Here is a 144,179-nt window from a genome sequence, read left to right on the forward strand (position 1 = left end):
AACCAATGAAACCTGCTAGGACACATGTCAGCGGATACTCCTCACTGTACCTGCCCATCAATATATCCCAACTCATAGAATGAGTCAAGATATATAGATCCCTGAATATGTTCCTAAGAGCTTGTAGCCCAGGTAACAATGCAGTATTATAATCCACCTTATCCCTGGCAAAAGGGATACAAAGGATCCTGTACACATCCTCAGGAGTGATGGTCAACTCCCCAACTGGCAAATGAAAGGTGTTATGCTCTGAATGAAATCTCTCTATCAATGCCATGAGCATCCCGTGGTTCACATGGATATCAGGTAACCTCATCAGGTGAGTAAAGCCACACATATCAATATGAGCCTACTCAACCTCAGACAAATCATAAACTAAAGCCATAGTCGGAGGATATACACATCTAAAGAGTACCAAAGGTAAGAACACCTACAACAATCCAACAATGAAGCATCATAAAACATTCCAAATGAGCCTACAAGAGAAGTTAAACATCATGCAAATCCAACTAAGCCAAATACACAACCAAAATTTCATGTTTACTGATGTCATGGAAATGGGGACAAGGCAACAACAAAGTTCAATGTTAATAAGTTAGTTTCAACCATAAAAACAAAACAAAGAACTAAAAACCATTCCAAACATATCAAGAGAGATTTCAAAAAGCATGAAAGAAGTTTAACAAAATAAAAGAAAGGAGAAGAGCCTCCCTAAGATGCTTCCATGATGCCTTTTGATGCTTCTCCCTTGTTTCTCTCCTCTCCAAGTCCCAAATGAGTGTAGCTCTCAGCTTTTAGCACTAGCCATGGATGCCATATGGAGATTCAAGATGGTTGAATATGATAAGCAAATACTATGCAAGAGTAGATAGTGATGCTATGAAAAAGCTCTATGCTAATGCCAGTATAACAACAATACTCTAAAATGCTTCCTTCTTTGCTTGAGGAGAAGGGTTCTATTTATAGAAGAAATGGGGAAATGAAGGGTTAAGATTGAATGGTTTAATCAAGGGCCAAGCTTGAAAGTTGGGGATCCATGTGCACAATTGGCACCAATAAAATGGTGACAAGTGTCAACATAGGATTGGGTTGAGAGAAGAGGTTGGAGGCATTAAAGGCCTGAGAAGACCTCATGGTTATCTAGAAGGTAAGGGTCAAGTCTAAATTAAGATTACCCATTGGATTAAGAGTTAATCCAAGGATAAACCTTTGTGCAAATGATTAAGAGATAATCATGGTGAAAGCATTAAAGGCTTGATGAGACCTTTGGGTTGGGTAGAGGTTGAGTCAAAACAAATGTTTTAACCATGTGGGAGGGTTTGAGGTAACCATTAATGGTTATTGGAGACTTTGGGGATTAAGTGGTTGAAGGTTGAAAGCCTTCAAAGGTTATCCAAGACTGAGGGTTAATTTGTTGAACACACAAAGCATTAATTGCTTTTCAAAGACTTTGGAGTCTTTGAGAAGTGACTCCAATTTCCTTAGGAATGTGACAATATTTAGGGGATGGATTAGGCTAATTAGGAAGGGTTTAGAAGAATCTAGAAGGGGTTTAGGCATACAAGTGGATTTTGTAGGAAAATGCAAGTGGGAGAAATTTTGGTATTTTCAATTAAAATAAAATCATTTATTTCAATTAAATGGTGTAATTTGCATTTGGATAAATATTCAAATAAATATTAATTTATTTAAATGAGAAAAATGAAGATAAATCATTAAAATGCTTGAAGACTTTGAGGGAAACCATTAAAGGCTTGAAGACTTTAAGGAAAACCATTAAAGTCTTAAGAAGATTATAGAAGGAAGCCATCAAGTTTGAAGACTTTAAAGCCATCAAGTTTGAATACTTTAAGGGAAACCATTAAAGGTTTCAAGTGGGTGAGGATAAATAGGATTTTAAATAAATAATTTATTTAAAATAGTTGTGCAACTTGCTTTTGTAGGAAAATACAAGTGGGTGGAGGATAAAGGTGATTTAAATAAATTATTTATTTAAAATAATTGTGCAACTTGTATTTGTAGGAAAATGCAAGTGGGTGGAGGATAAAGGTGATTTTAAATAAATGATTTATTTATTTAAATGTGAGAGGTGGGATTTTGGGGGTTTTAAATAAATATTAATTTATTTAAATGTGAGAGAAGATTTAATTAAATAAATATGATTTATTTATTTAATTAATGGTATGAATTTGGTTAAGTGAATTAAATCAAATAAATTGAATAATTTATTTAATTAATAGGAGAAGAGGGTTAAGATGAATTAATTAAATATTAATTTAATTAATTATTAATTGATGGTTAAATAATCAAATAAATATTAAATATTCATTTAATTAAGTGGACAGATTTATGTGACTACATTTGCCCCTCTTTGAGACGGTGCGGTTTATCGCGTCGTTTCAAAGAAAGAAAAATAGGTGTGAAGAAATGCCCCATAAAATGTAAATTTAATGGGTGGTATGCCCCCTCGAGAGATGGGCCAAATTTTGGTTTGAAAAATCGGGCGATCTCTTGAAAAAGAATGAAAATCAGAGGGGAGGTAGAATAGAAGAAATTAGAACTAATGATGAAAGAATGGGAGAAAATGGAGTGAATATGAAGAAACAACAAGCCAATGAGTACCCTGAGGTCATGCAAGAGATACATAGCAGATGTAGTGTGGGGTTTGGATTGATGCTATACAAGTGATCAAAATTGTTTGGACAATCTGGTGCAATCGGTTTAATTGCCCCGGTCAAGTCAAAGCGTGACAGTTGATGTCAGTTGGTCGCTTGGACATGATAAAGTCTGAGTAAGTGAACAAAGTGACCTGATGTGACTTAGACAATTGATGTAATTGCCCGATGAAGTCAAGGTATATGAAGCAAAATACTCGTTGAGACTTAGACAATTGATGTAATTGTCCATTGGATTGTGTTTGATTGGTTGATCAATTGATAGTGTGTGCGTGTGATGGATGATTGTGGTGAATCATAGCAGCCCCGTTGAGACTAGGTCATTATGATAAATGCCTGATGTAGTCTAGGATTACCATGATCGATTACCTGTTGAGACCCGAAGATACTTGATCAGAGTATCTGTTGATAGTCTAGGTGTGTGGGAGTCGATGTATCTGTGCAAATAGAGTAACTTTCTTGACTTATTGGATGACTTAGGATAGGAAACACAATCCCTCCTATTTAGAGATGGATGGTGATGAATGTGGCTTGATTAGGTTAATTGGGACACGATGTAGGGTATGTGATGCTGATTATCGAGATGGGGAGGGTGGGGGGGGTTCAATGTTAGATAGAAGAAATGGAGGACCTATTACATTCCTATGGAAGAAGAGGAAAAATAGAGTATCCATTGTCATTACTATGTATGAATGATATGCAGCTATTTATGAATGTATGGATGGATGGAATGCAACGGAATGCAATATATACAAATGAGATGGAATGATGATCCATAGTGCTTTATTTTTCATCATTGAGCTTTAAAATGTTGTAAGAAAATACAAGCAACTTGACATAAAGATTCAAGATGACCAGAGTCTTTCTTACATGGATTTTGATATAGCAAGTTAATACAAGCAACTTGATATAATGGATCAAGTTGACCTGAGTATTGCTTGCGGAACAGGCAAGGATTATCTCCTTTCATGCATGACTTGGATTGTCCTCCTTGATCTTAGGCTAATCATATCCTGAGACAAGTGCATACCGTAATAAGAGATAAAACCTTTATCCAGTTTGGATGAGGTAGGAGGAACCAAAGAAAAAGCTTTGTACCTGCAATCAAATAGTATATATGCATAAAGAATAAAGAATATGGATCCTTGGTAATGGTTCATGCTCATATGGTCGAGGTATACGCTGTAGTCAGCAAGCCGTAATGATCTATGACTGCATTTTGCATAAGATCATGTAGCTTGGTGAACTTCCCACGTAGACACCATTAGTACATGCCCCAGTACTTCATCGGAAGTAATGCGCAAACGATACAAAACAATGCTGAAAGATCCCGATACAGATAAACAAATGATTGTACTCATAAATCAACCAAGTATTTGATAGCTTAACATAATTTTCTTGTCAAAGAAAATGTCATCTTGTCTTTGTTTTGATAAGGAAGGATGCATCCTTGTTTAAGACAGTTTGGATTGTTGATGTTGATTGTGTTGGTCGAGTGATAAGTGGTCATTTGTGTGAGTATTTTGTCAATGTTTGTTTTGTATCTGATCGGATGAATATGTACAAGGTGTTGTCATGTTTTTGGGTGATTTTCGATGGTTTTTCCGATGTTTTTGGATTTTGTGTAATAGTTTTTGAATGTTTGTGGATTTTGTGAGTCATTTTTGAATGTTTTTGATATTTTCTGGGACATTTTTGAATGTTTTTGATATTTTTGATGATTGCCTGAATGAAGAGCGTAATGACACATAAGACAATGTAGAATCCACTTCCATCAATAGGTTAAGGGTATTGCCCCCAGTTTTTAGACCTGACTATGAAAAGGTGGGATGCTAGACGCATGGAGTACTTTCTTAATGATAGATGAATAACAAGCCATGGCTTTGGATGGATGGATGTGTGTATGAAGTAAATGTGATCGCAACAAGTCTGAAAAGATAATGGAGCCATAGCCCTTACGAGTGGCATCTGTTTGCCAGGTTTTCACCATCGCACTTACCCAAGGTGCCACCGGAGTGGTTGTTCACCGTTTGGATGCATGATTTTTCTTTACTTTTTTTTGTTTTGAATGGTTTTGTATTTTCTTTAGGACATTTTCTGAATGTTTTTGATATTTTCTGATATGTAGGGGAGCCTGATGCTCTGTATACCTTAGGTATAAAACCGTTTGAGGTGCATGCTATTGATTGGATCTGCGAGCGGTTCTCCGTCTGATGTAGCCAGCTGATATGCCCCGGACCCGAATACAGCAGTGACAACATATGGGCCCAACCAGTTTGATTCAAACTTGCCTTGATGTTCTCTGTTTGGTTGGTTGCGAGGATTTTCTCGAAGAACAAGATCACCTACCTCAAATGTACGAGATCTAACTCAGTGATTGTAGCTTCTACTCATGCGCTGCTGATAGGCTTTGAGGTGATTGTATGCAGCTTGTCGCTTCTCATCTAATAACTCTAAGTCCTGAAGACGGGATACTCTGTATGCTTCATCATCGATGAGATTGTGCAATGAAACTCGTAAGGATGGTATCTCGACCTCAATAGGTAAGATAGCTTTAGCACCATAGACCAATGAATAAGGAGTTGCACCTGTAGGGGTCCGCATGCTAGTTCGATATGCCCATAGCGCTGGATTCAATTGAACATGCCAATCACGGCTGGCATCATTGACTGTCTTCTTTAGGATCCTCAATATGTTTTTATTGGATGCTTCAGCCTGACCATTGCCTTGTGGGTAATAGGGAGTGGAAAAGCGGTGTTGGATATGAAATTTCTCACAAAGCTCATGAACATCCTGATTTTTGAAAGGAAGACCGTTATCTGTGACAATGGACATGGGTACACCATACCGGCAGATGATGTAATTGAGGATGAATGAGGTGATCTGCTTGCCGGTGACTTGGGTAAGTGGAACAGCTTCGATCCTCTTGGTGAAATATTCGGTGGCGGTAATAATGAATTTATGGCCATTGGATGAAGATCGATGGATTTTACCCACAAGATCAAGACCCCATTGACAAAAAGGCCATGGTGTTGTGAGTGGTTGCAGTTCTTGAGCTGGTGCATGTATTAGGTCGCCATGAACTTGACATTTTTTGCACTTCCTGACAAAGTAGTAGGAATCCTTTTCCATAGATGGCCAATAGTATCCAGCTCGCATGATCTTCTTGGCTAGTGATGGACCACTTGAGTGAGTCCCGCAAATTCCTTCATGTACCTCTTCCAAAGCCTTTGTTATCTCACCTTGTTCAAGACATCGAAGGAGAGTACCATCAAGACCGCGTCGGTATAGGGTTTCGGCAATAATGGTAAATCGAGCAGTTTGGCGAATGAAGGTTTTACGTTGGTTATTTGATTGGTTGGGAGGAAGGGTGTGATCGCGGAGATAGGTGTAGAACTCACCGTACCATGGGGATTCAGAACCAACAAGGCAACATATCATTTCAGATTCGGGGATATCATAAGCGGGGATCCAAAGTTGTTCTACCAAGAACTCGTAGCGTGTTGAATTCTGTGGAAGATCTAGTAGAGATGCGATGGTAGCCATAGCGTCAGCAGCTCGATTCTGATCTCTTGGTATCTGCTCAAAAGTGATAGTAGTAAATTATGTCTTTAGATTGTCCACCATTTGCTTGTATGGCATGAGTTTATCATCTTTGGTCTGATACTCATCTGTTGCTTGTCGAATGACTAGTTGGGAATCGCCATATACTTGTAGTTCTTGTAATTTCCATTGTATGGCTAATCTGAGTCCTGTGATCAAGGCCTCATACTCTGCTATGTTGTTGGTGCATGGAAATGTGAGCCTGTAAGACTTCGGGATGCTATCACCCTGAGGTGTGATAAACAGAATGCCTGCCCCCGAGCCGTGCCTAGTGTATGAACCATCAAAATATAGTTTCCATGGTTGTGCTATTGTGATCATGAATATCTCTTCATCTGGAAAATTGGAAATGAGAGGATGATCGCCTATGAGTGGTGCATCGGCCAACTGATCTGCAATAACTTGACCTTTGATAGCTTTACGGTCCACGTACTCGATGTCAAATTCACTTAGAATCATCACCCATTTGGCCAAGCGACCTGTCAATGCTGCTTTGCTGAGTAAATACTTGAGTGGATCAATCTTTGCAATGAGTTGTACCTTGTGTGTCAACAGATAGTGCCTCAGTTTAGTGGCTTCTAAGATTACTGCTAGGCAAGCTCGCTCAATAGGCGTGTAATTGAGTTCATAGCCCACCAGTGTGCGAGAGATATAGTAAATAGCACACTCTTTTCCTTCTGCATTATGTTGTGCCAGTAGCACACCCAATGTTGTACTTGTTGCTGAGATATAGAGCAATAATGGTCTACTTGGATCTGGTGGCATCAACAATGGTGGATTCATGAGATAGTCTTTAAGCACCTGAAATGCTTGCTGGCATCTGTCATCCCACTGAAAGCGGATGTTCTTGTGTAGCAGGTGTGTGAATGGGTGACACTTATCAGCCAATTGTGCAATGAATCTGCGGATAGATTGAAGCCGTCCTTGTAGTGTCCTTAGCTGACTGATATTCCTTGGAGGTGGCATGTCCATGATTGCCTTAACCTTTGCTGGATCGACCTCAATACCTTTGCTTGAGACAATGTATCCTAGAAGCTTCCCGGAGGTCACTCCAAAGACACATTTCTTTGGGTTGAGTCGAACATGGTATTGTTCCAGTCTATCAAAGATTTGATCAAAGATGTGAAGATGTCCTTCTCTAGTAAGTGATTTTGCTAGTAAATCATCCACATAATCTTCCATCATAGTATGCATCATGTCATGGAAGATGGTGGTCATTGCTCTTTGATAGGTTGCTCCTGCATTCTTTAGACCGAAAGGCATTACATTCCAGCAGTATGTGCCCCATGGACATGTGAAGGCTGTCTTATGTTGGTCCTCTGGTGCGATCTTTATTTGATTGTATCCTGAAAAGCCATCCATGAGTGAAAGCATGGCATGTCCTGCTATCAAATCTACTATGATGTCAATATTTGGTAGAGGGAAGTCATCCTTAGGACATGCTTTATTTAGATCTCTGAAGTCTGTACAAATGCGGATGCCCCCTTTTGGTTTGCCAACTGGCACAATATTGGAGATCCATTCTGCATAATCAATTGGTCTAATGAAACCAACATCTAGGAGTTTCTTGAGTTCTGTTCTGACTAGCACGGCAATCTGAGGATGCATCTTATGAAGCTTCTGCTTGATAGGTTTGGCTCCTTTTGCTACTGTGAGATGATGCATGACTAAATCAGGATCAAGCCCAGGCATGTCTGCATATGACCATGCAAAGTTGATCTGACGCTGTTGGAAGAACTCTATAAATTGAGGCTATTCCTCTGGAGTGAGAAGAGATGCCAGATGTATGATATGAGGGTTTTCAGGAGTCCCCACATTGTATTCTTTAGTCTCCTCAATGAGAATCGTCGATCGTTCTTGTTGTGTACTAGCAGGGAGAATGTCAAACCCTTCATCCTCAAGTGCCTCAGAGAGGTTTTCACCGTTGGATACGCTCTTTCTTTTTACTTTTGTTGGATCAAACAGTGCCACAGTGTGGTCCTCACTGGAAGATCCATGTTTTAATGTTATATTTTTGCAACTGAAGGGTTTGGCATCTGCCCCGAAGTATGCTGCGCTATTAAGTTCAATGGCGAATCCAACTTTGTGATCCCCGCTTGGTAGATTATCCCTTAATTCCAAAAAGTCAATGATAGCCTCATCAGTTTGGAAGAGGTCAAGACATGGGGGATTTGGTTGATTCCATTCGATGAGTTCAGGGTGGATAATGGGCATTACCTCATCGATTAAGTTAAGTTTGTTAGATGTATCAGTGAGGGTTAAGACAGTGTGGTGAAGGTCATTGATGGTACTCTCCCTGTCAGAATCCAGCGTAGGATGAGACGTAGGGTCTGTGGAAGATGTTTCCAGCTCAGGTACCCAAGTGGTTTTTATCTGTGCTTCTCCGTAAATAGGAATGTCTTTGCGTGGCGGAGGTGGTGATGTGTCTTCCTCATCTGAAGTGTTAAGCTGTACAGAATCAAATTCCCACTCATGTGAGTCGGTCTCTGAATCACTTTCCAGCATCCGATTGCTATACCATACTGGGATGTCGCTGGAGTTGAATACTGCAGGTGTGATTGGTTTATGTACCTTTGAGGTGATCGGTGCTGCAGGAACTGTGATGGGGTTTAAAGGTTTTGTCACTGGAAGTATCGACAGGGTTGATTTAGTGGCTTCTATTGGAACGGCTGGTGCCATAGATGCTGCTACGGGTTCCAATATAGTTGCTGCTATGAATGGTTTTATTGATGTGATGACTGCTGTGGATGGGATTACTAGTTCGATTGTTGGGATTTTTGGCACTGATGATGGTTGCGGTGGGTTTGTGAGCCTCGATGGGGCAGTGACAATATTGCTTGATGGTGCTTTGATTATGAAAGGTGTCCTCTTTACAGTAGGTGGGCAAAATGGTTTGCTAGGTTTTCCTTTAAATCTGAGTTTAGGAAGGATCTCTTTTTCAAAGCCTAGGCCTGTATTACCTTTGGGCTTGAACTCTGGCAGCAGCGGTTCATGTCGTCCTTGTTTGCAGTATCCCAAAGCACTCTGACCATCATATCCCATTCTTTGCATAATGAGGAGGCCTTTGCCATACTGTTCTGTAGGAAGTGTAACTCGCGGTATGTCAGTGGTGATGGGATCTTTATAGATCTAGTCCGCTAGGTCCTCATCTTGTGTTTCTTCCTCTTGACTCCTTCCAAGGACGAAAGGTGTCCAAGCACATGCTGGCGTGATTAGTCATTGCTGGAGTAACTGCTGTGGTTTACCATGTGTTTTAGGAGAAGTGGGCATTTGTCCCACACAAAAGAGTTGACTTAAGTTATATTCCCCGGGACCTTCCTCTGTGACTTTCATTTTAAGCTTTTCTTGCTTGGGTATAGGGGTGTTCAAACTGGCAAGAGAGGTGGGACTTACATATGATGTAGAGGAAATGGCTTCCCTATTATTAGGAACAGTAATTTCTGGTTGATGGCTGATATTATGGCAAAATGCAAAGGGATTTGCATCACCCAGGATTGTGATCTCTGCACCATTATGTGGGAACTTGATACATTGATGGTAGGTAGATGGAACGGCTTGCATGGCATGTATCCAAGGTCTTCCTAATAATAGATTATATGGTAGAGGAAGGTCCAGAACCTGACAAATTATGTGTTTTACCACAGGGCCCACTCGGATTGGTAGCACCACCACTCCTTTGGATGAACGCTCTGCATCATCATAGGCCTTGATGGTGATCTTCTTGCGAGGATCCACTGATTCTATTTCATATCCCAATGTTGTGACCAACTGTAGTGTACAAATGTTTAGGCCTGCTCCATTATCTATCAAGACTCGCTTGATCCTGTGTTGGTTGATAAAGCCTTCAATGTGTAGTGAAGTGTTATGAGGTTGTTGGAAGGAAGAGTTGTCACTTTCAGAAAAAGTGAGACAAGGTGATGACTTTAGATTTCCAACCATGGCTTGAAATTGGTCTGTGTTCAGGTTTGCAGGGACTGACGCCTCTTGGAGTGCTTGATCTAAGATTGTTTTATGAGATGGCGATAGGCGCAATAGTTCTAAAATTGATATGAGCGCAGGCGTTTTATCTAATTGTTCCACAAGATTATATTGCTTTGGGACGGAGGTGGTGCCCTGTGGAGCTGCCTTGATGGTGACCTTGCCACGACATGTAACAACATTGCAATTTGAGGTGGGATTTTTGAAGGTTATAGTTGCAATTTGTTCACTGGCATCATACAGGTGATTTACAGTGTAGTTATATGCAGCCTGCGTATAATCAGTGGTATCAGTGCCTCACCGGGAAGTGGAAGGACCCCTTTGATCTTGTGATGGAAGTGGATCCTTGAACATGAGATGATCATTATTGGTCGTTTTTGGGTCATGTCCTTCAATTTCAATTTCTCCTCGATCAATAAGATCCTGAATGAGATCCTTCAATCGGTGACAATTACTTGTCTTGTGTCCTCGTCCTTGATGGAACTCACAGTGTTCAGTATCTCTCCACCATGCTGGTTTGACCTGAGGCTCATAGTTGGATAGTTTAGGTAGAGTGACCAAATTCTGAGAAAGGAGTTCTCGCAACACTGTTTCAATGGGTTCCCCTAAGGGAGTGTATGTGCGTTTTTGTTTTTGTGGACGAGGTCTTGGTTCATCATGAGATGTGATGCGACCTTGATTAGGAGGAACATTTGTGTTTTCTGAGGTGGAGGATTTTGTCCTGCAAACCAAACCACAGGTTGTGCATTTTGGATAGTTCGAGCATCCACAACCCCATCGTTGATGATATTTTTATTCTTGTTCCAGAAGTTTGGTTTATCACTATTGAAGCATGGGCGAGGACCATCTTTTGGTTCATTAAAGATTTTGATGAGTCCTTTCTTGATGAGTGCCCTTTCACATTTTATACCCTTGGTGATCATATCGTTAAAGGAGTCTGTGTCTTTGACATCCAGGTGAAATTCCATTTCTTCGTTTAAGTTGGAAATGAAAATTTCCACTAGTTCTCATTCAGGTAACTGAAGAGAACGTCTGCTAGACATTTGGCGCCATCGTTGCAGGAATACTGAGAATAATTCCCCTGGTTTTTGTTTGGTGTTGCATAGATCAGCCATGGTGATGTCGCGTTCAATGTTATGAGAGTAATGAGATAGGAACTTCTGGATGAGTTCCTCAAATGTTCTAATGCCACCTGGTAGTCGAGAAAACCATGATGTGGTGGTTCCTCCCAAGCTTTGGGGAAAAAGGCACATTAGGTATGTGTCCTCATAAGCCACTTCAAGACAAGCAGAATGAAATTCTCGGACATGATCACGGGGATCCCCCTTTCCTCTATATTTTTCAAATTTGGGTGTTTCGAACCCGCGTGGAAAGGGTGGCATATAAAGATTCCTATCAAAAGGATAGGGACAGATGTCTTTAAGTGAGAATTGATTGGTCTTAACACCACTATGAAGTTGTTGGGTGAGATTCTTGACTTGTTGCTGCAACATCTCTATTTCATTGGGAGGAGGAGGTGGTGGGTTACCTCGAGGAATGTTATATCTGATGTGATTTCTACCCCTTTCCTTCTCATGGCGACTTTGTCTTTCTGATGCTTGTCTTAATTGGGCAAGATCAAAGTCCGAGGGGAGTTTGGCTCCTTCTTGAGCGAGTTTTAAGAAGTGAGCATCCGCATTGCTTCTTAATATTTCATCAAATAATCTGTTGAAGTGAGGGTTATGCTGAGCCCTTTCGATTGTTGAAGGAGTGGGAGTACTTGGGTTTTCATCAGTTACAGTTCCTCCAAGTGCTTCTTGAAATTCATTGAGGTTGTCTTCTTCTTCCTCAATTTCTATTTCTCGTTGCCTTGATCGCGATCGGGTTTGAGCCATTTTGTTTGTAAGTTTGTGTTGAAGTTGATTGAAGATGATGATGAGTTATTGATGAAAGATTGATGATTGGTGATTTGTATTGTATGGGGATCTCTAGCACTTTAAGGTAGATGTAACCGAAATTCCTTCTTTGAATTGCTTGTTTGTTTTGAGGAGTTTGGATGTGATAAGGTGTAGAGAAATTTGAGATGTGTTACAGATTTTGACTACCTAGCAATGAGAGAATTCACTCATGAACTAGTTTTAACCTGCGTAGATGTGTCTCTTAGGATGAGCTTATCCTAGATGTAGAAACAATCTAAAAAGTGATGTGATGTGTTTGATTTCAAGCAATATCTAAAAGAGAACTTGGGACAAGAACCTCTTAATGTTTTGAGAGTTGGGACGGATTGATGATGAAGTGATGATGTATGAGTGAGATGATGGATGAAAATGTTTTCAACTTCAATAAAAACTTTGTGTTACAAATGGGACAAACTCTATCTCTTCCCTTTCGGGCATTGGTGGCACTTCTCGAGCTGTGTTGTAGGTGATACAGATGTTTGGGAAGAAGTTGGGATTAATCTTTCCTCCTTGATTTTTGTGATAACTCAGAGCTCTATATTGCATAAAAGCTCTGCTGTTCAATGATTCGGAATCAAATCCGTTTGTTTTACCTTGAAGATAGAGACGCATGCGATGTAGAAAGACTCTATGTGAGACAAAGATTTGTCTATTGAGATAGAAGAATTTCCTCCTTTTGATCAAAGCCTTTGAGCTTAATGGTCTCCTTCTTAAGTTGATATTCTGATGACACTTCTTCTTTCGCAAGATGTGAAGAATGGTCATAAAATTTGACTCTTTGTTGTTTGTACTTTGTTTTTGATGTGTTTGGTTGTTTTTGAGAAATGTTGGATGAGTACTTTGTTTTTGAAAGTGATTTGCTGATTTTTCTCTGACAAGAAAACAAAGCAAGCACATAAACACAAGAATGTTGCCCCCAAAGGCACAAATGAGTATGGGTCTAGATCAACCCAATCTTTGGACTTGTATATGACCCTTCCTTTAGATTTATTTTAAAGTGTATTTCCAAAGCCTGAAGTCGGCTCAATTTGCACTAGGTCTGTAAAACGAACACACTTCAAACACTTTTTATCCCTAAGGTCAAATGGCCAGTTGTGATAAATTTAGCCCACATCTTGATATTTCTTCGACTTTGGTACTACATACCTTATGAATCCCGCCGTGGCAGGTAAGGATGTGATATACTAAGTCTTGCACGAGCATAACAAATAGATGATCCCTATGATGGGGGAGTCACCACTTTTATCAAGCCACAAGTGACTTTTCAAAAAGCTATGTTTCTACTCAAGGAAATATGTATGGTGAGTATCTTGGGAGAAAAATCATCTATGCTCTTGCACTAAATTGTATCTCAAATATCCTCAATCAATAGAACGGGTGGGCTACTACTTAAAGGTGTTTAGTCATGTTCGATATTTTTGGACATAAGTTCATTCTGCAGTGACTCACTTAAGAGCCTTGTAACTGGTGGTGGGGCCCATTTGTCCTTTCGGCCAGTTACACTGTAGGAACAGCTATACCCAAGGCTACAGCTTTCACTCTCACCTGATTTCTATAGCGGCTCGAAGGATTTACCGCTCGAGGTCGTTCCCAAGAGTATCGATCCCTTGGCAGGCCTCTCTTAAAAAGATAAAATTTGAGCATTACTAACACTTTTCTCTTGCACCTAGGACCACGAGAGCCAAGGGAGAGGATAGTGTGTGTTAGAGGTAGGACCACTCAACCAACTCTTTGCACAAGTGTGCCAAGCACGAAAAACACTTGTTCTTTTTAATCTATCATTGCAATGTGATCTAACTATTTGGAGATGTTGCTCCAACAATCATGGTGTTCTTTTTAATTTTCAAAGACAATTGTTTGAGTAAACTAGAATTTGAAAATCCTGGTCAACTTAATGAAAAACACGTTTGCATGAAGTAAAATTGCTTTGAAAATGAGACAAGTTGATTGTGAATTTTATTTGCACCAAAAATGGAAGTGTGGATTGTAAGTTTTATCTTGATGCAAGAAATAAAATTTGCCTTGTTGATTTTAAGCACCAAAAGAATTTGTTCCTAACTTTGCAAAAAAAAATTTGCGTGTTTGTTTTTGTGATTCTTTTTAACTTTGAACAAGTGTGATTCTTTTTTAGAGCTCCAAACGAAAGATATGGTTCTTTTTAAAACTCCAAATGAAAGTGTAGTTGATTTTAACCCAAAAGGAAAATGAATTTATTTTATCCTAACTTGAAAGACAAAGTTAGCAATATGGACAAATTTATTTCCTAAGCTAAAATTGCTAAAAATAATGCTATTGTAGGGGTTAGTTAAAACCTGCACAAAAGATAATTAGTTAGAAAAATCTGCATGTTTTGGTGGGCTTCTACAAGCCTAAAATTTTTGGTTTTCGGTTACAAGGAATTTTCTTAGAACTCTTTGTTACAATAGCTCTACTCTGTGTGAAAACAGAAGTGCTATTTAACATGAAAGAGCAACATTATAGACAATAGCGTTAAAGTATCAATTTGTGAAGGTGCTAAATTGAGAAGAAAAATGCAAGAGAATGACCTGTGTGTCAATTAAAACATTCAAAAGTTAGTAGTCTTCAAAATGATTGCTCTTTGATTCACGTCGGGTTCACCAAATGATGTCATGGAAATGGGGACAAGGCAACAACAAAGTTCAATGTTAATAAGTTAGTTTCAACCATAAAAACAAAACAAAGAACTAAAAACCATTCCAAACATATCAAGAGAGATTTCAAAAAGCATGAAAGAAGTTTAACAAAATAAAAGAAAGGAGAAGAGCCTCCCTAAGATGCTTCCATGATGCCTTTTGATGCTTCTCCCTTGTTTCTCTCCTCTCCAAGTCCCAAATGAGTGTAGCTCTCAGCTTTTAGCACTAGCCATGGATGCCATATGGAGATTCAAGATGGTTGAATATGATAAGCAAATACTATGCAAGAGTAGATAGTGATGCTATGAAAAATCTCTATGCTAATGCTAGTATAACAACAATACTCTAAAATGCTTCCTTCTTTGCTTGAGGAGAAGGGTTCTATTTATAGAAGAAATGGGGAAATGAAGGGTTAAGATTGAATGGTTTAATCAAGGGCCAAGCTTGAAAGTTGGGGATCCATGTGCACAATTGGCACCAATAAAATGGTGACAAGTGTCAACATAGGATTGGGTTGAGAGAAGAGGTTGGAGGCATTAGAGGCCTGAGAAGACCTCATGGTTATCTAGAAGGTAAGGGTCAAGTCTAAATTAAGATTACCCATTGGATTAAGAGTTAATCCAAGGATAAACCTTTGTGCAAATGATTAAGAGATAATCATGGTGAAAGCATTAAAGGCTTGATGAGACCTTTGGGTTGGGTAGAGGTTGAGTCAAAACAAATGTTTTAACCATGTGGGAGGGTTTGAGGTAACCATTAATGGTTATTGGAGACTTTGGGGATTAAGTGGTTGAAGGTTGAAAGCCTTCAAAGGTTATCTAAGACTTTGAGGGTTAATTTGTTGAACACACAAAGCATTAATTGCTTTTCAAAGACTTTGGAGTCTTTGAGAAGTGACTCCAATTTGCTTAGGAATGTGACAATATTTAGGGGATGGATTAGGCTAATTAGGAAGGGTTTAGAAGAATCTAGAAGGGGTTTAGGCATACAAGTGGATTTTTTAGGAAAATGCAAGTGGGAGAAATTTTGGTATTTTCAATTAAAATAAAATCATTTATTTCAATTAAATGGTGTAATTTGCATTTGGATAAATATTCAAATAAATATTAATTTATTTAAATGAGAAAAATGAAGATAAAGCATTAAAATGCTTGAAGACTTTGAGGGAAACCATTAAAGGCTTGAAGACTTTAAGGAAAACCATTAAAGTCTTAAGAAGATTATAGAAGGAAGCCATCAAGTTTGAAGACTTTAAAGCCATCAAGTTTGAATACTTTAAGGGAAACCATTAAAGGTTTCAAGTGGGTGAGGATAAATAGGATTTTAAATAAATAATTTATTTAAAATAGTTGTGCAACTTGCTTTTGTAGGAAAATACAAGTGGGTGGAGGATAAAGGTGATTTAAATAAATTATTTATTTAAAATAATTGTGCAACTTGTATTTGTAGGAAAATGCAAGTGGGTGGAGGATAAAGGTGATTTTAAATAAATGATTTATTTATTTAAATGTGAGAGGTGGGATTTTGGGGGTTTTAAATAAATATTAATTTATTTAAATGTGAGAGAAGATTTAATTAAATAAATATGATTTATTTATTTAATTAATGGTATGAATTTGGTTAAGTGAATTAAATCAAATAAATTGAATAATTTATTTAATTAATAGGAGAAGAGGGTTAAGATGAATTAATTAAATATTAATTTAATTAATTATTAATTGATGGTTAAATAATCAAATAAATATTAAATATTCATTTAATTAAGTGGACAGATTTATGTGACTACATTTACAATTTCAAAAATGGTAACTATTTTTCGAACGACAAAACACAGATAAGCAGCATCTCGTACGAGTCAGGAATGGCTCTCGTATGAGAAAATAGCCTCAAATGACACTTTATTGGACTCCGCATGACAAAATGGTCTTCTAACTAACCTCTCATATGACACAAGGGTGAATCCAATGCAACAAATATAATGGCCTCAAATGATGAAAGAAAAATTGCCAGTTTCTCATATGAGACAGGATCCTATCTCGCACGATAAACCGTGACACTTGACCCAAAACCCATGAAAAACCTGAAAAATGCATCAAAAAATTCAAAGTTGAAAATATAAACAGGCTTAAGATCGATCACTTACCACTGGCTCATAGTTTCGGGGTCGATTATGTCTTCTCTGGTGCTCGAATTGATGCTAATAAGTAGGGAACACCATTTTCTTCGCAGAAGGGTTTTTCAAATTTTCAAACTTGGAGGGTTAAAATGAATTGAAAATGACACTTTTGTCTCATATATAGCCAAAAACCTAATTTTTCAACTTGCTCCGATGGACACAAAAATTGTATCCATGGCTAATGTGCCTACTCTGATTCCATTTTTGGGATCAAAATCAAAATTCAAGATCATCTTGCTAGTCAATTTCACAATTTTGGACCACTTACCGCTCTTTTCATCAAATGCTTATTCTGTCTTCAAGTTGCGCTCAATTTCTCAACAATCAACACTAACTATCAAATTCAAATTTATAAATCAATTTTGCAATCAATTCAATCTTCAAAATTCTTCAAAATCACTTCACACTCAAATGACTACTCATCATTCAAAATTGCCTAAAATCAACTACCCTCACTATCTTTCAATTTCGCTCCCGAGGGGGCATACTTGCGACCTTATGACCTCACCTCTTTCAAGTGGAGAAAATTTTTCAAATCTTCATCAAAAGTCAAGCAAAATCTTTTCAACCAAAGAAAATCAAGACCTTATTGCTAAGGGGAATCTCAGCTTCATCACTTCACATAAAGTTGAGATCTCTCGATCATCTGAATCGAATCAATCGCTAGGGGCATATTAGTTTCATCACTTCAAATCAAGCTGATATTTGTCTTCATTTGAATTAATCTCTTGACATTAATCAGTTTCATTACTTCAAATCAAGCTGATTATTCGTTTAAATTCAATCAAAAGTTTAAAGAGTATCTTTGATCACTCTCAATCTAAGCAGGTGTTCAGTATTCGTTTCTTGATCAAGCTGAACAGTTCATTCTACGCTCATCGTGTTTTGATCAATCAAGTTCAAGATCAATTTTTATCATCACTCACTGCATCTAAGTTCAATCAAGTTCTAGATCAGTAAGATCCGCTTCTTGATCAGTCAAGTTCAAGTTTGGTATCTTTGTTTCCTATCATTCCTCAGTTCAATCAAGTTTGGGATCGGTATCGCTTTAATTAGGCTTCATTCAGCTTTGTCGCTTCGAATCAAGTTAATGCCTCGCTTTACCTAGTTCATGATCAATCAAGTTCAGAATTGGCATCTCCTAGACATCCCACATTCTTTGAATCAACGCGCTGCTTGCACATTAATTCAAAGAGGAGCAAATGTAATACCCTAAAATTGGTCATCTAAACCATGGGCCCCTAATCTCAACAACATCACCAAGGTCCTAACCAAAAGGCAATTAAATCAATCTTGATCACATGATTAATTCTTCAATTATCAAATATCACATGGCAAAATCAATTACTCAATATTAATTAAATATCTATTTAATTAATTGAATTATTCCAAGAATATTCATTTTGATCAATTATCCTATTTTAATTTATTAAATATCTTTGCATATTTAATTAATTAATAAATTTGCCATTCAATCATGCAAAAAAGAATTAATTTACTACAAAAAGAAGAATTTATTACAACACAAAGAGTTGAATTGAAAATTAAATAAAAGAATTGAATTGAGAGATAAATCAAACTTGAGATATTATTTCTTTTTCTAAATTGAGAACTTGAAATCAAAAAAAGCAATTAATTGAATTATTGAAGTATTCTCTTAAATTGGAACTCAAAGCTTTTCAGAAAAAAGAAGTTTAGTTGCAATAAAAAGATCTTTTTCTTGAATAAAACAAAGAATTATCTATTTTTATCACAAATGCATGGAATTAATTTAATATTATTTTCCAATGCAACGTGAACTTCTAATTTGAATGCATTTCAATTAAACTATAATTGGAATCTATCTCAAGGTTAACTCAACTTAATTTCTCAAATATCTCAATTAATTCTAAATTGAGCTTTTTCATCATCTCTCTTGTGATTCTCTATAAATTAACTCTTCAGATCTCATTCCAATTCACCCCTGAGATTTTTGAGAAGACATCATTATTATACTGATTTTTCTCTGGAGTCATTGATATATTGTTCTTTTTTAGATTATTTGCATCCATCATTGCTTGAATTGATTTTTTCTTGAATTATTCATTATTGCTTGCATCCATATAGCTTAATATCATATAGATTAAATCCTTCGTCTTGGTGTAGTCTAGTCACTAGTATTGCTTATAAAAATCTGAGAGCAATCTTATACTCACATCATTTAGAAGGCAATTGGTCAATTTGTCATGGTTTTCTTATTAATGCTTATATCTAACTAACCATGCATATAATGACAAAATTGAAGTGTTGTGTATTGCAGATATAGCTCCTTATTCCAATTTTCACACACACATTTATGGCACCCACCATGGGGCGCGAGACTACATTTTTCGGCCTCCAAGATTGATTTTTTTTATTTTTTATTTTTCAGGTATTTTGACTTTTCGGATTTTCGATCGTATAGCCTCTACGTCATCTCATATGAGAATTTTTACAGGCTGAAACGACAAACTACAGGTGTCGCATGAATTGAAAAATCCTATCGTACGAGTAGATATTCTGTCAAACGAGCAAAGATCCTCTGTCATACGAGCAAACATCATCAACGATCTTATCTCGTGCAATACTGAATCCTATCTCGTAGGAGTCGAGACTCTATCGTATGATTCTGTATTTTCTGGTAAAGGGCAAATTTCATGATTTTATCATTTTTTTTATTATTCTAACGACTGACCCTAACTGTTTATCTATTTGTCTCAGAATTTTTCACAGCGTAACTAGTTTTTGTACAACGCTTGTCGAAGAATATGTTTGTTGCACAAAGACAATATGACTACTGATTCATTGTCTTTGTAGGTTGCCTAAGGAGAATCCACTAAACATCATGTATTCTTTAAATTCATTTTTTAGGCACCTAATTGCTATCTGGTTAATGAACAAATTTTGTCTTTCGTGTTTTAGAAAAATCTGAGAGGTAGGAGAGTATTCTCTTGTCTTCTTTTAGACAATCAAAAATCTAGACCCTTGAAGTGCTTTCTTAAGATTGATTGCAACATCTTTAGCAAGCCGCCCTCCCGAGGAGCTAATAACTCTATAGCCTTTAGGGCCTATGAGAGGGGAACGACTTAAGTGGGAATGCCTAGACGCCAAGTACTCCAACCCACTATAAAATAAATGTGATTTGATGAAAATCAAGTCAACTACAGTGCTCGGGAATAGCTCTCCTCTGTACCTTCGAGTATATTAAACCTTGGTTTTCAAGGCTGGGAGACCTCTTAATTGAGTTTATACCTCGATGCGCTGAATGGACCCCTTACTAAATCCAATTAAAATTAGAAGCTACTCATTTCACCTCCGAAAGGGAGATAATCTTTGTGCAAGAGAGATAGTAACTCTCCCAAGATACTTCTCATTTCATGCCCCCATTAGCATTTGGAGTCGGATAATATGGCATTGAGAATCCATTGCATGAGACTTAGTAGCTGTATTCTGATTAGCTATTGGGTGTGTACCTGAGTCTACAAGAAAAGGTTTTCTTTCCTCACCAAATTCCTTTGAGTTACTATACATACTACCTATTTTCTATGTTTTCACCCCTAAAACAAAAATTGGAATACCAAAATTGGAGAAGACAAGAAACAACTCAATGATTTGAAACTCTGTCCATGTCAGAAACTAGTCCATCCTAAGTCAAAACTTTGTCCATGTCAGAAACTAGTCCATCCTAAGTCAAAACTCTATCCATGTCAGAAACTTGTCCATCCTAAGTCAAGATTTTGTCCAAAATCAGTCAATTCTAGTCAAGAAATTAGGCCATCTCAGAATTTGTCATACTTATTTGCCATACTCAGTAGTCAGAAAACTCATAATTTTTGGCCTCTGCCCTATGAAAAGTCATATGTGTCTGCTAATTTATCATACTGCACTAGTCTTGTGTCGTACGAGTTTACTGATTTATCGTCCTATAGCAGATTCTCTGTCGTACAAGTCTACATCATTTATCGTCCTGTTCTATATCCTGTCTCGTACGAGATAGAATTGACCTCAATTTTTTCTCATCCTGCACATCCCCATCAATCGTATGGTATAAGGCAGCAACTCGTACGAAATAGAACTTTTGTCATCCTATAACTGATAAATTGTCATCTGGTTCAGAAAACCCAATCGTATGAGTCTCTGGTTTTGTCAGACAGAATAGTCAAACTTGCCAAAAAAACAATCTATAGTGAACATAATACTGGTTACCATTTTTCTGAGCATAAAATAGATCAAGATAGTGTACCTTTGCCTATTTTATTGCACAATTTGGGCGATCACCCTTCAACTAGTTCAAATCAAACTACCTATCAAACTCAAGTCACTTAGATAACGTCTTACATAGGATATATCGTTCCTGAATCAGACTGAATCTTAGTTACTATTTTAGAATCAACCTAGGTAAACATCTTATACAGGATAGATCTTTCCTGAAACCAGACTAAATCTCAGTTGTTTCTCTCAAACAATACTTTAAACCGAACAAACTAGCACTGAAATTGATCTTGACCTTTGCATCAAAAACAAGCTTTGGATCACACTAATCTATAAAGGTGCCTAGACAAACCAGGAGTTCCAGTAAGAAAGAAGTCAAACACAAGGAACCAGTCTTCACATACCAGCATAATTCATTTTATAAGGAAGACCCACTTACTGACATACCTTTGTCATTAGAAATTCCAGTTTTTGAAAAACCTCGACCTCCTCCTGTATATGAGATGGTATATGGCAATAAAAATGAGGACAAAACTAATATTCATGGAAGTGATGATTCCTCCTCCAGTGACGCTGATCAAGATGCCGAACCTTCTAAAAAAGAAATTCTTGACTTGCAAAAGGACAAAGACTTTAGAAAAGTGATGAATGCTATCCTAGCTAGAAAGAAGGAAGACTATATCTTAGAATTAGCAAGACAAGGTGCCAAAATTCCTGTTGGATATGATGTTCAGACACTTGTCACTAAGAAGGAGGATTCACCTATCCTCGCAGTACACAAACAACTACTAGCCTTGAAAACTAAGATCACGGAATTGAAGAATAAAGATAAATCCCCAAAGCAATATTTCCTGGAGACAATATTCCCATTTCCATTTGACAAGAATTTATACATACCTCCATTTCCTTCATGAAATGAAATCCTTAAATTTGACAAATATGACGGTATCTCAGATCCCCAAGATCATGTCAGAGAGTTTTGTGCTGCCTGTATGGAATTCATCCATGATCACACCTATCTCATGTGTCTTTTCCCTAGGAGTCTGGGAGGACAAGCCATGGAATGGTTCTCAAGTCTACCTCAAGGAATAAAATCATTTGAAGAGCTAGTCCAACTATTCTTGCAACAATACTCATACAACATTTGACATCCTATGACTATGATCGATCTTTGCAATACTAAACAGAAGACGGGAGAACCTTTTCTCACTTTCCTCCAGTGTTGGAGAAGGATGTTCTCTAGGTATCCATGACCTATCCCAGACTTTGAGAAAATGGATATATTTGTCAATAACTTGGTATTAAAACTGAAATATAGTATCCAAATGCAAGTACACCCATCATTTAATAGGATGGTAGACAATGCCATTCGAATGAAAGATGTGCTTATCAAAAAGGGGGATATTTCACTTTGGAAGGAAACACAATCAGGATCTAGCTCTAAAGAGAAGAGCAAGTATTGTAAATTTGGCAAGGACAACAACAAGAATGTTGTTAATGATGGAGTAGTAGATACTGTAAAGACTACCTCACAACCCACAATATTTAACTCAGCTTGTGGTATACAAGCACTCAAGGCTGTTGAAACTTCAACAAAGAATACTCCTAAGAAAAAAGAATGGTTCCAAGAGAAACCTTGGCTCTCTAAACCTAAGTGTGATTTCACTCCTCTCAAAGAATCATATGAATCCACTTTTAAGACTCTATTGGCAAACAACCTGATAACGCTACCAGATAACTCCAAACCATATGATCCAAAAGTTAAACCAAGATGGTGGAGAGAAAATGAATACTGTGATTTTCATCGGAATAAGGGTCATAACATAAACAATTGTATGAAACTAAAACATTAGATTCAAGATCTCATAGACGCTAGTAAAATCATTGGTAGAAATCACCTGACCAATGCTAATCACAAAGCATTCAAAGATCCTTTACTTGTCTACGAACAAAGTGATTCATCAAAGACCAAAGGAGGTGCTAAAGTCAACTATACTTATACTAGTAATGACAATGTTATTAACATGCTTGAACCTTCACACTCGGAATATTGCAATGTGATTATAGTTCATGATTATCCAAATGAATCACGATATGCAAGAGCTCTGACCCGATCTCAAAAGAAAGTCACTCTCCAAGGGGCTAGTTCTTCCACTCCAGCTCAAGAAACATCAAACCGAACAGCCTTACCAAATAAACAAAAAGAATCAACCTTCAACAAATTTAAAAAGTTAACTTCATCATCATCCTCTGGATATAGCGTAGTTGAACAGTTAAAAAGGACAAATGCTCAAATTTCAATTTTTGAATTGCTACAACTCTCATCTGCTCACAAGGAAATCCTAGACAAAACATTGCTCACTACAAACGTTCCAAAAGATTTAGACATTGATCGATTTCAGTCTATGGTGGGTCATCTGACTTCACCTCACTATTTGACCTTCTCTAAAGAAGATGACAATTCATTAAATCATCCACATAACCAGCCATTGCATATTGAGGCCATGATCCACAAACATAGAGTCAAATGTGTTTTGATAGATGGAGGCGAGGGGTTGAATATTTGTACTTACCATCTGCTCACACAACTAGGATTCTTTGAAAATGTCATTGATCCAAGCAAGAAAATAACAATTAAAGCCTATGATGAGGAAGAAAGGACCTCCAAAGGTTTGGTATCATTACCAATTAGAGTGGGACGGGTAGAGAGAGAGGTCCTTTTCCAAGTTCTTGATATTCCATTGTCATACAATATTTTACTGGGCAAGCCGTGGATTCATGAAATGAAGGCAGTACCATCAACATATCACCAATGCTTAAAGTTTCCTTATAACGGAGCTGAAGTTAGTATTCCCATGGATACAAATATCATCTATAATGCATTGACAAAAGGTGCAGATACTTTTGTACCTCATAATAGGGTGGCCTCTCCAAATGAAGATCTAGAAACATTGATGAAAGACTTAGAAAAGAGATTGAAGATTACAGATACCGGCATGGATGGCTATAAGATAAAACTAGTACTATCATTAGTTTCTCTCCCTCCATTGCCAAAATAGTTGGGCAAGCCATCAGAGGCTATGAGAACACAAATTCCAGCTCCGAATACTATATATGATGGTCTCTTTGTACAGTCTTCTACCTCCTTGGCCAATGAAATAGAAGAGGATGTTGTGCTTAACTGGCTCTTTAAGGAGGATAGTCAAAATGAGGAGGTACGACACTGTGAGATTTCCTCAAAAAAATATGGTCCTGGCTATAAAATGATTCAACGTATGGGATACTTAGGTACTAGTCCTCTGGGTAAACAAAAAGAAGGTATTACTGAACCAATTTAGCTACAAACCAAATCTACAAATGATAAGGCTGGACTCGGATATAATCTGAAAAAGACATCAGACCAAAAACATGTTTCTAAGTCTAAGTGCTCGAAAAAGATATTGCCTCTAACACTACATGAAGCAGACACTAAACAAACCAAAGTAGAGTGTAGAGAAGAGAAAGAGGAAGCAACAGTCAAGGAAAAAGAAATAGTCAGTGCTCAGGCTTCGATGGTATTAGCTACGATAATACAAGAAGTTGAGGCTCCTGAGGATATAAGAGATGAAGTGGTAAGAATCAAAGAATTGTTTGCACCATTAAAAGTTCTAGTCACATATACTGGCAGACAACAAGTAGATGATTCAAAGATTGATTTAAACGAGTATGAATGGGGTCCTAACTACCTTTCAGACACATCCACTATAGAAACTCCAGAAGAATCTAGTGGTGTCATAGATGATACTCAAGAGCTGATGCACATAAAAATAGAGAAGGAAATACAAGAAATTAGACAAAAGAGGCAAGCAAATTATGAACAAGGACTAAAAGAAGGAAGAATACCAGAAAGCTTCTCATCTATGTGCCCGTATCCTAAAACAAAACAAATTAGGTATAGCACTACACAAGAAGAGCTAGAAGCTACACAAAATGAACCAGCTATCAGTCCAGAAGAAGCCGAATGGAGTAGATGAGAACAAATTACCGAAACAATAAAATCATGTCAACAGGTGTGTTAGATACATATGACAAATGAACCACAACATGAAGGAATTTGTAGCATTAAAGATGTTGGCATTGATACCATACATATGCTTACTAAATCACCTGAACGAGCCTTGGAAACTTTATCTGATGACTCTGATGACAGTCCTATTCAAGATGATATCCACTCAGCCTCAAATTTTGAATCATCTGATACAAACAATGAAAAGTTGTCTACTAGTCTTATTGCTGTTAAACCACGGTATGAAGTCTAGTCTAGCGTAGTAAACAACGTTACAAGTATGTCTATTGGATTAGATCAATTAAATATCAATGTGAACTCTAATAATCACAATTTGACTTTTCCTGGTCTTGAGACACTTGCGCAAGGTATACTTCTAGAACTCAACTTTTTGATTCACAGCTATGATCACAATACTGTGAATGCTCTCGAACCTATCCAAAATTTATCCTTAGTATATCCCGAATTGATTGACTGTACTTTACAAAACCAACCCATGAATATACCTACTTTTGCCAATGATTATATATTATCCTATTATCTCAATGTAGTCGAACCTATAGACTCTTCAACTAGTGAACATAGTGAAAATATGACTGAAGCGCGTATCAAGTATCTTAGTCACAAAAACAAGAAAAATAAAAATAAAAGATCTGATGGCGAAAACCACATTGTGGCGGTGTCAGAATCTAAAAAAGAGAAAATAAAGGATGTACCTAAAGGTGAAAACCTCTTTGAGGTGCCTAAAGGTGAGATGCTTGATATACTGCCAAGTCATTTTCAGGAAAGATCCTCCATATTGATCGAGCCAACTTAGCCAGTGAACATCGAGAGTCAAGAGACACCACAAATCATTCACTTAGCTCAATCACTATTAGAAGAGGAATTGAAGGATTTCACTTAGCTGTTCTCAAAAAAGAAAATAAATTTTGCATGGACGTATTCTGATATGTCAGGCTTGGATCCTGATCTCATTATGCACCATCTCTCAATCACACCAGGAGTAAAACCAGTTAAGCAAAAACTCCGTAAGATGCACCCACATGTGGCACTATTAGTCAAAGCTGAATTCATTAGAGCAATAGATTATGCTGAATGGATTTCCAACATAGTACCTATGTCAAAGGTAGATAAATCTATCAGATTTTGTACAGACTTTCAAGATCTCAACAAAGCATGTCCAAAAGAAGACTTTCCATTGCCAAATATTGATATGATAGTTGACATGACAGCTGGATATGGGAAGTACTCACTAATGGACGGATTCTCTGGATATAATCAAATCAAAATAGCTCCTGGAGATCAAGAAAAGATGGCTTTCACCTATGCATGGGGAACCTTTTGCTGGAACGTCATGCCATTTGGGCTAAAGAACGCAGGAGCGACCTATCAAAGAGCAGTTACAACTATCTTTCATGACATGATGCAGAAGAATATGGAAGATTATGTTGATGACACCTTAGTGAAGACTATGAAAAGATCAACGCATATTCAAGAGTTAGGTCCTATACTTGACAAAATGGAAAAGTTTAAACTTTGATTAAATCTAAAAAAGTGTGCATTCGGAGTGACGTCTGGTAAACTACTTGGATACATCATTTCAAAAAAAGGAATCAAAGTTGATCCTGAGAAAGTCCAAGCCATAATGGAAATGCCACCTCCAAAGAATATCAGTCAAATGAGAAGTCTACAGGGACGTCTCCAATCCATTAGAAGGTTCATTTGTCAGCTAGCAGACAAGACTCAACCTTTCATGAAGGTACTAAGGAAAGGTGTATTATATAATTGGGATCAAGAATGTGAGCAACATCTTTAGAAAATCAAAGAGTACCTATCTAATCCACCAATCTTAATGTCACCTATTCAGGGTAAACCACTAATCTTATATATATCAGCAACTGATTCATCACTGGGAGCACTTCTAGTGCAATAGGATGACAACAAAAAGGAAAGAGCTATCTATTACATTAGCAGGACATTGGTGTCTTATGAAATGAACAACTGTATAATAGAAAAAGCATGCTTAGCATTGGTCTTTGCATCACAAAAACTAAGACACTACATGCTAGCACACTCAATCAAGTTGGTGGCTAAAATTGATCCACTCAAGTATCTTCTTAGCAAGGCAACACTCATAGGAAGATTGGCAAAATGGGTCATGATCCTTACGGAATTTGACATTGAATATGTGGAACGTAAATCCATAAAGGGACAAGTAATTGCCGATCAACTTGTTGAAGCTCCGATTGAATACTCTCAACCTCTACACATCGAGTTCCCAGATGAATCAATAATGCATCTTACTCAACAACCCTGGAAGATGTTCTTCGATGGGTCCTTTACTCAAAATGGTTCAGGTGCTGGCATATTATTTATTACTCCTCAAAAGTATTCCATCCCAAAATCTTACAAGATTTTATTTCCCTGTACAAACAATATTGCAGAATATGAAGCCTTGGTAAATGGGTTAAAGCTAGCCATTGAATGGAAGGTTGCTAAATTGCATATTTATGGAGATTCTCAACTGGTAGTCAATCAAATCAATGATACATACTAGACTCGAGATGAGAAGTTGATGCCTTACAAGAGAATGGTGGATGATCTCAAGAAGTACTTTGCTTTTGTTTCATTCTAGCAAATTCCAAGGTCTACTAACAGAGCAGCAAATACTATGGCCACCCTCGCATCTATACCTGAGTTACAAGAGTTTAATGCTCGCTTTGAATTGCTGGTGGAAGAGTTACGTTACCCAGCTTATGATTCCCCTGAGACCCAAATAGTCTATTCTATTATTGGACATGACTCATCCCGATACAATCACATCTACTCCTATTTATGTGACCAAGTTATCCTTGAAAACCTTACTCGTAATGAGAAAAGAAACCTAACTTGAAATGCTTCGCGGTATGTTATCATAGCTAACAATTTATTTAGACGAGGTTTGGATGGTACATTACTTAGATGTCTAGAAACTGAAGAGTCTAAATGTGCATTATCGGAAGTCCATGGAGGTATTTGTGGATCTCATTCGAATGGCCTAACTTTAGCGTGGAAACTATTACGGGTTGGCTACTACTGGCCAGATATGTAAAAAGATGCCATAAAACTTGCTAAGACTTGTGAAAAATGTCAGCTACATGGGAACCTTATACATGCTTCAGCTCGAGATCTCATACCATTTACTACACACCGGCCTTTTTAGCAATGGGCCTTTGATATAATTGGTCAGATTTACCCTGCTTCATCCAATGGACATAAATTCATAATAACTGCAACTGAATATTTCACCAAATGGGTAGAGGCGGTTCCGCTCATTAAAGCAACTGGTAAACAAGTCGCCTTGTTCATTTTAAACTATATCATCTATAGGTATGGAATACCTTCCTCCATTGTGACTGATAATGGAGGATAGTTCAAGAATAAAGACCTCAATGAACTCTACGAGAAATTTAAAATCAAACAACACTGGTCATCAGTATATTACCCTCAAGGCAATGGACAGGCCGAGGCATCTAATAAGAACCTATTAACTATCTTGCACAGAACAGTGAACAAATCAGGGAAGGATTGGCATCTGCAGATCAATCCTGCATTATGGGCTTACAAAACAAGTATCAGAACACCTACTGGGGCTACACCTTTCTCTTTGGTGTATGGGTCCAAAGCAGTATTGCCTATTGAAGTAGAAATACCATCTCTAAGGTTTTTGTTGCAAGGTCTTGTTACTGACGAAGATTATAGAATATCTAGATTGCAAGAACTCGAATTGCTGGATGAGCGTTGGCAAGTGGCATTTGATCATCTCATAGTGTACTACAAGAGAATATCTAGAGGATATAACAAGAAGGTTAGATAAAGAGAATTTCAAGCTGGAGACCTAGTACTAAGAGAAAATCCAAAAAATCAACAGTTTCGAGATAATAAAGGGAATTTTGAACCCAACTGGCTAGGTCCCTATATCATTACTGCAGTTTTCGGCTCTGGTGCCTAACAGCTCTCAACATCGGAAGGAGAATAGCTCCAAGGACCGATTAACACCATCCACCTGAAAAGAATCTTTACTTAGCATTCTCTGCTCCAGCAAATTGTACAGTTGAAAAAGTCTTGAAATTTTTTTTTAAAAAATCAGAAAAAGTCCAAAAAAAAATACAAAAAAAATCAGAAAAAGTCTTGAAAAAAATATTTAAAAAAATCAGAAAAAGTCCTTAAAAGAAATACAAAAAAAATCATATAAAGTTCAAAAAAAAAAAAAAAAAGAAAAGAAAAAAAAAATATAAAGAGAGAAAATGCCCTGGTGAAAACCTAGTAAATAGGCACCTTGGTAAAAAAAATGATTCTCTGTCAAGCAGGTGAAAACCTGGTAAACAGGCGCCTCTTATACTCAAGCGCTCCATCTATCAATGCAATGTTGGCATTTCCCGCTTTCATGCATCTTTGCTTTCGCTTGTACATATTTTGTAGTCACTTTCATGACACCCTGGTTCGTTGGAACCCACATGACTTGAAACTGGTCAATACCCTAGTCTTAGGAAAATTGACAGAACACATCCCATGTCCTAAATAGTACCAAACAAGTCATTTTTTCATCAGTGCAAACTGATTGTCCACTTCGAGTCAGTCATCTGTCTCCTGACTACTACAAAGTTTTTTATCACTGAGTTAACAAAAAAACACATAACGGAAAATAATCACTAAACAGTTTGAGCTATGCATGAAATTTTTTTTTGTATGCTATCTTTTATATTGGTTTTCGATTATTATCCCCCTGAGTAACTTGAGGAAGTCTATATTGACTAAGAGGTGCAAGGATTGGGGGCATAATATTTTCTTGTTTTCTGCTTGTAGGAATGATCCCAATGATCTAGAAACATATAAATTAGCTAGGTGTCTGTGACAAGAGCCTTCACATCAAGGTGAAATCGCCTCACATACCTCAACTCCGCTTATTTGTATGCTACATGGAGGTCCATATCATTTCTGTCTGTTTTGAGGGAATTTCTTTATGATGCAATTCGGGTCCGTGCGAAATCTATCTAAGGATATGAATGAAAAAAGGGTCATTACGGACAAGATAATACATATTGCACATTGAAAAAGAAAGGAACTCTAACCTACCTATTGTGTTCGTTATGCTCAGTGATGAATCTTAAGCATTTTAAATCCAGTGACTAGGTTTAGGTTGCATTTCGCATCTCATTTTGCATTTTGTGACTTCAGAGTGATTTTGGTATAATAATAATGATCTCTTCATTTTCTAAATGAGAGCTGGAAGCTTCACCATTTCTTCGCTAAGTGGTCTCTTCTTCACCATTTCTTCGATCGAGTACTTGTGTTTTGAGATGTTAGCTACATACATAAACATCTTATATAGATTCATTCATTTCATTATTATTCATTTACATTGATCTTATTGCATTAAAAAAATGAAAAAATTGCATTACTCATTACTCATTACTCATTTTCATTCATTTATTTGCATATGAAAAAACAACAAAAACATAGACATCCATAATCATTTCCAATACATACATTCATGCTGAAAAAGAAATGCATACATGTAGAATAAAGCATATAGAAACATCTCATAATCGAATTGACACAAGTATAATGAAGTCAAATTGGATCTCGTATATATATCATATCAAGTCTAAGGGTACAAAATGATGTCCAATGACATGTACAAACTCCCATCGGAGCAAGAATCGCATCGGCTACAAAAAAATGGGTGTGTCTACAAAAAATATCCTAGCTACAAAAAAAATCATCTAGCTGGCACCCTCTCCCTCATTGCTTGGTGGAGCAGGAGGAGCTTGATGCCCGGGATCCTATCGAGGTGCTCGTATTCCCTCTGATCTAGCCATATACTGTGAATAGGGTTGCACTTGCTATGCAACAGGAACTACAACACTATATGCTGCTACATAATATGTAGCCCTACTACTCTGAAGAAGCACCTCCTGTCAAAGAGACTCTATCTCTGCTCTTGACTCAGCTCTCAAAGCCGCAATCTATCGATCCCACTCAACCCTAGCCTCGACCAGCTGCCAGTCTCACTCCGCCAGCTGATTTTGAGCCACTATCAACTGTGACTATAGCTCTGCAAGGCGTGCTCTCATCGACCATCCTGTGTCGACCCCCTGCTCTCTCGCAGGCTCTCTGCCACCATCTCTACCACCATCTCCACCTGTGGCTCCACCCTACTCATCACACCATTGTCGTACCTACTTTGGGGCTGCTCGCTCCTCCTCTACCTCACCCACTCTCCTGAGGGATCCACCCTCACCCCTCTACTGTCCAACATCAGCTCGCACTCTGCTGCTACTAGCACCAAGATCACCACTAGTCCATCCTGGAGCATCTGGTCTCTATGCCTGTCCCTGCCTATGACCCTGCCTCTGGCCCTATCCTTGTGTTGGTGCGGGTGCATCATCCTCCACATCCTCAATATGAGGAGCATGCTCTCCTGGATCTGTAAACCAAGGAAATGGATGTTGTTGAAAGTAATCTTTGTACTGGGGCAATACCCCCACATCTGCTATATCGTCCAAGTAATCCTACCTCAGATAGTGTAAACTTGTCAGCTCTTGCATGGCTAAAGCATAGGATAGCCTAGGTGACCATCCCTGCCTCTCCTCATCAGCCTATTAAGCATACGTTGTATACTCCTAAGAGATTCCTTGCTGTCGGCTGTAATACCTCATCACTCGTGAAATGACGAATCGCTCCACAACAATCTACGGTCTCCCAATCAATGGGCGTGTAACAAACAAATCCCTGTGAACCACCTGCCAGTCATCCCATGACTCCAACCCTCTGTATGTTTCCATATGATAGCTATCAGATCATCAAGCTGCCATCTCCAGAAGTCTGTCTTGCCCAGATGGGGCTATGTGATATATCCAGCATACCTATAAATGATCGGCTGCCCTAGCTCTCTGCTATATGTAACTATCGATCGAAGAACGGGAAGGTTCTCTCAAGCCCACACCTATAAAATGTACACCCCTACAGCCATGCTCTGCCCATCCCTGTAAACAATCGCATGCATCTCTCGATACATGTGAGCCAATAAACAAGAGCCCCAGCCTAGTCTCTGAGGGGTCTCTATCAACCTCTCCAGCATATGGCCCCATCCACTCTGAAAACCCTATTGCCCTCTATCTGGCATTAGGAAGCAACCGATGAAACTTGCTAGGACACATGCCAGCGGATACTCCTCACTGTACCTGCCCATCAATATATCCCAACTCATAAAATGAGTCAAGATATCTAGATCCCTGAATATGTTCCTAAGAGCCTATAGCCTAGGTAACAATGTAGTATCATAATCCACCTTATCCCCGGCAAAAGGGATATGAAGGATCCTGTACACATCCTCATGAGTGATGGTCAACTCCCCAACTGGCAAATGAAAGGTGTTATACTCTGAATGAAATCACTCTACCAACGCCGTGAGCATCCTGTGGTTCACACGGATATCAGGTAACCTCATAAGGTGAGTAAAGACACACATATCAATATGAGCCTGCTCAACCTTAGACGAATCACGAACTAAAGCCATAGTGGGAGGATATACACATTTGAAGAGTATCGAGGGTAAGCACACCTACAACAATCCAATAATGAAGCATCAGAAAACATTCCAAATGAGCCTACAAGAGAAGTTAAACATCACGCAAATCCAACTAAGCCAAATATAAAACCAAAATTTCATGTTTACACTTTAAAAAATGGTCATTGTTTTTTGAACGACAAAACATAGATAAGAAACATCTCGTACGAGTCAAGAATGGCTCTCATACGAGAAAACAACCTCAAACGACACTTTATTGGACTCTGGATGACAAAATAGTCTTCTAACTGACCTCTCGTACGACACAAGGGTGGATCTAGTATGACAAATCTAATGGCCTCAAATGATGAAAGAAAGTTTCTCATACAAGACAGGATCTTGTCTCGCACGATAAACCGCGACACTTAACCCAAAACCCATGAAAAACATGAAAAATGCATCAAAAAATTCAAAGTTGAAAACATAAACAGGCTTAAGATCGATCACTTACCGCTGGTTCATAGTTTCAGGGTCGATTATGTCTTCTCTAGTGCTCAAATCGATGCTGACAAGTAGGGACCACCATTTTCTTCGCAGAAGGGTTTTTCAAATTTTCAAACTTGGAGGGTTAAAATGAATTGAAAATGACACTTTTGTCCCATATATAGCCAAAAACCTAAGTTTTCAACTTGCTTCAATGGACACGAAAATTGTATCCTTGGCTAATGTGCCTTCTCTGATTCCATTTTCGGGATCGAAATCAAAATTCGAGATCATCTTGCTAGACAATTTCACAATTTTGGACCACTTACCATTCTTTTCATCAAATGCTTATTCTGTCTTCAAGTTGCGCTCAATTTCTCAACAATCAATGCTGACTATCAAATTCAAATTTATGAATCAATTTTGCGATCAATTCAATCTTCAAAATTCTTCAAAATCACTTCGCACTCAAATGACTACTCATCGTTCGAAATTGCCTAAAATCAACTACCCTCGCTATCTTTCAATTTCGCTCCCAAGGAGGCATACTTGCGACCTTATGACCTCACATCTTACAATTCGAGAAAAATTTTCAAATCTTTATCAAAATTCGAGCAAAATCTTTTCAACCAAAGAAAATCAAGACCTTATTGCTAAGGGGAATCACAACTTCATCACTTCACATCAAGTTGAGATCTCTCGATCATTTGAATAGAATCAATCGCTAGGGGCATATCAGTTTCATCGCTTCAAATGAAGCTAATTATTCCTTTAAACTCAATAAAAAAGTTTCAAGAGTATCTTTGATCACACTCAATCTAAGCAGGTGTTTAGTATTCATTTCTTGATCAAGCTAAACAGTTCATTCTACGCTCATTATGTCTTGATCAATCAAGTTCAAGATCGATTTTTATCATCACTCACTACATCTAAGTTCAATCAAGTTCTATATCAGTAAGATCCGCTTCTTGATCAATCAAGTTCAAGTTTGGTATCTTTGTTTCCTATCATTCCTCAGTTCAATCAAGTTCAGGATCGGTATCACTTTAATCAGACTTTATTCAGCTTTGTCACTTCGAATCAAGTTAACACCTCACTTTACCTAGTTCGTGATCAATCAAGTTCAGAACTGGCATCTCCTAGACATCACACATTCTTTGAATCAACGCGCTGCTTGCACATTAATTCAAAGAGGGGCAAATGTAATACCCTAAAATTGGTCATCTAAACCATGGGCCCCTAATCTCGACAACATCACCAAGGTCCTAACCAAAAGGCAGTTAAATCAATCTTGAGCACCTGATTAATTCTTCAATTATCAAATATCACATGGCAAAATCATTTACTCAATAGTAATTAAATATTTATTTAATTAATTGAATTATTCCAAGAATATTCAGTTTGATCAATTATCCTATTTTAATTTATTAAATATCTTTAATTAATTAATAAATTTGCCATTCAATCATGCAAAAAAGAATTAATTTAATACAAAAAGAAGAATTTATTATAAAACAAAGAGTTGAATTGAAAATTAAATAAAAGAATTGAATTGAGAGAGAAAGAAAACTTGAGATATTATTTCTTTTTGTAAATTGAGAACTTCAAATCAAAGAAAGCAATTAATTGAATTATTGAATTATTCTCTTAAATTGGAACTCAAAGCTTTTCAGAAAAAAGAAGTTCAGTTGCATTAAAAAGATCTTTTTCTAGAATAAAACAAAGAATTATCTATTTTTATCACAAATGCATGGAATTAATTTAGTATTATTTTCCAATGCAACTTGAACTTCTAATTTGAATGCATTTCAATTAAACTATAATTGGAATCTATCTCAAGGTTAACTCAATCTAATTTCTCAAATATCTCAATTAATTCTAAATTGAGCTTTTTCATCATTTCTCTTGTGATTCTCTATAAATTCACTCTTCAGCTCTCATGCGAATTTACCTCGGAGAATTTTGAGAAGACATCATTATTATACTGATTTTGCTCTGGAGTCACTGATATATTGTGTTTTTTTAGATTATTTGCATCCATCATTGCTTGAAATTATTTTTGCTTGAATTATTCATTATTGCTTGCATCCATATAGCTTAATATCATATAGATTAAATCATTCATCTTGGTGTAGTCTAGTCACTGGTATTGCTTATAACAATCTGAGAGCAATCTTATACTTGCATCATTTAGAAGGCAATTGGTTGATTTGTCATGGTTTTCTTATTAATTCTTATATCTGACTAACCATGTATATAATGACTAAATTGAAGTGTTGTGTATTGCAGATATAGCTCCTTATTCCACTTTTCACACACACATTTCTAGCGCCCACCGTGGGGCACGAGACTACATTTTTTGGCCTCCAAGATTGATTTTTTTTATTATTTATTTTTCAAGTTTTTCGACTTGTCAGATTTTCAGCCGTATAGCCTCTGCGTCATCTTGTACGACAATTTTTACAGGCTAAAATGACAAACTACAGGTGTTGCACGAATTGAAAAATCCTATCGTACGAGTAGATCTTCTATCGTAGGAGCAGAGATCCTCTGTCATACGAGCAAACATCATTAGTGATCCTATCTCGTATGAGTCGAGACTCTATCGTACGATTCTGTATTTTTTGGTAAAGGGAAAATTTTATGATTTTATCATTTTTTTGATTATTCTAACGACTGACCCTGACTGTTTATCTGTTTGTCTCAGAATTTTTCACAGCCTAACTAGTTTTTGCAGAACGCTTGTCGAAGAATATTCTTGTCGCTTAAAGACAATATGACTACAAATTTGTTGTCTTTGCAGGTTGCTTGAGGAGAATAGACTAAACATCGTGTATTCTTTAAATTCATTTTTTAGGCATCTAACTTGCTATCTGGTTAATGAACAAATTTTGTCTTTCATGTTTTAGAAAAATCTGAGAGGTAGGAGAGCATGCTCTTGTCTTCTTTTAGACAATCAAAAATCCAGACCCTTGAAGTGCTTTCTTAAGATTTATTGCAACATCTTTAGCAGGCCTACCCTCCTGAGGAGCTAATAACTCTATAGCCTTTAGGGTCGGTGAGAGGGGAAACGACGTAAGTGGGAACGACTAGAAGCTAGGTACTCCAACCCACTATAAAATAAATGTGATTTGATGAAAATCAAGTCAATGGCAGTGCTCGGGAATAGCTCTCCTCTGTACCTTTGGGTATATTAAACCTTGGTTTTCAAGGCTGGGAGACCTCTTAATTGAGTTTATACCTCGACGCGTTGAACGGACCCCTTACTAAATCCAATTAAAATTAGAAGCTACTCGGTTCACCTCTGAAAGGGAGATAATATTTGTGCAAGAGAGATAGTAACTCTCCCAAGATACTTGTCATTTTGTGCCCCCATTAGAGTTTGGAGTCGGATAATATGGCATTCAGAATCCATTGCGTGAGACTCAGTGGTTGTATTCTGATTAGCTATTGGGTGTGTACCTAAGTCTACATGGAAAGGTTTTCTTGCCTCACCAAATTCCTTAGGGTTTGCATGCTATGATTGGAGTTACTATACATACTACCTATTTTCTATGTTTTCACCCCTGAAACAAAAATTGGAATACCAAAATTGGAGAAGACAAGAAACAACTCAATGATTTGAAACTCTGTCCATGTCAGAAACTAGTCCATCCTAAGTCAAAACTCTGTCTGTGTCAGAAACTAGTCCATCCTAAGTCGAAACTCTGTTCGTGTCAGAAACTAGTCCATCCTAAGTCAAGATTCTATCACAAATCAGTCAATTCCAGTCAAGAAATCAGGCCATCTCAGAATTTGTCATACTCAGTTGCCATACTTAGCAGTAAAAAAACTCAGAATTTTTGGTCTCTGCCATGTGAAAAGTCATACGAGTCTACTACTTTATCGTACTGCACCAATCTTGTGTCGTACAAGTTTACTAATTTATCGTCCTATAGCAGATTCTCTGGTGTACGAGTCTACATCACTTATCATCCTGTTTTGTATCTTGTCTCGTACGAGACAGAATTGACCTCAGTTTTTTCTCGTCCTGCACATGCCCATCAGTTGTATGGTATAAGGAAGCAACTCATATGAAACAAAACTTCTGTCATCCTATAATTGGTAAATTGTCATCCAGTTCAGAAAACCCAGTCGTACAAGTCTCTTGTTTTGTCAGACAGAATAGTCAAACTTGCCAAAAACACAGTCTACAGCGAACATAATACTGGTTACCATTTTTCTGAGCATAAAACAGATCAACATAGTGTGCCTCTCCCATTTTTGTTGCACGATTTGGTCGATCACCCTTCAGCTAGTTCAAATCAAACTACCTATCAAACTCAAGTCACTTAGATAACATCTTACATAGGATATATCGTTCCTGAATCAGACTGAATCCTAGTTACTATTTTAGAATCAACCTAGGTAAACGTCTTATATAGGATAGATCTTTGCTGAAACTAAACTAAATCTCAATTGTTTCTCTCAAACAATACTTTAAACTGAACAAACTAGCACTGAAATTGATCTTGACCTCTGCATCAAAAACAAGCTTTGGATCACACTAATCCGTAAAGATGCCTAGACAAACGAGGAGTTCTAGTAAGAAAGAAGCCAAATCCAAGGAACTAGTCTTCACATACCAGCATAATCCATTTTATAAGGAAGACCCACTTACTGACATACCTTCGTCATCAGAAATACTGGTTTTTGAAGAACCTCGACCTCCTCTTGTATATGAGATGGTATATGGCAATAAAAATGAGGACAAAACTAATGTTCATGGAAGTGATGATTCCTCCTCCAGTGATGCTGATCAAGATGCTGAACCTTCTAAAAAAGAAATTCTTGACTTGCAAAAGGACAAAGAGTTTAGAAAAGTGATGAATGCTATCCTAGCTAGAGAGAAGGAAGACTATATCTTAGAATTAGCAAGATAAGGTGCCAAACTTCCTGTTGGATATGATGTTCAGATACTTGTCACTAAAAAGGAGGATTCACCTATCCTCGTAGTGCACAAACAACTACTAGCCTTGAAAACTGAGATCACGAAATTGAAGAATAAAGATAAATCCCTGAAGTAATATTGCCTGGAGACAATATTCCCATTTGCATTTGACAAGAATCTTTACATGCCTCCATTTCCTTCACGAAATGAAATCCCTAAATTTGACAAATATGACGGTATCTCAGATCCCCAAGATCATGTCAAATAGTTTTATGTTGCCTATATGGAATTCATGCACGATCACACCTATCTCATGCGTCTTTTCCCTAGGAGTCTGGGAGGACAAGCCATGGAATGGTTCTCAAGTATACCTCAAGGAATAAAATCATTCAAAGAGCTAGTCCAACTATTCTTGCAATAATACTCATACAACATTCGACATCCTGTGACTATGATCGATCTTTGCAATACTAAACAGAAGACAAAATAACCTTTTCTCACTTTCCTCCAGCGTTGGAGAAGGATGTTCTCTAGATATCCACGACCTATCCCAGACTCTAAGAAAATGGATATATTTGTCAATAAACTGGTCCCAAAACTGAAATATAGTATCCAAATGCAAGTACACCCATCATTTAATAGGATGGTAGACAATGCCATTCGAATGGAAGATGTGCTTATCAAAAAAGGGGATATTTCACTTTGGAAGAAAACACAATCAGGATCTAGCTCTAAAGAGAAGATCAAGTATTGAAAATTTGGCAAGGACAAGAACAAGAATGTTGTTAATGACAGAGTAGTAGATACTATTAAGACCACCTCACAACCCACAATATTTAACTTGGCTAGTGGTATACAAGCACTCAAGGCTATTGAAACTACAATAGAGAATACTCCTAAGAAAAAGGAATGGTTCAAAGAGAAACCTTGGCTCTCTAAACCTAAGTGTGATTTCACTCCTCTCGAAGAATCATATGAATCTGCTTTTAAGGCTCTATTGGTAAACAACCTGATAACGCTACTAGATAACTCCAAACCATATGATCTAGAAGTTAAACCAAGATGGTGCAGAGAAAATGAATACTATGATTTTCATCGAAATAAGGGTCATAACATAAACAATTGCATGAAACTAAAATATGAGATTCAAGATCTCATAGACACTGGTAAAATCATTGTCGGAAATCACCCGACCAATGCTGATCACAAAGCATTCCCTCTCAACTGAAATTTCTAGATGCCACATTTCCTAATTGAAAAGTAATCCATTTCCCCTTTCCATGGAAACTACTCTTAGAATGTCCCAAATCTATTGAAACAAACATCATAATTGGATCACTCACCTCGAGGGTTTTCCAAAGGTATACAACAATTGCTACTTCGGGCAAAAAATAACCTCTGAGTGAATCAATCACTCATGTGCCTCTGTCATTTAGATTTTTGAATTTTCCCCCATAATCCGCACTATATACTTTGACTGATTTAAACTTTGTTTGATTTTCCCTCTTTTTTGCCAGATGCCCTGCCATGTGGTAGCCTCTGATTGCCTCGCAGGGTCTACTATTCGCCACCTGTCTATCTGGTTGGCCATGCATCCGCTACCTCAACCGTCTAGTTGCTCGGTCTTTTGATGGAACTTCTCTTTGGTGAGTGGCCTGTGGGTCTCATCGAAACCCTAGTTTCATCGACACCATTCTATGTCGATGAAACTTCTTCTTTTAGCCAGTGGTCTACAGGTCTCATTGAACCCTCAGTTTCATCAAAATCTTTGGGCCCACCGCGAACTGCCATGTCATCACCATGTCCTCAAAATCTCACTGTCACCAGGACCCACCAAATTCTTTCGGTGGAACTTTGCCTTCGACTGACAGTTTGTGGGTTCCATCAAAACTGCATTTTCATCGACACCGAGACCCGCTTGCTGGATTGCCACCTCACCTTCCTACTAGATCGCCATCGGGACCCTACCAAGCCTTTCAGTGAAACTTCCTCCTTCGGCCAACAGAATTCATTTTTTAGGCACCTAACTTGCTATCTCGTTAATGAACAAATTTTGTCTTTCATGTTTTAGAAAAATCTGAGAGGTAGGAGAGTATGCTCTTGTCTTCTTTTAGACAATCAAAAATCCAGACCCTTGAAGTGCTTTCTTAAGATTGATTGCAACATCTTTAGCAGGCCTACCCTCCTGAGGAGCTAATAACTCTATAGCCTTTAGGGTCAGTGAGAGGGGAAACGACCTAAGTGGGAACGTCTAGAAGCCAAGTACTCCAACCCACTATAAAATAAACATGATTTGATGAAAATCAAGTCAATGGCAGTGCTCGGGAATAGCTCTCCTCTGTACCTTTGGGTATATTAAACCTTGGTTTTCAAGGCTGGGAGACCTCTTAATTGAGTTTATACCTCAACACACTGAACGGACCCCTTACTAAATCCAATTAAAATTAGAAGCTACTCGGTTCACCTCTGAAAGGGAGATAATATTTGTGCAAGAGAGATAGTAACTCTCCCAAGATACTTGTCATTTCGTGCCCCCATTAGAGTTTGGAGTCGGATAATATGGCATTCAGAATCCATTGCGTGAGACTCAGTGGTTGTATTCTGATTAGCTATTGGGTGTGTACCTAAGTCTACAAGGAAAGGTTTTCTTGCCTCACCAAATTCCTTAGGGTTTGCATGTTGTGATTGGAGTTACTATACATACTACCTGTTTTCTATGTTTTCACCCCTGAAACAAAAATTGGAATACCAAAATTGGAGAAGACAAGAAACAACTTAGTGATTTGAAACTCTGTCCATGTCAGAAACTAGTCCATCCTAAGTCAAAACTCTGTCTGTGTCAGAAATTAGTCCATCCTAAGTCAAAACTCTATTCGTGTCAGAAACTAGTCCATCCTAAGTCAAGTTTCTATCACAAATCAGTCAATTCCAGTCAAGAAATCAAGCCATCTCAGAATTTGTCATACTCAGTTGCCATACTTAGCAGTCAAAAAACTCAGAATTTTTGGTCTCTGCCGTGTGAAAAGTCATACGAGTCTACTACTTTATCGTACTGCACCAATCCTGTGTGGTACAAGTTTATTGATTTATCATCCTATAGCAGATTCTCTGTCGTACGAGTCTACATCATTTATCATCATGTTTTGTATTCTGTCTCGTATGAGACAGAATTGACCTCAGTTTTTTCTTGTCCTGCACATGCCCATCAGTTGTATGGTATAAGGCAGCAACTCATATGAAACAAAACTTCTGTCATCCTATAACTAATAAATTGTCATCCGGTTCAGAAAACCTAGTCGTACAAGTCTCTTGTTTTGTCAGACAGAATAGTCAAACTTGCCAAAAACACAGTCTACAGCGAACATAATATTGGTTACCATTTTTTTGAGCATAAAACAGATCAACATAGTGTGCCTCTGCCATTTTTGTTGCATGATTTGGTCGATCACCCTTCAGCTAGTTCAAATCAAACTACCTATCAAACTCAAGTCACTTAGATAACATCTTACATAGGATATATCATTCCTGAATCAGACTGAATCTTAGTTACTATTTTAGAATCAACCTAGGTAAACGTCTTATACAAGATAGATCTTTGGTGAAACTAAACTAAATCTCAATTGTTTCTCTCAAACAATACTTTAAATCGAACAAACTAGCACTGAAATTGATCTTGACCTCTGCATCAAAAACAAGCTTTGGATCACACTAATCTGTAAAGATGCCTAGACAAACCAGGAGTTCTAGTAAGAAAGAAGCCAAATGCAAGGAACCAGTCTTTACATACCAGCATAATCCATTTTATAAGGAAGACCCACTTACTGACATACCTTCGTCATCAGAAATACTGGTTTTTGAAGAACCTCGACCTCCTCCTGTATATGAGATGGTATATGGCAATAAAAATGAGGACAAAACTAATGTTCATGGAAGTGATGATTCCTCCTCCAGTGACGCTGATCAAGATGCTGAACCTTCTAAAAAAGAAATTCTTGACTTGCAAAAGGACAAAGACTTTAGAAAAGTGATGAATGCTATCCTAGCTAGAGAGAAGGAAGACTATATCTTAGAATTAGCAAGACAAGGTGCCAAACTTCCTGTTCGATATAATGTTCAGACACTTGTCACTAAAAAGGAGGATTCACCTATCCTCGCAGTACACAAACAACTACTAGCCTTGAAAACTAAGATCACGGAATTGAAGAATAAAGATAAATCCCCGAAGCAATATTCCCTGGAGACAATATTCCCATTTGCATTTGACAAGAATCTTTACATGCCTCCATTTCCTTCACGAAATGAAATCCCTAAATTTGACAAATATGACAGTATCTCAGATCCCCAAGATCATGTCAAAGAGTTTTATGTTGCCTGTATGGAATTCATGCACGATCACACCTATCTCATGCGTCTTTTTCCTAGGAGTTTGGGAGGACAAGCCATGAAATGGTTCTCAAGTATACCTCAAGGAATAAAATCATTCAAAGAGCTAGTCCAACTATTCTTGCAATAATACTCATACAACATTCGACATCCTGTGACTATGATCGATCTTTGCAATACTAAACAGAGGACGGGAGAACCTTTTCTCACTTTCCTCCAGCGTTGGAGAAGGATGTTCTCTAGATATCCATGACGTATCCCAGACTCTGAGAAAATGGATATATTTGTCAATAACTTGGTCCCAAAACTGAAATATAGTATCCAAATGCAAGTACACCCATCATTTAATAGGATGGTAGACAATGCCATTCGAATGGAAGATGTGCTTATCAAAAAAGGGGATATTTCACTTTGGAAGAAAACACAATCAGGATCTAGCTCTAAAGAGAAGAACAAGTATTGGAAATTTGGCAAGGACAACAACAAGAATGTTGTTAATGACAGAGTAGTAGATACTATTAAGACCACCTCACTACCCACAATATTTAACTTGGCTAGTGGTATACAAGCACTTAAGGCTACTGAAACTACAATAGAGAATACTCCTAAGAAAAAAGAATGGTTCAAAGAGAAACCTTGGCTCTCTAAACCTAAGTGTGATTTCACTCCTCTCGAAGAATCATATGAATCCACTTTTAAGGCTCTATTGGTAAAGAACCTAATAACGCTACCAGATAACTCCAAACCATATGATCTAGAAGTTAAACCAAGATGGTGCAGAGAAAATGAATACTGTGATTTTCATCGAAATAAGGGTCATAACATAAACAATTGCATGAAACTAAAATATGAGATTCAAGATCTCATAGAAACTGGTAAAATCATTGTCGGAAATCACCCAACCAATGCTGATCACAAAGCATTCCCTCTCAACCGAAATTTCTAGATGCCACATTTCCTAACTGAAAAGTATTCCATTTCCCCTTTCCATGGAAACTACTCTTAGAATGTCCTAAATCTATTGAAACAAACATCAGAACTAGATCACTCACCTCGAGGGCTTTCCAACAGTATACAACACTTGCTACTTCGGGCAAAAAATAACCTCTGAGCGAATCAATCACTCATGTGCCTCTGTCATTTAGATTTTTGAATTTTCCCCCATAATCGGCACTATATACTTTGACTGATTTAAACTTTGTTTGATTTTCCCTCTTTTTTGCCAGATGCCCTGCCATGTGGTAGCCTCTGATTGCCTCGTAGGGTCTACTATTCACCACCTGTCTATCCGGTTGGCCACGCATCCGCCACCTCAACTGTCTAGTTGCTCGGTCTTTTGATGGAACTTCTCTTTGGTGAGTGGCCTGTGGGTCTCATCAAAACCCTAGTTTCATCGACACCATTCTATGTCGATGAAACTTCTTCTTTTAGCCAGTGGTCTACAGGTCTCATCGAATCCTCAGTTTCATCAAAATCTTTGGGCCCACCGCGGACCGCCATGTCATCACCATGTCATCGAAATCTCACTGTCACCAGGACCTGCCAAATTCTTTTGGTGGAACTTTACCTTCGACTGACAGTCTGTGGGTTCCATCAAAACTGCATTTTCATCGACACCGAAACCTGCCTACTGGATTGCCCCCTCACCTTCCTACTGGACCGCCACCGGGACCCTACCAAGCCTTTCAGTGAAACTTCCTCCTTCGGCCAATAGAATTCATTTTTTAGGCACCTAACTTGCTATCTCGTTAATGAACAAATTTTGTCTTTCATGTTTTAGAAAAATCTGAGAGGTAGGAGAGTATGCTCTTGTCTTCTTTTAGACAATCAGAAATCCAGACCCTTGAAGTGCTTTCTTAAGATTGATTGCAACATCTTTAGCAAGCCTACCCTCCCGAGGAGCTAATAACTCTATAGCCTTTAGGGTCAATGAGAGGGGAACGACCTAAGTGGGAATAGCTAGAAGCCAAGTACTCCAACCCACTATAAAATAAACATGATTTGATGAAAATCAAGTGAACGACAATGCTCAGGAATAGCTCTCCTCTGTACCTTCTGGTATATTAAACCTTGGTTTTCAAGGCTAGGAGACCTCTTAATTGAGTTTATACCTCGACGCACTGAACGGACCCCTTACTAAATCCAATTAAAATTAGAAGCTACCCAGTTCACCTCTAAAAGGGAGATAGTCTTTTTGCAAGAGAGATAATAACTCTCCCAAGACACTTGTCATTTCGTGCGCCCATTAGCATTTGGAGTCGGATAATATGACATTGAGAATCCATTGCATGAGACTTAGTGGCTGTATTCTGATTAGCTATTGGGTGTGTACCTGAGTCTACAAGCAAAGGTTTTCTTGCCTCACCAAATTCCTTAGGGTTTGCATGTTGTGATTGGAGTTACTATACATACTACCTGTTTTCTGTGTTTTCACCCCTGAAACAAAAATTGGAATACCAAAATTGGAGAAGACAAGAAACAACTCAATGATTTGAAACTCTGTCTGTGTCAGAAACTAGTCCATCCTAAGTCGAAACTCTATCCATGTCAGAAACTAGTCCATCCTAAGTCGAAACTCTATCCGTGTCAGAAACTAGTCCATCCTAAGTCAAGCTTCTATCCAAAATCAGTCAATTCTAGTCAAGAAATCAGGCCATCTCAGAATTTGTCATACTCAATTGCCATACTCAGCAGTCAAAAAACTTAGAATTTTTGGTCTCTACCCTATGAAAAGTCATACAAGTCTGCTACTTTATTGTACTACACCAGTCCTATGTCGTACGAGTTTACTGATTTATCGTCCTATAGTAGATTCTCTGTCGTACGAGTCTACATCATTTATCATCCTGTTTTGTATCCTGTCTCGTACGAGACAGAATTGACCTCGATTTTTTCTCATCCTGCACATACCCATCATTCATATGGTATAAGGAAGCAACTCGTACGAAACATAACTTCTATCATCCTATAACTGATAAATTGTCATCCAGTTCAGAAAACCCAATCGTACAAGTCTCTGGTTTTGTCAAATAGAATAGTCAAACTTGCCAAAAAACACAGTCTACAATGAACATAATACTAGTTACCATTTTTTTGAGCATAAAACAAATCAAGATAGTGTGCCTCTACCATTTTTGTTGCACGATTTGGTCGATCACCCTTCAGCTAGTTCAAATCAAACTACCTATCAAACTCAACTCACTTAGATAACATCTTACATAGGATATATCGTTCCTGAATCAGACTGAATCTTAGTTACTATTTTAGAATCAACCTAGGTAAACTTCTTATACAGGATAGATCTTTGCTGAAACTAAACTAAATCTCAATTGTTTCTCTCAAACAATACTTTAAACCGAACAAACTAGCACTGAAATTGATCTTGACCTCTGCATCAAAAACAAGCTTTGGATCACACTAATCCATAAAGATGCCTAGACAAACCAGGAGTTCTAGTAAGAAAGAAGCCAAATGCAAGGAACCAGTCTTCACATACCAGCATAATCCATTTTATAAGGAAGACCCACTTACTGACATACCTTCATCATCAGAAATACTAGTTTTTGAAGAACCTCGACCTCCTCCTATATATGAGACAGTATATGGCAATAAAAATGAGGACAAAACTAATGTTCATGGAAGTGATGATTCCTCCTCCAGTGACGCTGATCAAGATGTTGAACCTTCTAAAAAAGAAATTCTTGACTTGCAAAAGGACAAAGACTTTAGAAAAGTGATGAATGCTATCCTAGCTAGAGAGAAGGAAGACTATCTTAGAATTAGCAAGACAAGGTGCCAAACTTTCTGTTGGATATGATGTTCAGACACTTGTCACTAAAAAGAAAGATTTGCCTATCCTCATAGTACACAAATAACTACTAGCCTTGAAAACTGAGATCACGGAATTGGTCACCTCAGGAAATGTGCCCATGCACATGGGGTCTGCTTGGGCACCCATCAGCACCTTGCATCAGAAGCCTTGAGGCTTTCGACACTTTACTACTATGGAGCCTTGTTTTTAAATATAAAAATATCCCACCACCCAACCAATGTGGGATAAAGCCTCAAGCCTGGGACTGCACTTTTGAAGCCCCTTTTCTGAGCTTTAATGGCACTGCCCATACCCATCGCCCTTTTTAAATTCCTTCCACCACACAAGACATTATCAAGGGTCTGCAACTACACTTCACACTGTTTGCATTTTCTTTGAGGTTTCAATGGTGCCTCATCCACCACGCAGGCTACATTTCCTTTTTTATAAATTCTAACTACTACTCAAAAAACACGTAGAGAGGGAAGAGCAACTGTTAATTGCATTAATTTGAAAATTTTGATGCTATGCCGGCCAACCATAGCATGAGAGGGAGGAATAGACTAGTCACTGACTGAAATTTTTATTTGAAATGGGCCTTAACACTTGACTCAATTTTAATGAGTCCTAACATGGAACACGTAGATATGGACTCACTGGGCATAATCCATCTGGAAGTGAATGGATGGTTATAGTTTTACAAACTCCACATAAAGAAGGGGATAGTGGTCAAGGTGAGCTAAGAGAGGGTGTCAGAATAAAGAAGGGGATTATGGCCATAGTGGATGAAGGTGAAGAAGATAAAGCTTTAGCTCTATTGCAAACAATTTTTGACCGATTATATTGATAAGGTATTGTTGTAGATGACGTGGCAACAGATGTAAGCGAAATGGAGAACTGAAAGTATTGAAGTATGGTGGTGGTTGTTTTCTTTGACCAGGTGCAATAGTGAAGGATGAAAGAATAAATAGTGGGTTTAAGACCACGGTGAAAGTTGGGAAAGAAGGTAAAGCTTTTAGCTGTATTGTAAAGAATTGTTGATTGATTATTTTTTCAAACCCTGTTACAAAAAATTGCTAGCATATTAGTAAAGTGAAAATGAAATCAAGAGCACTGAAAATTGAGATTAAGTTTGACTATTTGCTCTTGAAAGGATTATTCAGATCTTTTGATTTCTTTTAGATAGCATTTCATTGTTTTAACAAATGGCAATTTCAGAAAATGTTAAACAGCCAAATCATGATGCATTTTAATTTTTGGTTTAGATTAGTATTTATTTTTGGTTTTCATTTGTTTAATAATTTTCTATTTTTTTAGCAACTATTTCATGGAATCTATGAGAGTAACATTTTTCAATGTATTTTTTTGTTTTGTTTTCATAGCTTCAAGAATTATCCAAGAATGTCAAGGCCATGGCTCAGTTCCAAGAAATTCAAGACCAAGTGAAACAAGTTTAAATACAAGTTTTGGTATACAATGTTTTGCATGATTAATGCATTTCAAACAATGTATTTAGAGATTTATTTTTAAAACTTTCGAATGTTAGATGCAAGGAAGAAACAAGTCCAATTAATGGCTATTTTTAGGAGATACATTCTTTATATAGATATGTTCTCATGTTATTTTTGTTTTGAAACTTTGAGTGTGTAGAGTATGTAAATCTGTGAGAAAAAACTTGTTTAAGACAAAATGTAATTCATTTGAGTGAATAAAAGATTCATTTGTTATGTTGGAATATTCTCAATTTCTGTAACAATGTCTATTATCATTATAATTATTTTTAAAAAGTATTTTATTTACCTTTTAACAACCTATTAATAACTTCTATTTATACCTATTAATAACTTTTTCTTTGTATGATAAAAAAATAATATTTTGGGCCTTGTTTCAATTCTTGTTTTCGTGGCTTAAATTGAAAACGAAGATTTTCACAAAAGAACGACCCTAGGGCATCTAAAAGCAGCAATTTCTTCATTGAAACCTTACACATTTCCCATCTTTTTTTCTGCATTTGGATCTCTCTGTTACTGATCAATGGTCAATTACAATATTTTTGGTTTGTTTACATTCCAACTCACTTACATCCTTCCTTGTTATCTTTCAATCAATGATTTGGCAATCAATCTATAATCAAATAAGATGACTTAGGAAATCGTAGCTCTTGAAATCCAAGAATCATATATATATTTATTTTTTAATACTACAAGTGCTTGATAGATAATACAAGGAATTGTAGATTAGAAGACTACATTGTAGGTAGCAAGGTTCACACATCAAGGGTTAAACCCACAACACACTAAAATGATCCATAACCATATAAAATTGAACTATAAAGGAGTGAACAACACATAAAATGAGGATATTTGGTTTCTTTTATTTGATCACTAAGCTTTGTGCAAGACTAGTTTTTTATTTACATTGTTAAATCTTAACCTAATTTTATGGTTTGCTTTGAAATAATTTCCTAACTTCAAACATTTAGACAATGACTTCATAAGGATTAGTGAGTTGAGACTATATTTGAGTGGGAGATCTTTACAATAATTTGGTTCATCTTTTTTTTTTACAATTCTTTCACAAATTTGTCCCATGTTTTCATTGTTTGTTTGTTTTGCTCTAGCTTTCATGAGAATCATATGCTTTCCAACAATTTATCTTTCCATCCAAATACATCCTCCCTCAATATAGCTTAAGTCTCAACTATAACTCACTTTCAAGTGTAACCCCTAATTCTTAGCTTCATAATTTAGTGGAGCACACACATGAAAAATTAGAAAGGGATCAAGATGTTACATATATTTTTTCTTATTGAAGAAAGCAAATAAAAACTACATGGAATACAACTAGAACAACTGAAAGTTCAATGAATCAGAAGAACAAGAAGCTTTTCAAGAACATATTAAACAACTAGCCAACAATGGCACTAATAAATGTTACAGGGGTCTTGGGTAGACTTTTTAAGAGATTTCAAGATGTTACTTATGTATTACCAAAAAGGTGTTAGACTTCTGTAAACATTGTTGTCATTGATGTCAAAATAGTCATTTGGTTTTGTACCAGATAGTGTATGAGGTCTAGATATTAGTCTAGATGTTATGGATGTATGGATGTTATGGATGATGTAAGTATGCAAAGACTGTATATGGTCAGTATGTGCAGTTTAGGTATTGTAGTTTTGGTTAGGAGTTGTAATAGGGATGAAAAGTGTCATGAAGGGGAGATCTAGAGGAAAGCTTTCCTTCCCTCCAAGGAGAGATGAAAGTTTCAATGGGGATTTCCCTTAAACCACCTCACACACATTACATTTAAAAGAAGGGGGGAATTCACTAAATCCAATCTCTTAGGGAAGAGATTGAATGCTAAATGAATTGATAATGATGTTGTGGAAATGACAAGCTAACTCTTCTTTTAAAATGGAAAGATTGTTTGAATTACGTGTTTCAAGATAGTGTAAAAGTAGAAAAGAACTGATTATAACTTGAAATAGAAGTGTGGGATGAAGTTGTACACCTGCATCTGGCTATAATATGTTGAGACAAAGCTACCCTATGAATTTTAGAAAAAAATCGTCAAGACTGTGTTGAAAGTGCACACGGTCCTCCAAAAAATTTGCGAAATGAAAAGGGTTTTCCCACCTCTGCAAATGGAGTCCAAATATGCAAGAACAACTACACACCTGCAACATACACACAAAAAAGAGAGAAAAAAGAGTTGGGATTGGGGGTTTGCCTTTAGTTCAAACCCCGGTTTTGGAAAACTAAGTGATGAAAGATAGTACTTGCAAGTAAATGCAAATGAAAGATTGAAATGTAATTCACCTCAAGAGAGGATGCAATAGAAATGTAGATAGAATTGTTTGTGTGAGATTGAATGATGAAAGAGATCTCCTCTTCAATGGTTGAATCCTTGACTTGAATGCAACACCTAGCCTTGAAAGGAGACTTGAGATGCTTAATGCTTGAATGCTTGAATGCGCTTGAATACTTGATTTTGCTGATGCTTATTAAACTCTTTTATATCAATAGGAGGAAAAAAAATGTCTTATATATTCATCAATTAGGGTTATTAGGCTTATTTTTCGTCATAGGCCAACATAGGGAAAGTTTTCCTGCTTCAAAGTTGAAAGGCCCAATGCAAGGATGGGATCGAGGGGGCCCAAAATAGGAAAAGGACAAGAGAACCACACCCCTATCCTGGGGGGAAAAGGGTACCACGCCCTTGTCCTAACCTTATCCAGGACAAAAAGTAGGGTTTAGGCAATGTAGAGTGTGGAAAGTATATTTTTTAGGGATTAAGCAGGTCTCGGATCTCCGATCACGCTTGGAGATTCAATCACTAATGTGAAGACCCTAATCTGGTCAAAAATTTTAAGGGTCACAATTTTATAACACTACATTTAGCCCTGACTTTAGTGGGAGTATAAGCGTATGCCAATACTATTGGTAAAGTAAAAGGAAACAAGATTGAAAGACATCTACCACATCAAGGAGGCAAGATGCACCAAGCCCCCAATGGACTAAGGATCTAACAACTTTGATTGACAAAGCAAAAGGGAAGATCAAAAAGGGGAGAACCATGACTGCGAGGATCAAGGTTCCCCTCACTATGACTCATGAAAGAAAAGATACTGAAAATTACAAAGCGAGATCAAGCCCAATAAGTAACTGTAAGTATCAAGAAGAAAAATATGAGCTGAGTGTATGCCCTCACGTTAAAGTGATCGCACATGCCTTATCGAGAGTGATTGCTTTAAGGTAGGATACACCCAAGACAAAGAAAGCACGTTATCGCAAGGATTTAGCCCCCAATCAAGGAATAAACCCAAGGATAATGAACAAAAAACATGAGGTAGTTTCGCTTTCCTCAGGGTCAGTATGCTATATTGATAACTCATGTAAATCATATATATGCATGGAATAGTCATCATTCCCCAAAGAAAGGGAACACAAGTATCTTTTGAGTCAACATGAAAGAGACTAAAAGAGATCTCAATGCTTTGCATCATCCTCAAGTGGACATTAAGGGAAAAAAAGAAGAACAGGGATACACATAGAAGAATGGTCACAAAAGAGCAAGAAAGGAGAGAGCGAGAAGATCTACAGTGCTAATGCGGCTAATGTAGCACGACACCCAACTCCTGATCTTGATGATCACTATTTGGGGAAGGTGGGAAACATGCCAAAGGAGTGACATCGAGCATAGCAGATGGAGCTATCACAAGATCTAAAGAAGGACTATTCTCATGTGGTAAGTCACTTTGTTTGACTCTAGAAGGTAAGATTAGGGCTTTTGAAAATTCAGCTGATAAATGCTTGTCAACATCAATATATTCATAGTCACTATTAGAAGAATTAGGAGTTGTATTGCCATCATGAATAACATGTTCACCTATTTCTTCATCAAGATTTATAGAAAGAGGAGCTCGCACATGAATAGAAGTAAAACCATCACATGTTCTTTGCAATTTACGATTTGGAGACTTAGGTTCAAAATCTCATTTAGGAGAAAAGGGAATCATTGCAATTGTTGGAGTTCTAGGAGATTGATATTGGTATTATACACTCAGATGAGAAAGGTGGATGTTGTCATTGATGGCAAAAAGGTTCCACAGGTTCAATTGGCAATAGACTTCACCTACCGGCACTGACAGATACAACAAGGCTTATTCACATCAGCATCTAGTTTACATCTGTAGAAGATTATACTAGCATTCCAGGCCAACTTGACAATAGTATTGTTTATGCAAAATAAATTATAATGCAAGTTATAATTGTATGGCTGACATGTTGTATTGTAAAGACTCATATTATTATGAGTTCTTGTAGGTCAATTGAAGGGTGTGTAAGCAATAATATGAGATAGGATAGAGATATGATAGCAAATAATTATATATGCATTTTGATGTGTTTATTTTGGAGCAAATAAGAAGTAGAATAGAGCGAAGACTATTTTGTATAAGCAGAATCATTTGACAGCATACGGGCTAGGGTTTTTGGCAGAGGAAGAACTAGTATCAGATAGAGCATAACAACAAACTCATCCAGCATTTTGTTGCAAGTTGTAAGAGTTCATTTTGTGTTTACATCAATGTGATGTTGTAGTCAGTGTGACTCCCTTTTTTTTGTTGAGCAGTGAGCTCTAGGCAGTTGGCCTTCCTGCATGTGCAAACCCCTTTTGTACTAAGTAATATTTATTCATATGGCGAGTGAGTAAATATTGTGTGTCACAAATCCCACTGAGGTTTTTCCCTTATCGGGTTTCCTCGCCAAAATATTTGGGTTATGGTGTGAATTGATGTTGATTCCTTTGTTTCTGTTTACTACATTATTGTTTCTTTGCTGACATATTAATCTCAGTTACAGAATTGCAAATAAGTTTAAATCTTTCATTTACCGGTTAGACACTGATTCACCCCACCCTTCTCAGTTTCTTTGGGATTAATCAATTATCTAACAATTGAATAGATTAAGGAACAACTTCATGAGCTCAAGCATGACATCTTCATCGACGTTCTCTCGCACAATGATTCCAACAAGTCTTAGCGGAAGGCTAAGAAGGAGGAATATTTATTAAAGGAGGAATATTCTCCTCTTTGATATGTGAAGGTTTAGGTTGAGATATTTTAGGTTGAATTGGAGGAGAGGCGGGCCTCTTCTCTCTATAAGAGGAAGGAGGTGGAACTGTGCCATATAAAGAAGGAATATTAGGTGTAGAAAGGAGACCAGGTCCATCATGAGGAGTAGGCACATGTCTAACCTTAGGAGGAATATTTCTATTCTTCTTAGGAGAAGGCATAGTTACATTCATAGGAATAAGTTGGGAATCTTCCTTAGGAGGAAGATTAGTTCTATCCGTTAGGGGAAGAACTTCATCTTCAAGAATGATGGGAATGTCAATTGTTGGGGATCTAGGTTAGATCAAGGATAAGATCATATCTTTCTTCCATTTTTTATAAGATTGGAAAAGAGAACCGCACCTTGGTGGAAGAGATTGAAATTGTTTAGGCCAAAAGAAATCTATAGGAACAATTGGACTTCTTTCGGATGGTTGAAATAGGCTATGGTTAATAGTTATGATTTATCCATTATGGGGAAATTTAAAACACTTATGAATTGGAGAAGCAATAGACCTCATGGAAGATAGCCAAGGGTAGCCTAACTTCACACAAAATTGCTCAGAAGAAGGAATGATAACAAACTTGAAATCCATAGATTTAGTGTGAACTTCAATAGGAAGGGTGATAGAACCAATGGTAGGACAAGAGAATCCATCAAACAATTTCACAACCACATTAGTATCATCATATATTGGTTTATGAAAATGTAGAGTGAAAAGATACTCCTTAGTGATGACATTAACCATGCAAGAGGGATCAAAAAGAGCACCACAACAAGGTATGTCCTTAACCTTTGCAACTATGTATAAAGGGCCATCAGGTGCTCTAATAGTTTCACTAGGGTGAAATGTAATACAAGGATCCTTAGGTGTCTCTTCTTTCTCTACCATATTCACCAAATTCAGAGTTGTGGTAGTGAGATTAGAAGGAGAGAAAGAGGTATGTTTAGTCTCAATCACGTTAGAGGTATGAGAAGGCAAAGGATCGGTGAAAATATTAAGATTTTGACTAGGAGGAGCTACTCATTTGTTTCCCTTAGCATTCACACTTGCGACAGATATAGTATTATTATCAATCAAATCTTGAATCTTTTCAATACAAAACATGTCTCAGTATCATGACCAAGCTGACGATGATATTGACAAAAGGAATTGTTATCAAAATAGGGGGGTGTCAGCTTAGATGGATCAACTGGCTTTATAGGAGGAAGTTTGATTACATTTCTTTGTAACAACTAAGACATAATAGTATGTATTTGTTCATTCAAAGGAGTAAATTGTCCTTCTCTTTTGAAAAATTTGGAAATAGGAGGCACACCTGTTGTAGCATTCACATTTTTGTTGTTGATTGTATCATTGAATTTGATGAAGCCTTTTGTTGGTTTAAACTTTGCAAACAGTTGTTTTACACTATCCCCCTTATCACTTGGAGCCATAGGAGTAGATTGCTCCATTTGAATCACAACCAACTGATAATTATGGAGTGTTGTGCACAATTGCGGAATGGAAGTAAACTCAAATGAAATAAAATTTTACCTAATATCCTTTTGCAAATTAGAAATGAAAATTATTTGAATATCATTATCAAGTACAAGAAAAAAAATTGAGCATACAAATGCTTATATCTACCAATGAAATCAGTCACTTTTTCTTTAACACCTTGTTTACAATGCATTAAATCAGTCAAAGTGATTTTAGGACCAATGTTGTTTTGAAATTGTTGAATGAAAGCATTTGCTAATTGTTGAAAAGAAGTGATAGAATAAGAAGGCAAAGAGAAATACCATTGTAAAGCCTTATCTCTTAGTGTTGTTGTAAACAATTTTGCAAGCAATCTTTGATCATAAGCAAAGTTAGTACACAAGGTTTGAAATATTTTGGCATGCGTTAGAGGATCACCTTTTCCATTATAAAGTTCTATTGAGGGACCTCAACATGCTTAGGTGGGATGAATTTAACAATATCAAGAGATAGTGGGCTCGCAACATCAAATGTGGGCACACTAAACTTGGATTGACTCATGAAAGCAATTTCTTGTTGTAAGAAAGACACGGTTTGAGCAAGATTGTTAATGGTCACTTCGGTAGAAGAATTGATGTTAGACATGGTTGATTGAGAAGGTGGTGTGATATTATTGAAAGAAGGCATGGATTGAGAATAAGGTGGTGGGACATTATGATAAGTAGGCATAGGTGATGATTGAGTAGGAAATGGGACACTTAAAGGAGCAATAAAATTGTTGAATGAATTGCCCCCTTGTGTCACATTGATTTGTTGAGGGATAATAGAAATGTTCATTGAATACATAGGTAAAGATGGAGGATTAAATGAAGAAAAGGGATTTCCCCCGTGACTAATGGTTGTAGGAATGACATTTTGTGTTGATGTAGCCATGATTTTTGAGGTGAAAGTAGGAACACTAGTCATAGGAGTAGTCAAAAGAATGGATGGGTTGATTTGTGTTGAAGGTTGTGAATAACCTATGGTTTTGGCACAACTCTTTATAGGCATGACAATAGAATCAACAATATGAGCTATTCCACACAATACATGTGTTTAAGGCCTTGAATTAATGGAAAAGCTTCACTATTAGGGTATTCTTGGGACATCCATTGCTGGAAATTATTAAATTGACTATCCAATTTTGAAAGTTGATCTATGGAAACTTAAAGCTTCTTCTTCATCATGGGATTCATCAATTGGATAGGTAGGGACATGACTAGGATGGGAAGAATTAGCATTATCCTCATTAAAGAAGTCACCCAAATTATGGTCCATCTCCCCGGTAATTAAACCTTGGTAAGCCTTAATTCTAATGCTTCATCTAATGAAGATAGTATAGGTAGGGATAATAGTGGTTAAACTCATGCACTAGAGGGAAAAATTGAATTTGAATTTTGAATTTAAAATTGTGGGAACAAAGTTTTCAAAAATTGAATAATGCAAAATTTAAGAAGATAATGATTAGACAATTTGAACTTTGTGCAAAGGAGAAATGACACAATTTACAAAAATAATTACATGATGAATGAAAATAAATTGAGATTTAAAATTAGGGCCAAGGGGGTACCACTTAATTTTAAAATTGAAAAGATTAGAATTTTTTTTTAAATCAGGGCAGAGTATACTTAACCACTTATTTTTTAAAAATTCTTGAATTTAAAATGTCAAATTTTGAAGGTATTTTCAATTTTAGATGGATCAAAAATTGACAAAATCAGCCAATTTTCTAGATTTAATCTATTAAATATAGTCATAATAGTCTCCCAAAATTTCAAGAAAAAAACAGGGGACTGTGTTGAAAGTGCACACAGTCCTCCCAAATTTTTTGAAAATTTTCAGGGATCAAAGTTACAATGATTTTAAAGATATCCCCTAAAAATTGGTGGATTTTACGATCTCTAGATAGGTGAAATTAATGTTTCAATGTGAAAATAGGACCCTATTAGGGTTTTGAGAAAAAAAAGGAATTGAATTGCAAATTTGAAAAAGGTCAAACCTAATGGTTAGGGACACCTTGAAAGATGGTTTAGAAAACTGAAATTGATTGAAATTTGCACAAAACCCAATTAAATTTAAAAATTAGGGTTTTAGGACCTAACCACTTAAATTTTGAATTTTGAGTTTTGGAAAAAGGGAAATTGAAATTTTGAATTTTAGGAAAGAGGACAAGTCTAAAAACAGTAACAAATCTGAAAATTAAATGGAAGTTCATTTTTTGCACAATTTCAAGATTATTTTGGAAAATTATGGTTTTGACAATTAACCACTTAATTTTGTAAATTTGATTTGCAAATTGAACAAGACAATGAAGAAATTGAGTTTGAGAAACAATGCAATTTTTACAAAAAACAAGTTCAATTTCAATTTTAAAAACTAAGGTTTTGAATGAATTAACCACTAAGTTTGCAGAAAAATTAAACTTGTAAATGAAAAATATGCAATGATTTTCAATGTAAAGCATGCAAGACGTTGAGTTCACCAAAATGTAATGGGGGTGAAAAGTGTCATGAAGGGGAGATATAGAGGAAAGCTTTCCTTCCCTCCAAGGAGAGACAAAAGTTTCACTGCGGATTTCCCTTCAACCAACTCACGCACATTTCATTTAAAAGAAAGGGGAAATTCACTAGATCCAATCTCTTAGGGAAGAGATTGAATGCTAAATGAATCGATAAAGATATTGTGGAAATGACAAGCTAACCCTTCTTTTAAAATGGAAAGATTGTTTGAATTAGGTGTTTCAAGACAAAGTGTAAAAGTAGAAAATAACTGATTATAACTTGAAATAGAACCATGGGATGAAGTTGTACACCTGGATTTGGCTATAATATGTTGAGACAAAGCTGCCCTGTGAATTTGAGAAAAAGTTAGCGAGACCATGTTGAAAGTGCACATAGTCCTCCAAAAATTCTGTGAAACGAAAAAGGGTTTTTCTGCCTGTGCAAACGGAGTCCAAATCTGCAAGAACAAATGAACACCTGCAACCTACACACAAAAAGAGAGGACAAGGGGTTGGGATTGGGGGTTTGCCTTTTGGTCAAACCTCTATAAATGTAAATGAAAGACTGAAATGCAATTCACCTCAAGGGAGGATGTAATAGAAATGTAGATACAATTGCTTGTGTGAGATTGAATGATGAAAGAGATCTCCTCTTTAATGGTTAATCCTTTACTTGAATGCAACACCTAGCCTTGAAAGGAGACTTGAGTGGCTCAATGCTTGAAAGAGATGCTTGAATACTTGAATTCTTGAATGCACTTGAATACTTGATTTCTCTTATTCTTATTGAACTCTTCTATATCAATACGAGGAAAAAGTATGTCTTATATATTCATCAATCAGGGGTATTAGGCTGATTTTTTGTCATAGGCCGACATAGGGAAAGTTTTCTCCCTTCAAAGTTGAAAATCCCAATGCAAGGATGGGACAGAGGGGGCCCAAAATAGGGTAGGGATAGGGGTACCAAACCATTTTCCTAGGAGGGAAAAGAGTGGCACACCCCTTTCCTACCCTTATCCAGGATAGAAAGCAGGGTTTAGGTAGTGTAGAGTGCGGAAAGTGCAGTTTTTCAAGGATTCAGAAGGTCTCGGGTCTCTGATCAGGCTTGGGGATTCAATTACCAATGGGAAGACCCTAGTATGGTCAAAAATTGAAAGGATCATAATTTTATGATGCTACAGGAGTTATGGACAACTTTGGATTATGACCTTTTTAGGTCTCAATGAGTTCTCATTGGCCTCGATATCTCGATGTTAGGAGTTCTCATTGATCCCGGTATTAGTTATGTGTCCTAGTGTTAACGCTTTTTGTTAATTATCAAAAGTCCCTCTTCAAGTTTCATGATTATGGTTTCCTTGGTACATGTGGAATCTACATTTTGGAGATATTGGGCTTGATCTTGTGACAGCGGGTCCAAATTACCTTGCCCCTTTTTCAAATGATTTTGGTGTATGCATTGATAACCAGATCTTCTGTAAAGTCTAAGATTTCTAATTTGAGCTTAAACTTGGAACTGATCTCATGCATTTGGAGATGCAAACTTTCTCAGTCCAACCATTTTATTTGCAATGAGCATTCCCTTTTTGTGAGCTGTGGGAATATTGATTCACCCCCCCTCTCAATATTCTGGTGCTTTCAACCTAATCAACAAAAGGTACCTAATTTAATTGTGCACCCAACTCTCATGTCAACAACTTAAAAAAATTTGACATAATCAAAAAATGGTAAAATACTAAAACTAATACATCACCATTTAATAGAGACATTGTTAGGTAACTAGGGATATTGTATTATAAGGTATTGAGGTGGATGGACATGTGGCGCACATCCCTTATGCTAAGTTATATTGGTTGATCTGAATAATATAATATATTTAATTAATTATATTAGGAGTTGGGTAGGTCTTCATTAGAATTTACCCTTCCATTGTATTCTTTCATTAATTAAATGTAATTAATATTTATGATATTGCTATTAGGAATCAACTGTGTATTTTTCTAAGTCAAACTCATTGACCCATGATTCATGAGTAGCGGTTCACATGAAGCCATCTCTCATGAGAATGAATGGTGCACTTGCCACTCATTGCATCTAGGTGATGCTCATAGAGGTGAAGCATTGGGACTCATAGAGGTAATTAATAGTATTAGGAATGTGTGAGTGGATGATTACTTGAGGTTAATTAATTATATTTGACTTAATGAAAAATATAAAAAATAAATATTTAAATTTTATCTATTTAATTTTTGGGATGAGGATTGGAGACAAACAATTTTTTGAATTTATATATCTACAGTTGATTATATAAGAAGGATGTTTAAATTATTTAAGCTAGAAATAGATTTGGGTGAATAGTGATGAATATGACACAAAATAGTGCTTAACATAGATTATTGTATAAAATAAAGATTGGTTATTAATTTGTTACTTATTAGTTGCTATCTAGTTGGTTAGTTGATAGAAATAATTTATAAAGGCATTGCAATGTGTTTTTACATTAGATATTATCTACATGAAGAAGATTTACCATATAAGAAGCTCAAGCTCCATTATTATCAAGAGATCAATAACTACTAGATAACAGTTTTAAACCTCATCATTTCATATTACATAAAATTATATATCTTAGCCAAAAATTTCATATGCTATTCCTAGAAACTCCTAATAGTGTTGCTTGTCTCATAGGGTTAATGAATGATTTGATGAATGAAGAATTGTTAGATTCCATGCTTTGTTTTAGATTCCAACATTCAGTATCAGAGCTAGATTTCGAAAGAAGTCTCTCTAATTTTTCCCTTACTCATGTTTCATTTGTCAAACTGATTAAGGAAATGGGTTATAGATCTGTAGTGTCATAAAATTGCGACCTTAGAAATTTTAACCATATTTGAGGCCCTCACCTTGGCGATGACATCTTCCTTCCCAACCAAGACCCCTTTCTGCACTTTCACCTTTGAACCCATCCTTGTTCAAGACCTATGTCTACCTTTAGACCCTATCCAGACCCTAAAATAGGGTAGGACAGGGGTGTGGCACCCATTTCCCCCCTAGGATAGGGGCATGGTGCCCCTTTCCCCACCTCTTAGGGTGGCCCTAAGATGGGTATGCCTAGTCCCCTATGCATAATTTGACCTTTGGGGTTTGCATTCCTCTTTGTCGGCCTTTGGTGGATGAAAATTAATCCTCTAGGCATGTATAAAAGGGAGTTGGTCTTCTCATTTTCATATACACAAAATACACAATAGGCAGAGTTCAAGCTAGGCAACCTTCATTATCATCATCAAACATCCAAGCATTCAATTTTTCTTCATTTTTCCATTGGAGCAACATTACAACATTCATTTGCAAGCATGTGGGTATGTTAGGGTTTTGTCATGTTACATGCCATTTCATGCGACACTTGTGATTTCATTCAAGAAGCAAAGCAACCATCATCAATAAATTACAAATCTACAAGGTATACATTTCCATTATTTACATTTAAGCATTTGCAATTACTTTCTTTCAAGGTTGATTCCTTAACCATGGTTTGACTGAGGTAAACCCCTATCCACAACCCTTCTTCCATTCTTTTATGTGTGTAGGTTGCAGGTGTATTTTCAAATTTGGACTCCATTTGCAAAGGAAGAAAATCCCTTTTCGTTTCATGGATTTTTCGGAGGACCATGTGCACTTTCAACATAGTCCTGATGACTTTTCTCTAAATTTGTAGGGAAGATCCATATCCATCTAAATATCTCAGATCTGAAGTTACATCATGATCCCAAACCGATAGATCCACATTTTACTCATTTTATGTCCCTTTCTCACATAGTCAACAAGTTAACTTTTTCTTTTACAAAAGAGGGAAAATCATGCTTCAACCCTTGCAATCCACATGGAATTCATATCCTTGTCTCCCTTGGATTTGGATCCAGTGGATTCAAGCCCCTCTTTTGAATGGAGTCACTAGGGTTCAATTTTTCCACTGCTCCTCTACAATTCCATTATCTTTTTTCATGTCCATTTTCTTATTTTAAATTCAAGTGATGTAAACAAACGACTGGCAAAAAATCTTGTATATCTTGCTTGAAATTTGGAATTTCCAACCTCCGTTCTTCTTGCATATTTTGCAACAAATGTGTTGACATCCACCATTCATACACACCATCTTTCTCTCTTTCATTATCTACACTCTTTGTGTGATAAACTTAGTTTAAAAAATATAGAATGATATTGATTTTGTTGGTTAATATCCAACAAGAAATCTCACTAAAACTAATAAGGAGACTAGTCAAGATTCTTGAGGATTGAATGCCAAGCTATGGAAAAATTGATTCATAGTTCTAAAAAAACCTTTCATTAAGAAAATTCAAGAATCTGGAGGATAAGCATTTTGTTGACAAAAATGTTGGAGCATACTACATCATGTTTCAAGAGAAATTCTAACACTCTCCAGCTCGCTAATATAAAGTGCTAACACTCAAAAAACTAGAGACCTCACAATTTAAACCCAAACCAACACTCGCTAACTCGCCACTTAAATTGTTAAACATGAAATTTATCTATGAGTTAGAGATGAAACATTAAACATGTATCATTGTCTGACCAACCCTTTGACTACACTTGATGTTGACATGGACAAATAAAGAGAGGACAACTCAAATTTTCAACGCATGACAACTTCGGTTTACTAGCCAACTAAGACAAAAAAACAAACACAAAACCCTAATCGCCATGAACATCATGTTAAGCAGTTAATGTAGAATAGTAGAAAGATTCTAACAGTTATGTAATATGAATAATTTTATGGATCTTGTGACACAAATTGTTGCATTTCATGTTCAACATAATGTGGAACCAATTTACTAATAATTCAATTCTTTAGTAATAGTTCAGAAAATAAATTCTAATTGTTTACTAATAATTCAAATTCACAATTAAAAATATGAAATAAGTATCCGTTCTGATTGACAAATTCAAGGAATACAATATCAAAAATCATCAATGACAACTATAGTATTGCAAATTGAAATTTTAATGACTCAAGAACTATAGTATAATTATAAATACCTATAAACTGACTGCTAATTCACTTTAGTGACTCAATCTGAGGCTTCTATATCCCAAATGGACTCAAGATCTGGAAACTGACTAGTACTAACAGGTTCATCTTCATTCTGAGTCGAGTATTCAAAAATTTCTTCATCTTCATGCTAACTCTGAGTCTGCGATCCATCATTTGTCTCAGCACTAGCACTAGTAGTAGCACCACCAGCTTTTAAAGTATTGCACATCCCTCATCTTTCACGCATGGAATTTTAGATTGCCAGTGCCCTATCATATGGAAAATCTCTAACATTATACTGAGTTACAAACAACCTCCTTAAGTTTCCAATTTTTTGTCTAATTTGTTTCTGATCTTTGATTTCAAAAGCCCTAATGCATTGAAAAATCTCTCATATTCCACCGACCCCAATATCATTTTTTGACATAAATCAACAAGTTTCAAATATTCTGGTATTGCAATACACAATGCTTCACTTTGATCTATGCTTTTCCAAAGCCTTGTGATTGATCCAGGTTCAAATGGATTCTCCAAGTTAACCAACTGTTGTTTCATAAGAAATGCAAAGTGTTTACATTGTATTTTAAGATGATTTTAATTTAAAATTTCTTCTATTGGTTGTCCATTTCAATATACATCTTTTGAAAATGTCAATATCAATTCCTCTAGTTTTTTATGAAACATCTTTGCGTCATTTGGATTATCTCCAATTGAATGCCAAAATTGAGGATGCACACAACCCATGGCTTCAAGTATTTTTTCTCAAGGGAATCTTTCACAAATCTTAATTGAAAGTTCATTTGCAATAGACTTCAAATTATCACTGACAGATTTAACAAACAGTGTCAAAATCTTCCTTTTTAACTGGTAGTGCTCTGCCTTACTTGCCCGTCTTAGATTAGTGCATTGGTATCTGAAATCCTTTTACAAAGATACATAACTCATTTTTTGTATTGAAATGTAAAAAAAAATCAGCATGATTCAAATCTGTAATTATCTGCCACCTAAAAAAATTTGGGCTTCGCCCTGTTAGATCTGAATATAGACCATCCAGGCTCAAGCATGTCATTTTACGTAGAGTGCTATACTCATTGATATACATAGTTCTGTCTTGGGCTTTCTTAACAAGTTTTTTCATTGAATCTAGCATGGGGAGAAGACTAGCTAAAGTTAACAGAGTCTCTATATCACTTAATTTATGTAAGAGATCAAGATCTTTGTCTGTTGTGAGGCGTTGCTCATACATTAGTCTGATCAAGGATTTATATTCTATTAGAAATCATTCCGCTGGTCCATGCAAGGAGATCCATCTAGTCTCAACATCCCTGAGAAGCTTGTTTCCTATTGTTACTCCCTCAACAAAAATCTAAAATTCTGCAAAACATTTAGGACTTCGGAAGAAGTATGAGTGGAGCTCGTGGACCAGATCTTCAACTTTTGACACTGTAGGGAAATTTATTACAATTCTATATGCTAAATTCATTTGATGGGCCATACAGTGAATACCAACCATGTATGGTGCAATACCAATTTGTAATCTTGTGCAAAGACCAGTCCTTTGACCTTGTATTACTGCAGCTCCATCAGCTCCAACATACACCAACTTCTTGGCAATTGTCAAGTCATCCATACCAGCAATTTCATTCAAATCTTTCTTAACTTCCAAATATAAATTTGTTGTTGTTGAATTGCCCCTCATTTTATGAACATGGAGTAGATGAGGTTAGCGGACGTGTTCTTTTATGGTATACACATGCATACAAACCCAAGCAGTGTTATCTACCACAGTAACTTCATCTATGGATAATGAAATGAAATTTGACTCTTTTACACTCTCTTGTAAATTTTTCTTTTCCACCTCAGTGAGAGAGTTTGCCATTTTCCATCTAGCATTTATTGACCAATGTGACATAGGATAGTGAGGAAGATTCAAAAAAGATAATAAATTACTAAATTATGGGAAATCTTTCATAGGACGCCCTCTCGATAGAATATGAAAAATAACACTCATCTGAACAATCTTTGCTAGGTTTGCATCTTTCACTGCATGTTCAAGCCCAACCTTGATTGTATTTCCAAATCCACTATTACCAATCAATGTCATTTTGTGGTTATGCTCTTCATATTCCATGACATACTTAACATGAAGACATTCTTCCTTTGATTTCCATCTTACTACTCGTGTTTCCTTTCCATTTATGATTTATTTTTCATAAACCTTACCAATATGCTTTTCTATGGTGTCAAACTTTAGCTGCATCTTCTTCTCTCTTTTAGTTTTGCAGCTACAAATCTTACAACTGCATTTTGTTGGTTATTCATTATTGTTTGGGACCGATTCAATGAATGGGTACTTTGCTACCCAATCAATATTAAAACTCCTTGTCATCTCCCACTGTCACCCTAGTTTTACTTTCCTTTTTCTTTTCTTCCTACCAACATCATCTTCAGTACTAGCATTTGCATCCGAGTGAATTATCTCATTGTGTGTATCCCTTAGAACATCTTCTATCATGTTAGTATTGTCATCCTCATTTGATGCATTCAACTCAATGACAATCCCACCTTGTGGTGGTGGTGAGCTATTATGAATGGCTTCTGCAACTGCAAAAGTTGATGGACCAGAAACTTTGCCAATTCCAAAGAAAGACTTTATGGTAGTATCTTTAAGTTTAAGTTTTGGGTGTTTTGATGGCCTCCCAATCCCTTTAGTTTCACCGCCCTGGGGAGTCTTACCCTTGTCTGAAATCCCAATCCCTTCAACACCCTGAGGAGTCTTAGTCTCACCCTTCTGTGACATCTCAATCCCTTCACCACCCTGAGGAGTCTCACCCATGTCTAACTATGACATCTTGAGTCTTGACCTCTCACTACAAATTAAAAGTTAAAACTAATACTATCAAGTATGAAGAAATGATTACTCACCTTTATGCCTTCTCAATTCTCTAAATTAGGAGTCAGGAATGCCTAGGCCTATGTTGCAGGATTGTAACTATTGCCCTCCACCCTACAATGAACTTCGACATTCCAACTCAATTTGCGGAATGCGAATCAAGAGCTCCCAAATTTACTAATCAAACATGAACAAATTGTAAGAAAGAGTGTATTTATATCAATCCATGACTGCATTTTTGGCGAATTGTGTGGGCATGCAATGAACATTTAATTTAAGTGGGGCGAAATGGGTCCTAGAATGCTTATAATGTTTTAATTGATATTCCCAAATTTGGCTGACACGTGCAATGAACATTTAATTTACCATTGGTGAATTAGGTCCTAGGTATGTGGTCATTTTACTATTGCTGGCGAACAACGGAGGTGATCTAATACCCACATCCGAGTGATTCTAGGTGAATATTAAAGGCATGCATGTCAAACGGTGTGTGGTCAATGGTGAAGCTAGAATACAGTGTACCATTGTTAGTCCACCTATAATTTTTCCCTTTTAAAGTATTCTTGCTTGCAGGTTGCCTTTTGTGCTTTTAGTTTCGTTGGGTCATTTGTTTTCCTTCGTACTTGAACCGTTGAACTCTTTCAAAAAAAAGAGTTCAATAGGTTCAAGGTTCAAAGCACATTTTGTAAAAGAGTCATTTGTGGTCTTTGTTGCCATGCAAACAAGTGCGCTTTTGTTTGTGGTCATTGAAGTTTTGAACCCGTTAAACCAAATTTCAAGCGATTCAAGTTTCAAAGTTCAAAATGCCTTTTCATGAGTCGTGGAAATGTATCGTTATATGATGAGCATGAGTCCTTATGTTTTGAGTTGATATGCGATCTTGAACCTTGAACAAAATTTCAAGTGGTTCAAAAGGTTCAAGGTTCATGTTTAATAGTCCTTTTCTTTTGTCGCTCATTCCCGATGTTGTTTTGTGTGCCGCCCACTCACTATTATATTTCTTAAGTGAACATTTAACCGATGAACCTTTTTTTTCAAACGGTTCAAGGTTCACAGGTTTATTTCAAAACTATCTCTAAAGCTTTTTGGTGGAAATAAAAGCAGCATGACAAGAAGGAATATTCCCTTATTCAGCAATTTAAAATTCTAAATGTGGAAAGTAATCATAAGAACATCAAATTACTTGTGTGGAAGTGATGGATAATTAAGAAGGTGTTAGTCTGTGTCATTTCACCATTACTCTGCATGCTTGGGTGAATCATGTTGAAGCATGTGTAGCTCTAAAGATATTTATCCGTCTGATTAAAGAAAATGTGTATGAATTTATTTCCATATTTAAGAAGGTCACAACTTCCATACTTCAGTAAATTGAAGGTGCCGAAGGTAAAACCAGCTCTATTGTCCAGAAGAATTTCCAGTTTTCATGGTAGTAACGGATAAGTTCAGTTGATTTCTCCTAAGTTGTGTTTCTTTGAGTTCTGAGGTTTTTATTAGTATAGAAAAGGGAAATCTCTAAATTTTGGGGGTAGGATTTTGTCTTGTTAAAATTTCTTGGTTAAGGGGGTAGATAGTTAACATGAGGCTAATGCTGCCGAAGCTTGGCCAGACCTCATGTCTAGTAAGTATTTTGCCAGAATTGGAAGACACCTCCTTAGTCCATGTAGATTTAGGGGATTTCCTGGAAAGAACCAAGAACCCTCAGATCAGTTTATTAATGGAAAAGATAGTTAAGAGTGGTCTTGTGGAAGCTGATGTGTTCCCACTTGTCACACCGTGCCCAGATTTAGTGTTGGCATGCATGAACAGATATGACTCTGAGAATAGATGTATCAAAACCTGCGATAGTGAGGAGCTAGTCAGAATTAATAGAGAAATAGTGATGGTAGAAATGGGTATTCCATATAAGGATGAGTATGAGGACTGGACTATTGGGAATTCGTATGCCTATTTCTCCGAAAAGAAGAGCAAGTACAGGAGTATAATTGCCAGAAATTGGCTCTTGAAGATTCAGAAAGGAGGATCATGATTACCCAAGCCCTTGACTAGAGAGCATTTCATCCCAGAGGTGCGGGACATTGTTATACTTTTGAATAGAGTAAAGGGAAATTCACATTCCTTTTACTGGGAGGATTGGATATAATTTTTCATCCAAGTGGTTCTATCCGGTGACAGATTTTTGGATTGGTCTCAAGTAATTGTAGAGAGACTTCACAAAGGATTGAGCAATTTTGTGGGGATGACAGGGTCTTACATGTCTTCTTACCTTTTCTACATTTTATCTTGCACAAGGGATTGGCCTGGACTACCTAATGAACCTTGGATTGATGGAATGAGGGTTTACAATTTTTACCCTCTGTTGCAACAATAGAAACATCTTGAGCAGATTGACAAGTGGAATGGAGTCTTCGCAGGGAAACTTGCCTTTGAGATTTAGGGTGATGCAAATAGGAGAATGTTAGTTGTAGCTATGGAATTTGTGAGTATATATGGAAGTTTCTTTATCCAATTTCCTCAGTTTACTTACATACAGGTAGGTGGCTTTGAAGGCCAACCATTCAAACTACCCAGGTACACTTTTGATAGCTACGTGCTTATAGAAGTGAGCAGGCAGTTGGCCCACATAGATAAAAGATTAGGAGCAAAGGGTGAGTCCGGGGTGGTATTTCCCGTTGAACTCGGATATTATAGTTGCAAGTTTGTATCAGATGCCTTGAATCTAGATCTAGAGTTCAAAAGAATGAACCTGCAGCCATATGTGGCAAGGTAAAAATTTGACAGTAAGGGTTATGCAAGGGAGAACCTTAATGTAGACAGTCACTTTTGCCATGAACCTCAGATAGAGGATTATTGGGAGAACTACAAGGATGATTATGAAGTGAGAAAGAGACTGTGGTCCAAATTCACTTTACAGCAGATAACTACCATGAGGCTCCCAATTAATATATCTGGCATATCAGAAGATACAGAGAGGAATATTTTGGATCCTGAGTTTGATATCGAGATTGAAGGGAAACCAATTCCAGAAATTGATTGGAACAAAAAGGAAGATGACATTATCCAAACAATAACCTTTAATGTTGTCAGGAGAACAGAGAGATGGTTGAGGAATCATAAGTTTAAGAAAGGGACCTCACATGTCCTCACATAAATCAAGAATTGATTCATACATTGTGGTTCAATCTCCTATTTTTGCCACTAATGAAGTTGTTGATGTTGTAGGTGTCTCAAAGCCTATTGTAGAGAAAATCCAACTGAGAAGATCAAAAAGGTCACCACCCAGTCTTACAGCTGCCCAAGTAACTTGGTCCAGAAGAAAAAAGAAGAGTAAGGAACCCATCCTGAGATAGGTTATTGTAGACTTAGACCCCAGTGAAGAGCTTGAACAAACAATGGATTCACAGGATCAAAGCGAGCCTAGGATGCAAGAAATGGACACAAATAAAGAAGTTAAAGTTCAACAGGATCCCATGAATACCTTAGTAATTGTTACTTCACCAGATGCACAAACCACTCTACCACCTAAGGAACCTACAATCGCACCAAGATGGCTAGAAGCCACCATTGGGAAAAAGAGGAGTGTGGTGCTAGTCATAATTCTGATAGAGGACATGGTTAGCAGATGCTTGGGAAAGACATCAAAGCCCAAAAAGCTCAAAACACAAGCAATTCTTGATGTGGATGACACAACAAGTCATTGGACAGTAGAAGTTGCCAAACCCATTCCTAGAAGAGACGCAGACAAGGCTAAGGAGGAAGATTTCACTATGGAGAAGATAGATTTGGTGGTTGCTTCAAGAGCTGTAGATGTTAAACATCTGGAATCCTCCACGAAGAGGATAATTTCAAGGACTTGGAAAGATGAAAAGGATAAGAGATAACTAAGCAAGTTGTCACACAGATGGCTCAGTACATCAATTCTATCAATGACCCAAACCCCCAACCATTATCACAAATACCAGTGTCATTTGACCCTAAATCACCAGCAAACCAGAAGATGCTAGATCAAGTTCAAAGGAACAAGGTAGTGATGGAGATGTTTAATAAATGGTTGGATCTGATAATACAAGGGTCTGATTATATTTGTAATCTGGTTAAAGTTTATAAGGATGCTGAAACTGTGAGTAAAGAGCTTGAACTAGAAACAGCCACCTGGGAAAAAGAAAGGATTAAGTGGGTAGCAGTCCTCGCATAGATGAACGATGTTCAGAAGTATGGAGTGATGAAATTCCTGGCTGAGAAACTAGTGGAGAACTTAGATGACAATGTGTTGTACATGTCAAAGAAAAATGTGGAATGGCGCAATTCGACCATCAAGTAGGGCCATGAAGAATCCACCAAGCTACTCAAAGGACTGATTGACTTGATTGACACGATGCAGAAGGACCTCAAGTGTATTGATATTCAACTCATGAAGGACGCCAAGGTAATTGAAGAAGCTATAAACATGACTAAGGTATTTCAAGAAAGGATCCAGTTCATTCAAACAACAAAATCCTTGACCACTGATGAATTTTCAAAAGAAACAAGGATTGAATCAATGCTCTTTGTCTGTTTGGACCATTTAGAGGTTCACAAGGCGAAAGTTACATAGGTAAATATGGACAAAGAAGTGTGGAAGCAAAGGATCCTGCACATTGGTCTGCCCTATTTCCAAGTTATCTTAAACTTCTCAGTAGTGCACCTTGAATGGCATGGTTCTGCAGCAAACCAGGACAAGCCCATAACTTCCTCTGTAGTTGATCTGAGAATGAAATGTCAGCCTTTTAGTGGTTGTTAGTTTAGTTTTCTTTTATGTTGCTTTAAATGGTTTCTTTCACCTAGGTGAAAGTAAATGTTACTTGATCATGTAAAAACTATGGCCTGGTGGCTATTTAAGTTGAAGAGCTTGTCTTTGTGTGGGTTCCAAAAACTGTGATTTTGGGAGCAGTAGATAGAATTTTGATATGAATTGTTTGGATGATACAATGACTGGTTATCAATGAATTATTGTGTTATCTTTGAATCTGTGCATTCTAAGATTCATAATCTTTCTTAAGCTGTTATGGGCACAATATAATTTGATGATCAGTTATCTATGTATTCCTTTTCAGTTCATGTTTATTATTGGTTGTTGGATGACTCGCATTGTATTGATTTGCTTGATCCCCCTTGCTCTATGAAGCATGAGAGAGTATCGATCGAGCCATTAGTTATTGCTGAGTCTTTATTTTGCTTTGAATTTATACAACAAGAATGTTATGAATTAGAGTTTGTGAGCTCTCCTTTGAGTATTCTTTGAGACATTTTCCTATGTTGCAGTTTTGAAGGCGTTTATTTGTGTTGATGGATAAATGTTGGAGCCTTTCAATGCTTTCTGGTTAAAAGTGTTAGTATATCAATTATATAATAAATTCATTGTAAATCATATGAGGAGCTGCCCTCTAATGCAGAGGCTGAGTTTTCATTAATTCTTCCAACTATTGGTATATTTGTTTCTTTCTAAAGGGTAAAACAAAGTCATATTTTGCTTTAAGAAGATAATAGTTAAAATTTCAAGGAGACAAATCTGTTAACCAACAACCATTAACCCTAAAATTCCAAGCGATTTGAACACAATGTTGCCCTAGACTATTCGCCATTTCCTAAAAAAATAAATGTAAAAATATGTAGAATTCATCAATTGGCGAAGATTCGCCACTAAAAAACTCTCTGGTCGCTTACTATAAGTCATTTATAACTAAAAAAATGGGAACATGGACTAGTTGTGACATTGCTAATGATGAATATATTAAAAGGTTGTTTTGATTGTAAATCTTTCACAATGATATTATTTGGAGAAATCAATGTTGGACATAACATAGCCATTGCAACCTTGACCCATGATTAAAGCCATGATGAAAGATATCCAAATTATGGTCGTTGAAGTTATGTTATCTTTTTTCCATTCTCCTATTTTAGATGCCAATTTATATTACTTGTGACTAGGGTATTTTAACATAACTTAACAATGTATGGCACATATTTATTCTCAAGAGATTGAAGGGTATCTACATGTAACTATATTTAATATGTCTGGCAATAAGTATAAAGTTATTTCAGATAGTTTAAATGATGCAATGTGAAATCTTATTTTGATAACTTACAGTGCATTTCTATAGGTATAGAGTGTAATTTAAATAGTTGAATTTAGAAATCTAGAGTACATAGATTCATTCTATAAAACTTGGAGTACAATCACTTTAGGATCTATGAGCCATTGAATATATAATTGGTTATAATTTGGTAAAAATATTATTTTAATTTGAAAGTTTGAATGAGAGAATTTATTTGAATACTCAATTAGGTAATGAGAAGAAATAACCACTAAGACAAAGACTATGCAGCTCTTGGCTATACTTTATTTTTTCCTTCTTTATATGCGTATAAAGATAAAATTAGAATTGGATGTATTTTTGGTGGAAACCAACATCTAATGAGATGTTTTATGAATGGGAGGTGTTAGAAAATAGTGAATCTTAACATAGGTTATTATATAAAATAATGATTAATTGTTATATTTTCTGTTTTTAGTTGTTAGGTGGTTATAGGTAGTGTCATGTACTGTGATGTGTACCTGTAGCTGAAAACACAAAAAACTCAATAAATCATTACAAGCAATGGTTAATGAATTTAAATCAAAGAAAGATAAAACCATAGCTAATCGATCTATTGCCTCTTAGTAAATGCGAGTATGAATTTTGCTCTCAGATCTGATTAGGCAAATTCCAGTGACTTGACTACACTTAGATGGAGGATTTAAATGAGGAAGATGCATGATCTAGCAATGATAGCATGATTAAGCTACATGATTTCATGATTATTCTAGAAAATAATCTAGAATGAAGATACAATTAGGCTAAGATTGAACATGATAACATTGCTTAAAATGATAAACTAGAAGCTAGATGACTATAGTAATAATGCATAAGATGAAAATGAGATGGGATTCAAATTAGGGACCCTTTGTGCTCCAAAATGGGGTCTATTTATAGGATTTGCAAGGCTAGGGGTGAGGTGGCAGGAATCAATGGTCAAGATTAAGTCTTAAGATATCAATGGTGAAATTGGAGGAGGTTGGCAAAGAGGTTGGATTAAAGGGAACATTTGTCATCTCTATGGTGACAAGTGTCAAGAGGCTTCTAGAAGGGGTTGGATGAAAGGGAACACTTAGTGAAAAGTGTCACAAAGCTTCTAGAAGAGGTTGGATGAAAGGGGACATGTGGGTAGGTAGAATGGGTTAGGTTTACGAAATGTTAGGTTAGGTGGTTAAAAGTTAGAATAATTTGAATTTAGAAATTCAATTAATATGAAAAGGCTAATTAATTTCAAAAACTCATAATTGATTTGTTTTAATTAATTAGAGATTAGAAGAAATGATTTTAATGGGGAAGAATTAATTAATTTGAATTAATTAAACAAAGGGGATTATTGAAATGAACCTATTAAATAAATCCTGAGATTTATTAATAAGTAGATGAAAAAGGAGGATTTAATCAAATTGTTGATGAAGTTAATTAAATTGGGGAGGAGGATTAATTAAATAATTGCTTATTTAATTAATTATCTCCAGACCATTTTAGGTGTATACATTTTGCCCCTATTTGAACAAGGTGTGATGACACGTTGATTCAAAGAATAATCTCATTTTGATGATATTGGTTTGATAGAATGCCCCAGCTCTTGATTGCTAAATTTTGGTATGATGATGCCCCCTCAGGAGATCAATTGAGATAATTGATCTTTGGAGTGTTCTGTGAAATTGATATCCTGATAGATTTGATTTTATTTTTGCAACTGTGGTTGATGAAAATGCGAGTTCTTCGATTAGCTTGATTTCTTAGATTGATAAGATTGAAAAATCTTGGTTGATTAGGTTCAGTCTGGTTTTAGGAATGGCACCTCCTGTATAAGACAAAGATGATCAAAGCTTCTAGTTTCAGGAAGGATTCATTCTGTATAAGACATGATTAGAGCATCTGTTTCAGGAAGGATACATCCTGTATAAGACATGAATCAGAATCAGATCATCTAGTTTCAGGAAGGATACATCATGTTTAAGACATGATAGATTGATTAGGTTTGATTGATTGATTTGATTTGATAAGGTTGATTAGATAAAGAACTGACAGTTTGTTGATATTAAGTTGTAGAAATATTTGGATATGCTAATGTTGATTCTGTTGAGAGAGATAGCATAAGATGTTCGCTGGGTCGACAATATCTGAAGATATATGAGTCATTATTTTGATTCTATATACACTTGTGATGATACTTTGATGATTCCCATGATAGACTTAACCTTGGATAAAAGGAGTATGTGGGATCCCATGCAAGAATGAAATGCAAGCTAAAATGTAAATGAAATCCTATGGAATGCAAAGCTACGACTGAACTAGTCACTGGGTTATTGCATTTTGTCATCATTGAGCTTTTGAAATGTGGGAAGTGAGTGCAAACATCGATGGTATAATTAAACCATGATGACCTGAGCACTATTTTCCTAGATTTCGATATATCAAGTTAGCACAAGCATCAAGGTATAATTGAACCGAGATGACCTGAGTGTTGCTTGTGTAAAATAGGTAGTATTAATCATTTTAATACGTAAATCAGAAATGTCTTCAATGACTTTGATGATCATGTCTTGAGACAAATTTGCATAGATTAATGATTAATTTTCAGACAGCAAACAATAAAATATCATGTTCCTTCCTTGTTCCTCTAGTCAAAGACATCCTGGAGTCACTTGGAAATCATGATAGCAAAAATCAATATAGAAAAGTTAAGAAATCATGTTAAAATCATTATCCAAAAGATATTATCCACTGAAAAGTGTGTGATGTGCTAAGATTGACTTTGTGATAGCTTGATAATTGATAGTTTGATCTTGTGTTCAATGTTGGATGTCTCAGTTTTTGCTTGATAAGAGTTGTCTAACTGTTTTTCTATCTATTTGATTAAGCTCAAAATGATCAAGAGTTTGCCCCCAACTAGGTGTAGGATTTTGCCCCAAGCCTAGAAACAAATTTGTTATGATATATCCAATGAACCAAACCATGGCAAGAAGCCACCTGGGATGTCTTCGTATGTACAAAGGCTTGTTTATGATCAATGTTGATGGAAAATGAATGAGTGCAAGTGTAAAAATGCATGAACTAATAGATGGAAGAGATAGCACCTATTTGCTAGGTTTTCACCATCTATTTTTATTGCATTTTTTCTCATATTATTTCTTTTTTTCACTGTTTTTTGATTTTCTGCTTTTTCATTGTTTTTGATTTTTTTGCTTTTTCAAACATAAAACTTTTTTAGATGCATGCTATTGATAGGTTCCTCGAGTTGATCTTTGTCATGTGTTGATAGCTAATATGCTCCTAACCCAAATACTATTGTGACCATAAATGGACCTAACCAATTTGGTTCAAACTTTCCTTTCTTTTCTCGATCTACCTAGTTGCGTGGATTTTCCTTTAGCACTAGTTCTCCAACTTGAAAAACTTGTGGTTTAACCTTATGATTATAACTCTGGCACGTTCTTTGCTAATATAACTTTAGATGATCAAAGGCAATTTGTCTTCATTCATAGATCGGTTCTAACTCTTATAGTCTAGATACTCGTTGTTCTTCATCTAGGATCAGTCCTTTTAGTGATACACGTAGAGAGGGTATCTCTACTTCGATTAGCAATATGGCTTCTGATCCATATACAAGAGAGAAAGGTGTGGTACTTGTTGGTGTGTGGATAGTGGTACAGTAGGCCCATAGAGCAGGGTTTAGTTGAATATGCCAATCTCTGCCAGCATCATTCACTGTCTTTTTGAGGATTTTCAAAATAGTTTTGTTAGATGCTTCTACTTGCCCATTTCCATGTGGATAATATGGTGTGGAGAATCTTTGCTGTATTTTGAACTTCTCACATAGCTCTTGTACATCCTAATTTTTGAATGGTCGCCCATTATCAGTAATAATGGTCATTGATATTCCATAATGACAAATGATGTAATTCAAGAAAATGCAGCAATTTGTTTCCCTATGATGTTTGTGAGAGTTACAACCTCAATCCATTTGTAAAATATTATGTAGCTACCCGGATGAATTTGTGACCATTAGATGAACAAGGATTTATCTTTCCTACTAGATCAAGACCCCATTGACAAAAAGGCCAAGATGTTTCTAGGCATGAAGTTCTTGTGCTGGTGCATGAATCAAATTCCCATGGATCTGACATTGTTTCCATGTTCTCGCTATCAGAAAAGAATCTCGTTCCATAGTCAGCCAATAATAGCCCAAGCATATGAGTTTTTTGAAATAGTAAGACCACTTGAATGAGTGCCACAAATGTTATGTACTTCATGTAAGGCCTTCTCATATTCTTCTTATTCGAGACATCTTAAGAGAGTACCATCTAGACCTTGTTTAAACAGGGTATCCACGACAAGAATAAAATGGGAGGATTGGTGAATAAAGTTTCTCTTTTGGTTCTTCGATAAATCAGGAGGTAGGGTGTTATCTTTCAGGTATGTGTAAGTTTGGCCATAGCGGGAGGAATCATGTCCAACAAGGTGATAAATTGTTTGGGAATCAAGATAATTATGCATAGGGTAAAACAATTCTTCCACCAGGAATTCATAACGCTGTTGATTTTCTTGTGTCTGAAGGAGACAAGCAACTGTAGCCATGGCATCTACTGCTTTGTTCTCATTTCTTGGAATCTGCTAGAAATTTATTTCTACAAAGTACTTATTGATATCATCAACCATCTTTTCATATAGCATTAAGTTTTTGGCTTTTGTTTGATAGTCATCATTGATTTGATTGATGATGAGCTGAGAGTCTCCAAAGACTTGTAGTTGTGTAATGTTCCATTTTGTAGTCATTTTGATACCTGTAACCAAAGCTTCATATTTTGTTGTATTGTTGGTGCATGGAAAGCTTAATTTGTTTGCTTTGGGGATTGTATGACCTTGTGGTGTAATGAATAGAATACCTGCTCTTGATCTATGTTGTGTATATGAACCATCAAAGTATAATTGTCATGTTTTTGTGGTGACTGTTGGAAAATGCACACTCCAATGAGAAATTGTAGGTGATTGAAGGTATTGCCATTGATGGCAACCTTACAATCATATGATACCAGCACCAGCAGACTCTACATCGACTTACATTCACCGGCACCGAAAAGATTGATTACCGACACCCTAGTCGACAAGATGTTATTTATTGTATTTTGTAATTATTTGTAATATCTTTTTGTAAGCCGACAAGGCGAGTTATATTATAACTCATATAAGTATGAGTTCTTGTAAATCATTTTATAGATGTAGATATGGTTAGATTATTGATGCGAATATTAAGGCAGAGGTTGAAATAAGATTTTGGAAGTTGCAGAGCTTAAACCGGTACTGGATCTGGCATGGTAGATGCCCTTTTGTAGTAGTACATGACATTGGATTTTCATAATCCACTTTTGTAAGTCAGTGAGACTTCTCTTTTGTATCTAATCTATGAGCTTTAGGCAGTTGGCCTTCCTACATGTGCAGGCCCCTATTGTAACAATAATATTCTCTTATTGGTCAGTAAGCGAATATTGTGGGTCACAAATCCCACCGAGGTTTTTCCCACATTGGGTTTCCTCATTAAAAATATTGTAGTATGGTGTGTCTTTCATGTTGTGGTTGTTGTTCTTATTTACTGCATTAAACTTAGTTTACCGGTACACAGTTTTGGAATGCTTTTCATTTAATAAGTTAAGAAAATCCATTAACCAAAAAGATACTGATTCACCCCCCCCCCTCTCAGTATCTTTGGGAATCCTAACAATTGGTATCAGAGCTTGGTCCTCTATTTTCAAAATCTTAACAGCTTGAGGAAGATTCTGACACTGGTACAGATGGATAATTTGAGGAAACAACTAGAAACATCTCTTGCAGATTATGATGTAGAAAAGTTGAAGAATATGAAACTTGAAGATGATCTGAAGGTTGCACAGGAAATCATTCAAGGACATTAGGAGAATCTCACTATTGCTAGGAACAAAAGAAGAGAACTTCATGAGAAGATACAAAGTAATGATGATGAGAAAGAGTCTCTTAATGATCTGGTAAGAAAACTGAAACAAGAGAATATGTCTTTGAGAAATGAGATGCAAGACATGACCATGAGATTTTGTAAAGACACTGAAAACAGAAAGAAGAATGAAATTGATTTGGCTAGAAGAATCAATGATGTTGCAAATTAAAATCTAAGACTTACTCATGAGAATGATATGTTAAAAGCAAATATGATACACTTGGAACATGATAAAACTGAACTCATGAGAGAGAAAGATTTCTTGGAAAATGAGTTGGCTACTGCAAATTAACACAAGGAGAAATTCAAGAGAAGTTCAAAAGAACTTGATGACATGCTGAAAAATCAGAAACCTAATGGTGATACTAATGGCCTTGGCTTTGAAGTTGGTGAAAGCTCTGGCACTGCAAACAAACATGATAATAGTAAACCGGTAAAAAAACATAATGCTTATAAATTCAATGGAAAATGCTTTAACTATAATAAGTATGGTCATAGAGAAAATTAGTAAAGATCTAGAAACTATTAGAATAATAGTGCATCTACCGGTCAATGCTCTAAATGCAATAAAGTTGGTCATAATTCAGAAAATTACAGAATGAACGTAAGATGTTATATTTGTGGAAGATCTGGACACTTATCTAATTAGTGCAGAACACATACCGGCATAGGATATGGAAAAGCTATTCAGAAAAACAATGTGACTTGTTATGCTTGTAACAAGATTGGACATATTGCAAAATTTTGTAGAAGTAAGACATCACTGGCAAATAACAAAGGACCCAACTTGGAAGGTAAAGAAAAGGTTGAAGAGATAAAGCAAGAATTTTCAAAACAATGGATTAGAAAGTATGACATGAATGTTAGTGAAGCTATTCCTTCACCAGTAGAATAGAGTATCACTCCACCGATAGGAGATTCTTCATCTAACTGAGAAATAATCCTTTGTGGGTATGGCAGCAAATTGAAAAACATGCTAGTTTACCCTTGGTTGATGGTAAGAAGTTTAATCATTTCTTTACTGGTAGATGAGTTAAGTTTTCACTTAACCGGAAGGCATTAAATTTAGTAGTTGAAAGAAATAACATTATAAAGAAAGTGTTTTGGCTCTTTTTTCATTCACCGAGCATTCAAATCTCCATAGAGCACGAAAATCCCGAGTGAAGGCATCCTTAGCGAAAAGTGAATAAAATCATCCAAGCAAATCATCCTAAAGGCAGATTAAGGTATTTATAACTATGGCTTCTTTGTCTGCACCTGAATTCATTGCAAACCCTACTGTGATTGAAGTTATTAAGTGCCCTACACCTGTGTTCAAACTTATTCTCAAAATTGCAAAAATACCTAAGGGAGTAGTTTATGCTAAGGATCCTAGAATCTATATACATTGTCATATTGAGGAAATAGGAGCTAAAGAAATAATGAACATGTATAGAACTGTAATTTGTGACGAACATGGAAATGTTAAACCAGAACACAAGACAGTGGAAACCCTAGGTTTTGTGGACATTCTCAATATCCCTAATTTTCATAAGGATGTGATAAGGATTGTCTTGAGTAGAGTACATGGGGAGTTCTTTTGGTTGGATTCCATCCATAAGATTACCAAAGAGGCAGTTAGGGTAGTGATAGGCTTACCTTCCACTGGTAGCAGGCCCGATAAAACTAAAAAGGTTTCAAATGACACTGTGATGACCCTAACCAGCGCAACATTTGACAAAAGATCCCTAAGAGTCAACGATGTGAAAGATATCAATGTTATATTTGTTAGTATGACTCTTGGTTATAAGGCTACACATGCAAACAAACTAAACTTAGTCTCTAGCTTATGTATTAAAAGTGCATATGACATGGTGAATAACAATGCTATGATTGATGTATGTGAGTGGCTAAAAGATGAACTGATAGACAACTTGAAGAAAATCAAAGGTGATAAGAAAGGAACTTTTAGATTTGGCAACTTTCTTGTGTGTTTAATGTTGTACATTACCAAGCAAGTTCCCAGTATTGGTAGGAAAGACTTTGGTTTTGATATCCCGGTAGGAAAACAACTTCCAGATATACTAAACAACATGGGAGATGATAGGTAGAAAAACATAAATGAACATTTTTAGGCTCTAAAGGCTACGATGAAGACAATAATAAAGCTATCTCAAGCAATTGTTGATAAGTATCAAAATGAGGTATGCTTTGTTATCAAGAAAGATGAAATCTGGATGGAAGCAGTTATCCCTAGGACTGTTTGGGTTATAGAGATGGGATATGAGATAGATGAAAACATAGTTGAAACCTATGCAAAAGCCCTCTTAGAAGCCCCTAAGGAACCAACTGAGAAAGTATTTGGCAATGCTGAAATAATTGAAAGCGGCATTCAATCCCAGAAAAGAGTTAAGAAAACTGAGCAGATAGTTAGGAGAGGTTCAAGGTAGGGAAAAGCAATAAAGGAAGATGTTTTGAATAAAACTGGTATTAAGGAGAGTGAATTGGAAGAACTACAACCAGAAACACATCTCTCACTGGTTGCTACTTCCTCAGACGGTGAGATACTAGCTGAGTTCAAAAGGGTAGAAATAAAAAGAAAACCCTCACCGGTACCCTCACCTACACCTAGAAGGACAAGACAAAACCAACAAGTTATTCCACCTTTGGATAAACTTTTGAATGAAATAACTCAGGATGGGAAATTGAAAAATATTAGCAAGTTGTATAACACACTTTCAAATGATGAGAAGGATAGCATAGAAAATAGTGTAATCTTACACTTAGACATCTATAAGAAATTTTTGATGGAAAATGTTGATGATGTACCAAAAGATTAGAAGCTAGAAGGGTAGCTATTGTGGAATTGGATAAAAAGATAAAAATAGAGAAACTACTTGCAGTTCACCGAGTGAACTCCACAGAAGAATTTGATGAATTAATTAGTGAGGCCAACCAGATAGTATTCTCAACTGGTCACTGACATGTTGCACTAATGGCAGGCAGAGTAAATGAAATATCAGAAGAAACTATAGATCAGTGGGATATATTTTTTGTTGAGAAAGAAAAACAAGAAGAGCTTAAAAGACCAAAGACTGTCAGAGTCTACCAAAAAGATAAGGACAAGGGGAAAGGAAAATTAGGTGGACCTCCAAGCCTACAAATAACTGATAACTTGCCCCTACCTCCTTCTGATACTCCACCAATACAAACTATTGACACACAACTAGCAATAGAGAGTCTGGAAACACCACATGAGGATACGAATCCTAATTCTGAGGTGCTATACACAATGACCATTGACACATAGGAAGTCAATATTGTGGTGGATAAGGAAACAACTGACAAAAGAGATGTGGCAACTGAGCCACCAGTAGGAAATATTGGTGTTGAAAACACTAGAATTGGGACAGAACAACAAACTAAAAAATCAAATGAACCCCTGGACACAAGAAAGGCAGAGACCACAGATATGCATACTGATGCATCTACTAAGCCATTGGCAACTACTGAAACTAAAAAACCTACTGAGTCACTAGCAGTAGACAGTACAGAGGTAAACAAAGAAAAACTGGTAGTGGACACTACAGTAAAATTTTTAGAGGCACAAACAGAGACACCATCAGGAGAGGACACTGAGAAACTAGTAGAGCAATAGGTTCATACTGAGGAAAACACTGAGAAATAGGTAGAGCAACAAGCTCCTTCACAGATAGTGCCACCGGCCACATCTGACAAGCCTAAGCCTTTGGTAGTGGAAATGGAAACTCAAACTAATCCTCTAGAGATAGAGGAAAGCAAAGCTATCACAACCACCGGCGGATTGCAAATTGTAAAAATAGTTGGACAGTCATCTGGAACATCCTTAACTGAATTTAGGCCTACAAATGTAATAGAGGTGTTATTAGATTCAATAAAGAAAATAACAGAGTGTAATGCACAAGCTTATAAGGCTATAGATGACACTTTACCAATTTTAAAGATGATAGCTCCAAAGTGTAACATAGAAAATAAAAATTCTTTGAGCCAATTAGACACATTGTCTAAGTATATAACCGGCAACCTAATAACACTGGATCAGATAAATGAAGACACTTTCAAAGAGAAAGTGAATAAGGAAAAATAAAAATTCTTTGAGGAGACAATAAAGATGAATAAGGAGCATATGGATACCTTATTACTGGTATTAGGTAAGACAATTTTGGACTTCAAGCAATTGTATAGAGACGCATGCAAAACAAACATTTTGACAAAAGACATAGATAAAGAGATCGACATAGCCCAAAAGGAAATTAATGATATTGCTGACAACTTGATAGGTTCATCAGACTAAATATCAGTAATTGAATAGGAAATTATAGTTTTTGAAGAGAAAATAGAAACGCTTGAGAAAGACAAGGAAAGGATAAAGTTTAAGGCAAAAGAACTTAAGTGTAGACTAAGTCCTAAACTGGATATCCTCATCTCTTTGAGAAAAGAAATTTCTGAGGCTCTTGTTCCAGGACTTAAGACACTGGAAGAGCAAATGCACTCTCTCATTGGTACAATTTAGAGAGAAACAATAAAGGATAGTGAGAGGTTCAGCAACTATCTGAATATTGCCTTAGCAGAAATTTATCAGATTGTAACTCACCGGTTACAGGGAACTAGGTAGGAACCACACTCAATTGACATTGAATGACAACCTTTGTCATTGATGCCAAAGGGGGAGTAGTGGAGATGAGAAAAATGATCAGAAATAGACATCATCAACTCAGGGGGAGCACACATTTTGCTAACACAATTTTGACAGTTTTGGCAGCGCTTTATTTGGATGACACTTTTTGGATTTTTCTCATGAGTGTTGCCATCAATGCCAAAGTGAGAGATTGTTGGAAAATGCACACTCTAATGAGAAATTGTAGGTGATTGAAGGTATTTTCATTGATGGAAACCTTACAATCATATGATACTGGCACCGGCATACATTCACCGACACTGAAAAGATTGATTACCGACACCCTGGCCGACAGGATGTTATTTATTGTATTTTGTAATTAATTGTAATATCTTTTTGTAAGCCGACAAGGCGAGTTGTATTATAACTCATATAATTATGAGTTCTTGTAAATCATTTTATAGATATGGATATGGTTAGATTATTGATGCGAATATTAAGGCGGAGGTTGAAATAAGGTTTTGGAAGTTGCAAAGCTTAAACCGATACTGGATCTAGCATAGCAGATGCCCTTTTGTAGCAGTACATGACATTGGATTTTCATTATCCACTTTTGTAAGTCAGTGAGACTTCTCTTTTGTATCTATGCAGTGAGCTTTAGGCAATTGGCCTTCCTACATGTGTAGGCCCCTATTGTAATAGTAATATTCTCCTATTGGCCAGTAAGCAAATATTGTGGGTCACAAATCCCACCAAGGTTTTTCCCACACCGGGTTTCCTCATTAAAAATATTGTGTTATGGTGTGTCTTTCATGTTGTGGTTGTTCTTATTTATTGCATTAATCTTAGTTTACCGATACATAGTTTTTGAATGCTTTTCATTTAATAAGTTAAGAAAATCCATTAACCGACAAGATACTGATTCACGCCCCCCCCTCTCAGTATGTTTGGGAATCCTAACAGTGACTATTGGGATATTAGCATCGGGAAACTCAATCTGTAAAGGATGATCATCTTGCAGTGTTGTCTCTGCTAGTTGGTCTGCAATGACTTGTCCCTTGAGAGCTTTTCTGTCAACATATTCAATATCAAACTCACTTAGAATCGTGATCCATTTTGCTAGTCGTCCTATCAATGTGGCTTTACTGAGAAAATACTTCAGAGGATCGATTTTAGCTATTAACTTGATGGAGTGAGATAGTAGATAGTGTCGTAAATTTTGAGAAGCAAAAACTACTACCAAGCATGCTTTTTCCGTTGATGAATAGTTGATCTCGTATCCCACTAGTGTTCTGCTGGTGTAGTAGATGGTTCATTCTTTTCCTTCCTTATCTTGTTGTGCGAACAAAACTCCTAATGATGCTTTAGTAGTTGATACATAGAGTAATAACAGTTTTCCTAGAATTGGTGACATTAGAATAGGTGGTTGCATGAGATATGCCTTGATCTTGTTGAATGCTTCTTCACATTGATGGTCCCATTTGAAATTAATATGTTTGTGCAATAGATGTGTAAATGGTTGACATTTATCTACTAGTTGAGCGACAAATCTTCTGATTGACTGGAGTCTTCCTTGGAGTGATCTTAGTTGACTGATATTCTTGGGAGATGCCATTTCTATGATTTCTTTAACCTTAGTTTGATCTACTTCGATACCTCTATTTGAAACAATGTATCCCAATAGCTTTCCTGAAGTTATACCAAAAGCACATTTCTTAGGGTTTAGCCATAGCTTGTATTGTTCTAACCTGTCAAAGATCTTTTCCAGTATCTCTATATGTTCTTCTCTATTGTATGATTTAGCCAAGATGTCATCCACATAGTCTTCCATGAATGTGCATCATGTCATGAAATATAGTTGTCATAGCTCTTTGATATGTAGCACCGACATTCTTTAGTCCAAAAGGCATGATGTTCCAATAGAAAGTACCCCATGGACATGTGAAAGTTGTCTTTTCTTGATCTTCGGGTGCTATTTTAATCTGATTGTATCCAGAGAAACTATCCATTAGAGAAAACATGGAGTGTCCAGCAGTTAAATCTACAATGATGTCAATGTTAGGCAAAGGAAAGTCATCCTTTGGACATGTGTTATTAATATCCCTGAAGTTTGTGCATATTCTGATGCTTTTCTCTCGTTTTGAAACAGGAACAATGTTGGATACCCATTGAGTATAATCTACCGGTCTAATGAATCCAACATCCAATAATTTCTCTAGTTCTAGATGCATCTTCTATAATGTTTGTTTAATTGGTTTGGCTCCTGGATTAACATTTAAGTGATGCATAATAAGATCTAGATCCAACCCTTGCATGTTTGCATATGACCAGGCAAAATTGATTTGTCATCATTTGAAGAATTCCACATATTGTTTCCTTTATTCTTCTGAAAGAGAAGTCGCTGGATGTAGGATCTTTGGTTGCTCTGTTGTGCCAATGTTAATTGCCTCTATTGGTTTGATCAAAATGGATGACCTTTCTTGATAGTGCTCAGGTAAAGTGTCAAATCTCCCATCTTCCAACACCTCAAGGAGGTTTTCACCATTAGATGTGTCCTTTGTTTTTACTTTTTCTTGATCTAATGTTGCCAAGAGATGGTTTTCAGCATTAGACTTGATATTGTTCTCTTTATTTTCATTTTTACGACTAGGAAATATGGCACCCACTTGACTGGAAGATGTGTTGTTGAGAAGGTAGAAGTTGTTACGGTTTCGATTGCGTTAAGATATATAGATATGGCATGGTCATTCAGTAAGGTATCAATGGCAGTATGTCCTTCATTTTCCCAGTCCATAGGTTCAAGAAAGATTAAGGATAAAGGATCCTCATGTTGAATAGTTTCAAAGATATTAGGGATCATGATAGAGATGCTAGAGCTTTCAGTATGTATTTCCATGTCTAGAACAGTACTCTCGTCAGATTGACCTCGCATAAGAAACTCCTGATCATCCTCGGTTAAGTCCATGTCAGCCAAATGTGATTCTGATTCAAGTAGGCTAGTTCCTAACATTTGTTCTGCATACATGTGAACTACATCGACTTCTACATCTTCTTCTTCCCTTTCAATTTCAAGTTGCTCTTATTTGTTTTCCCATGATAGCAAGTATTCTTTGGTTCCTCGATCTCTTAGTTGTGTTTGTTTCTCCATGTTTGATAGAATTGATGCAAATAATTGTTCTTTGGATTGTGTGCTTGAATATGATGCCTCTATGTTATGTGACACAATGACCTCTTGAGCTCATTTCAGATTATTACAACACTGCAATGGATTTGAGTCTGCTGATATTGTGATTTCGTGCCTATTGTAGGGAAATTTTAAGCACTGCTAACCTGTTGATGGAATAGCTTGTATATCATGTATCCATGGTATCCCCAAGAGTATGTTGTATGGTAGGTCCAAGTCTAGAACTTGGCATGCTGTGTCTTTTTGCAAAGGTCCTACTCTAAGGGGTAATACGACAATTCCTTTAGAGTAATGTTCTTCTTCACCATAGGCTTTGATTTTTATCATTTTCAGGGGATCAACTGCATCCTCTGAATAACCTAGAGCATGGACAAGACTCAAAGAGAAAATGTTCAAGCCAGCTCCCCCATCTATTAGGACTCATTTAACTAGCATTCTATGAATGAGGACTTCAATTTGCAAGAGAGCGTTATGGGGATGCTGCAATGAATCAATGCTTGGATATGAAGGAGATGAGCTTTGAATAGGATCCTCTGAAATAGGTTTGATGGTCATTATGGATATCCCTTGGGGAACTTCTTCTTTAGATGTATTCTTTGGTGATGATGCTATGGAAGATTCTTGCAAGCTTTCAGGAGGTGTAGGAATAGATGCCTTTGGAGAATCAATTTGCTTATAGGGGGATGAGCCATTACTAGACATAGGTGCACAATTTTGATCTTTCTCAGCCAAATCCTTTAGGGATCTCTTTAAGAGTTGCATAAAAGAGCCACCTTTTTTAGATGTATTTGAATCCTTGTGAGGCTTTAACATAGTTGGTTTTTTACTTTGAAGTTGTTTGATTTCTCTGATATGTTGGCTTATTACTTGTATTTTGCTTTGGTATGTCATGTTGATATGATCTTCAGCTATTTTAGATGTTTCAGTTTCCGTTTCAGGGGTTCGATTGTCTAAATGTTTTTTGATAAGTGATCAACTGTAAATGTAGATATGATAGAATGATAGGACATGCAAAGATAATTCAATTGTTTAAAAGTTTGCAATTTTTTCAATCTTCAATTCAGGAGTGCAATGATGATGATTTGATAAGAACCAAGTCCAGTAGGAATGATATATCCTACAATGTGGGAGCAGACTATCCTAACCAAACATTTCAGTTTTAGGATAAAGGATGATTGATCTTGATGAAAAACTATGTTTGAGTGATCAGTTTATCAAAGAGGGTGATAATGCACTTTGAGGTGTTTAGATCTTGAACTTGTTGAGGGTGAGCACTTGAAAGTCTTGAGGTGTTTATCTTCTAGAGTCTAATTTTAATGGATGATAACTTGACCAAGCAAACCAAGGAGACAATTTAAGCACATAATAAAAGATAACAGGTGTTTATGAATACTGCAAATTAATCAAGTAGAATGACAGACCTAAAAAAGTCATGCAAAGTAGCAGCTCTAGACTAATAAAAAATAGAGACTCGTACGACACTTCTTCATGAACCATACGACAAAAGATAAAAGACCAGACAAAAAATCAGAAATTTCCCTTGAAAAATTAGAATCTATGACAAAACATTATGAACCATACGATAAAGTAGTTTCTTCGTACGACAGAGAACCTGACTCGTATGACATATAACAGGGCAATGAAAAATGTATTTTTTTTGCCGAATTTGGATTGGTGAATTTTGATGTTTTGCTTATGTTTTCCAGTTTCATATGTCTAATTTTTCAATTTGAAGATGAATACATAGCAAACACATGATGTGATAAGTGACTCCAAGCATGCTAAACCCTAAGGAAACTAGCTGAGAATGAAAACCTTTGCTTGCTGACTTAGGTACACACCCAATAGCTAATCAGAATACAGACATTGAGTCTCACGCAATGGATTTTCAACACCGTATTATCTAACTCCAAATGCTAATGGGGGCATGATATGGCAAGTGTCTTGGGAGAGTTAGTATCTCTCTTGCACAAATATTATCACCCTTTCGGAGGTGAATCAGGTATCTTCTAATTTAACCAGAACTAGTAAGGGATCCGTTCGGCGTGTCAGGGTATAATACTCAATTAAGAGGTCTCCTAACCTTGAAAACCAAGGTTTGATATACCTGAAGGTATGGAGGAGAGCTATTCCTAAGCACTTCCATTGACTTGATTTTCATCAAATCACATTTATTTTATAGTGGGTTGGATTACTTGGCATTAGCTGTTCCCACATAGGTCGTTCCCATCACACCAGCCATAATGGCTTTAAGAGTTTTTAAGCTCCTCGGGAGGGTAGGCTTGCTAAAGAAATGCACTAATGAAAGAAAAAGATGAGTCTAGCTTTTTGGTCACCTAAGAAAGGTGAGAGCATACTCGCTTATCATCACAATCACATAAGGCATGATGGTTCATTTCCTTTAGCCAAATTGAAGTGTGCCTAGAAAACTTAAGTGAATACACAAAGTTTAGTCGAATTCATAGGCAACCTGCAAAATAAATCCATTAGTACTCATGATTGTTTTTTTAAATTTTGTCTTCAACAAGTGTATCTTTGACAATGTCCTGTAAAACTTGTTAGGCTGCCAAAAATCTCATAAACAGGTCAGGATTAGTGTTAATAAATGATCCAATTCAACATGAAAATACTAAAAACCACTGTCTATTTGAAGACATAGATGTAGAGATTCATACGACATTATTTATGAGCCCAAATAGACTCGTATGACATAGAATTTACCAGCCAGAAATTTGTACGACAATGAAAATGAGTTCGTATGACACAGGATTTACTAGCCAGAAATTCGTACAACATGCATTTATATCTCGTACAACAAAGATAATGAGCTCGTACAACATAGGATGAGGCTTCATCCTAGACTAAAAGGAAGTTTGTATGAGTTGGAAAATCAACTCGTACAACATTTAGAATTAGGTCCAGTAGAGATGAAGTTTTGTTGAAGCTTGAGAGGCAAAAATGATGATTCTGGCCCATGGTGGGTGCCAAAATGTTGTGTATTGTGATGTGCACCTGTAGCTACAAACACAAAACACTCAATAAATCATTACAAGTAATGGTTAATTAATTTAAATCAAAGAAAGATAAGACCATAGCTAATCAATCTATTACCTCCTAGTAAATGCGAGTATGAATTTTGCTCTCAGATCTGATTAGGCAAATTCTAGTGACTTGACTACACTTAGATGGAGGATTTAAATGAGGAAGATGCATGATCCAGAAATGATATCATGATTAAGCTACATGATTTCATGATTATTCTAGAAAATAAGCTACAATGAAGATATAATTAAGCTAAGATTGAACATGATAACATTGCTTAAAATGATAAACTAGAAGCTAGATGCCTATAGTAACAATGCATAAGATGAAAATGAGATGGGATTCAAATTAGGGACCCTTTGTGCTCCAAAATGGGGTCTATTTATAGTATTTCCAAGGCTAGGGGTGAGGTGGCAGGAATCAATAGTCAAGATTAAGTCTGAAGATATCAATGGTGAAATTGGAGGAGGTCGGCAAAGATGTTGGATTAAAGGAAACATTTGTCATCTCTATGGTTACAAGTGTCAAGAGGCTTCTAGAAGGGGTTGGATGAAAGGGAATACTTAGTGACAAGTGTCACAAAGCTTCTAGAAGAGGTTGGATGAAAGGGGACATGTGGGTAGGTAGAATGGGTTAGGTTTAGGAATGGTTAGTGTATGTGGTGAAAATGGATAACAATAATAACAATATTGAAAGGCTAAGTGAATTCAACCACAAAACCCTAGCCTAACAACAACAAAGATCCACCATAACATATGAAGATTACCTAAGACAATGCAAATCAAATGAAATCACAAAGATTATACCATCACATGTCCAATAGGGTTTGAATCTCCATTCTTCCTATCTCCATTGATCTTGCTTGATATATTTGCTCTCAGATTTTATGTGCACAAGAGCTCAACAAAGAACAGAATGTGGTTGCAAGTAGGATCGCAGTGTAGTCAATTGCATAAAAGATGATTAGAATGCATAAAACGATTAGGGTTTGATAATGAATGAAGCATATCCTTATATAGAAGACACTATATGAAATGGAGGGATAAGATTGAGAGGTGTAAAAGGAGGTCGGCTATGATTAGAGGGTAGGTAAAAGAAATAATAAATTAATGAAAGGGGTAGGTAGTGTATGAACTAAGAGATGAATGACATGTTTCATGGATAGAAAAGGTTAATGAATTAATTAAATAAATAAAGATTTATTTAATAAATAGAAGAAGTGGGATCAATTAAATAAATAAGATATTTATTTAATTTTAGGAAAAAGGATAATTTAAATAAATAAATGTATTTATTTAAATGAGAAATAAGGCTAGAAGAGGATAAATGAATTAATTAAATAAATAAAGATTTATTTAATTAATAAAAGAATTAAGCTTAGATAATTAAATAAATAAATATTTATTTAATTAAACTGGACAATTTTGGGTGTCTACATTTTGCCCCTCTTTAAGACAATGCGGCTTGTCGTGTTGTTTCAAAGAAGATAATATGAACTGATACAGAGTTGCCCCAAGATGGGAATGATATGCCCCCTCGAGAGATTGGATGAAAATGTTTGAAAAGATTGCAGACAATCTCTCGATAAGAAATTAAGGCTAGAATGGACTGACCAGATAAAGTGACAGAGTCATGGGATAATGAAGACTGACTCGGGAAACGAGGGCTAGGGGTAGGGTAGGCTATAAGATAGACCACGGGGGAAAATACATCCTCATTGTCATCTACACATTCACGAGAGCAGATTGCAGAGCGAAAATAGAGCAACAACAGTCAGTAGCGATGGCCTTCATTCATAGATTCGATCGCGTTCGTCGATTCCAGAGGCCAGCAGAGGCAGGAGAGCCAGTGAGTACCACCAAACCTCCTCGTACTTCGATGCATTTAATATTGTCATTAATGCATGGTAGGTAGAGCAATAAATGTGCTTAGACTAGGGTTCAAAAAATGTCCAAAAACGTCCAGGAATGTCTGTGTTGGTGCCAGGTGTGTCTGTGCTCACGAGGCGCGTCTGTGCTTGTGCTAGGCACATCTGTATTTGAAACTGCGTCTGTGTCAAATGTGGCCGCGTTTATGATGGTCAGTTGCATCTGTGCCAAGAAGGTACATCTGTGTCGCCTAGGTGCATCTGTGCAGAGCATAGGCACGTCTGTGTTTGTCAGGCGCGTCTATGTTTTTTAGGCACGTCTGTGCAGTCTTTAAGCACGTTTATGTCAGGTAAGCGCGTTTGTGTGAAGTTTTTGTCTTCTAGGGCAAATCGACAGTTCTGTGATGAACATACACTGTCGATTGGATAAGCTGCTGAGAGGATACACTCAAGCAGGTCCTCTAGGGAAGACTAGGATAAATCAAGGCACTTTGTGATGAACAGTGAGTACCAAGATAGAGTACTTTGTGATGAACAAGGAGTACTAGAGTATGAGCAGCACTTTGTGATGAATAGGGAGTCCAAATGTGAGTAACACTTTGTGATGAATAGTGAATGTCACTCACGTAGTACTTTGTGATGAACAGGGAGTACCACTAGGATAGAAGAAACACTTTGTGATGAACAGTGAGTGTCACTAGGATAGATAGCCATATGCATTTAGATAAAAAGTAGCATTTTGTGATAAACAGGGAATGCCACTATGATTGACATGATTGATTTACTTGACTGCAGGATTATTTGCCGATACTGGAGTCACGGGAAAGATTCCCATTAACTCAGAGATTGCGACCTAAGCTGACCTTCGAGGACCGAGTGGCTATTGAGGAGATGGGATTGAGACATGTTCTATATGTGCTTGAGTTTTTGGGCAAACATGGGACTGTTGACTGCACTAGCAGAGAGATGGCACTCCAAGACTTGTACATTTCATTTGCCAATGGGTGAGATGACAGTCACCTTGGAGGATGTATATAGGATACTGAGGATACCGATCGATGGGGAGCTAATCCTATATGATCGAGATGGAGACAAGGAGGCCCTGAGATGAGTATTCCAGGACCCAGGATTGGAGATGAGGGCAGGACATGTGGCGTGGGACACTATGACAGCCACAGGGCTAGCGCTGCTGGCAGTGGTAGGAGGAGTGATCAGTGGGTTCCTATGTCAAGATAGGGCAACACGGGGGTTGGCTATGGGTTGGGGAGGAGCACTGGAGACACTGGTTGCGCAGCACACCAGATATGCTTGGGGACCGTGTGTGCTGGCACACCTCTACTATGAGTTGCATCAGTTCATATACCATGGATCAGTGGGATTGGGCTGTGGGGTGACATTGTTGCAGGTGTGGGCTTATGAGCATCTTCCAATGATGAGGCCAATACACTTTAGAGGCAGGGGACATGGGCTTAGTTTTGTGCACTTGTATGATATGATCACGTCGTAGCCACGGATTGGCAGGTTGGAGCACTGGCAGTGGGTGATAGATGATATTGATGTGGTCATATGGAGGCCATATCTGGGATGCGAGCAATGGAAGGATGATGCAGTTAAGCTTCCTTACACCTTCTAGAGTAGGTATTTGATTGGGCGGACACCCTATGTGCTGGAGAGACAGCTAGTGGACAGGGTTGGTCGGCAGTTTGGCAGGATTCAAAGGATGCCATGAGGCTCAGGCATGTATGCACGAACTGTCAGAGATCAGGCATAGTTTGGGCCCCTATTATCATATGATTAGGCAGTTACACAGCTGGTAGAGATGATGCCCCTACCCTAGGACATGTGGTCAGAGATTGAGGATGTCGGCATGGAAGCCGAGTATACAGCATACTGGGCGGAGCATCCCTTCCCACTCTTGACGGATCCGGGAGAGCCATTGGATGGAGATGGGGGTGTGGATGATGATGATGGTGGAGGTGATGGGGGCAGAGGCCAATGGAGGAGGAAGGGAGCAGTTGGAGAGAGGAGGGTTGCACTTCGGAGGGAGGGTGGAGAGGGGTCACGGTGGTTTGCCGCTACAGGTGCTAGCAGCACAGGGTCCCAGACAGGTACAGGTATAGGGACAGGGACAGATACAGGCACAGGGGTAGGCACCCATATAGGGGGAGCCACAGGCAGAGGCAGAGGGGGCTGACGTAGAGGAGGATGAGCTGATAGAGCTAAGGGAGATCTACCAGGGCTAGGCAGATGAGATCCAGGAGTTGGAGAGGGAAAGGGATCAACTCAAGAGGAGGCTCAGAGATACTGAGCAGGAGCGAGATTAGGCTATTTAGCATTATACAGAGGCTGAGATAGTGCTGAGGGTGGGGAGATAGGCAGCGGAGGACACAGGGGCAGGATATGCTTATGTCCTGCGGGCAGGGGAGGAGATTGCCTACTGGCGGGATCTCTATTATGGTGCAATGCCAATGGATCAGCGAGCGAGGAGCTTCCATAGACCGTCGCATACAGCGACAGCTATAGGAGGGAGCCAGAGGAGACAGGCATCAAGTGGTGGGGTTATGGGTCCTCCACCACCACCAGATAGAGGGGACAGGCGGGATGATCTTGGGGCAGGTCCCTCAGGGGCTCAGATTCCATCAAGGCTAGGCAGCTCCGAGGGAGGGAGTTCATCATAGCCGTAGGGGGCTCCCTATGTATCAATATTATACCATTTTTTTATGATGATGTAGACACCTGCGGGTGCTTTTGTAGCCATATGATTTTGACATCATTGTATCATGACACTTTATGATTATATATATGAAATGATTCATCTTTGTGGTAGCTATATCCATGTGTACTTATGTGATGAGATGTTCTTATGTGATGCTTATGATATGGATGCAAATATGTATATGATGCAATACAATATATTTTTTTGTTCTTTTATGTTTTATATGTGTATGCATGATGTGAATGTGAATGTATGTAATGCAGATGAATATGATAATGCAAATGTAAATTGTGCTAACAAGTATTGTGTGCAGGATGTGATGCAGTTGTGATATCTATATGTATGTATGAAATACTAACATGTGATAATGCAAGTACAACTACATGAAATGCAAATGTTTTTGGTGTGTCATTATACTCAGTCATGTGATAGCAGGCTACGTGGACTTGAGAAGGATGATGGAAGTCAATCAAGAAAGGGGGATGAAAGACAGAAGATATGAAAGTGAAAGAGCTTCTTGTGCGTTATCATCATTGAGCTTTATTATGGCAAGTAGGTTATGACAATTGAGGCATATGTTTGACCCAGAAAGTCATTGTACCTATTTGCATGGAGATAAGATAGTCACAAACAAGGAATGTCCCAGTTCATACTAGACTCATAGTGTCCTCATATCCTTGGACAAGTCAAAGCATTACTAAGAGACAATCCACAGACAACAAATACAAGTAGGTGACGATACCCCATCCTTGCCTTTCTAGTCAAAGACATCCTGGAGATAGAATCTCTAGTCAGAGATATCCTGGAAAAGCTAAAAGACATGTCACCAAAAAAATATGAAATCAAAAGAAAAACCAAGACTCGACACCAACATCCACTATAGCCCTCAAGTTTAGTGTCTCTTGTCACTTGTATAAGTCATATTTGATTGTGGTCACAATATTTACTTTCATAGAAAGGATAGATAGCAGGGAACCATATGTTGTCTAAGTCTGTTGAAAGATTTGATTTGTTGAAGCCCATTGTTGCTACTGTGTCTCATCTAAAACTGACTAAATCCATGAAACTAATACTTTATTGCGGAGAAGATGAAACTTTATTGCGGATCTGTGATGCAAATGTTCCTTTATTGCGGATTGTGTGCGGATAGACTAAAGGAAGTTGGAAGAAACTGTACTCCTCGAAACATATGATGTTCTTAGTTCCACACCCATTACTAGACATAGGATTTGCCTTAGCCACAGATAGGATCTGATTTATTATGGATGGAAAGGGAGTGAAAAGGGAGGTTTATTATGAATGGCTAACCAATCTTAGGGAGATCAATAACAAGCCATGATGGGAATGGGTAAGTTTATTATGGATGAATTGGTCGTGAGTGTGTGCAAAGTGAAGTGATGAAAGAGAATCCTGAAGGAGGGAGGAGCAATGTCTCTATGCATGGCGCTGATGACCCAGTTTTCACCATGGTACTTGCCCAAGGCGCCACCAAAGTGGTTTTCACCATTGGACGAAATTATTTCTCTTTACTTTTTTCAATTTTTCAATGTTTTTTGTGTCACAAGGCACTTGTTTGCCAGGTTTTCACCAAGTAACGATTTTTTTGTTTTTATAATTTTTTTGTATTTTTTAATTTTTTTGATTTTTTTGTATTTTTGAAATTTTTTTTTTTTTTTTTTTTTTGAATTAGGATAATCTGAAGATCTATGTGTAAAACTTGTGAAGGTCCATGCTGTTGGTAGGATCCTCCAAGGGTTCACCTTCTGTAGATGAGAGCTGATATGCCCCAGATCCATATGTTGCTATAATGATGTAAGGACCAAGCCAATTTGGTTCAAACTTGCCCTTCTTCTCTTTGTCTTGCTGATTTTTAGGATTTTCTCTGAGAACTAAGTCACCTACCTCAAATGTGCGAGGCTTGACTTTATGATTGTAACTACATTGTTCCTTAACTGAATGATGTGTAGCTTGAGTGACTATCTTCCTTGATAAAGGAACTGAGATAGAATTACTAATATGTGGACTACATAGGCCCGTATGCATGTCACCTGAAGAAGTTTGGGCATCCCTGATAACAAAGTCCCTTGAGGAAGCTCCATTAAAGGTCCATGATGTATCGCTAGAAGGGAAAGGATGTGTGGAACACGTGGATGAGGAATGAAGGCTTATGACTGTGAAAAGAAGTGAAAGTAGGATAGCATGATGGAGACTTAGGATCAACAAGTATGATTTTTGACTTAAAATTGTAGAACTTTTGCCCTCAGTTATTTTGATATTAGGGGAGATCAACTCTTGTTCTTTTTGCTTCATAGGAATTTTATCTTTGACCTTGATTTTTGTGGAGTTCAATAGCTTTTGATTTTGATTTGGACTAAAGGAATTTTCTTTAGTTTTGACTTTTAGTTTTTTCTGTTCATAGCTTGATTTTTCATTCCCAATGAGTAAGGGCTTTTGTGATTCTTGTTGATTCAAGTCTGGAAGTGGAGTGGAAATAAAATTATTGGATGAAATGGTAAGGCTATGTGAGCTCTCAAGAGGACTGGTGATACACTCAATAGATTCTTTGCTAGAACCACTCTTAGGACTATTGATATCAAGAGATGCTTGCACCACTAGAGAAGATTTACATTCAAACTTAGTAGCCACAACACTAGGTGGTTCACACCCAATTCCTTGGCATTGCAAATTATTTGTAGGATGTTCATGTTGGCTAAATACCTTAGAAGATAGTGGGAGTTGATCAACATGAAAGATATACTCACCACATCCCATGTCTTTAAACTTGAACTTTTCTTTTAGCTCTATTTGTTTTGATGTAGAAGCTTTCAATGATTCTGGATCCACATATGCTGATGAAGAAATAGCTTTTCGATTGACTAGGATTGTTCTTTCTGATCTAGGTCACAGATTGTTGCAATATATGAATGGATTTGGGTCAGCTTTGATGGTCACTTCAACTCCATTGTGTGGAAACTTGATACATCGATGATATGTAGATGGTACTGCGCTCATCTCATGAATCCAAGGACATCCCAAAAGTATGTTGTATGTGAGATCTAGATCAAGGACCTGAAAAACCACATCCTTTGTAACTGACCCAACTCTGAGACGTAAAATGACTGTACCCTTGGATGAATGCTCTTCATCATCATATGCCTTGATGGTAATTTTGTTTGTAGAATTCATAGCTTTATCAGAATATCCCAATTGTTTAATAGTCCTCAATGTACAAATGTTTAGACCTACTCCTCCATTTATCAGGACTCGTTTGATTTTATGTTTGTGTATGAAGGCTTCAATGTGTAATGGTGCATTATGTGGCTAACTTACGGAGGTGTCATCGGCTTCTGTGAAAGTAAGGGAGTGTGGAACGGAAAGGTATCCCACCATGGCTTGAAATTGGTCCACATTCAGATCAGTAGGAACAGCAGTATCTCTCAAGATTTTGTCAAGAATGGCTTTATGTGCAGGAGATATACGTAATAGCTCAAGGATGGAGATTATCGCGGGTGTCTTCCCTAACTGTTCTATAAGGTCATACTCAGGTTTGGTTGATGAAGAAGTGGTCTTTTTAGTTGGAGCACCTTGCAAAGTGATTTTACCTCGGCGGGTTGTAACATGACATTTAGAGGTAGGTTCAAAAGAAGATCCAACACCTTTTAGGACAATCCTAGGTCTCCAAGTAGAATTCTCAGATGCTTTGTCCTTGATGATAATGGTAGAGACATAATTGTCCATCGAGATGTGATTGATGGTTGAATCATAGTTGTAAGATGCTTTGGTATAGTTGGTTTGATCCTCTGTGGCTTTAGCTTTTCCCTTGTCATGTTTTGGGAATGGTTCCTTAAACATCTCATGTTCTTGATTGGATGAGTGTCCTTCAATCTCAATGTCACCCCTATCAATGAGATCTTGTATGATGTTCTTCAGTCGATGACAATTTCCTGTCTTATGACCCTTGCTCTTATGAAATTCACAATATTCATCATCATTCCACAAATTTGGTTTAACCTTTGGTTCATATGGAGGAAAATATGGAACTGTGATTACCTTGTTTGCCACAAGCTTCTTGAAAACTACCTCAAGTGGTTCTCCCAATTGGGTGTACTTCCTTCGTGATCTGGAAGTTGTTTGAGTTTTCACTTGATTGTTTGTAGAACTTGATCCTGAAAAGATGAATTTGGGTCGCACTCTGTTGGCACCAACAACACCATCATTGACTGTGTTCTTGTTTTTATTCCAAAATCTTGGCTTGTCTTTTCCTTTAAAGTCATCTTTGTTTTCTTTGAATATCTTGATGACTCCTTGTTCAATTAGGACCTTTTCTATAGCTAAGCCTTTTTTAATGACGTCCTTGAAGGTGGACAAAAAAGCTTTTCTTAAGTCATAACCAATGTCTTTGTTAACATTTTTTGTGAACATCTCTACCATTTGTTTTTGTGGAATTTCATAAGAGCATCTACTGGCTAGATTCCTCCATCTTTGTAAAAATGATGCAAAAGACTCTCCCTCTTTTTGCTTGGTGTTGCATAAAGTAGTGACTGATATGTCTGTCTCTATATTGTAGGAGAAATGTTGAATAAATGCCTCTGCTAAGTCACCCCATGACTTAATTCCAAGTGGAAGTTGGGAGAACCATTCCATAGCTTGATCACCTAGGCTTTGTGGGAATAATCTCATCAAATATGTCTCTTTTGCTGCTACCTCAATGCAAGCTATGAAAAATTGTCTTATGTGTGCCTTAGGATCCCCTTTTCCTCTATACTTATCAAACTTAGGCATCACAAAGTGTGTAGGAAATGGAGGCATTGGAATGATTTTGTCAAATGGATAGGGGCATATGTCTCTCATTGTGTATGTTGGCTTTGGTGTATTTATGTCCTCCATTTTCTTTTGTAAGTCCCTGATTTGTTGCTCCAAATTGCTCTTAGGTGGAGATCAACTTCTTGGACCATACCCCATACTTGAGGCACCAATTGGAGGAGGAGCATGTTGCATATATGGATGATATTGATCATACACATGTTCATATGGAGGAGGTCTATAGCGATGATGCATATATGGACCACTTGGTATAGATTCATGTTGAGGAACACCATATCTATTTTGTGCATCTATACCATATTCTACAGGCATTTCATTTTCTAATGTGTTACCCCCAAATTTGACACGGGGTTTCCTTGTGTCCAAATTTTGAGCATGCCTTTGAATATCCAATTGCTTTGGTGGTTGATCCTTAGCATTGATATGTGATTGAGCATATTTCTCTGCATAAGACTTCCATAATGGTCCGCGAAGGTGAGTATCATATGCTTGACCATGTGTATGTGGGACCTCTGGTTTTTGAAACAAAGATGATGGTGATTCAGGTACCATATGTGGTCCTCTATTGCCTCCACTATTAGGTCTCCTTTGATCCATGTTGGAGTGAGGTTGTTGCAAAGGTCGATTTTCCATTATTTGAGACATGTCAAAATCATGAGGTATCTTGGCTCCACTTTGTGCCATCATTTATAAGAAGTATTGTCTATCCCTCCTCATTATTTCCTCAACTAATCAATTGAAATGGGGATTCATAATGGATTCTTCCACATCTGTTGAATGTATGAAAAAGTTGTCCATATTGTCATTATGTATAGCATTATTGTTTGTAGTGTCCATGTTCTCAACATTTGGAATGTTTCTATAGGCATCCATGTCAGGTAATGTAGTATGATCAGAATTGAAAAAGATATCATTCTCAAACTCATAAGAACTCATGTTTGCAGACTCTTGAGCCTCTTTAGTTTCTCTCCTAGATTTTTGAAGACAGGTTTCAACCATGAACTAGGTATTGACCAAGATGTGTGAGACTAGATGAAAATGGAAAGAGTATGGAAGACCAAGAAATGGATGGAATGTAAATGAATCTGAGGTGTACTTGCAATGTCCAAAGTGTAAGACCAAGTATGTATGTAGTAGAGTAGGTGTGACTTCCAAAGAGAGGATAGTTTCTCTTGATGAGGTAAGTTGACCTTGACTCTAAGTAAGACCAAATGAGACCCAAAGGTAAGAAACCTTGATGAGGGACCACTTAGCAAAGTGTTGTTGTATGTAGTGTGTTGACAAAGTATAGTGAGGACAAGCAAGTGACCTTTTGACTCAAGTTTAGACAATTGGGAATGTAAAGTGAGATGTGAAGCAATGATGGATTTTGTGAGACCCAAAGACAGGTTGAATGCTAAATGAAACCTTGGAGAAATGACTGAGGAAGCTCAAGAATTCTGAAACTGACTGTGTTTGTTTGCTGGACTGTAACAGTTTTTCAATTCTGAACACAGATGCACCTGTATACTTCATAGACGCGGTTTCCTGATGCAGACGTGTTTCTGACATTTTTTTGCAAAGTGTAATGTTGATTCTTGGAACATAGACACGTTTCTGCCCTTCACAGATGCGGTTATACAACACATATGCTATTATGTCTGACACAAACACGTTTCTATAAAATTTGTGCAATTTTTTCCAATCTGTGAAGTCGTTTTGTAATGACCAAATCTGACTGTTTGACTATTTTTTCATGACAAGAGGACATAGTGTTGATGAAGACCCAATGTTTACAAGTGTCTAGGCTCAAAATGACTCCAAGAAAAGTGTGTTGTTTGATGTAACACAAAAGACACAATGTTTTGCTGTTTGGTCTTGAATGTTTTGAATGTTTAAAATAAGTCAAGCACAATTCTTATGGCTGGCCAAGACAATAGTTGTTGATCCCACATGGGGTTTTACCCCTGAGGCTACGCTATTTAGAGCAGATACTTAGATGCTTGACTTCACTGGCTCCACCCTCAACACTCACTTCTTGGGTCAGCCAAGCATCAATCCCCATGAAAACTCCCTATGGTGAACTTTGTATCTCTACTAAGAACCATATGTACGTGGGCCACTACCAGAGGTCTGACCTCCTGCCCCAACAACTAGAAGGATTTGGGCTTCTAAAACAAAAAGGTGCTAGTAAGGGCATCCACTCGTGTGGCCATACATGTGGCACTTTTAGCTCTGTAAATACAGAAGGCTCCCAGTCGGTAGGGGTTACGCCCTACAACTGATCAAATAAATTTGATCAAACGGGTTTATGGGGAGACATAGTGTCGGTATGAACTAATCAGCACACATTATGCATAGTTTTCACCATGAATACAGTTGTTTATAGTGGTTCGAAAGAGGTGGGTTTTCCTCGCTACCACTTGGGTCGTTCTCTTCTCACTAGTAGTCCTAATGACCACACGGGAAGACAGGCCCTCTAAAGATTAAATAAAAAGAGCCTATTGCTCAAGACACAAAAGACAATGATTCAATTTTAGTGCACCAATTGAAGTGTTTGCTAGTCTATGAAAACAAGGCACATAATAAAAATCCAAAAACCCTTGCCAAGGACCTGCAACAATGATTTATTAGTAGTTTGGATTGTTTCAAATGATCACCCCTTCCTACAAGCACACAAGTTAGGTAAATTTTAAACCCAAAAGACTTTGTGAAAATAGGGGCCTTCAACCAAATGATTTAGCTTTCAAGACAAGCTGCACCAATTTCGTTAGCTAGATCTGAAAATGTTAGCTCAAAATAAACCAGATCTGAAACCCTAAATGCAAAATCCAAAAATTGAATCAATAAAAACCCAAAATATGAAACTGGTGAACATAGATGTGATTACCCTCAACATAGACATGACTTTGTGACACAGACGAGGTTCTGTGAGACACAGACACGACTACAGAACGCAGACGCGTCTTCTGGACACAGACATGGCTAAAAACAGTGCAGACGCAATTTTATAACACAAATGCGCTTTCCTGGAACCTGCAAAATAAAATATTGCCAATAACACAGACACGACTCCATATGTCGCAGACGTGCTAGAAAATAAAAAATGCGATCCAAAAGTGTGAAAATGCGAAAATATCAAAATGCTGCCAAAAACGTCAGATTTGCAACTTCAAAATACAAAATCTGCAACAAGGATGTTAAATGCAAAAGGGACAAGAGTCCCACCGGGCGTGCCAAAATGTATATGGTGAAAATGGATAACAATAATAACAATATTGAAAGGCTAAATGAATTCAACCACAAAACCCTAGCCTAACAACAACAAAGATCCACCATAACATATGAAGATTACCTAAGACAATGCAAATCAAATGAAATCACAAAGATTATACCATCACATGTCCAATAGAGTTTGAATCTCCATTCTTCCTATCTCCATTGATCTTGCTTGATATATTTGCTCTCAGATTTTATGTGCAGAAGAGCTCAACAAAGAACGGAATGTGGTTGCAAGTAAGATCGTAGTGTAGTCAAGTGCATAAAAGATTATTAGAATGCATAGAATGATTAGGGTTTGATAATGAAGGAAGTATCTCCTTATATAGAAGACACTATATGAAATGGAGGGATAAGATTGAGAGGTGTAAAAGGAGGTCGGCTATGATTAGAGGGTAGGTAAAACAAATAATAAAATAATGAAAGGGGTAGGTAGTGTATGAATTAAGAGATGAATGACATGTGTCATGGATAGAAAAGGTTAATGAATTAATTAAATAAATAAAGATTTATTTAATAAATAGAAGAAGTGGGATCAATTAAATAAATAAGATATTTATTTAATTTTAGGAAAAAGGATAATTTAAATAAATAAATGTATTTATTTAAATGAGAAATAAGGCTAGAAGAGGATAAATGAATTAATTAAATAAATTAAGATTTATTTAATTAATAGAAGAATTAAGCTTAGATAATTAAATAAATAAAATATTTATTTAATTAGACTAGACAATTTTGGGTGTCTACAGTTAGGTTGGGTGGTTAAAAGTCAGGACAATTTGAATTTAGAAATTCAATTAATATGAAAAGGCTAATTAATTTCAACAACTCATAAGTGAATTTTTAAAATTAATTAGAGATTAGAAGAAATGATTTTGATGGGGAAGAATTAATTAATTTGAATTAATTAATCAAAGAGAATTATTGAAATGAACCTATTAAATAAATCCTTAGATTTATTAATAAGTAGATGAAAAAGGGGGATTTAATCAAATTGTTGATGAATTTAATTAAATTGGGGAGGAGGATTAATTAAATAATTGCTTATTCAATTAATTATCTTCAGACCATTTTTAGGTGTATATAGATAGTTGTTTATCAAAGCTTTATAAAGTTGTGGCAATGTAATAGTTGGTCAATGGTTTGATGAATGGATAGTTGTTAGATTTGACCCTTTGTCTCAAATTCTAATAGAATAGTAATTAAATAATAAGCTATTATTTTAGTATTATTTGTTTGATATATGCCTGAATGCTTGATATGTCAATTGCTCTTAGAACGATCTTTAGTTGATAATAGATGCACTAAACATTATTTTAACTAATGATGTTTAGTTGATCTTAACATATGCACTAAATATTATTTTAACTAATTGGAAATCGACATATTAAATATAATACCATAAAAACTTATAATAAATCCTCGGTAATGTAATTTGAGGTTGGACTTTACACACTTGATAGATTATTATTGTGCATATGAAAAAACTAAACATAAAAGAAAATTAAACTTATATGACCTAGTCAATTCAAAATGGTTCAAAACTCAATATAAGGGCCTAAGAAAATAAAACACAACAAAAAAACATAATTATACCTTTACAAATTCTCCTTGTTACACTAGATAGTAGCACTTGGTTGTTCCCAAAGAGATGGTTGATTGATTGTTTTATATATCAAGTGCTCAAAGTGCTAGAATGACATTGTATTCCAAAGCTTGATGATAATGTCTTAGGATAATGCCAATTTAAAGATTGTTAAGTTTGGATGAAGGGATCAAGAACTCATATTTTTGAGATCCTTGGAAGGATGAGAAAAGGATAAACATCCTCACATGATTGGTGGATGGGGAGGAGTCCAAGCTCAAAGGTGGATTAATAGTTGAGGATATCCTTAGAGAAAGTAGAGAGATGAGATGGAAAGGGAGTAATTTGGAGTACCCTAGGAGATGGTAAGATCCTCTACCAACATGACATGTGCCAAGGCACATATCACATGTACAAAGTTCCATGCCCTTATGGACAAAGGCACACTTTAGAACATGTAAAGAATTTGAGGGGATTTGACTAGGATTGGGAAAGTTAAAGTGGGGGATTAACAAGTTGATTCATTTTATTTCACCTAATGGAAATGTAGGAAATAAATAATTAAATTTTAGTTAACTAATTTTTGGGATGAGGATTGGGGATAGATAAGTTTTTGAATTTATATATATCTAAAGTGCACTATACAAGAAGGATTATTAAATTATTTAAAATAGAAATAGAGTGTTGGCAAGAGACACTGCATTGTTGTTTAGATGTTGTCATTAATGGAAACTTCTGTTAGATATCCAATTTGTAGTTCATGATTCATTCATACTAGAAGAGAGATTGAGGGTTGGTGAGAAGAATAGGACATTTGGCAGTGTATGAGTGTTTTGGTTGGCAGATCATTTGTGTTGTGTATTTGTTGTTGCAGATCTCAGAGATGCATTGTGGACGTGTAATATGTCTTATTCTAGGTTTGTGTGCTCCGGTGCTAAGTGTTGAATGAGTTGGAAGATCTGGTAGACCTGTTTTTCGGGTAGAACAATGTTCTTCTGAAATAACATGTGGAGATTCATTGTGTGGATCGTACGAAGCCATTTTGGTGATTGATTGTGTGCTTGATGATGTTAAGTCAACATGTGGGAAGTGTGTGGACAATTATTTTTGGTCTGCATGATTGTTTTGGATTGGATTGAGTCGACTTGGGTAACATGTTTCATTTGCATGTTATGCATTTTTGGGCCGACATGAAATAGATCTAATTTGATATTGCAGATATATATGAAAGATTGATATGATCATTTTTTATATCGGTGGTTATGTGAGAAGTCTCTATGAGTGATCGTGGATAATTTCAAGTGCACGATTGAAGGATTTGTGCTTTGAAATTCAACAAAATATGAGAAAAGAGAAATTTAGCAGAGAAGATTAAGAATATGTATTTTGTGCTTAACCGGAATTATTTTTGGCATTTGTAGATGTTGTTTATCAATTCAGATATTCCAATTATTATCTGTAATCATTTTGCAAGGCAGTGACCCTTCTAGGGTTGTAGCCCTTATTGTAATTTGAGTAGTGAGCTCTAGATAGTGTGCTTGAATGAATGTGCATTTTGCTCATGTAATATTATTATACTTATAACAAGGTATATTAATATTATGGGTTTCAATCCCATCATAGTTTTTCCCTTAATCGGGTTTCCACGTAAATATCTTGGTGTTATGGTGTTGTTGTTATTTTATTTGTATTTATGCACTCTACTTTTATTCATTTGCATTAAGTGGCTTAAAGGATAGATTAAGAATGTTAAAAATTGTGGAACACTAGTTCACCCCCCCCTCAATGTTCCTTGATTGCAACAATTGGTAACAGATCCTAGTTCCTCAGAAGAAGCCTAACAACCTGAGAAGGATCTGGGAAAGTGAATCAATGGATTCTGGTAGTCTTAGACATCAGCTTGTTGTAGCACTTAAGGATCTTGATCAAGCCCAAGCTGAGGTATGGCAAGTAAAAGAAAACCTTAAGGATGCTGAGAAATTCATTGAATCATTGAAGGATCAGTTGACTAAGTCAAGGGAGAAGAGAAAGGAACTTGTTGATAAGCCAAAGGAGAAATAAAGTAAAAGAATTAATGAAGAAGTTATTGGCAATATGTTGGATTTGGTTTAGTGTTGTCATTGATGTCAACACTATATCGCGATTGGAGGCTATCCCTGTTGGAACTATCTCGGTTAGTCTTAGTGATCATCTTGGTTTTGGCTATGATTCTGATCTGATATGATCAAATCTCTAGATTTGGTTTTGGATGCTTATTCTAGATGGTTATATATTTGCCATATTTTGTTGGTTCATGATTTGGTGCTCTGGTTGGCTTGGTTAACAGATTAGCCCTTTTGTAACTGATGGTAAATGACTCATGTATGCCCCTTTTTTTTACAATGCAAAATGAAACCAATAGTTGGGTGAACCAGTTATTGGTTTACCCTCTACATAAGGGTGCAACTTCTCGTATGATATTCAATTAATTTTTAAACATACACAAACAGTAACTTTACTTTTAACTAGAAAGCGAGAAAAGACATTTCACATTCATCAGTCAACACCACATGAATTCTACAAAGATAAATGCTTATACACAAAGCTCACAGACTTGTAATTAGATTAACTTCATTTCATAGAACTATCTTATTAAAGGATCAAAATATCATGGACTTTGATCAAGTCTCTCTTGTGCCTCAGAGGACAAGGGGGGTTAGAATATCCATGCGGAAAGTAACATCAGATTCATTCATAGACTTATGAAAAGTGGACAATAAAAGAAGTAACAAATTCTGCATATACACATATATCTCAATAGAGATTTTCTTTTAACATTCAAACACACAGATTTGAAAGCTGCAAAAAATGTATCATTTCATTCATAGATAAAATGTCTTCATTAAAAAATCCACAACATGCCAAAAGAAAAAAAGTCTGCTAATTTTACCCCAAGTTTTTCAGATCCTTGAAATGACTTGCTTAATTACATAAATAGCCTCCAGGCTTATAGTTTTTTAAAAATAACCAAAATTAAGTTTTAACTTTCTCCAGGAGTTAAAGAATTTGTCCTGCCTATAACTACCATAACTAAAAAAAGATAACCGACCAAGAGCCATGAATAGAGTAACATGATCAAGATTTTGATGCAACCGAAGAATCCTCTTGCTTATCCTACTTTGCTAGGGTGCCATGTATGTTCCACCATTCAAGATGTGTCTCTAAGAAGTTGAGGACAAGCTGATAATGAGGAAGCCTGATATGTATAATGTGTTGTTTCCAGACTTCTTTTTCCTTTCTTACCTGCAATACTTTAATCTTATGTGTTTCCAAATGATCAAAGCAAACTGTCAACATGGACTCAATCCTCGCTATTTTAGAAAAATCATTAGTAGTTAGGGATTTCATCTCTTTGACAAGTTGCACTCTTTGCTTGAAGGCTTTGATCCTTTCTGTTGCATCATCAATAGTCTTCCCGTCGTCCTTGAAAAGTTGTATATCAATGCACTTCAAATGTTTTGCATTATATTGTAGACACCCAAAATTGTCATGTCTAATTAAATAAATATTTTATTTATTTAATTATCTAAGCCTAATTCTTCTATTAATTAAACAAATTTTTATTTATTTAATTAATTCATTTATCTTCTTCTAGCCTTATTTCTCATTTAAATAAATACATTTATTTATTTAAATTATCCCTTTCCTAAATTAAATAAATATTTTATTTATTTAATTGTCCTATTTCTTCTATTAATTAAATAAATCTTTATTTATTTAAATTAATTCATTATCTTTTTCTACACATGACACATGTCATTCATCTCTTATTTCCTACACTACCTACCTCTTTCATTATTTTGGTATTTCTTATACCTACCCTTTAATCCTAGCTGACCTCCTTTTTACACCTCTCAATCTTAACCCTCCATTTCTTATTGTGTCTTCTATTTAAGGAGATGCTTTCTTCATTGACAAACCCTAATGACTGATTTTGGAGGACTTGGCTATACTACAATTCTACTTGCAACCACATTTCATTCTTTATTGAGCTCTTGTGCATACAAAAATCTGAGAGCAAGCATATCAAACAAGATCAATGGAGATAGGAAAAATGGAGATCAAAACCCTAGTGGACATGTGATGGTATAATCTTTGTGATTTTGAGTTATTTGCATTGTCTTAGGTTATCTTCATATGTTATGGTGGATCTTTGTTCATTGTTAGGCTAGGGTTTGGTGGTTGAATCCATTTTAGTGTTTCAATATTGTTGTTTATTGCTATCCATTTTCACCATATACATTTTGGCACGCCCGGTGGGACTCTTGTCCCTTTGCATTTAACATTTTTGTTACAGATTTTGCATTCTTGAAGTTGCAGATCGGACGATTTCGACGACATTTTAGGTTTTTTCTGCGTCTGCGAGTGTTCGGATCGCGTTTTTGTATTTCAGAGGCGTCTGTGATATCTTGGATCGCGTCTGTGTTTCTGTCATTTTCTATTTTTGCAGGTTTCTGAAAGTCGCGTCTGTGATTCCGAATCGCGTCTGTGCATCATCTTATCGCGTCTGTAGAAGAAAGAAGCGTCTGTGTTCTTAGATCACGTCTGAGAATCACAGAACCGCGTCTGTGTCGGACAGTCGCGTCTGTGTCTAGTATAACAGTGTCTGTGCATTCTGTTTTGCAAATTTTTCAAGTTTTTCGATTCGGGTTTTCGGATTTTTGTACTTAGGGTTCCAGATCTGGTTTATTTTCGGCTAACCTTTGCAGATCTAGCTAACCTGGTTTGTGCAGCTTGCTTTGGAGGCAAATACGTTTTTGTTGAAGGCCCCTTTTCACAAAGTCTTTTTGGGTTTTCTAAAAATTTACCTAACTTGTGTGCTTGCAGGAAGGGGTTATCATTTGAAACAACCCAAACTACTAACAATTTTGTTGCAGGGCCTTAGCTAGGGTTTTGTAATTTTTATTGTGTGCCTTGTTTCATAGCTTAGCAAACACTTCAATTGGTGCACTAAAATTGAATCATTGTCTTTTGTGTCTTGAGCAATAGGCTCTTTTTGTTTAATCTTTAGAGGGCCTGTCTTCCCGTGTGGTCATTAGGACTACTAGTGAGAAGAGAACGACCCAAGTGGTAGCGAGGAAAACCCACCTCATCCAAACCACTATAATCAAATGTATTCATGGTGAAAACTATGAATAACGTGTGCTGATTAGTTCATACCGACACTATGTCTCCCCATAAACCCGTTTGATCAAATTTATTTGATCATTTGTAGGGCGTAACCCCTACCGGCTGGGAGCCTTCTGTATTTACAGAGCTGAAAGTGCCGTATGTATGGCCACACGAGCGGATGCCCTTACTAGCACCATTTTGTTTTAGATGCCCAAATCCTTCTAGTTGTTGAGGCAGGAGGTCGGACCTCTGGTAGCGGCCCACACACATACGGTTCTTAGTAGAGATACAAAGTTCGCCATGGGGAGTTTTCATGGGGACTGATGCTTGGCTGACCCGAGAAGTGAGTGCCGAGGGTGGAGCCAGTGAGGTCAAGCATCTAAGTATCCGCTCTGAATAGCGTAGCCTCGGGGGTAAAACCCCATGTGGGATCAACAATTATTGTCCTGGCCAGCCATAAGAATTGTGCTTGACTTATGATAAACATTCAAACAATCAAGACAAAACAGCAAAACATTGTGTCTTTTGTGTCTTCAAGTGTATGCAAAAACTTTTTACATCAAACAACACACTTTTTGGAGTCTAAACAGTCTGCAAACATTGGGTCATCAACACTGTGTCCTCTTGTCACGAAAAACAGTCGAAAAATCAGATTTGGTCACAGCAAAACAAATTCACAGATAGGAAAGATTGCACTAAGGTTACAGAAACGCGTCTGTGTCTGTTAAAACCGCGTCTGTGTCAGAAAAACGCGTCTGTGAAGTACAGAATAGCGTCTGTGTTTTTATCAGCGTCTGTGTCGAACAGAAACACGTCTGTGTCTGGAAATCGCGTCTGTGAAGTATACAAGCGCGTCTGTGTCCACAATTGCAAAAAAACTGTTACAGTCCCAGCAAACATCAACAGGAAAATCTCAGAATCACGTCTGCATCAAACAGAGTAGCGTCTGTGTCTTAAAACCGCGTCTGTGAAGTATACAGAGGCGTCTGTGTCAGGATTTGAAAATTTTAACAGTCAAACAAACAAAGAAATCAGTTTCGGCATATTTGAGCTTCCTAGGTCATCTCTTCAGGTTTCATCTAGCATTCAACCTGTCTTTGGGTCTCACACAGTCCATCATTGCTTCATACCTCATTTTACATTCATACTTGTCTAAACTTGAGTCAAAAGGTCACTTGCTTGTCCTCATCATACTTTGTCAACACACTACATACAGCTACACTTTGCTAAGTGGTCCCTCATCGAGGTTTCTTACCTTTGGGTCTCATTTGGTCTTACTTAGAGTCAAGGTCAGCTTACCTCATCAAGAGAAACTATCCTCTCTTTGGAAGTCACACCTACTCTACTACATACATACTTGGTCTTACACTTGGGACATTGCAAGTACACCTCAAGATTCATTGACATTCCATACAACTCTTGGTCTTACATACTCTTGTCATTTTTCATCTAGTTTCTCACATATTGCTAAACACCTAGTTCATGGTTGAAACCCGTCTTCAAAAATCTAGGAGAAAAGTCAAAGAAGCTCAAAAATCCGCAAACATGAGTTCTTATGAGTATGACAATGATGTCTTCTACAATCCTGAGCACACTACATTACCAGACATGAATGTTTATAGACACAATCCAAATGTGGAAAGCGCAAACGCTATACACAACACTACACTCAATGATAATGTGGACAATTCTTCAATACTATCAGCAGACATACAATAATCTATAATGGATCCTCGATTCAATAGATTGGTTGAAGAGATAATGAGGAGAGATCGTCAATACTTTTTAAACATGATGGCACAAAGTGGAGCCAAAATACCGCATGATTTTGACTTATCTCAACTTATGGAAAGTCGACCTTCACAACAAACTCAACATAACATGGATCAAAGGAGACCAAATAGTGGAGGACCCAATAATATGATGCCAGAGTCACCATCAGTTTTGCTTCAGAAACCAGCAATCCCACATACACAAGCTCAAATGCATGATACTTACACTCAAAGACCATCATGGAGGCCTTATGTTCAAACACATGCTCAAGATATGGGTCAACCAAGACAAATGGATACACAAGGACTTCCTCAAAATTTTGACACAAGAAGACCTCATGCCAAAATTGGGGGCAACACAATGGAAAATGAAAGGCCTATTGAATATGGTTTATACACACAAAATAGATATGGGGTCCCTCAGCAAGAAATTATGCCAAGTGCTCCATACATGTCGCAACAATATAGACCTCCATATGGACATGTCTACGATCAGTATCATCCATACATGCAACAAGCTCCTCCTCAAATGGGTGTCCCAAACATGGGATATGCTACAAGAAATCCATCTCCTCCCAAAAATAATTTGGAGCAACAAATTAGAGATCTACAAAAGAAAGTGGAAGACATGGGCACATCAAAACCCACATATACTATGAGAGATATATGCCCTTATCCATTTGATAAGAGCATTCCAATGCCTCCGTTTCCTCCGCACTTTGTAACACCAAAATTCGACAAATATAGAGGGAGAGGAGACCCCAAGGCACACATAAGACAATTCTTCACAGCTTGCATTGAGGTAGCGGCAGAAGAAACATACTTAATGAGATTGTTCCCACAGAGCTTAGGAGATCAAGCGATGGAATGGTTTTCTCAATTACCTCCTGGTATTAAGTCATGGGGCGACTTAGCAGAAGCATTCATTCAGCATTTTTCTTACAACATTGAAACAGATGTCTCAGTTACTACCTTGTGCAATACGAAACAAAAAGAAGGAGAATCTTTTGCGTCATTTTTACAAAGATGGAGAAACTTAGCTAGCAGATGCTCTTGTGAAATCCCGCAGAAACAAATGGTGGAGATGTTCACACAAAATGTTAACAAGGCTATTGGCTATGATCTCAGAAAAGCTTGTTTGTCTACATTTAAGGATGTCATTGAAAAGGGCCTAGCAATAGAAAAGGTCTTGATTGAACAAGGAGTTATCAAACTATTCAAAGAAAACAAAGAGGACTTCAAAGGAAAGGACAAACCAAAATTTTGGAACAAGAACAAGAACATAGTTAATGATGGTGTTGTGGATGCCAACACAGTGAGACCAAAGTTCGTCTTTTCTGGATCAAGTTCTACCAACAATCAAGTGAACAATCAAACGGCTGCTAAACCACGAAGGAAGTACACTCCATTGGGAGAACCACTTGAATCAGTATTCAAAAAGCTTGTAGCAAACAAGGTGATCACGGTCCCAGATTTTCCTCCATATGAACCAAAGGTAAAACCGAATTGGTGGAATGATGATGAATATTGCGAATTTCATAAGAGCAAGGGTCACAAGACAAGTAATTGCCATCGATTGAAAAACATTGTACAAGATCTCATTGACAGAGGAGATATTGAGATTGAGGGACATTCATCTAACCAAGAGCATGAGGTGTTTAAGGAACCATTCCCAAAACATGACAAGGGAAAAGGCAAAGTCACAGATGATCAAGCCAATTACACCAGAACATCTTACAATTATGATTCCACTATTAATCACATCTCAATGGACAATCATATTTCTACCATTACTATCAAAAATAAAAATCCTGAGAATCCTCCTCAGCGACCTAAAATTGTCCTAAAAGGTGTGGGATCTTCGTCCACATCTACCTCCGAATGTCATGTTACAACCCGTCGAGGTAAGATCACATTGCCAGGTACCTCTACTAAGAATACCAATCTTCCATCAACTAAGCCTGAGTACGATCTTGTAGAGCAATTAGGGAAAACACCCGCACTCATCTTTATTCTTGAGCTCTTACGTATATCTCCTGCACATAAAGCTGTCCTTGACAAAACCTTGAGAGATACTGCTATCCCTACTGATCTGAACGTGGACCAGTTTCAAGCCATGGTGGGATACCTATCCGTTCCACACTCCCTCACATTCACAGAAGCCGATGACGCCTCCATAAGTCAGCCTCATAATGCACCTCTACATATTGAAGCCTTCATACATAAACACTGAATAAAATGAGTCCTGATAGATGGAGGAGCAGGTCTTAATATTTGTACATTGAGCACCATCAGACAATTGGGATATTCTGACAAAGCTGTGAATGCTACAAACCAAATCACTATTAAGGCTTATGATGATGAAGAGCGTTCGTCCAAGGGCACAGTCATCTTACCACTAAGAATAGGGCCAGTCACAAAGGACGTGATTTGTCAAGTCCTGGATCTAGACCTCACGTATAACATATTGCTAGGACGTCCATGGATTCATGAAATGAGGGCACTCCCATCAACGTACCATCAGTGCATAAAGTTTCCTCATAATGGAGTCGAGGTAACGGTCAATGGTGATCCAAATCCATTCATATATTGCAATAACTTGAGATCACATACTGAGACTATCATTCCTAGCAATCGTGAGGCTACTCCTTCTTCAACATATATTGATCCTGAGTCATTAAAGCCCTCGACATCCAAACAAGGTGAACTTAGAGCCAAGTTTCAAGACAAAGGCATGGGAGAATACACTCTGAATCAAACAATGTTCTTACGACAAGTCATGAACTCTCCCAAGGAATATGGGAGGCCACAGCCTAATAAGCAAATCTCCATCATGCTCCTCAAATGGGATCCTACCGTCTTTCAAAAATGGGGCGAACTAGAGGAAGAAAATTTATATAAAATGCTATATAAGGACGCTGAAGATGATACACATGATCAAATTATAATACCCTGTGAAAACTATGGTAAAGGTTTCAAAATTCTGCAGAGATTCGGGTATGATGGAAAAAGCCCTCTCGGACTACGCAAAGAAGGTGTCATGGAGCCTCTACAACCTGAGCTAACTACAAGAAGGGAATGCTCTAAGGGGCTTGGTTTTCTAAATCCCAAGATTCAAAACAAAAGAACAAAACAGATATGGCGAGTCAAAGTGGCTGAAGTTCAACAAGAGGATAATTATTCCACAGACTCCAATGAGTGGGAATGGGGTTCAGACAAATCCTCCAGCGACTATGAACTCAATGAGACATTTAGAGAGCCAGATGAACCTACAGAGGAGGAGGAGTTTTACAAGAAATTCAGAGTTGGTCAAGAACCGACCCATAAGGATCCCGCACAAGCTTCATTTCAAGGCCCTAGGTCAGGATCACATAGGATGAGGACACCTATCCCTGAGGGTGCTACTAGTGATGATAATTTGGACTCACTCATGATCGAAACTGATGAGGAGAGTGCCATTGACGACCTCGATGACTATCTTGACATACCTGAATATAACCACATCTTCACTATTAGTCTTGCGGACTCTAAAAACACTAAAGACCTTCCCCTCGCTCACCCCCAACTCATTGACTGGGATCAGGATGGACCACCACAGTTTGATACATTTCAAAATGACGAAGCTATTGTTGATTATCTGGGCATTCGCGATGATCTTCCTCTTGGAGACCATAAAGCAGGATACGCCATAGAGCTAAATAACATGGCATACTTTGGTGAGGGTGTCGGGCCTTCTAGTCGCAAAAATGTGAAAATAAAAACAAAACAAGGGTCTTATGGCGAAAACCACACTGTGGCGCTCTCTGACTCTAAAAAAGTAAAAAGAAAGGACGTATCTGAGGGTGAAAACCTCTCTGAGGCGCCCGAAGATGGAAGGCTTGACATTCTCCCAGCATCATACGAGGAAAAATCATCCATGTTGGTAGAGGAGACTATAAAGACAAACATTGGTACAGCAGAGGTTCCACACAACATATTTTTGGCTCAATCATTGACAGAGGCCGAGAAAGCAAGGTTCATAAGCTTCTTTAAGGAACGACAAGTCAACTTCGCATGGTCTTATGCTGATATGCCTGGACTAGACCCCGACTTAGTAATGCATCATTTAACAGTCAAACCGGGGGCAAAACCAGTAAAGCAGAAATTAAGGAAAATGCATCCACAGGTGGCATTGCTAGTCAAGGCAGAGCTGGAGAAATTATTAGATGTCGGATTCATCCGCCCAATTGATTATCCTGAATGGATTTCCAATTTAGTACCTGTCAGCAAACCAGATCGCAACATCCGAATATGTACAGACTTTAGGGATATCAACAAGGCTTGTCCGAAGGACGATTTCCCATTACCAAACATTGATTTAATTGTTGATCTCACAGCAGGCCATGAGATGTTATCTTTAATGGACGGATTTTCTGGATATAATCAGATCAAGATTGCACCTGAAGATCAACATAAAACATCATTTACTTGTCCATGGGGAACCTTCTGCTGGAATGTCATGCCCTTTGGGCTGAAAAATGCAGGTGCCACGTATCAACGAGCCATGACTACTATCTTCCATGATCTCATGCATGTAACGGTGGAAGATTATGTTGACGACCTTTTGGTTAAATCAATAGACAGAAATACACACTTGGATATACTTTTAGTTACTTTTGATAGGCTGGAAAAATACAAGGTAAGATTAAACCCAAAGAAATGTGTCTTTGGAGTAACCTCCGGGAAGCTCCTAGGATTCATTGTGTCTAAAAGAGGAATAGAAGCTGATCCAGCAAAAATCAAGGCTATCTTGGACATGTCGCCACCCAAGAATATCAGTCAACTTCGGTCTTTACAAGGGAGAATCCAGTCCATACGAAGATTTATAGCACAACTTGCAGATAAGTGCAATCCTTTCCAGCACCTGCTACACAAAAACATTAAGTTCAAATGGGATGAGAACTGTCAACAGGCTTTTCAGGCACTTAAAGACTATCTTTTGAACCCGCCAGTTTTGATGCCACCAATTCAAGATCAACCATTGCTACTTTACATATCAGCTACTCCAACAGCGCTGGGGGCACTACTAGCACAGCAAATACCTGACGGCAAGGAAAAAGCAGTCTACTATATCAATCACACATTGGTGGGATATGAGCTGAACTACACACCAATTGAGCGTGCATGTCTTGCTGTGGTCTTCGCTTCACAAAAATTACGACATTACATGCTTACTCACAAGACCAAGTTGATTGCCAGAATTGATCCACTAAAATATCTTCTCAACAAAGCTACACTTACTGGGCGGCTGGCTAAGTGGGTAATGATTTTGAGTGAATTCGACATTGAATACGTGGACAGAAAAGCCATAAAAGGACAAGCCATTGCAGATCAATTGGCAGATGCTCCCATGATAGATGATGTTCCTCTACAGTTAGAATTTCCAGATGAGTCCATTCTAACAATATCACCTGCAAAGCCATGGCAACTATACTTTGATGGCTCATACACACAGCATGGGGCAGGAGCGGGTATACTCTTTATAACTCCCCAAGGCAATTCTATACCAAAGTCATACCGCTTATCATTTCCTTGTACCAACAATATAGCGGAATACGAGGCATTAACAACTGGGTTAAGAATTGCAGTTCAGTGGAAGATCCAAGAACTTCATGTTTTTGGGGATTCTCAACTTGTCATCCGTCAAGCAACTGATGATTATCAAACAAAAGATGAAAAGCTAATGCCTTACAAACAACTAGTAGATAATCTGAAACAGCACTTTGCAAAGATAGAGTTTGAGCAGATACCAAGAGAACAGAATCGTGCTGCTGATGCCATGGCTACAATTGCTTCGCTCATTGACCTACCGTAGAATGAGACCTGCTATGAGTTCCTGGTTGACAACCTGCTGATTCCGTCATATGAGATCACTCCTACGGAAATGATATGTGTTGTTGGTCCTGAATCCCAGTTATATGGTTCCATATTCACATACCTTCGCGACAACATCTTTCCTCCCGATTTATCGAACAACCAACGCCGCACTTTCATCCGCCAATCCTCCCAATACGTTATCCTAGCTGATATCCTATACTGACGAGGTCTAGATGGCACCCTCCTTAGATGTTTAGAGAGTGACGAAGCTCAGATTGCGTTACGAGAAGTACACGAAGGGATATGTGGTCCGCATACTAGTGGTCCTACCTTGGCCAAGAGACTCATCAGGACTGGATACTACTGGCCTACTATGGAAAAAGATGCATATCAGTTTGTCAAGAAGTGTAAGCAGTGTCAAATTCATGGAGACCTCATACATGCACCAGCGCAGGAACTATAGCCACTTGCATCTCCTTGGCCCTTTTGTCAGTGGGGACTCGATCTCATAGGCAAGATTCACCCTCCTTCTTCTAATGGACATAAATTCATTATCACAGCCACAGAGTATTTCACAAAGTGGATTGAAGCTGTGCCCCTCACACAAGTTACTGGGAAACAAATCGCTACTTTCATCCTGAACTACATCATTTGCCGATACGGGATCCCTACTTCCATTATCACCGATAACGGGCGTCCTTTCAAGAACCAGGATGTTCGTGAACTCTGTGAGCGCTTCCATATCTCTCATCGTTTCTCCACACCATATTACCCCCAAGGTAATGGCCAAGCTGAGGCGTCTAACAAAACAATTCTCAAAATACTTAAAAAGACAGTCGACGACGCTGGCCGTAACTGGCATGTCCAACTCAATCCCGCACTTTGGGCCTATCGTACCAGTGTCCGCACACCTACAGGAGCTACACCCTACTCACTTGTCTACGGTGCTGAAGCCATCTTGCCTATTGAGGTCGAGTTACCTTCTTTACGGGTCTCCTTGAGAAACATAATCAATGATGAAGACTACAGGGTCTCTCGCTTACAAGAACTAGAACTGCTGGAGGAACGACGACACACTGCTTTTAATCATCTCAAGGCTTACCAACAACGAATGAGTCGCAGTTACAATCACAAGGTCAAGCCTCACACATTTGAGGTAGGTGACTTAGTCCTCAGAGAGAACCCCAAGAATCAGCAAGATAGAGAAAAGAAGGGCAAATTTGAACCCAACTGGCTTGGTCCTTACATCATCACAGCAGTATATGGATCTGGGGCATATCAGCTCTCAACTACAGAAGGTGAACCCTTAGAGGATCCTATTAACAGCATGCACCTTCACAGGTTCTACACATAAGCTCTTTTTGAGTATCCTAATTCAAAAATACAAAAAAAAAATCAAAAATTTCAAAAACACAAAAAAATTATAAAAAACAAAAAAATCGTTACTTGGTGAAAACCTGGCAAACAGGTGCCTTGTGACAACAAAAAAATTGAAAAATCGAGAAAAGTAAAGAGAAATAATTTCGTCCAACGGTGAAAACCACTTCGGTGGCGCCCTGGGCAAGTACCATGGTGAAAAATGGGTTCCCAGCGCCATGCGTAGGGACTTTGCTCCTCCCTCCTTCAGGATTCACTTTCATCCTTTCACTTTGCACACACTCACAACTTATTCGCTCACAATAAACTTGCCCATTCCCATCATGGCTTGTTATTGATCTAACTAAGATTGGTTAGCCATCCATAACCCTCCCCTTTCACTCCCTTTTCCATCCATACTAAATCAGATCCTATCTGTGACTACGACCAATTCCTACGTCTAGTAATGGGGGTGGAACTGAGAACATCACATGTTTCGAGGAGTACAGTTTCTTTCAGCTTTCTTCAGTCTATCCGCGCACAATCCGCAATAAAGCAGCACTTGCATCACAGATCCGCAATAAAGTTTCTTCTTCTCTACAATAAAGTATCAGTTTCATGGATTCAGTCAGTTTCAGATGAGACACAGCAGCAACAATGAGCTTCAACAAAATCAAATCTTTCAACAGACTCAGACAACATTATGGTTCAGTGCTATCTATCCTTTTTGTGAAAGTGAACATTGTGACCACAATCAAAATACGACTTATACAAGTGACAAGAGACACTAAACTTGAGGACTACAGTGGATGTTGGTGTCGAGTCTTGGTTTTCTTTTGATTTTATCTTTTTGGTGACATGTCTTTTAGCTTTTTCAGGATGTCTTTGACTAGAGATTCTATCTCCAGGATGTCTTTGACTAGAAAGGCGAGGATGGGGTATCGTCACCTATTTGCATTTGCTGTCTGTGGATTGTCTTTTAGTAATGCTATGACTTGTCCAAGGATATGAGGACACTGTGAGTCTAGTATGAACTGGGGCATTCCTTGTTTGTGACTGTCTTATCTCCATACAAACAGGTACAATGACTTTTTGGGCCGAACAAATGTCTCGATTGTCATAACCTATTCTGCCATAATAAAGCTCAATGATGATAACGCACAAGAAGCTCTTTCACGTTCATATCTTCTGTCTTCCATCCCCCTTTCTTGATTGACTTCCATTGTCCTTCTGAGTCCACGTAGCCTGCTATCACATGACTGAGTATAATGACACACCAAAAAAACATTTGCATTTCATATAGTTACACCTGCATCACCACATATAAGCATTTCATACATACATATAGATATCACAATTGCATCACATCCTGCATACAACACCTGTTAGCACAATTTACATTTGCATTATCATATTCATTTGCATTACATACATTCACATTTGCATCATGCATCACATATACAACATAAAAGAACAAAGATGTATTGCATTGCATCATATAAGCATCTATATCATAAAACAGGTATCACATAAGAACATCTCATCACATAAGGTACACATGCATATAGCTGCCGCAAAAATGAATCATCTCATATATAATCAAATGTGTCATAATACAATGATGTCAAAAGAATCATATGGCTACAAAAGAATCACCCGCAGGTGTCTATAATACAACAATGGTACATCTACTGATACAATGGGAGCCCACTATAGCTATGAGAAACTCCCTCCCTCGGAGCCGCCTCGCCTCGACGGAGTCTGAGCTATAGATGGACCCGCCCCTGGATCCCCCTGTCTCTCTGGTGGTGGTGGAGGCCCCATGACCCCACCGCTGGATGCCTATCTCCTGCGGCTCCCTCCCGTAGCCATCACTGTGCGCGACGATCTATGGAAGCTCCTAGCCTGCTGATCTGCTGGCACGGCTGCATAGTATAGATCCCTCCAGTAGGCGATCTCCTCTCCGGCTCGCAAAACATATGCGTAGCCTGCCCCTGCATCCTCTGCTGCCCGCCTACCTGCCCTCAGAGCTGTCTCGGCCTCTGTGTATCTCTGGATGGCCTGATCCCTCTCCCGCTCTGTGTCTCGGACCCTGATCCTGAGGTGGTTCCTCTCTCAAACCAAATCCTCAATCTCATCTGCCTGGCCCTGGCAGATCTCCCGCAGCCTCACCACCTCATCCTCCTCAGAGTCTCCGCTCTCCGTCCCTACCTGTGGCTCCTCCTCTACAGGTACCTGTCCCTGTGCCTCTGCCTGCACCTGTCCCTGTGCCTGTATAGGTACCTGTGGCTGTACCTGTCTCTGTCCCTCTGGCTGCACCTGTCTCTGTCCCTCTCTCGGACCCTGTGCTGCTGGCACCTGTAGGGGCAGTCCACCCCGTCCTCTCACCACTGGAGCTGCTCTCTCCTGTCCTCCCTCCCTCCGAGGTGCTACCCGTCTCTCTCCCACCACTCCCCTCTGCCTCCGCCGGCCCCTACCTCCATCCCCTCCTCCATCATCATCCTCTCCTCCACCCTCTCCATCCACTAGCTCTGCTGGATCTGTCAATCTAGGAAATGGATTCTCTGCCCAGTACGCAGAGTACTCTGCGTCCATCCCTGCATCATCTACCTCTGGCCACATGTCCCATGGCATCGGCATCATCTCCGCTAGCTGCATCACTGCCTGATCATAGGATAGCAGTGGGCCAAACTGCACCTGATCTCTGACCATACGGGCATACATGCCCGAGCCTCGTGGCATCCACTGGATCCGCCCAAACTGCCTGCATACCCTGTCCACCAGCTGTCTCTCTAATATATAGGGCGTCCGCCCAATCAGGTACCTACTCCGGAAGGTGTAGGGCAGCTCCACTGCGTCATCCTCCCACTCCTCGCATCTTAGATACGGCCTCCAAATCACCATGTCAATGTCATCAATAACTCTCCTCCAGTGCTCCAATCTCCCAATCCGAGGCTGGGATGTAATCATGGCATACAGGTGCACAAAACTCTGTCCCTGTCCTCTGCCTCTGAAGTGAATCGGCCGTGTGATGGGAAGGTGCTCATAGGCCCACACCTGCAAGAGAGTCACACCGCAGCCCAAATCCACTGATCCATGGTATACAAACTGATGCAGCTCATAATACAAATGTGCTAGGACACATGGTCCCCATGCATACCTAGTGTGCTCTGCCATCAGCGTCTCCAAGGCCCCTCCCCAACCCACCGCCAATCCTCGTGTGGCCCTGTCTGGACACAAATATCCATTGATGACTCCCCCAACAACTGCTGGCAATGCTAATCCTGTGGCAGTCATGGTGTCCCAGGCTACATGACCTGCTCGCATCTCCAACTCAGGATCCTGAAAAACCCGTCTCAATGCCTCCCTGTCACCGTCACGGTCGTAGGGGATCAACTCTCCATCAATAGGAACATGTAGAATCCTATATACATCCTCTAATGTCACTGTCATCTCACCCATCGGTAGGTGAAACATGCATGTCTCTGAGTGCCATCTCTCGGCCAACGCAGTCAGCAACCCCATGTTTGCCCGAAACTCGGGCACATAGAGCATATGTGTGAGACCCATCTCCTCAATGGAAATCATGTCCTGAATCGACAACTCTGGTCGCAGTCTCTGAGTCGATGGGAATCTCTCCCGTGACTCCAACATCGGCAAATACTCCTGCAGTCAAGCAACTCAATCATGTCAGTTATCATGGCATTCATTGCTTATCACAAAATGCTACTCGCTACCTAAATGTATATGGTTATCTACCCTAGTGACACTCACTGTTCATCACAAAGTGTTGCTATCTATCCTAGTAGTGCTCCCTGTTCATCACAAAGTACTACGTGTGTGACATTCCCTGTTCATCACAAAGTGTCACTCACATTCGCACTCCCTGTTCATCACAAAGTGCTGTCTATCTTGGTGCTCCCTGTTCATCACAAAGTGCCTTGATCTATCCTAATCTTCCTAGAGGACCTGCTTGAGTGTATCCTCTCAACAGCTTATCCAATCGACAGCGTATGTTCATCACAGAACTGCCGATTTGACCTAAAAGACTAAAACCATGCATTTAAACACACAAACGCACTTTTTCAACACAAACGCACTTTTAACTCCTAAACACGCTTATAGACTGCATAAACGTGCCTCTGCAACACAGACGCGCTTTTTGAACACAAACGTGCCTATGCCAGACACAAACGCGATCATGGGACACAGACGTCCTTACATGACATAAACGCTACTAAAAATCACAGACGCTGCTACATTTCACAAACGCGTCCGCATTCAATACAAACGCGGTTCCAGGCACAGACGCGCCTGGACCCGACACAGACGTGCCTGTTGGACACAGACGCGCCTGGCGCTGACACAGACGCGGTTGCGTGTTTTTGCACTTTTAAACTATCCTATTTCTAGCGCATTTATTGCTCCTAAACATGCATTTATGACAAAACTCGAAATGCATGAAAGTACGAGGAGGTTTTCGGGTACTTACCGGCTCTCCTGCATCGGCTGGTCGCTGGAATCCGCGGACACGGTCGAATCTATGAATGAATGCCATCGCTGCTGACTGCTGCTGCTCTTTTCTCGCTCTGCACTGTGATCTTCTAAGGGTGTGGATGACAATGAGGATGTCTTTTGCCCGTGGCCTATCTTATAGCCTACCCTAGCCCTCGCCTGCATTTTCCTGAGTCAGTATTCTTCATCCCGTGACTCTGTCACTCTATTCGCTCACCCATTCTCTCCCATCTTTCTTATCGAGAGATTGTCTGCAATCTTTTCAGACATTTTCATCCAATCTCTCGAGGGGGCATATAATTCCTTATTCTGGGGCAACTCTGTATCAGTTCATATTATCTTCTTTGAAACAACGCGACAAGCTGCATTGTCTCAAAGAGGGGCAAAATGTAGACACCCAAAATTGTCATGTCTAATTAAATAAATATTTTATTTATTTAATTATCTAAGCCTAATTCTTCTATTAATTAAATAAATTTTTATTTATTTAATTAATTCATTTATCTTCTTCTAGCCTTATTTCTCATTTAAATAAATACATTTATTTATTTAAATTATCCCTTTCCTAAATTAAATAAATATTTTATTTATTTAATTGTCCTATTTCTTCTATTAATTAAATAAATCTTTATTTATTTAAATTAATTCATTATCTTTTTCTACACATGACACATGTCATTCATCTCTTATTTCCTACACTACCTACCTCTTTCATTATTTTGGTATTTCTTATACCTACCCTTTAATCCTAGCCGACCTCCTTTTTACACCTCTCAATCTTAACCCTCCATTTCTTATTGTGTCTTCTATTTAAGGAGATGCTTTCTTCATTGACAAACCCTAATGACTGATTTTGGAGGACTTGGCTATACTACACTTCTACTTGCAACCACATTCCGTTCTTTATTGAGCTCTTGTGCATACAAAAATCTGAGAGCAAGCATATCAAACAAGATCAATGGAGATAGGAAGAATGGAGATCAAAACCCTAGTGGACATGTGATGGTATAATCTTTGTGATTTTGAGTTATTTGCATTGTCTTAGGTTATCTTCATATGTTATGGTGGATCTTTGTTCATTGTTAGGCTAGGGTTTGGTGGTTGAATCCATTTTAGTCTTTCAATATTGTTGTTTATTGCTATCCATTTTCACCATATACATATATTAATGAGTTTTTTAACTCCGTAAGCAATTTGATGGATTCTTCATGACCTTGTTTGATGATTGAGTTCCTTCATTCAATATTTTTCTTGGCCACATATAGCATGTTATCATCTAAACCATCCACTGGCTTCTCAACAAGAAATTTCATAACTCCAAACCTCTGCACATCATTCATTTGTGTCAATATTGCTACCCATTTATTATTTTCCTTCTCCCATGCCAAATCTTCCAATTCCAACTCTTTACTTACAGCTACGACATCCCCAAACACTTTTACCAGATTATCAATGTAATATGTAACTTCCTGAGCTATGGACTCAAGCAATCTATCAAATATTTTGGCCACCATGCAGTTCCTTTGAACTTGATCTAGTAGCTTTAGGTTCACTGGTGATTTTGGATCAAAGGATAGTGATACTTGTGATAGAGGTTGGGGATTCGGGCTATGTATGGTATTGATATATTCAACCATTTGTTTGACAATTTTCTTCAACTCCTTCTTGTCCTTTTCATCTTTCCAAGTTCTAGATATCATCCTCTTGGCAGAGGACTCCAAATGCTTAACATCCGCAGACCTTGAAGCAACACCTAGATCCACCTTTTCGATAATATAATCCTTTTTAGTAACATTCCTGCATCTTTATCTAAGGTAGGTCTAACCGTTACCACTACCTAGTGCCTAGTGTTATCATCGACATCTATCATAGCTTCCATTTTAAGTCTTTTGGACTTAGATTTTTTCCCAAGGCACTTGCTAATCATGTCTTCAATGGGAATAGTATTGGGAACCGAACTACTCTTTTTTCTAATAGAGGTCTCCAACCATCTGGGAGCACCGAAGGAAGCTTTAGGTGAAGGCGTCTGATAGCTAGGAGGAGAAACAATGGTCGTGGTACCTATTGGGTCCTGGTCTTCTTTAGGTCCTTTTTCCTTATCCATATCTTGAACTAGGGGATCATTTAGCACTTGTTCATCCATAATTACCTGAGTCTCTTCAGCTGAGCCTAGGTCACCAACAATCTAGTTTCTTGTAGATTTCTTGCTTCCCTGTTTGCTTTTGGAGTGTGTGACTTGAACTGACAAGGAATTTAATAGATATTCCTTTGACCTTTTACTTCCCACTTCTTTTGCTTTTCATCTTGTGGCATCTACAATATCAACAATCGCATTAGAGGAGGAAGTGGGAAATGAAGTAGTAGCATGAAGTTGACTAGTTGTTTCTACTTTTGGGGTGAATATATGATCCCTAGACCACTTCTATATTCTCCTTATGAAATTAAAGGACTTATCCTGAATACTCTCTTCCTCTCCTCTATCCCAATTTAATTTTGGGACTTGGTTTCCCTTGAACCCTTTCATTGAACTCAGGGTCCAACACATCTTCGTTCTCCTCCTCTCGTACTCTTGAAATATTTATTGACAATCCCAATATAATTATTTGTTGTAAGGTGAACCTTGACCACAGTCTTCTTCTGACCTCTAATTTATTAAAACAATTTTCCTAGTAGTTCTCTAATTGGGGCTCACATCAAAAATCTGTATCAATATTGAAATGCTCAATTGCAAATCTTCTATTGTCAAACTTACATATGGCAACATAGGGCTCCAAGTTCAATTTCTTGAATTCTAGTTTCAGGTTCAGAGCATCGGAAACAAACCTGAAATTGTAATGGCCAAGTTCAACTAGAAAAATTACCCCAGATTTACCCTTTTCCTTTAATTTCTTATCTATGTGGGCAGGCTATCTACAAACTTCAATAAGCACATGACTATCTAGGGCATACCTGGGCAGTTTAAATGGTTCACCTTCAAATCCCCCCACTCTAATGTAGGTAAATCTAGAGATCTAGAGGAATTAGCTTCCATATATGCTAACTAATTCCTTGGCTTCAGCTGACATCCTCTTATTCACATTTCCTTGCAACTCAAAGACAAGTCTACCAATAAAACCATTGTTCCATCTCATGAAATTATCAACATACTTTTATTCTTGCAAGTGTGGGTAATACTCATAAATTTTCATGCTATTGACCTAGGGTTCATGATGTAGTCCTTGCCATTCTTTGGTACAAGAAAGGATATAAAAGAGATAAGAAGACATATGGAAATTGGTCATGCCAACAAAATTATGCAAACCCTCATGAAGTTTGTCTACAATAACCTGTGCCCAGTCTAAATATTTTTCACCAGCCAACAATAATTGAATGTAAAAATACATCTAATCCTCCCAGTAGAACGCATGGCATTTCTTATAAGCCTATTCAACATAATTACAATATCTCACACCTCTGTTATGAAATGCTCCTTTGTGAGAGGTCGGGGTAATTTAGAACCTCCTTTCTACAGTGTAAGGAGACAAATTCGGGCAATGACACTCCTATAGGTGCTCTTTTTCTCAGAGAAAAATGCATATGAAGTACCAATAGACCAGTCTTCATATGGCTCCTTATGAGGAATGCCCATGGCAGCCATCATCGTATCCTGTCAATTTTCACTAACACCTCACCATTACTAGTTCTAATACATCTACTATCTACGTCATATCTACTCAAGCATTTCATAACCAATTTGGGGCAAGGGGAAGTAGTAGGAAAAGTTGCAGCTTCAATCAATCCACTCTAAACAATCTTTTCCATATTGAATTACCATCTCGGTTTCCCACTCTCGCTAGAAAATCTCCCAAGTCAGCCTGAGCCAAAGAATTATCCCCGAGATCCGGAAGTGTACTCACTAAACATTATGTGTGGCCAAGTTTGGGCAAGGTTGGCCTCGTGACTTCTGCTCTTACATTTATCAATAATTTTTAAACAAAGACAACATTCTATCCAAAACAAATATTTCACTATAGTGGCTTTCCGAGCAAGTAACACAATGGGAAAAGGATAATCAAAAATCACCTATTACTGTCATGAAATCCCTGCAACCCTTGGAAATACAGAGCTATAATTAACTTCGTCTCCCTTCGTTTCTTCAACAATAAGCAACTATGAAATTACAACTGAAGGGTTTGCATATTAAGGGTAAGAAAATCTATACAAAACTTATGCATGTTTCTGAACAAGTCATACAATCGTATGAAGGAACTCCTGATTTGATGGGATTTTGATGTCTTCTTTTATTACAAATCACTTCCTTACAAGCGGCTCGAACTTTCATGATTACTTTCCATAATTAGAATTTTAAAACTTGACATGCTCAGAATATTCCTTTTTCCACACCACCTTTCATTAACTTACCCAACCTCATTATATTTCTACAGTTAGCTTGTAGTGAACGTTGAACCATGAACCACTTAACAAGGTTCAAAGGTTCAAGCTCAACATGAGAAAACAATCGTGAAGGGACCTTAAAGTGCAAAACATCACCTTGTGGCTTAACACAAAACTGAACTAGGAACAAATGATGACTTTGAGATGGACACAAAGATGAATACGAATCTTGAACCGAACAGAAAGGGTCCAATGGTTCAAGTTCAACATGGGGTAAGTGCACCAAGATGGTGAATAGAAAAGTGGCCACATGCAAAAAAAAAATTAAATTTCTCATAACCCGTGCGTGTTCTATGAAATTCAAAAATGTGCTAGGCTTGGTAACACCAAGCCTAGCCAAAAGTAATAAAAAAAACAAAAAGTTACTCAAAACTCATACCGGTTTTGAGGAAAATTATATTTATTTATAAAAAAACAAGTTCCTCAAAACCCGAATTTCTCATAACCCATATTGGTTATGCAAAACTAGAAGTTTTGGCCTTAGTTCTGCATAACCCGTACAGGTTATGTACAACTAGGAACCAAAGAAGAAGTGGGGGGAGAGGGAGAGAGAGAGAGCGGGGGGGAGAGAGAGAGAGCGGGGGGGGGGAGAGAGAGAGTTAGAGATAGAGAGAGAAGGGGATAGTAAGAGAGAGAGAGATAGGGTGAGAATAGGGTTGTGTGTGTGTGTGTGTGTGAGAGAGAGAGAGAGAGAGAGAGTAGGGGTAGGAAGAGAGGGATATAATATGATAGAAGAGGGGGAGGGAGAGAGAGTTAGAGACAAAGAGAGAAGGGGATAGGAAGAAAGGGAAGGAGAGAGAGAGAGAGAGAGAGAGAGAGAATAGGGAGATGGGAAGGGAGAGAGAGAGTAGGGGGTAGGAAGAGAGGAATAGAATAGGATAAGGAGAGGGGGAGGGAGAGAGTGTTAGAGATAAATAGAGAAGGGGATAGTAAGAGAGTGAGAGAGATAGGGAAAGAAAGAGAAGGGAGAGAGGGTGAATAGGATTGAGAGAGAGAGAGAGAATAGGATAAGGAGAGAGGGTGAGAAAGGCAGTTAGAGAGAGAGTAGGGGTAGAGGGGGTAAGATAGAGAATAGGGGATAAGAAGAGAGGGAGATAATATGATAAGGAGAGGGAGAGGGAGAAGGATAGAAGGGGAGAGAGAGGAGATTGGGAGAGAGGGAGAGGGAGAGGGAGAGAGAGGGTGGAGATGGGGAGAATAGGATAAAGAGAGGGAGAGGGAGAGAGAAAATTAGAGAGAGAGAGAGTAGGAGGAGGAGAGGGTGAGAGACATGAGGTAGATATAGAATGAGAAGGAGAAGAGTAGAGAGAAGTGTGAGGGGGAGAGAGATGAGATAGAACTCAAGGAGGATAATTAGGGCTTGGAATAGACAAAGATGGTGATGGGGGAAGGAAGACGAGAGAGAGAGGAAAAGAAGAGAGACATGAATGTATACAAACATATATACATATATGCAAGTTTACAAGCATACATTTTGATGTCTTCATAATCCGTACGGGTTTTGTGAAACTCAAAATGATGTTTTTCATAACCTGTACTAGTTGTTTGAAAATCAAAATAATGGTTTTTCATAACCCGCACGGGTTTTGTGAAACTCAAAATGATGTTTGTCATAACCTATACTAGTTTTGTGAAGCTCAAAATTGTAGTTTTTCATAACCTATATGGGTTTTGTGAAACTCAAAACAATGGTTTTAGTTCTACATAACCTGTATAGGTTATGTAGAACTATGAATGGTACTTTTGTTTTTTCAAAACCCGAGCAGGTTATCTTGCACATAAGAACCCATGCGGATTTTGGCTTGGTAAGAGGGTTGGAAAATGACCCTAAGTCTTGCAAGCCCATTTTCCCTCCATTTTTGTCCCTTTACACATTTTTTCATCTTCCAACATGATTTCTTGACTTCATCCTCAGGTTTACAAATGATCAAGTGGGTATCTCTAAAATTACTACCATAATCTCACATGTCTTCTCATCTTTCTAACCATATAAGGTTTTCTATTTTTAGACAACGTTAGCATAGTAAACTTTAATTTTCTTTACCAGTGCCTTGACAGTCCTCACAGACATAGGTCTACCATTTTTTTAATAACTTTTGATATACTTTACAAAATTAAAAATAAATTACATATTATTGTTCTACACTAGATTCTATACAATTTTTTTAAAAAGTTTTCATTTTCAATTATTTTGATGCCCAGTGCACAAACAGGTACCAAATTTTTCAGGATGCAGTCACTTCAAAAAATCATTAAAAAAAATACTCAACGAAAAATTAAAAAAAAATACACAACTTCTAGATCTCAATCTTATCTATCATCTTACCAAAGGGTTTTGCAAAATACTAAATCTAATTATATATTTTGTGCAATGCACGAAAACAGCTATGCTACATTTATTTAAAAAAAATGGGAATAGTTTTTCGTGCGAGGGAGGTTTGACCCTCTTAATCTTATCCAATTAAAAAAAAAATTAGTATTTTGGAAACTAGATTCAGAGTACTACAATTCTTATTATTTTCTCAACTCCTATTTTTGAGTGCATGACCTTCGAATATCTCTTTGAAGTTCAGGTTTACCTGTTTTTAGAAAAAAAAAAGTGGCCACTTATACCCCCCTTTTTGTTCACCATCTTGGTGCACTTACCCCATGGACCAAACATACTTAAGCCTACCCCTTAACAACAAACAAGACCATGAGACACACAAAAAGGCACCAGGTGAACTTTAAACATTGAACTGAGACAGGGGTTCAACATATAGGTTCAACGAAACAAAACAAGCAAGGTCTCTTTATAAGTGAGAACGAATGTTCCAAATTTGAGGAGGAAAAATTAATGATGCTTGGTTACCCAAAAATAGGATTTTGACTATTGAAAAAATATTAGGGTAACATTGGCTCTGATTGGGGACCGAGACTGCAAAGGAGCAGGAACTGAATCTAGAATCTCTGGTTATGCACACAAGCCAACATAACAAAGGCCAAACTACAAAAAACCATGACAAAATAGACAAGACACCAAAAACCTATGTACAAAAGATGACACCTGCTTACAATTGATAAAGCTTTAAATCCTTCCCATTATAGGGCAGGGGCAACATGGCTCCATTAGCATATTCAAGTTTAAATGAGTTAGGGCCCAATACCCTATTAATCATGAATGAACCTTTCCAAAGAGAGGCAAAATTCCCGTGGGCTCCCTTTGGCTCTCGGTGTTTGTCCTAGAGCAGGACGTGATCTCCCAGCATGAACTTACTTGGTCTTACTCTACGATCAAAGACTTTCTTTACCCTGGCTTAATGAGTAGTGATGTGATCAACCAACTCCTGCCTCTCTTCCTCAAATTTTGAAAGATACATAACTCGCTTCTCCAGAGAACTTTGAAATAATTCATCTTCAATCAGCTTCTGCAATTTAGTTGTTGACAATTCCAGAGGCAAAGACAATTGTGCTTCAAGTCCGTATACTAATTCAAATGGAGTCATACCTATGGCCCTTTTATGCGAAGTCCTATTAGCCCACAACGCCTCATATAATCTTTGTGCCAATCCTTCGTATTTTCCATCACCAATTTCCACATTACTGAGATCAAATTCTTATTGCTAGATTCATCCTAGCCATTTCCTTGTGGATACTAATCTAAAGAATGCAAAAAAAGAATACCATGATCATAACAAAACATGCTCAGTCCTTCAGAGGAAAATTTTGTGGCATTAAATTTACAATCTTCCAGGGTACACCAAATCTTGTCAGGATATTCTCTTTCAAAAAGTTGCAAATGATTTCTGAAGTATTCTTCCAAATAGGAACTACTTCCACTAACTTCATAAAATAATTTGTAGTTGTGAGAATGTGAGTGTGACCAACACTTGACGGAGGGTTCAATGGACTGATAAAATCTAAATCCCATTGCTTAAAGGGTTCATCTATGACCATCGAGCTTAATGGTAACACGGCTAATTGAGGCCTCCCAAAGAACAACTTAACATTTTTCACAGCCCGCAACCCATCTATATGCATCTTTAAACATACCTGGCTAGTAGTAAAAACTCCTGAGAATTTTGAAAGTTGTAACTATTGATGAATAATGACCTCCACATGCTTCACTATGGAAAGCTTTCAGAAGCTTTTACTGCTGCTCCTTGTCAACACACCTCAGAAATGCTCCATCCAAGCCTTTCTTATGTAAAATGTCATCGATGATCACATATTTAGTTGCCTTTAGTGTAAGATTTCTCTTCTTATTAGGACTTAAATGCTCTGGGCATTCTCCATAAGTGAGGTAATAAGCTACATCTGTGAACCATTCATCCTACAAGCTGACAAATAAGGTTGATGGAAATTCTTCTTCCTCCTCCTTATTTTCAACTATCAAACAACATAATCCTTGTCCTTAGACTAATTTGGTTGGCCTAATGTCTAGATCAAACTCCTGAACCTTTGAAACCTAGACTGCTCTATTGTTTATTGCCACCTCTTGCTGAGTAAAAATATGTTTCACCATAGGATTTGACACAAAAACAATTGAATGGGAATGCAATATAATACTTGAAGTGTTTGACAGCTTTAAAAATTGCAAAGGCCCACTTCTCAGCCAATAAGTAATTCAATTCATTCTTCTTGAGTTGAATACTCATGAATGCTATAGGGACTTCTTCATTTGATTCATTCTTTTCCAAAAGAATGTCGAACATTGTATGTTCTGAGGCATAACAATACATAATAAAATGCTTTTTGAAATTAGAATTAATTAGGGTTGGGGCACGAGCGATTGCTTCTTTTACCTCCTCAAAATCTTTCTTTTCTTCTTCATGCCATTTGAAAATATATTTTTCACTCATCAAACCTACAATGTGTTCGATGATTTCAACAAACTTTGGCAGAAATATTTTGAGAAAACTCACCTGTCCAAAGAAAGATTTAACATCGCTTCTATTTGATGGAAAACTCAACTTCTAAATAGCTTTGAATCATTAATGATCAATTTTAAACCCATCCTGTGAGACTATATGCCCTAATAGCTTTCCCTCTGTCACGCAGAAAACTGATTTATTTGGATTCAAAGAGATACTGTGATCTCTACACCTCTGTAATATAGTTTCCAAATATCTTAGGTGATTCCTCCTCTTGGAAAAAACTGTCAAATCATCTAGATAAATAAGTATAATTTTACCAATGAGGTGACCAATTGAGAGGTTCATTTCCCTTTGGAAAGTTTCTCCTGCGTTTATTAGGCCGAAAGGCATACGGTTATAGGTGAAAGTTCTCCAAGGTGTGGTAAAGGTTATTTTGTGTTGGTCCACTTCTGCTACACTTATCTGGTTGTAACTAGAAAAGCCATTGAGCATTGACATCATTTCGGATCCAGCAACAGTTTGAAAAATATGATCCATTGCTGGCAAGGGGTAATTTTCCTTTAGACTCACCTGGTTTAGGTTGTAGAAATCCACACAAATCCTCATTTCTCCATTTTTCTTATTAACGGGAATGATGTTTACCACTCAGGTTGAATGGTGAATAGGATAGATAATCCTTGCTTGAAGCATCTTATCTATTTATTTGAAAATAGCATTTGCAACTTTGGGATTATAATTTCTCAACTTCTGTCTAAAAGGAGCCGCCCTTGGTTTGAGAGGAATATGATGTTGGAATTAGCCATTTCTAAAATCCTTTAAATCCTCATAGGACCAAGAAAAAACATCTAGGAACTTTTGTAACAATTTAATAAACAAATGTCTTTCTTTTGGGGTACAACACTTTGCCTAAATTGATCATCCTTGGGTTAGTTTCATCACCTACATTAACCTTTTCATATTCTCCTAAATTGCAGGGGTTTTGAGAATTACTTTTTCCAACATACCTATCATTACGATCAAAGAAGCATTCTAAGGACACCAGACCTTTTGGAATTTTATTTCCCTTCAATTGAATAACCTCTTGTTTAGGACCTTCTCCATAATTTGGGCGGAACTCATTACATTCATTCTTAGACCCTTCAAAGAAAGAAGTGGCAAACATTTCAGCATTCTACAAGAAATTATTAATATTTTTATCACTCTTGAACACCTGCTAGAAATCTAAATTATTTGGAACATTAGAGTGATATACCACTTCAATTCTATAGACATCTTCACCAAAGTCAAGGTGTGAGAGTAAAAAATATGTTGACACCGCTAAGGAATCAACATGGGAATTTTGCTCTCTAGGAATTGCCTCAATTGAGAAAGCATCAAAATATTCTATCTCATCCCAAACTCTATTTCTGTAATGCCTAAGCCTTTAATTTTTAACTGAGAAGAGATTTTGCACCTGATTAACAATCAATTCAACATGACCTTTGACACTCAATAACTTGATTCCTCTTTTCTTAGCTTGCTTGAGTCCTAATAATAAGGCCTCATATTTTGCAGTGTTATTAGTGTTTTTAAATTCCAACTTAAATGAAAAAGGAAACTTTTCATCTTTTGGATAAATAAGCACCACTCCAGCACTAGATCCGGCCGATGCACGACTTCCATCAAATTCCATCACCCATAGACCAGTAGGAGGGCTTAATACATTTTCTTGTGTTTCTCCCATGTCATCAGAGAAAAGAAAGTAATTGCCAAAATCACATTCTTGATACAATATTTGGGATTTTGGGTCATCAGAGGGGAAAACTGTATATTAAGATTTTGGTTTAGGTTGGAGAGAAAATTTCTACTTACTAATAAGAATTATTGCTTCAGACCAATCCATCTTAATCTCCCCTCCCAAATATTTACAAAATATTCTTCTTAGCAACATTCCATAGCTTGCGGGAATATCAGCAACCAAAATAGTCAATTTCACTCTTTTGCTAGGATGTACTGCTAGGGAAACTTGAGCATCTTTGATTTGACCTAGTAAAGGAATCTATTTTGAGTCCATTGAATAACATTTACCAGAGGTCTTTGTGAGAGAAAGACCTAATGCTTTAGCAACTGTAGAAGACATAATATTATCTCAGGATCCTAAATCAATAATGCAATTATCAAGCTTAAAACTATTAATAAATAAGGATACATAGAATGGCTCAAGCTTTTGATTGGGTTCTAAAGATGGTTGATTTAATTCATTAGTTAATACCTCTAGAACAATACCATACAATTCTACAAATTCAGTAACCTTTTCAACTTGTGAGGACTCAAGATTGATCAATGATTGCTTAGTGACTTGTGATTGAGAGGCTTCCCCATGCACATATTTAATTAGCTTATCTAGCTATTTAGGATTCCACCTAAGGTATTCAATAGGAGATATTTGAATTCTAGATGCCTTACAAAATTCAACAATATCAAAACAAGTATCAGGATTAGGGCGCTTCAATATCTGAACCTCTTGAACCTTTGAACCACTTTCTAAGTTCCGGTTCAAAAGTTCTTTACCTTTCGCCTATGTTTCAGAAAATATAGAAGTACCTATATTTTTGGATTGGAATTGATTCCTAGTGAGGATTGCATAGGAAGGATCTTCAAGGGTTACCAAAATATCACCTCCTCTTTTTGAATCTGACTGGTATTCTAGGAAGTTTATTCCAGAGTCGCTAGGTTGCCTAGAGACTTCCTCTTCTGGACCAAGCTCACTTATTACTTCTATTGTACTTATCGTTTGTGCATAATGCACCATTTCTGGACAAGAACTACCATCATGATCATCAGTTAAGTGAAAAACAGACATATTTCCCTTAGGTGGTGGGGCTTCAATTGCTATTCTCTATTGAGCTGGAGGCAATGGTAAGGTTTTGTTTCCATTTCCCATAGACTGGTTAGTTTTCCTTCTTGGAATGTCTTGGTAGGGTTGTGGATATGATGTGCTAGCCTTGGGCATTTGTCTTCTGAGGGCTATGACATTATTCATTAATCTTTGTATTATAGGATCTGAGAAGGTAGAGGGTTGTGCGCTGGTCACTTGAACTTCTCTTTTCCATTTTCCAATGGTAATCAAGTTATCTTCTAACTCAATTTCTAGTGTTTTGGTGTTTGTCAAATTTGTAACTCATTGTCTTCAAATCAAGAAACTTATTTCCGAAGGCATGGAATTTATGAAGAAACATTTCAAATTATCATCTGAAGGTTTTGGATTTATGGTAATTTTATGGACAATCTTATCATGTTTAGCCACAAAATCTCTCATAGATTTAGAGATCTCTTTTTTTAATTGAGCTAACTGGGCTACAAGGGAGTGTTCATCTTCAGCCACCTTAAACCTATCCTCAAACCTAGTTTTCAACCCTTGCCAATTTGTGATTACACCATTCAGAAAATTATAAAACCAATCTGTCGCTGCCTCAGTTAATGTCTGGACAAATAATCTTACTGCCACATCTTCATGTTGAACGGATAACACACCACATTGAACATTAAATGTGTTTAAATTCTCATCAGATGAGACCTTCCCATCACCTCTAAACTTAAGCAAATGATCCCTTGCTCCATTAGGCAAAGCATTCAAATTAGCACCAAGATTCAATGGCCCACAATAGGCCCCCAAGGATTGTTAGCAGCCATTGGAAGAATAAAATTAAGAGGTGTGGGATTGATTACACTCGGTAAGGTTACACCTAGTATTAGGGCTTGACAAATGGAAGATACGGATCCTTAGATATCTAAAGGGAACTGTTGACTATGGATTGTGGTATCCATATAGCAATGATTTCAACTTGAAAGTATTCACAGATGCTAATTGGGCAGGTAATGTGGATGACCGGAAGAGCACAATCAGTGGTGCATTCTTTCTCGGTGGTAGACTGGTCTCATGGATGAGTAAGAAGCAGAGTTGTATCTCTAAGTCTACAGCAGAAGCGGAGTATGTTGCAGCTTTCATGAACTGCACTCAGACAATCTGGATGAAGCATTTACTAAATAGCTTCAAAGTTCCTATATCTGAACCGGTAAGCATATTTTGTGATAACACAAGTGCTATCAATATTTCAAAGAATCTGGTTTTACATTCTAGAACCAAGCACTTTGAGCTTAAGTATCATTTCTTGAGGGAAAAGGTTCAGAACAAAGAGATTGCACTCGAACATGTTTCCAGTAAGGATCAATTAGCAGACATATTCACCAAGCCTATCCCAAAGGCTACATTTACATACTTAAGAGGTGAATCAGGGGTGCTACCCCTTCAGGAGGTGAACTAAAGGTATATGCTCCACATCAATCAAGTATTGCATAGTCAATTTTTTTTTTCAGGATTGATGTGTTGAAGGACGCTACTCCTCGGGGGGAGTAACATAATGGAACAGGGAAGCTTGTGCCTCCACTTTGGCATTATTGTCAAAGGGGGAGAAGATGTGAAGTGGAGAGATGTGAGGGGGAGTTTCTACATTATGCCTTCATTTGATGTTTTCATAGAAATGTTGATATTGGAACAATCTAAGTTGTTGAACATGGGGCTTCTCAAGTCTTCAAATTCCAAGGCTTTGGTGGCTAATCAAGAGAGTCAAGGGATTCAAGGCAAAGATTCCAACAAGAAGAAGAAGCAATCTAAGTCATTACCATAGCAGGAAAAAGGACAACCATCCTCTCCATCACAAGGTGATTTTTCATCCTCTTCCAAGAAGGGGACTCCACCTAAGAAGGATAAACCAACTTGTGCATATTGCAAGAAGTATGGTCATGATGAGAATCGATGCCACACCAAGCAAGTTGATGAGTTGACAAATCTTCTTAAGAAAAACAACAACAACTTGCCATCTGCCTACACAAAGAAGGATTCATCTCCTTCCTCTTCCTCACAATCTAAGGGAAAAGGGAAAGAATTTGTGGCAACGATAGGTTCTTCATAGAAGTGGATACTTGACTCGAGTGCCTCTTATCACATGGGTTCTACAAAGGAGTAGTTTTCTTCATTGGAGCCATCTAAGGTACCTCACATATACATAGGTGATGATACACAAGTTGAGGTTGAAGGGAAAGGTTCAGTTGACATGGATGATGGAACATTTGAGAATGTTATTTATGTTCCTAACTTTTCTACCAACCTTCTCTCTATCTACCAAATCACTCACTATGGGAATGGGAAAAAGGTTGAGTTTACACCTGATTCAGTTGTGGTAAAGGAACTTGATGATGATGCCTTGGTAGCAGTGGGACAAGTCAATGACAACTCAAGGCTTTATTCATTCTCCCACTTTGTACCAAGTTCTCCTTCTAGGGCCTTTCTTACTCATTCAAATTTAGAAAGTAAGCTATGGCATGAGTGGTTTGGTCATGTCAACTACCTCTATCTTCAGTAGCTCAACACTAAAGACATGGTCATAGGTCTACCTCGAATTAGTTTTTCAGAGGGTGTATGTTTAGGTTGTTCCATGGGCAAGCATCCCAAGGAGAAGTTTGATAAGGGAAAGCTTGGAGAGCTTTGTAAGTTCTTCAACTTGTTCACAGCGATGTAGCAGGTCCATTTCCAACACTTTCATTTAGCAAGGCCCACTATGTCCTCACCTTCATTGATGACTACTCCCACTTCACTTGGGTCTACTTTCTCATTCATAAGAGTGAAGTATTTGATATATTTCACGACTTCAAGACTCATGTGCAGAAGCGATCTGTGAAAGTGGTCAAGATTCTTCGTACAGATAATGGAAGGGAATATGTGAACAAAAGACTTCAAGATTTTTGTACATTTGAGGGGATTGACCTTCAGCATTCTATTGCATACACTCCACAGCAGAACGAAGTTGTAGAACACAAGAATAGAACTCTTGAAGAAATGGCTAGCTATATGATACATGCACGTTCTCTTGATCCCACCTTTTGGTCAGAGGCTATCAGTTGTGCCACACACATCCAAAATTGGGTTCCTCACAAAGCTTTGCAAGGTATTACTCCTTTTGAGGCTTGGGTTGGTAGGAAACTGATTGTGAGACATTTCAAAGTCTTTGGGTGTCCAACATGGGCTTGCATACCTCCATAGAAATGCAAGGCATTGGAACCTCAGAGTAGGCCTTGCATATTTGTTGGATATCTTGAGGGTGTTAAGGCATATAGATTGATGGATCCTAAGACACATGAGGTGTTCATTTAGAGGAGTGTTCACTTTGAGGAAAGCTCTCCTAGCTTAGCCTCTCTACCTCCTCCACCTTCCTCCATTGTGGATAGTGATGCTAGTGATTCAGATGATGAGACTCCTTTAACTCTAATTCATAGGGTTACACCTCCATAGGATCCACTTGTAGTTGAGGAGCCTCATTCTCCACCTCCACCTAGACCTCATTGGGCTCGATAGACACTTGATTCAACAAGTTCTCTTGTTGGGGATCCTTCAGATACACAGAGGACTAGATCACAACATTAGGATCTTCCACATGCATTCATTGCTACCACTTCCGATCCACGGACATTTCAGGAAGAGTCAGGGGTTCCTGAGTGGGACCAAGCTATAGAGGAAGAGTATAGTTCCTTGAGGAGGAACAACACATGGGATTTAGTCCATCTCCCTAAGGGGAGAAAGATGGTTTGATGTAAGTGGATCTATTAGACCAAGTTTGCAGTGGATGGTAGTGTGGATAAGTATAAGGCTCGGCTTGTTGTGAAAGGTTTCTCTCAAGTTCCAGGTGCTGACTATACTGAGACCTTTGCACCCATAGCCAAGATGAACTCCATTCGCTTAACACTTACTATTGTTGTAGCTCATGGTTGGACTGTACATCAAATGGATGTGAAGACTGCTTTTCTTCATGGTGATCTTGATGAGGAGATTTATATGGAGCAGCCATAGGGTTTCATCCAAGATACTTCCTTGGTTTGCAGACTAAGGAAATCTCTCTATGGCCTCAAGCAGGACCCCAGGGCTTGGTACGCCAAGATGGATTCCTTTCTTCTCTCAGTAGGGTTCACCAGGTGTCATTTCAATCCGAATGTCTACATTATGCGATAGGATGACTCTCACTTGATACTTGTGATCTATGTTGATGATTTTATCATTACAGGGAGCACCACATCCGTCATTAGCAGTGTCAAATCTGCTTTGTATGATAGATTTGCTATGACTGACTTGGGTCTTTTGCACTACTTTCTCAAGATAGAGATTTCACAGTCACATTTTGAGATTACACTATCGCAGCCCAAGTATGCTCTTGATCTACTTGCACACTTTCATATGGCTGATTGTAAGCCTGCCCCAACTCCCTTTCTTTCAGGAGTCAAGCTTGAGGCTTAGTGTTCTTCTCCATCAGTTGATGCCACATTGTATCATCAATTTGTGGGAAGTCTCATCTACTTGACTCATACACGCTTTGATATTTCATTTGTAGTTGGCATGGTTTCTCGCTTCATGCAAGAATCACATGAGCTTCATTGGAAAGCTGCCAAATGCATCCTTCATTACATCTAGGGTACACATCACTATGGGATTCACTATGCAGTAGGCACAAGACTTTGCTTGGTTGGTTACATAGACTCCGATTGGGCTGGCAATCTTGATGATCGTAAGTCTACTTCAGGTTACAGTTTTCACCTTGGTTTAGGCCCCATTTGTTGGCAGAGCAAGAAGCAACATGCTACTGCTCTCTCTTTGACTGAGGCTGAGTATCAAGGAGTTGTTAATACAGTGACTGAGACCATTTGGCTTCAGCAGATTCTCACAGATTTTGGGTTCACCACTCCATGGCCGACAGTTCTACATTGTGACAATCAGAGTGCTATCGCAATCTCTAAGAACCCGGTCTAGCACCAACGGACCAAACACATCAAGATCCATATGCACTATATCCGAGAGCTGATTCAGGAGCAATTCATTGATTTGCAATATTGTCCTACAGTGGAGAAAGTTGCAAACATATTCACCAAACCTTTCACCGAGAGTAAGTTCCAGCAGTTGCAAGCTCTCTTGGGGGTGCAAGATGTCTCATTGGGGGGGTCAGCTGACTTCTCCTTCCTCTCTTATGGGGGGGACTTTTTGCTCTTTGAGGTTTTGTCCTTCTTCTTTGGGTGTCTTTTGTACATTCATCTCTCTTTTGGGGGTGAGTTTTTTCACACTGGATTTTCTCCCTTTCTCCGTTTGTGAGAGATTACATTGCATAGTTTTGCTTGCATTTGCATATTGTACATTGGTACCTATCATGGCCTAGTAGCCGAGATCCATCTTGCATTGTTGACTTGAGTCTTCATTCCCCTAAGTTGCACTTAAGGGGGGGTGTTGGTGTAAATAAATATTCATTATGGATATTATTGCACTTTACTTAAGTTAACTTAGGATAATGCATCTCTTTGTAGTTTGGATTTGAGACACTTAGGAAAGTGTGCACATAGGGATATAGCTTGTATTAGAAATTCCACCTTTTGTGATCTTATTTTTCTGTTACACTCCACATTCGGTGGGTCATCCACCTCTTGTGGAATATTATATTATTTCTCCTACCTACCCCTAGTATTTCTTACCTACCCTTGTTTCTCATTGAGCCACATGGCCTTGCCTATATAAGCATGCCCATATTCATTGTATTAGTTAATGCAATTGAACATTTGCATATTGATGAGAATATAGTTTGTTCTTGTCATTCTTTTGTCTCTCTTTTATGCTTTTCATTGTGCCCTTGATCTTGGCAAAATCTCACAATATTGTCTTGTAACCGGTAAAATGAGCTTTGTGAAGGAAATTGTAAACCGGTCTGAAAGTTTGTGAGTTGAATTGGTAACTGGTAAAAGGTTAAACCCTATCTATTTGATGTAACCGGTAAACCCTACCAGTTGTTTTTGTTGAACCCTAACCGATTAAGATTGTTCAATTGGTTATGTTGGTTTATGATCTGATGATGAGCGGTAATGATGGTGACATGTATGGTCACTGTATGAAAACAATTTCAAAATATTTTTGGTGAATTTTTGTCTAGGGAATGAGCAAAGTGTATTGCATCTAATGTAAAGCACATGATGAGTTACAAAGATTGAAGAGTTGATCAAAGAGCAGTCAAGACTTTCTTGATTAATGTGTAGAGATTGTTATGTAATCCAACGGTCATACTTGAACTGACTTGTTTGTAATCTCTATGAGATTTTTGACTTATGTTGCTGACCTAATTGATTTGTTATAAGGTCGATGAAGTTATCTTGTTGAAGGTGTTGGCAGAGATCAATTGAGTGTGTGGTTGCCGAACCAGATGATGTGTTTGCAATTTGAGTAAAGGCAGATAGGATCTTAAATAGGATCTAATCAAGCAAGTGTAGTTCTATTCAGATAGATCAAGTAAACCCTTGTTGTTTTCTAACAATTACAACAAAACTGAAATCCCTAACCGGGTAATCTCTAACAAGCTTGGTTACTTTTCAAATCCTCTAACAAGGTGATCCATTAGCTTGGATTTTCAAAACCTCTACTGAGGTTACTCCTAACAAGGTATTGCTTCTAACAAGGCATTTGTAGTCAATCCCTTAACCGAGTGGTTTTTAATAGGATCAGTTTTTAATAGGACTTTTGTAAAGCTTTAACAGGCTTGGCTCCTAAAATGGCAAAGTTTAGATGAGTTCAGATAGTTATCTTGTGAGTCTCATCTCACCGTGGTTTTTGGTGCAGGAGCACCTAGGACTTAGGCTATTAGTCTTTTCTCAATTTTGGCTTGTACTGACCTTAGCAAAGTCAGATGCTCAATAAGGACTCTAGGAGGGTCCAAGAGTGAGTGTGATGAGTAAAATGTAGGCCTAGTTTGAGTTAGTTCTTCTTAGGTTTGGATTTTGTGCATAAGTAGTAGTTTAAGTAGGAAATTGACCTTCTTGATGGTCAAAAGTGTTAAAACTTGGTATAAGAATTAGGGAGGGTTAAAATATCCTTAGGAATTCTTGAAAAGTCATGAGTAATTACTTAGAATAGGTTTCATAGATTAGTAAAGCAAAAAGTGCAAAAAGTGCAAAGATGCAAAAAGTTGTCATGACAAGTTTTGAAAGTTGTCATGACAATTTTTGTCTTAAATTGCTTAGCAATGGAATTAGAGATATCCCAAAGCCCTAGAATGCCTCCACATGTGGGGAAGACTATAAAAACTTTCTCTTGCATGGTTACCAAGGTTGGAGTTTTGTTTTTGTAAGATCAACAATCTGAAACTACTCATTTTTGGACTGTTTGACACCATTTTGGCTTATTTTGCTCATTTTGTGAATACAAATGGATTGAATACATTGATCTAGTAATGGATTAAGTTTCTTTTGTGTTTTAAGTTCCATTTAATTAATTTCAAGCTTTGTAGTTAGGTTGTTTTAGTGTTTTCAATGCTTAGTTTGCAAACAGCCAGTTTTGTCTTGTAAATAACACTTTTATGTAAAATGGTTGCCCCATGAAATCCCTCTGTGCTGACATCATGGCCTATTGGGAAATGGAAGGAAACTAGTTGTACAATGTATATATTCAGGGACAAGTTCTGAAGATTAAGTTTGATATGACTGACACCTTGTTCTAGGTGAGTCCAGGAGCAACCCGGCTAGAGGAGAGAGGATGAATTTGGTGTGCAAAGTACAAGGGTGAATACAAAACCACAATATAACCTTTTATAGGGGTCAATTAAGTTCATAGAGAGTTTCCTATGCAAGGGGAAGCCTTGAAAAGACCATTTGATGCTCATTTTCCAAACTTGACCAGTCACTACCAGTTAGAAGGCCTAGAAACCCTTCAAAACCCTCATTTTGGGTTAGGGCATTGTACAGAGGGTTGAGAAACCAAAACCACTAAAATCACTTGGGGATAGGTGAATATTTGAATAAAAACCAAACTTTTTGTAGGGTCTTTTGGACCATTTTACTCCAAGCCCTAGAAAACCGGATTTTGGAGGCCTAATAGGGGCTCATTCCTTATAGCCCTTTTTTAGGCAAAATAGTGAAATCGGTAAGAAAGCTAATGGTTACAAACCTCAAATGAAACCAAATGTCAAATGAACCCAAATGGTATTAAAAACATGTTAGAAGACACCTCCACACCTCTGCAACAACTCACAACTATAGGAGGTCAAATTGACAAGTTGAAGCCAAGACAACCATGATGAGCATATGGGAAACATTATGAATTGGTAGCGTTCCTAGTAAAAAACTTGAAGAAAACACCTTGAGATTGAGAAGAAGCAAGCCATAGAAGAGACTAAGAAGGACTTGGAGGTCTTAGAGCATATCTAGACCTATAGAGTTGGTCGAATTGAGTGACACCAGCTAGGTGAAGTGTGAGCAAGCTAGGTGAACCCCCATCAAATTGGTATCAGAGCCTATAATATTTGGGTTGGAAGAGTTGATGTCCTCAATGAAATCTATAGGAGATAACACCATGGTGACCAATGCAGAGTTGGCAAAGAAAGTGGATGATTAGGAGGAAGAGAATAGACTCCTGAAGGAGAAGTTGATTGAATTGGAAAGTAAGCTTGGTGCAATTGAAACCAAGGCAGATGAAGTGTTGGAAAAGGTTGAAGGAGAAGAAGGGAAGGGTAAAGAAGTGTTAGAGATGGACAAAGTACCTGAACCTGATCCTAGTTTAGAACAAGAACCTTTGTTGAAGGCATTGAAAGCCTTGAGTGGTAAATCACTAGAAGGATTGCCATTGTTCACTTGTAAGATGGAAATAAAAGTGGTCCTAGAATGGATAGAAGGCATGGAGAACCATTTTGAATATGAAGGCATAATGGAAGCCCAAAGAGTCAAAGTAGCCAATTCAAGGATGAGAGGATCTGCTCTCACATGGTGAAAATTTGTGCAAGATGAGAGGAAGAAAATGGGCAAAGCACCCATCTCTTCTTGGAAAGGGATTTTAGTCAAAATCAAAGAAGTCTATCTCCCTAATGACTTTGAGGTGCAAATTCATAGGAAGAGACAGAAATTAAGACAAAAAGACCTTGATGTTAGTAGTTATATAGAGGAGTTTCACAAACTTAGCCTTAGATCTCATGCGGTGGAAGAAGAGAGTCTCAAAGTTGCTAGGTACCTAAATGGTCTATGGTGGAACATCCAAGAAGAAATCAATCTAATGAGCCCAAAGACAGTTCATCAAACCTATCAACTTTCCCTTAAGGTGGAAGAAAAACTGAAAAGAAGACAAGATTCAAGTAGCAATAGGGGCAGAGGTAGAGGAAAAGACAATAGAGGCCATTTGGGAGGCTTTGGAGGAAGAAGTTCTGAACAAAGAACACAAGGTGAGTCTAAACTCACTGAGCAGGAAGAAAGTGGCACTAGTAAAGGAGGATTCAATAGAGGAAGGGGATCAAATAGTGGTTTTAGAGGAAGATCTAATGGACAAGGTAGAGGCTCCTCATATTTTGTAGCAATGAAGTGTTACCATTGCAACCAACTTGGTCATCCAGCATATAGGTGTACAAAGAAGGGATCATCATCACAAGGTAGTGAAAGGAGAGTGAACTATCTTCAAGAACAGACTTCAAGCAGCAAGACTTCAAAGGTTGCCTTAGAATCAGAGGTAGGTTACAAGTTGATGATAAGAAGAACCTTGATGAAAGAACTGGTCAGAGAAGAGCCTAGTCAAAGAAGGTCCTTATTTAGGATCAAATGCAAGATTATGGACAAGGTTTGCAAAGTGATCATTAATTTAGAGTTAACAGACAACATTGTGTCAGAAGAGGCAGTGAGTAAGCTCAAATTGCAAAGGATACCTCACAACAACCCTTATAGAGCCACTTGGTTGAACAGAGGCCAACATGTCCTAGTCAATGAGCAAGCATGGGTGGATTTTACCATTGGGAGGTATAAGAACAAGGCATTATGTGATGTCCTACCCATGGATGCATGCCATCTTCTATTGGGAAGATCATGGCAATTTGATAGACAAGCTATTCATGATGGAGCCAAGAATGCATACTCATTCAAGAAAGGTGGAGTCACATTCAAGATTTAGTCTATCCTTGAGGAAGGTGAAAAGAGGACAATAGGTCCTAATGTTCTTTTGGTGGGTGGAAAATAGTTCTTGAAGACACTTGAGGAAGGTGAAGGTATAGGATTTGCATTAGTAATGAAGCCTAAAGAGGGAGACAAGGAAGAACAGTTAGATTCACCAATAGAGGTTGAAGACCTATTGAAGAAGTTCAAAGGCATAGTGAGTGATGGACAACCAGCCACCTTACCTCCTAAAAGAACCATAAGCCATCAAATAGACTTCATTCCTGGAGCATCCCTATCTAACAAGGCAGCTTACAAAATGACTCCCCAACAAAATGTTGAGATTGCCAAGCAAATCCAAGAGCTCTTAGACCAAGGCCTAATTAAGAAAAGCATTAGCCCTTGTGCTATTCCTACCATGTTAGCCCTAATGAAAGGTGGTACTTGGAGATTGTGTACTGATTCTAGAGCTATAAATAGGATCACCATCAGATATAGGTTTCCAATTCATAGAATAGAAGACCTAATGGATTGTTTATGGGAAGCCAAGTACTTTACCAAGATTGACCTTAAAAGTTGATACCACCAAATTAGGATTAAGGAGGGTGATGAATTGAAAACAACATTCAAGACAACAGAGGGTCTTTATGAGTGGCTTGTAATGCCATTTGGCTTATCCAATGCTCCAAGCACCTTCATGAGACTCATGAATGAGGTGATGAAGGACTTCATAGGTAAATTTGTGGTGGTATATCTAGATGATATTCTCATTTTTAGTAAGGATATGGCAGATCATATTAATCATTTGCAAGATGTGCTACAAAGTTTGTATGATGAAAAGCTAACCATGAACTTGGACAAGTGTGAATGTGTTAAGAAAGAGTTGGTTTACCTTGGGTTTGTGTTGTCTCAAGGAAACCTCAAGATGGATCCCATCAAGGTTGAAGCCATAGTAAATTGGTGCACTCCTAAGTTAGCAATAGAGGTGAGAAGCTTCCATGGACTAGCTCAGTACTACAAGAAGTTCCTTAGGAAATTCAGTGCTACATGAGCACCAACATTAGACAC

Source organism: Cryptomeria japonica, chromosome 7 (genome assembly GCF_030272615.1).
Source record: "Cryptomeria japonica chromosome 7, Sugi_1.0, whole genome shotgun sequence".
In the NCBI taxonomy this organism is placed as follows: Eukaryota; Viridiplantae; Streptophyta; class Pinopsida; order Cupressales; family Cupressaceae; genus Cryptomeria; species Cryptomeria japonica.